The 122143-nt window shown below is 32.4% G+C and overlaps 19 protein-coding genes, 1 long non-coding RNA gene and 1 other non-coding gene across 33 annotated transcripts; 16 read left to right on the top strand and 5 right to left on the bottom strand.

The window, feature by feature from the left end:
- The first annotated feature begins 5660 nt into the window (after nucleotides 1–5660).
- On the top strand, nucleotides 5661–6768 carry LOC112804779 (GDSL esterase/lipase At5g33370-like). The gene is made up of 2 exons (XM_025847567.2): nucleotides 5661–5763; nucleotides 6527–6768. The coding sequence occupies exons 1-2, from the start codon at nucleotides 5661–5663 to the stop codon at nucleotides 6766–6768; spliced, it is 345 nt and encodes a 114-aa protein (XP_025703352.2).
- Nucleotides 6769–11322: 4554 nt separating this feature from the next.
- LOC112804625 (GDSL esterase/lipase At4g16230-like) lies at nucleotides 11323–15112 on the top strand. Its single transcript, XM_025847561.2, has 5 exons — nucleotides 11323–11527; nucleotides 11939–12084; nucleotides 12712–12939; nucleotides 13735–13981; nucleotides 14736–15112. The coding sequence occupies exons 1-5, from the start codon at nucleotides 11323–11325 to the stop codon at nucleotides 14963–14965; spliced, it is 1056 nt and encodes a 351-aa protein (XP_025703346.1). The 3' UTR covers nucleotides 14966–15112.
- A 2109-nt stretch (nucleotides 15113–17221) lies between these two features.
- On the top strand, nucleotides 17222–19422 carry LOC112804468 (uncharacterized). The gene is made up of 3 exons (XM_072219137.1): nucleotides 17222–17720; nucleotides 17801–17971; nucleotides 18095–19422. The coding sequence occupies exons 1-3, from the start codon at nucleotides 17222–17224 to the stop codon at nucleotides 19420–19422; spliced, it is 1998 nt and encodes a 665-aa protein (XP_072075238.1).
- On the bottom strand, nucleotides 19419–20381 carry LOC112804310 (serine/threonine-protein phosphatase 7 long form homolog). The gene is made up of 2 exons (XM_025847546.1): nucleotides 19651–20381; nucleotides 19419–19557 (listed from the first exon to the last, which is right to left on the bottom strand). Exons 1-2 carry the CDS (start codon nucleotides 20379–20381, stop codon nucleotides 19419–19421), a joined length of 870 nt encoding a protein of 289 aa, XP_025703331.1.
- Nucleotides 20382–22062: 1681 nt separating this feature from the next.
- Nucleotides 22063–24239, top strand: LOC112797007 (F-box protein At2g26160). Of its 2 annotated transcripts, XM_025839729.3 has the most exons (3): nucleotides 22063–22261; nucleotides 22341–23577; nucleotides 23885–24239. In XM_025839729.3, the coding sequence occupies exon 2, from the start codon at nucleotides 22433–22435 to the stop codon at nucleotides 23567–23569; it is 1137 nt and encodes a 378-aa protein (XP_025695514.1). In that variant the 5' UTR covers nucleotides 22063–22261; nucleotides 22341–22432; the 3' UTR covers nucleotides 23570–23577; nucleotides 23885–24239. The 2 variants fall into 2 exon arrangements, with proteins under 2 accessions (XP_025695514.1, XP_029153391.1); XM_029297558.2 differs by having other exon boundaries at nucleotides 22063–23577.
- Nucleotides 24240–26189: 1950 nt separating this feature from the next.
- LOC112796994 (UPF0548 protein At2g17695) lies at nucleotides 26190–28699 on the bottom strand. Its single transcript, XM_025839709.3, has 5 exons — nucleotides 28556–28699; nucleotides 28362–28423; nucleotides 28111–28287; nucleotides 27475–27676; nucleotides 26190–26753 (listed from the first exon to the last, which is right to left on the bottom strand). Exons 2-5 carry the CDS (start codon nucleotides 28418–28420, stop codon nucleotides 26568–26570), a joined length of 624 nt encoding a protein of 207 aa, XP_025695494.1. The 5' UTR covers nucleotides 28421–28423; nucleotides 28556–28699; the 3' UTR covers nucleotides 26190–26567.
- A 619-nt stretch (nucleotides 28700–29318) lies between these two features.
- LOC112796981 (UPF0548 protein At2g17695) lies at nucleotides 29319–31129 on the bottom strand. 3 transcript variants are annotated; one of them, XM_025839699.3, is made up of 5 exons: nucleotides 30990–31129; nucleotides 30795–30868; nucleotides 30495–30671; nucleotides 29992–30187; nucleotides 29319–29696 (listed from the first exon to the last, which is right to left on the bottom strand). In XM_025839699.3, the coding sequence occupies exons 2-5, from the start codon at nucleotides 30851–30853 to the stop codon at nucleotides 29508–29510; spliced, it is 621 nt and encodes a 206-aa protein (XP_025695484.1). In that variant the 5' UTR covers nucleotides 30854–30868; nucleotides 30990–31129; the 3' UTR covers nucleotides 29319–29507. The 3 variants fall into 3 exon arrangements, with proteins under 3 accessions (XP_025695484.1, XP_072093748.1, XP_072093750.1); XM_072237647.1 differs by having other exon boundaries at nucleotides 30795–30913; nucleotides 30990–31127; XM_072237649.1 differs by having other exon boundaries at nucleotides 30795–30856; nucleotides 30990–31118.
- Nucleotides 31130–32089: 960 nt separating this feature from the next.
- LOC112796969 (RINT1-like protein MAG2) lies at nucleotides 32090–36159 on the top strand. Of its 2 annotated transcripts, none has more exons than XM_025839682.3 (5): nucleotides 32090–32572; nucleotides 33216–33549; nucleotides 33650–33751; nucleotides 33999–34099; nucleotides 34185–36159. In XM_025839682.3, the coding sequence occupies exons 2-5, from the start codon at nucleotides 33288–33290 to the stop codon at nucleotides 36063–36065; spliced, it is 2346 nt and encodes a 781-aa protein (XP_025695467.1). In that variant the 5' UTR covers nucleotides 32090–32572; nucleotides 33216–33287; the 3' UTR covers nucleotides 36066–36159. The 2 variants fall into 2 exon arrangements, with proteins under 2 accessions (XP_025695467.1, XP_025695458.1); XM_025839673.2 differs by having other exon boundaries at nucleotides 32098–32417.
- Nucleotides 34185–39998, top strand: LOC140184744 (serine/threonine-protein phosphatase 7 long form homolog). Its single transcript, XM_072237631.1, has 3 exons — nucleotides 34185–38414; nucleotides 38500–38587; nucleotides 38672–39998. Exons 1-3 carry the CDS (start codon nucleotides 37627–37629, stop codon nucleotides 39890–39892), a joined length of 2097 nt encoding a protein of 698 aa, XP_072093732.1. The 5' UTR covers nucleotides 34185–37626; the 3' UTR covers nucleotides 39893–39998.
- An 11597-nt stretch (nucleotides 39999–51595) lies between these two features.
- LOC112715471 (U4 spliceosomal RNA) lies at nucleotides 51596–51746 on the top strand. The gene has a single exon (XR_003159708.1). It is a non-coding gene; the product is annotated as a U4 spliceosomal RNA (small nuclear RNA).
- A 2143-nt stretch (nucleotides 51747–53889) lies between these two features.
- LOC112727407 (thiosulfate sulfurtransferase 16, chloroplastic-like) lies at nucleotides 53890–57569 on the top strand. Its single transcript, XM_025777475.3, has 7 exons — nucleotides 53890–54053; nucleotides 54398–54463; nucleotides 54941–55051; nucleotides 55139–55212; nucleotides 55651–55721; nucleotides 56438–56491; nucleotides 57361–57569. The coding sequence occupies exons 1-7, from the start codon at nucleotides 53941–53943 to the stop codon at nucleotides 57433–57435; spliced, it is 564 nt and encodes a 187-aa protein (XP_025633260.1). The 5' UTR covers nucleotides 53890–53940; the 3' UTR covers nucleotides 57436–57569.
- A 1668-nt stretch (nucleotides 57570–59237) lies between these two features.
- LOC112726681 (uncharacterized) lies at nucleotides 59238–60004 on the top strand. Its single transcript, XR_011880452.1, has 2 exons — nucleotides 59238–59508; nucleotides 59692–60004. It is a non-coding gene; the product is annotated as an uncharacterized lncRNA (long non-coding RNA).
- A 493-nt stretch (nucleotides 60005–60497) lies between these two features.
- On the top strand, nucleotides 60498–62271 carry LOC112796963 (CST complex subunit TEN1). The gene is made up of 4 exons (XM_025839661.3): nucleotides 60498–60832; nucleotides 61229–61371; nucleotides 61675–61831; nucleotides 61922–62271. The coding sequence occupies exons 2-4, from the start codon at nucleotides 61268–61270 to the stop codon at nucleotides 62039–62041; spliced, it is 381 nt and encodes a 126-aa protein (XP_025695446.1). The 5' UTR covers nucleotides 60498–60832; nucleotides 61229–61267; the 3' UTR covers nucleotides 62042–62271.
- An 81-nt stretch (nucleotides 62272–62352) lies between these two features.
- On the top strand, nucleotides 62353–64335 carry LOC112796951 (pentatricopeptide repeat-containing protein CRR2, chloroplastic-like). Its single transcript, XM_025839642.3, has one exon. The coding sequence runs from the start codon at nucleotides 62621–62623 to the stop codon at nucleotides 64169–64171; it is 1551 nt and encodes a 516-aa protein (XP_025695427.1). The 5' UTR covers nucleotides 62353–62620; the 3' UTR covers nucleotides 64172–64335.
- A 291-nt stretch (nucleotides 64336–64626) lies between these two features.
- On the bottom strand, nucleotides 64627–65157 carry LOC112796955 (uncharacterized protein At1g76070). The gene has a single exon (XM_025839649.3). It carries the CDS (start codon nucleotides 65155–65157, stop codon nucleotides 64627–64629), a length of 531 nt encoding a protein of 176 aa, XP_025695434.2.
- Nucleotides 65158–67874: 2717 nt separating this feature from the next.
- Nucleotides 67875–71546, top strand: LOC112796936 (probable prolyl 4-hydroxylase 10). Of its 3 annotated transcripts, none has more exons than XM_029297553.2 (8): nucleotides 67875–68260; nucleotides 68366–68450; nucleotides 69376–69473; nucleotides 69571–69668; nucleotides 69901–70030; nucleotides 70122–70309; nucleotides 70732–70819; nucleotides 71030–71092. In XM_029297553.2, exons 1-7 carry the CDS (start codon nucleotides 68058–68060, stop codon nucleotides 70806–70808), a joined length of 879 nt encoding a protein of 292 aa, XP_029153386.1. In that variant the 5' UTR covers nucleotides 67875–68057; the 3' UTR covers nucleotides 70809–70819; nucleotides 71030–71092. The 3 variants fall into 3 exon arrangements, with proteins under 3 accessions (XP_029153386.1, XP_025695416.1, XP_025695406.1); XM_025839631.3 differs by having other exon boundaries at nucleotides 67876–68260; nucleotides 71019–71546; XM_025839621.3 differs by lacking the exon at nucleotides 71030–71092 and adding an exon at nucleotides 71160–71405 and having other exon boundaries at nucleotides 67878–68260.
- On the top strand, nucleotides 71037–73638 carry LOC140184742 (uncharacterized). Its single transcript, XM_072237626.1, has 2 exons — nucleotides 71037–71101; nucleotides 72586–73638. Exons 1-2 carry the CDS (start codon nucleotides 71062–71064, stop codon nucleotides 73215–73217), a joined length of 672 nt encoding a protein of 223 aa, XP_072093727.1. The 5' UTR covers nucleotides 71037–71061; the 3' UTR covers nucleotides 73218–73638.
- Nucleotides 73639–77169: 3531 nt separating this feature from the next.
- On the top strand, nucleotides 77170–94675 carry LOC112804151 (NEP1-interacting protein 1-like). The gene is made up of 4 exons (XM_025847534.1): nucleotides 77170–77343; nucleotides 93143–93226; nucleotides 93605–93772; nucleotides 94553–94675. The coding sequence occupies exons 1-4, from the start codon at nucleotides 77170–77172 to the stop codon at nucleotides 94673–94675; spliced, it is 549 nt and encodes a 182-aa protein (XP_025703319.1).
- A 4994-nt stretch (nucleotides 94676–99669) lies between these two features.
- LOC112796899 (serine/threonine-protein kinase CTR1) lies at nucleotides 99670–104547 on the top strand. 7 transcript variants are annotated; one of them, XR_011882315.1, is made up of 16 exons: nucleotides 99670–100054; nucleotides 100346–100739; nucleotides 100863–100952; nucleotides 101055–101135; nucleotides 101213–101401; nucleotides 101552–101801; nucleotides 101972–102012; nucleotides 102098–102166; nucleotides 102249–102349; nucleotides 102591–102669; nucleotides 102786–102884; nucleotides 102974–103034; nucleotides 103136–103185; nucleotides 103480–103561; nucleotides 103719–103813; nucleotides 103900–104480. XR_011882315.1 is itself a non-coding variant. In XM_025839584.2 (16 exons), exons 1-16 carry the CDS (start codon nucleotides 99753–99755, stop codon nucleotides 104000–104002), a joined length of 2076 nt encoding a protein of 691 aa, XP_025695369.1. In that variant the 5' UTR covers nucleotides 99670–99752; the 3' UTR covers nucleotides 104003–104547. The 7 variants fall into 7 exon arrangements, 5 of the variants coding, with proteins under 5 accessions (XP_025695369.1, XP_025695360.1, XP_072093702.1 ...); XM_025839584.2 differs by having other exon boundaries at nucleotides 101055–101120; nucleotides 102974–103039; nucleotides 103900–104547; XM_025839575.2 differs by having other exon boundaries at nucleotides 102974–103039; nucleotides 103900–104547.
- A 1936-nt stretch (nucleotides 104548–106483) lies between these two features.
- Nucleotides 106484–110132, top strand: LOC112796921 (probable serine/threonine-protein kinase PBL18). The gene is made up of 7 exons (XM_072218962.1): nucleotides 106484–106661; nucleotides 106858–107073; nucleotides 107156–107224; nucleotides 107518–107586; nucleotides 108104–108163; nucleotides 108261–108583; nucleotides 109561–110132. Exons 1-7 carry the CDS (start codon nucleotides 106484–106486, stop codon nucleotides 109999–110001), a joined length of 1356 nt encoding a protein of 451 aa, XP_072075063.1. The 3' UTR covers nucleotides 110002–110132.
- A 756-nt stretch (nucleotides 110133–110888) lies between these two features.
- On the bottom strand, nucleotides 110889–116856 carry LOC112796930 (probable protein phosphatase 2C 46). Its single transcript, XM_025839612.3, has 5 exons — nucleotides 116391–116856; nucleotides 115757–116279; nucleotides 115074–115441; nucleotides 112381–112617; nucleotides 110889–111464 (listed from the first exon to the last, which is right to left on the bottom strand). The coding sequence occupies exons 2-5, from the start codon at nucleotides 116073–116075 to the stop codon at nucleotides 111204–111206; spliced, it is 1185 nt and encodes a 394-aa protein (XP_025695397.1). The 5' UTR covers nucleotides 116076–116279; nucleotides 116391–116856; the 3' UTR covers nucleotides 110889–111203.
- Nucleotides 116857–122143: the final 5287 nt, after the last annotated feature.

Raw genomic sequence — 122143 nt, 5'->3', positions numbered from 1 at the left:
GTAAATAGAGACACAGTCTAAAACCACTGAAAAGAAGGCATTATTTTGCGGATATTTTATAATACGATCTATATATGTAATAATTTATTTATTAACAAAAAATTCTTAAAAAAAATTTAGATTCATAATTAATTAATCAATAATGTTAGAAAACTAAAAAGGTACCAGACAAAAATCAGTCAAATGCTTCTGAATGAATCTAAAATCTCTACGTAAATGGTGCTTATGCTAAGCATTAGGATGTTTCTTCTATTAAGTATCAAAATAATTTTTTTTTATATTAAATGAATATATATTTTTTGAATTTTTTTTCATTAACGTAACATCCAAAAGACTTCAAGTGTGAGGTGTGAAGAAACGGGCTTGATTCTGCACCGTGATCTTAAGAGCAGTTTTAGAAAGATATTACTCAAAAGTTAATTTTAATTAAACAGCAATTAATAACAAATATTATAAATTAAAAAATTTAAATTAACTAAAAATGAAATATAAATGAATGTGGTTTTGTTTAGTTTTTGGCAAATAATATTTTGGTTTTATATATTTTTTTAATTAATTCTTAGCATGTTAAATTATAAGATACTAACAAAAAACTATATTTATATAAATAATTATATTTTTAATATTAAAAATAATTATAGCACAGCACGAGCATTTAGATTTATAATAGATTTAAACAACAACGACAAAACTTTAAAAGAAAGTTAAAATAATTAAAATAAATCATATATGGAGTCTTGATTATTGATCACACAGCACTCAACAAGGAATGTATGTATAGAATCGAAGGCCGAAGCATCAAGAAAGAATCTCTGTAAAGTGAAAGTGACCTCTCTCTAATTATTGTAAAAAACAAGAAAGGAATTTTGTTAGTGCATTCATCATTATCTAGGATTCACCGTCACAAAATTAATTAACTAATTAATGATTATATATCCAGTTATTAACATACAAAGTATCATTTCATTTTCGTTGGTGTTTATGACTACAAATTACAATCAAATTCTAACTGCAAACGGGACTCTATCTGTACTACAGCTAGCAATTAGTAATAATCAGAATAAATAAAATCCTCCTAGTTTCCATATATTTAAACCAACATAAATTTTATGTATATATAATAATAGGTGTTTAGTTTCTTTATTTTGGGTAAGGTTTATTTTTGTCATATTTAAAAAGTCATTAAATATCACTAATATTCTTAACTTTTTATTTTATTTTATTTATCTATTTTTTTAAATCAGTGATTCAATATTATTTTACTATTAGTTCTAAAAAAAAATTACTAATAAAAGTAGTGACACATATAGTTATTACGGAAAATATTTGATATATAACAAAAAAAATTAACTAAAAACTGTCTAAAATTATCTTATTTAATATTTATTAACTACAACAATTAATAAATGTTAAATAAGCAAATTTTTTTACCCTTTTTTTTGGCCCTTTAGCTTTATCATAGTTATTATTACCTGCAGCAAACCTTTATTGATATTACTATTTTGAATCAATTTAAAAGATAATTTTAAGAAAAAAAAAATTTAAAAATAAAAATAAAAATAAGAGAAAATCACAAATAGATTTTTGACTTTTTGGCCTGTGGACATTATTTATATCTTTGAGGATTTAAAAATACATTTAAGTCATTGACTTTTTCAAAATTTGAACATATTGATTCCTAGGTCTAATTTATCTCATTTTAAAAACTCTCTTATGTGTGCATCCGTATATCGGCCAAGCTAATACAACGAAAGTCATGTTTGATTTTTCAGACCCAAATAAATAGAGGAATCGATGTGTCCAAATTTTAAGAAGATCAAGGACTTAAATGTATTTTCAAATTGTTAGAAATTTAAATGTTCGTGAACCAAAAGGTCAAGGACCTATTTGTCATTTTCTCTAAAAGTGAACTTATATATAAGATATTTAAGATATTATATCTTCTTTCCCACTTCACATTAAATTATTTTTGTCCTCAAACATTTCAAACAAAAATATTATTTTATCTTAATTTTTTAATTAGAGGTTTTATATTTGAATTATAAAAATAGGAAAAAAATATTTATTAAAATAGTTGTATTTTTGTTATGAACTTCTATTGAATAAACTAAATTAGTCAATTTTTTTCTAATAAGATTCAAACTTCAGTGATTTCATCAAGATAAAAAAATCATTTGCATATTTAATTTAATTAGTAATTTTGGCCACTTCTTGTCATTATATATATAACCATGCATCTCAACCTATACACTTAATTAGTTTCACATTGCATTGCTATTCCTAATTTAATTTTTCCAGCTATGGCCAAGAGATTGATGGTTATGTTGATTCTCTACCTAGCCATGGAAATTGGGCACTCTAGATTATTATTGGCTGAGGCTTATTACAACAATAATGAGCCACAAGTACCTGCACTTTACATATTTGGGGACTCAACATTTGATGTTGGTACCAACAATTTCTTGAAAAATTCAACATCAAGGGCAGATATGAAATTTTATGGAATTGATTTTCCTAACTCAGAGCCAACTGGCAGGTTTAGCAACGGTTTAAACACTGCTGATCGCCTTGGTATATTTATTTATTTATTTATTTATTTATTAAGGTCACACCATTCTTTTACTATTCTAAATATATAATAATACTTTTTAATTGGATCACATTTCTTTTTTGAAAATTTCATTATTGACTTTGATACTGAAATTTTGTAAAATATTTTTTTAAAATAATTGTTCAATTTTATTTAACTTATTTATGCTTTATTTTTTCATAATTAATTTTTTTCTATTTTATTTTCTTTATCATTTTCATAACATGTAAGTATTAAAATATGTGATTAAGATGTGAGAAATTACTATCTTGATAAATATTGTTTTCTTAAATATTTTGAGTTCCTTTAATAAAACTTAATTATTGTAAACTTAAGATTTTGTATAAAATCATTTGTATTAACTTTAAAAATGTGGTGTCATTGTTGGAATTAACATTACTTAAAATCATCATTTTGAGTAATTATTTACGATAGTTTAATAATTTCTTTCTTTAACTCTTTATGTTTTATTAGTGATTTCAGAATATTCTTTCTTATAATTTTAGTTACAATTCAACTGGTATTAAATTTTTATAATTATTATAACCATCATAATCATATGTATCATAACTACAGAAATATGATATATTGCAACAGTTCAAGATAAATTTTGCGACGATTTTAAACTGCTGCCAAAGAATTTAGTAATGTTTGGTAAAGCACCACACTCTAAGGTGTTTCTCAACGTAACCATCACTGCATAATCACTGCTAAATGTGTTTAATTATTTGTGATCATTGCTATTTTCTAAACAGGTTAAAAAAAATGTGGTTATTTTGAACTAAAAAAGTACATATAATATATAGATAATACATTGTTATTACATTCCTTTTAATTAATCGATAATATAAAATTTTGTATAATTGATAGATGAAGTTTAAATTCTTTGATGAAACCATTGTTAAGTAGGCATTATTAATTATTCTTTGTACCATGCATATGCGAATTAATTAATTAATACACTAATATAATATGTCTTTTTGGTGATCAGCGATATTACTAGGGTTCCAGGAGAGTCCACTGCCGTATCTGTATCTTAAGAATAACACACAAATTTTCCAAAAAGAAATCCTTAAAGGCGTCAATTTTGCTTCAGGTGGATCAGGGATTCTCAAAAAAACAGGAGAAATTCCCTATGTAAGTTCCCTTTACCTTCCCTTCCTTGTTCCTATCATGATTTTAATTTCTATCATCAATTTATATATATATTGTAATGTAGCATTACTCTTGTTTAATTTGTTTCCATTTTTTTAAGAGACATTAAATTATTTTTGTGGTAAAATAAAGAATATACTCAAATTTTTGTCGTATAAGTTTTGATATCTGTTGTGAATCATTTCTTTTAAAAATTTAACTTATTAAATAGAGAGAAACATGAATAATAATACTAATCTTGAGTTTAAGACATTTTGCATTGGTTAACTACCTAAATCTTTCTATCAATTTGAGTTCTCAAATTTTTAGAATATATAGAGAAAAATAGATCTATATATGAAAAATTATTTTGTTGGAAGAAAACGATCATTTTAAATTATCTTAATTGCACATGTTCCATCTTAATTATTGTTATTATTATTAATAAATATATAATAGAGACGGGAACTTATTTAATTTTATAGTAGATAAAAACTCAGATATAGTTAACTTCATATGAAGTTGATAGTTAAGAGTCGTTAAATGATTTGATAAGTTTGATTAAACTGTCATCTAACGATTTTCAACTATCAACTTCATATAAAGCTAATTGCACTTGAATTTTCACTTAATTTTATTTGAAAAAAAATACTATATAGTGATGAACTTGAAATTTGAAATTTATTTTGATGAAACAGAAAGAGGTTGTATCCATGCATGAGCAAATTAAACAATTCAAAAGCGTTTACAGTAAAATCTCAGAGTATCTAAATGAAAGCAGTGGTGCAGAGAAAAGAATTAACAAATCTATGTTCCTTATAAGTGTGGGAAGCAATGACATATTTGAGTTCTTTATTAATGCTACTGAGACTGGAGCAAATTTCACTGAGGTTGTGCCACAATTCATGTCCAATCTCATGGATACTTACCACTCCCATCTCCAGGTTTCCATATACTCTTTCTTCTTTTTTCTTTTTCAAAATTATTTAATAAAAAAAAATTCATTCACAAATTTTCTAAATATATCGGATGAAAATAAAATATTTAAAAATATAAATTAAATATGATGAAAAAATATTTAGAATAATGCTAATTGACAAGACGTATTAGAAATCTAACCATTCACGTGTCTACTTCTAATTAAATATGATATTAAAAGAAGTAGTTTTATTTTATCACATAGTATAAAAAATTTAATCCAAAAAAGGTTCTTACATAATGAAAAACGTGTATTAAAAAAATAAGAAAAAGTCTAGCAGCCAACAATTTTATTGCATTTTGGCCAGCATGTAACCAGCAGAGAAAGGTGAATCATTGGATAAAATCTCACACCAATCTCACACCATCAAATCATCATTGATGGCTAATTGATGGCTACCAATCACAAATGTTATTGGCCCCTAGCATTGCTCAAAAAATAATTATTCACATGCCTCTTTTAACTAATTTAAATTTAAAAAATAATTTTAGAATATCAATACTTAACTATTATCCAAAATATTAATAACAAAAATAGTACTTTATTTAATTATTTTATATTATCAGATATGCATAATTAAATCTTAAATAATTAGGAAAGATAGATATATCAATTATTAGAATCTTAGTATAATACTTATATTTTGGTATATCTAAATCTAAATTATTGAACTTTAATAATGTACTAAACTTTTAAAAGTAGAAGTTTAGAAGATGTAAATATAATTTACCCTAATTGAAATTTAGAATTAATTAATTAATTAATAATTTATTTATTTATTTTATTTTGCTTGATTGTTATTGATAACAGGAACTAATAAGCCATGGAGCTAGAAAAGTTGGCATAGTGAGTGTTCCTCCAATAGGTTGTGTCCCAATAGTGCGTGGCACTTTTGGTGGAAACTGTTCGGATGGAATAAATGCAATTGCTCAATTGTTCCATTCATCACTGCATGCTATGGTCTCAAAATTAAGAATAGATTGCTCTGATTTGAAGTACTCAATTGCAAATGCTTATGACATTACTAATCTTACAATGATTGATGATCCTGCTCCTATTGGTAAGCTATATAACCTTTTTTTTTTTAATTTAAACAGGGAAAATGATATGCGAAAGTTTTGGATGGGAAATTAAAATAGTTAATTAACTATTAACATTATAAAAAAAATAATCGCATTTTATATCTTTTTAAGTTAAAACTTTCGTGTAGTTATCTTAATGTGAATTGATTTTTAAAAATTATTAAATAATTTGACAAATTTAATTAAATCATCATTGTCTAATGATTCTCAACTAACATAAAAATAATTGTATGTAAATTTTTACCAATTTTTAAACCTTCAAAATGTCGAAATCGATCCTTTGAATTTTTTAAAATTATGCAAATCAATGCTTTCCTCTTTTTAAAATTATTTTCTTTAACCAAAATAAGTAGCATAAATCAAGCATTTCCTTGACATTTTTTTCAATAATAAAAAATTTCGAAAACCCTAAATTTTAATTTAAAAAAATATTATCTTTTAGCAAAATACTGTTCTGTAACAATTATTCCAACCGTTTGTTAAAACTGCCACTAACTATTTTTAGGATATTAGAATTATTTATGTTTCATTACTAACCATTTTGCATCGATTTAAATTAAAACGGCTGCTATTCAATCTCAAACTGTCGTTATTTTTGGAAATTAATTTATCAATTTAAAAATACTTAACAAAATATATATTTTTAAAAAGTGAAGGACTAAATATATAAAGAAAAATATTTTATTTAAGTTTTTATTTGTGCTAATTAAAATGGCTCTCATTATTTTGTTTATGAATTAGGGTTGAATGATGTGAAAACAGCATGCTGTGGAAATGAAACTCTGACATTAACAATACCACCAAGTCCAATTGGAGTGGCATGCAGCCCTCAAGCAAGTGTGTGTGAAAACCGAGATGTGTTCTTGTTTTGGGATCAGTATCATCCAACTGAATATGCTTCTTCCATTGCTGCCCTTGCTTTCTTCACTGCTGGACCTGAATTTGTTTCTCCCTTCAATTTTAGCACACTTGCTCAATTTTAATAATATCCATTGCTTTTAGGTTTAATTATTTTACTCGTCCTTAAAGTTTTATCAAATTTATAATTAGGTCTTAAGATTTTTTTTTAATTGAGTTCATACACTACTTTTAATTTTATAATTAAGTTTTTTCTAATGTAAAATATGTTAAAGTTAACTGAATATTTCTTCGTAAATTAAAGTTATTTATACTTAAAATCTTAATTAGATTTTTGACCGTCTATATTTTGAGAGAAATATTCTATTAATTTTAATATTTTTGATATTAAAAGAACTTAATTACAAAATAAAAAAGTGTAAGGATTCAATTAAAAAATATATATATAAAGACCTAATTAAAAATTTAATAAAATTATAAAGACAAAAAGAATAATTAAATCTTACTTTTAAACTAAATGTCACTTTTAACTTTTTTTATGTTAAAATCAATTAATGTATATATCTAAATACAATAGGTATATTTACTATTTAATAAGGTACATTATTGGATTTTCATATAACAAAAAAAGTTTAAAGTGACATGTTTTTTAAAATGAATAAAGTATAATTAAATCATACATGTACCATATTTTTGTATTTTTCACCGGTTATATTTTAGAAAACTATTATATATTCACATGTTGTACATGTATGTTATATAGTTAATAACATACACTGGATTTTCTCAAAAGAGAGAATCTTTATATCTTATTTAATAATAAATAAACTGCGAATATAATAATATCTCATTATATAAATAATACAAACTACTCTAAATTCTATTATCATCTTATACCAATGCAAAAAATCAATAAAGCAATGGAATTTAAGAGAGACGTTTAGCGACGGTTATTTCAGCGGTTGAATAAAATTGCCGCTATCCATTTAGCCGCGTCTTATTTTCTGGCGTTTTATTAAACCGTCACAAAATATTTTACAACAGTTTAAAACCGTCACTAAACAATTCTAGAAACCGTCGCTAAGTGCCGTTTTTGTTGTAGTTAAGCTTCGTTGACTTCTTGTTGTTATATATATGTATTACATGTAATATTATTGTTGTTATTAAAGACATGAATTGGTGGTGGATATATTTAATCTAATACTCAACTTTTCTAGCTAAATCTATTTCTATATGATTTATATAAAAATTATAATCATTTTCTTGTAATGAATTTAAATTAGTTGAATAATTAATTCATTCATCTAACTAAATAAATGTCAACTTTGTATATGTAATAATCAATTAATTATCGCAAAATTCTTAATAAAACTCTTATGCGTGACAAATTAGTCTTAATAATTTGTCAGGTCAAAAAATAACAAAAAAAAAATTCTTCAATAGAGGAATATACTTCTTTACTTTCTCAGTTCTTAGGTTTGTTCCCTTCTTCCAACCCTTTTCATAAGAAGGATCAAATTAAAACATTTTATTTGAATTTGATACATTATAATAATGTTAGCTAGCTAGGTGTTTAGGTTATGTCAAAATCATGAACATTAACAAAACTTGTTCAGAAAAGAAAAGATACATACTATTTTTCCTAATAAAGATATCAAATTAATTTATGGCTGCTGCTAGGGTAGTATGATTTTACACAAACTAAATAATTAAATATATGTGGTGTGTGTTCTTAATATAGGATACCATAAAAAATGGAGTTCAACTACTGTTAACTTTTCCTAAGGTAGCTATTCTAATTATGGGCCCTATGTCCAAATTAAATCATCTAATTAACAACTACATACCTTGTTTTTCTTTATGTCCAAATCTGATCTATAAACCAAACAATTAATTTAATGGATCAACATGATCATATACATATAAGTCAATCACTTAGCCCGAAATTTTTAACGTATCTTCCTCATGTTTTCTTTTAAATTTCTTAAAAAAATAAGTGATAGCTTACTTTGATTAAAAAAAGAATACAATAAATCCATAATTATATATTCTACTATTATAAATATTATTTGTTAAAGATATAATTATTCATGTGTCTCCTTTTATCTATTTAAATTAAAAAAAAATTTGTAACATGTGATATGAAAATTTATATATATGACCAAAATGTCTAAAATTCATCCTTATATATATACATTGATTATACCCGAAGTTTGATGGTTGATTTTATTTAACAAATATTATTGTTAGGATTCCATGAGGTTAACATCCCAATTTATACAGAGGTCAAACAAATTATTTATCGGTGAATATTAATAAACTTTTTAAAAATTTTATTTTTAATTTATAATAATATCCAAATAAACATTTGAAATCACACCCCATAAAAACTATATTGTTAGTTCTCCAAATTTTCTCATATATATAATCCGTGTAATAAATAGATGGGTTACATTTTATTTGAAATATTGCACGTCGCAATAACTTTTGTAACCAAATAAAGTCCTCTGTCCCAGGCCAGCTTGATTAACTTAAACCTCCTCCTCAAATTGTAATTACCTTCTAATAATTACACAAACAAAATACCAAACACCGTACCATGCATTCGACATAATATTAATAATCAAACAAATACATGCATCCATATTGGCATTATTATAAGCTTATATTTCGGCACTTATTTGAATACCTAATAATTTTTACCGTAATATTAGAGAGACAAAAATAACAGTAAGAATTTGTCTTATTTAAAATTCATTAATTATTATAAAATAAATTTTGATTAATTTTAACTAAATCTTTTTTGTTATCAAATATTTCCGTAATTTTTACAAAGTCGGCCATGTTTGATGTGTTTATTATTTTCCACATAAGAAAAGTTTAGTAACCAAACTTAGAGAACAAAATCAGCCAAAACTTTCTATTCTTAACTTTATTTAATTAGATGAACAAAATTTTCCTTAATTATTATGCTCTTACGCGCCTACTGTTTTTAATTATTGCAATATTTATTGTATCAAACATTAATTGTATATATTAAATAGTATATTATAAATACATACCTTATCAATTTACATTCTTATTAAATGAATATACATAATTTATATTTATGGTTTTTAATTTATATTATAATAACAAAAACACATTTTTTATTTATTACATAACATCTATAGATTTATATACATAATTTTATTATTAATATACTTTTATAATTAATATAATACAATTTAAACTATATTTTATTATATATTTCAAATTATTTCATATATGCACTAATAAATTATTATTCAAAATGTTTTAATTTTTTTTGAAGATATTATACATTTAAATTAACATATAATTTTTTAAATTATTGATAATTTAAAAAATTGTTTCATATTTTTCAAAGTGAAATAATTTATTTTGATTTACATATATTTTCAAATTTTATTATAATTAGATTTGAAAAAAGAATATCAAATACTTAAATTAATTTATTCAATTAGCAAATTTATTCATAATATCCATAAGTTCATACACATAACATCCAAAATTTTATATTAATAACATCCATAATTTTATATTAATAATATCCAAAATGTCATATTAATAACATCCATAATTTTATACTCATAATATTCATAATTTCATATATATTACTAAATTTTAAACTATGTGTCTTGTTATATATTTCAAATTATTTTATATGTACACTAAAGAGTCATAATTTTAATATTTTTTATTTACTATTTATAATTCTTATTTATTAATTTTAAGTTAATAATTATTTTTAAAATTTTATTTCTTAATTTTTGTTTATATTTTATATTTTATTTTTTATTTTATAATAGTCTATATGTAAAATATGAGTTGTATAATAGAAGTTGTTAAAGTCTCTAATTTAATATCTATATTTTTATACGTATAATATTTATATTTTATATACATAATATTTATAATCAATAAATTGGTACTAATTTATTATTATTTATTATTTTATTTTAAAGGTCATAAACCAATAATTTTGGATGTTTATAATTTTCAATAAATAGAAATCGATCAAATTTAAGATTTTTTTATTTTTTTTAAATGTGTTGAGGTTATTTGAGATTTTTTAAAAATTAAAAATATAAGAATTTAAAATTTTTATTTGGGAGAAAAAATTATAGAATTAATGAATTATAAATGTATATAGTAATAATGAGAGAGAAATTTTTGAAATTTGATTCACATTAAATTTAGAATTAACTTTTAGTATAATTAAATGAAGAAAAAAATTAATTATAAAAAAAATTAATTATGTCAATTAAATTAAGAGAGTAATTTACACTCTCTTATAAATACAAATATTATTAATTATATATCTTTATTTATTATCTATAATATTTTGACTATCGTAGCATTACTCTTTTCATAATTCTATAATAATTAATAATTACATTGTTTCCTTTGACAATGACCCCGTATTATATAATTAATATGAGATGTATATATAACATGCTAATGTTTATAGATATAAGATCATGAGTTTTGTATAGATATATCATTATCAACTACTCTTGTGTTTGAGAGTCTCTGATCTCATCATTCACAAGAGTCTTTAAGGGAAAATTAAAGAGAGAAATAATATGGCACCATTATTTGAAGGAAAGAAATGTTCTATTTTCACAAATTTGTTCTTTCTTCTATTCTCTATATCCATGCTAGTAGTAGCTTATGGGAATAATAATAATAATGTGAAGAAACCAACATTATTCATATTTGGAGATTCAACTTTTGATGTTGGAACCAACAATTTTCTAAAAAGTATAGCAAAGGCTAACATCCTCTACAATGGGATTGATTTCCTTCATTCAATTCCCACTGGAAGGTTCAGCAATGGCTATAACACTGCTGACCAAATTGGTAATATAGAGAAATTTACGAGGGCTAGAAATTTTTAGTATTTTTTGTTATTATTTGATTAATATAAACAAATAAATTTTATTAATTCATGAGTACAAATTTTGAAAAATATTAGTATAAACTGTATTAATTTATGTGTGTAAATTCTGATAAATTTAGGTACAAATTATATATTTTTTATGTGCAAAACCCTTATAAATATGGTTGCAAATTATTATTGACTAAGTGCTAGCAAAAATGATAATATTTACTGGTTATGTAACATTGTTCGATAATATAATAATAAATTCAATTTTTTGATATATGACTTTATTATATATTATTGAATTGGAAATGTTTTCTTTTTCTTTTGAAAAAATATTTAATTTATTTACTTTTTTTTTTGTGTTGATTATATATATGATTGAGTAGCGAGGCAATTTGGTTATATGGAAAGTCCACCACCATTTTTGGTTTTGGCTAAGCATCCATACAGTTTCAAGAGGAACATACTTGGTGGTGCAAATTTTGCCTCAGCAGGTTCTGGAATTCTTAGAGAAACAGGCAAGAAGCAATGGGTAAGTTTGTTTTAGTAATTAATTAATCAGTAATCTTAGAAAAACAACAAAAAATAGACAAAATTTACTTTTTTATTAATATTAATTAATTTTAACAATAATTAATAAATATTAAATAAGATAAATTTTGACTATTTTACTAATTTTTTTTGTTACTAAACATTTTTGTTAATTAATTAACATATTTATTTACCTTCCTTAATAACACATTAATAAGCTAGTTTAGAGTCGGCAGCTGGAACGAAAAAATAAAAAGCAAAAGAGCTGCTCTAATTTAGTTTTTAATTTTTGTAATGCAATTATGTTGTAATTTTTAATAGTCTTGTATATTTTTACTTGGCTTTTCAATCAAGTCCATATAATTTAAACGTTCTTATTCAAACTTCATTCATGTATAAATATATTTTAACTAAATTCCTTTTGTTTAAAAATTTTATAAAAAAAATTGATTACAAAATTTTAAAGTACAAGAACTTAATTAAAAAAATGTTTGCATGGTAATAAAGTAAACTGTAGAGACTAAATTTAAAATTATTATAAAATAAAAAATATAAAAATTTGATTACAAAATTCTAAATTATATTTTTTTATATTAAATACGAATTGACTTTTTTTTTTTCTTTGTAGGGAGAGGTGACATTCCTTGAGGAACAGGTTCAACAATTTAAATTTGTGCGTGAGAAAATCAATGAGAAATTGGGAGAAGAAAAAGCTTGTAGATTTGTTTCAAATGCTTTGTTTCTAATTAGCATTGGAAGCAATGATCTCTTTGATTTTGCACGTAATGAAACTTCCATTCGCAACCCACAACAATATTTGGCTTCTCTTCAAGCCACCTACTTCATCCATATAAAGGTATCCTAATTACTTTTTTTTTTAAACAACTATTATTGCATCATACACATTATTTTACTACTTAATTACGTACTATTAGACTTTATATATGTATCTCAATTTAAATATATAAATAATTTTGGTATTTTAAGGACTCATATTCTTAATTAATATCTATTTTGTTTATGCTAAAAATTGAAAGAATTTTCATGTTGGTTCACTACCAAAAGAATTAAAATAAAAATACCACATATAAGAGAAATTTCTTTTTTGAGCATTTCAAGCAAGGAAATTTTCAACACCTGAAAAATAAATTGCACTAATTTAAAGAAAGTAAAAAAAAGAATTCAGAAACCAACTTTTCTCGATTATCATTCAATTAATTTTGTACTTTCTCTTGTCTTTTAAAAAGTTATAGCTAATTTTTTACAATTTCTCGTATGAAAATATTTTCATGTAAAAATAATAGTTCAACAATACTAAAAAATAATAAATTATGGATGAATTTATCAATTAATTTTTGTTTTTTCATCTGTCGCAAAATCCATCAATATTTTTGAGAAATAATATCTGTCGATAATATATAATTTTCTAGTAATAAGATATTTACACGTATTATATTAAGCAGTTTAGTCGAACATATATATCAAATTAATTAACAGTTTTTTATTATCATTTTTTTCTGAACACATCTTCAAACGAGTAATCATGTTAATATTTTATTTGTGAATTATATATGCAGACTTTTAGTTAATGTGTGGTGATTTTTAACATAATATGAAAGACATCATTGTTTATTATTGATGTGAATTGCAGAATATATATTTATTAGGAGCTAGAAAATTTGGGATACTAAGTATTCCACCCATTGGATGTTGTCCGGCTGTTACTTCTCAGAATAAAGGAAACTGTTTGAAACCGCTCAATGATTTAGCAACTGCTTTCTATTCCGCCACTAATACTCTTCTTCAACAATTGAGTTCTGAATTGTTAGGGTTTAAGTATTCACTTGGCAACACTTTTCTAATGACCAAAACCTTGCTAGACACACCATCCACTTTCGGTAAGAATTATTGTATGTATGTTTCTTCTGTTTCATTTTATCTATCTCTGCCATTGGTCAAGAATATATTAGCAGAGAATAAAAGAAAAAAAAAACTATAGAACATTCAATATTTATTACAAATTATGTAAATTTCTAAGATATTGTTTTTGAGGAGATTAATAATTCTTATTTTTAACCAAAAATAAAATAATTATATAATAAAAAAAATTGATGTATCTCATAGAATAAATAGTTATTAGGAGCTATTTTGTCATTTTTATTTTGTTAGAGGTTAGGTCACGTGGTCTTTCTTAAATGAATTAGGATTAGATTAGGTAATTCCTTCAAAAAATAATATACCTCTAAATTTAATATTAGTAATGAATTCTCTCCTATAAAAATTTTACATGATTCTATCATATATTATATAATTTTATCAGTATAAAAAGTAAAAATCAATACTATGTGAAATTTTTATATGAAAAGATTGAGTAGCTATATAGAAATTGTGTCTTATTACATACTATATATACTATAACATGTCTAAATTCTATTATTTTATTCATTCATTAAATATTTATTAGTAACAAATATGAAATTAGCTAAGATGATAAATATTTTATATTATACTTAAGAGTTCTTGAATTCAAATATTGTAAAGATTATATTAGGGCTAAAAATGTATGTACTAAACTCCTTTTCATCCCATTATATATAGTAGATACCAATCATTAACCTTTTTTTTTTTTTGTTTTGGGAAATTTATTTGTAGGGTTGAAGGAGACAAAATCAGCATGTTGTGGAATTGGATACTTGAATGGGCAAGGTCCATGCAACAAAACAGCTGGTGCCAATCTATGTTTTGATAGAAAGGATCACTTGTTTTGGGATTGGTTTCATCCAAGTGAGAGAGCTTCTCAATTGGCTGCACAAACACTTGTTCATGGAAAGTCAAAAGACTTTGTGACTCCAATTAATTTGAGCCAATTAGCTAGGGCTTAATTATTCATGTCACAACACAGTATAAAAAATACGCTAAAAACTATCGAAATTACTGTTAAATTTTACGTTGTCAAATTTTGCGACAGTTAACAATGTCGTTCTATCGGACTATAAGCGTTACTGTCAAATTAATCCGTCGCAAGGCATCTAATAATAATGGATGCTGCTCATGTGTTCTTTTATTTTCCAATGCATACATGTTGGGAATAATTCAATGATAGATTGTCACATTTAATTTGTCACTCTAATAAGAGTTGCCGAGAGTTCACTTTTGTTATAAAAATGTGGTGTAACCATTTAATACAATATTTCAATATATATATGCTTCTCAAGTGAGAGAATGTCATTTATATAATATATAGTCTGCATTTACCTTAATTTTAAACAAGTGAGGGTTCTTTAATATACCTATATTTTTCTGTAAAGGGTTTTGCTAATTATTAACTAAAAAAATATTATTACAATTTCCGAAACAATAAACTTATTACTAACTATATATATTTGAAAATTTCAACACATCTAACCAATTAAAATATTGAAATTATAATTTTTTAAAACCTTTTTTTTGGTAAAGTACCTTTTTAAAACCTTAATAAGTGATTATAAGTTACTCATTAACATAATCCTCTTATTTTTTTTGGTTTACCCAAACAGTATCCCCCAACCCGACAGGTTAAGAACTAATCCGTCGCGGATCTGAGCTCCATTTAAAGGTCTGTCACTGGCCAATGAGTTGCTGCATGCACAAGGTAGGGTTCGAACTCCGAACACTTACTTAAGTGGACGAGTGAGCTGATTACTCGACCAACTCAAGTTGGTTACATAATCCTCTTATAATTAGTATCATATATCAGTTTTTATATTAATAATTTTTGTACACAGCATCAGTTTTTTGGGCTGGATACATAGATTCTTCTTGGTCTTTTGGGCTGTGGCCCATATTCATTTCTATGGCCTTCGAAAAGCACTATTTTTATAATGTCCAAAAATACAGCACTACTTTTAATTTTTTATAGGTGCATTTTATGATAATCGGAAAAAAAATTAAATATTTATTTAAGAAAATGTGTCATTTAATTTTTATTAAGCTTTAAAATAAATTTATACACTTCTCTTCGTTTTCTTTAAACAAAAATATCTTCATTATAAAATTATTTTTTATTTTCTAATACTGTCATGTAACTTTTTTTCAGACCAAAATATTTTTTTTTTTACTTTGCTTTCAAAAGAGTTTTATCATGTAAAAATTTTTCATCCAAAAGAAAAAATCTAAAAATACTAGTCTATAGTATAACAAATAAAATAAAATCTAAAACCGAAAGGAAGAATTTTAATATCAAATTGAGTGTTAAGTTAGTTGAAACGAATAAGATATTAAGATGATCAAAAAATATATTTTATTTGTAAAATGACTTGTTACATTAGTATTAGGCATTATGCATCAGTGGCACATTAATTAAGTTAAATTAGTCAGTTAATCATAATTGTATTAGCCAATTAGCTTTAGTCAATTGACTAAATCACACCATATATATATATGATTTCATAATAAAAGATTCATAAATCAAAATTATTTTTTACATTATTTTGTGTTCATCTAACATAGTATCAGAAGATATATTTTTTTTTTGCATCTTTTTGATATATTTTCTCCTTGCATCTTTTTTTTCATAGTTTTCTTTCGTAATTTTTTGGCTGATTAATTTAAATATGGAAAACATGTGGGTGATTTGGGAGAATATGGAGCAACTGTGTGTATTACACAGAGATGGATGTTGGCAGATGACATGCACAGCACGCAGGGGGCGTGGTGCATACATCACGTGGGAGCGTGGAAGTTAGGTGGCAAGCTGTGGTTGAGCCACCTAGGCAGCACGCAGGGGGCGTGCTTAGTCAGCACGCAGGGGGCGTGCTGACGTGGCGAAATCTGATTGGCCCGTGACTGCACCACGTGGGGGGCGTGCTGCGTCAGCACGCCGGTGGCGTGCTGACGTGGCGAAACGTGATTGGTCCAAGTGTGAACCACGTGGGGGGCGTGGTAAGTTCACCGCTCTATATAAGGTAGAGCTCGATAGTGTTTTCCATACTGAGTGAGTGAGAGTTGAGTGTGTTGTGAGGATTCTTTGATGCTGTAGTTGGTGTAATGGAGGACACCGCAAATTTGGTGGTGTATCGTAATGGTGAGATAATACGTAATACCATGAGGGAGTGAGGTTTGTGTCACAAAATTCGTTTTCGTTTGTGGTTCCATACACGATGACGTTAATGGAGCTGCAGAACGGCCTATGTCAAAGCATGGAGAATGGTACGTTAATGAGAGTGAGCAGAATTCTGTACCGAAATCCGGTTGTGGTTTTTGGTGGCCTAATACAGTTTGATACCATTCCGATCACGGATGAAGCGAGTATGCAGAATATGTTTCAAATTCACCGGCAGACTTATATGAGACACCCACAGATTGAGTTGTACGTTGAGTTTGAAGCTGAGGAGGCAGTAGCGGTCCAAAATGATATAGATGTAAATGATGATATAGCTGCAGTGTACGAAGGTATGAATAGTGACAGCGAAGAGGACTTCGAAGCCACTTATGAAGCCGGCGATGAAGATGAGGATGGTGATGTGGGAGTTGAGGCAGCAGTGGAGAATGTAGTGGTTCGTCCCTCGAGCAGTCAACCGATGGGCGTTCCACCTTTTATGTGTGAGTTGGATCTCGACGCGATGCATGCCCCCGAGTTTCCGGAATATGCAAACAGAGGTACGTGTTGACTAAATAAGAAGTTTTTGTTACTTTATACCTTGGAGTGTGCAATAAACGATGATTTCGGCTTTCTGTAGGTATTCCTGATCTTGAGGACGGAGAGTTCCGAATTGGAATGGAATACAGCTCTAGAAAGTCGGTCGTTGCAGCAATTAGAAGTTTCACTATATCTAGAGGAGTTGACTATGATGTGTTTGAGTCTGAGCCACAGACGTTCTATGCAAAATGCAAGATGTACGGGCGTGGATGTGACTGGCTTATCTGAGCCAGCTTGATACGGAGAAAAGGTTGTTGGGAGATACGCAGATACAATGGTAGGCACACGTGCACCATTGGAACGATTTCACAAGATCATTCCAAGTTGGACTCAGATACAGTTGCTGAGGCTATAAGGCCGTTGGTCGAGACGGACCCGTCCATCAAGGTGAAATCTATAATTGCGGAAGTCCAGTCAAGGTTCAACTATACCATCAGTTATCGAAAGGCTTGGTTGGCAAAGCAGAAGTCAGTTGCCATCATTTTCGGTGATTGGGAGGAATCTTACCAAGCATTGCCGTGGTGGCTCTCGGTCATGGTGCAGAAGATTCCTGGTTCAGTTGTCCAAATAGAAACACGACCACTCTACAACGGGAACGAGGAGGCACAAGGTGTAAAAATACTTCATCGTGTATTTTGGAGTTTCAATCCATGCATTAGGGCATTCAGGCATTGCAAGCCCCTGGTTCAGGTTGACGGCACACACCTATACGGAAAATACAAAGGTACACTTCTAGTCGCTGTTGCACAAGATGGGAACCAGAACATTGTGCCTATCGCCTTTGCCTTGGTGGAAGGTGAGACAGCTGATGCGTGGCACTTCTTTCTCAGGAATCTGCGAACGTATGTTGTTAGAAAAGACGGTGTGGGTATGATCTCAGACCGGCATGAGTCAATACGGGCAGCAGTTAATCGTTCCGGTGGTGACTGGCAACCTCCAAGAGCATGGTGGATGTTTTGTATAAGACACATCGGCAGTAACTTCTTAAGGGCATTCAAAGTCCCTCACTTGCAGAAGCTTGTTGTCAATATAGGGTATTCAAGAACGGTGGAGGAGTACAATATCAACTATAAGAGGTTGGAAGAGCGAGGCGAGGCATATGCCAGGTGGTGCGATGCCATCGGACTCAGACATTGGGTATTGGCATTCGACGAGGGACATCGATGGGGCCATATGACAACAAACCTTGTGGAGTGTATTAACTCAGTGTTGAAGGGTGCCCGTAATCTACCTGTGTTGGCGCTGGTCCGAGCAACATATTATAGGTTAAATGAACTCTTTACGCGGAAGAGTGCGGAGTCTCACGAACGCAAGCGTGTTGGATTTACGTACTCCGCATTTGCGCAACAGCGGATAGAAGCAAGTATGCAACAGGCTGGGAACATAGTTGTGCACCGCTTTGATAGAAGAAATGAGGTGTTTGAGGTGCGCGAAATGACTACTGGAAAGGTGTTAGTTGTTGATCTAGCGCGACGGACGTGTGACTGTGGGCACTTTCAGGTTGAACGAATACCATGTCGCCATGTTATTGCTTGCTGTGCTAACCAGCGTCTTGATTGGCAGTTGTATGTGCATGATGTGTACAAGATGACGGAAGTTCGTAAGGTTTATAGGTTTGATACGGCCGCCACTCAAACTGCCACAGTATTATTGGCATATTAGAACCCTAACAATAATGGATTGAAAAACGGAACAGCTAAAATATAACTATTTACCTCTTCCATGTAGTCTATGTCATGCCTGAATGTCTCTACGGTCTTGGATAACCACGCTGTAGTCCGTTCCGAATGACTCCACCTGACACATTATTAATCGAAAAAATTTAAATAAAACAGCATATGTCAAACATGCATCATGAATATAACACAAGACTAAAATAAGACTTATTACCTCCTGGCAACTGGTATCTCGGCGGGTGGAAGGGTTTGTCTCGGTACGGAAGCAAGACACGGCATTCGCTCCCATGCCCAAACAAACAATAGATTCAGAGGGCCATCCATCTCCTTAGTATCATATCGTGATGCACGGCATAGTGCTCTGTAAAGATGAGCGAGACAAGCTGACCCCCAACTGTAAGTATGGATCTGCTCGAAATCGCGAAGCAATGGTAAATACTTCGCATGGGCATATGCGGTCGACTTGTCCGTGAATAGGGTCGACCCTAACAAACAGAATATATGACATCTGACGTATCTCCTGATGGACTCCTCAGTATTCAACGGCTCTGCATCTCTAATACGTCGAACCCAAGCCAACTTTATATAGGACTTCGCATTATGACTGACTGATGGCTCACGACCGAATATTGCTATGCCCTGATTTTGAACAAACTCGCTGCTACTATCTGTCCATCCACTGACAGGCTCTCCATCAATGGGTAGCCCGAATATATGAGCAACGTCCTCTAATGTCACTGTAACCTCACCGATTGGCAATACAAAGCTATGGGTTTCAGGCCTCCACCTTTCAACCAGAGCAGCTAACATGGGGTGAAATCCTCTTATGACTCCAATTCTGGAGACGTGGTAGAATCCCGTGGCGCGTAAGTGGTTCTCCACAATCGGATTCCACGTCTGTGGTGGATCCAGTTTACGCACCAACAAATTCCTATTAGGCTGCATTAACAAAATTACATGTTACATTAATTAAATAATAATCCTTATAATATTATAATAATATATATTATACGGTAACAATAATATAATAATATATATATGTATTCTACATAATATAATAATATATATTATAAAAAAATAATAATATTATAAATAACATAATAATATTATAAATAATATAATAATACAATAATATTATAAATAATATTCTAATCATATAATAATATTATAAATAATATAATAATAAATATATATATTATACTATACGATAATAATTCATACTGTTATAATATATTATTATTTTTTATACATTTTACATATTTAATTTATTATAATATTTACTTACTAAATTTTTTAATAACAATACAGTATAATATAATTTACTTACTAAATATATTATTATTATTATTATTATTATTATTATTATTATTATTATTTTATAAAAAATATTATTATATTCTTAAAATATTTAAAAATATACAAAATAATATTCTCAACACCAAAATATATATATGTATCATAAAAAAAATACATAAAAAATAAAATAATTTAAATACATAAAAAAAATTTATTTACTTACATAAATAGAATGATCCAGAAAGTTGATAATATGTTCTTCAGGCGCTAGATAATTACGTACCATTTTTTTTTAATCCTTCAAACTAATATTCTTTTTATCTCCACATATAAACTTAACTCACCACTATTCACTACTACTTACTACCCTCCTCACTAATATTACCCAACTCACTTCTTTCTCTCCTTCTCCCGTGTATCTCTTTTCTTTCAGCTATATTTCATGAATGGGAGGAGAAGAAGCTCAACTGCATGCATATATATATACATGGAGCAACTATTGCGCTGCTTCCCGGGGTGGGGGGCTGTCTCCTGCATGCAGGCAGGACTGCAACACGCCCCCCGCGTGGTGCTGCATCGGGACTCCGTGCAACGCTGCAACCCTGACGTACCACGCCCCTGGCGTGATGACTCACCACGCCCCTGGCGTGCTGCCATCTTAGCCACCACGCCCCCGGCGTGCTGCCACTCTGCCTATCCACCTCAGCCACCACGCCCCTGGCGTGTTGCAACGTGGCACTCCTGTTCAGCCACCACGCCCCCGGCGTGCTGCCAAGTGTTTCTCCCGCTCAGCCACCACGCCCCCGGCGTGTTGAGGGTGAGCTCCACCCTTCGGTAATTCTCCTCCTTGGCCAATATCCGGCCAATTCACCAACACTTCCTCCATATAGAAAATAATTTCCGTAATTTTTTTCTTAGTTCTTTTTCTTTGTTTTCGTTAGAAATAAGCAATCCCGATCACGAACTCTGAGAAACTATCCAGAATTGTTTTTGTCTTCGAAGATCCATAACGAACTCAGTTTTTTCATTGGCCTCTTCCACTATTTTAGATCCGCTTTTTCTTTTTTTTCTGATCAACCTGGTTTGATACTCGTCACTCAGCATATATAGTTAGGATAAAATATATTTTGTATTCACAAAAATATATAGGAAAAAGTATTTTTAAAATTTTCAAAATAATTTTAAAGATTTTAATGTTAGATCTAAACTTATAAAATGTGAATATTCTATTGACCTTGCACTCTAATTTTTTTAAATTGTGAAATAAATAATTTTTTATGCCATAGAATATATGACCACTTAATAATAATAATAATAAAAATAATAAAAAATATATATTTCTTTTACGGATTATCTTAATGTTATCAGAAAAGGAGACTAAGAAGTCAACTGTTGTTCCTCCTTGAAGAAAACCATAAGTCTTACATGGCATCTTCAGCATAAGATTCACGATGTTGAATTTGAAATCTCTGAAGTATTCTCCACGTTTCTCTGTTGTTGGTTCCTCACTCCTTCTTCTGAACTCACAGGTACCTTCTTCTTCTTCTTATTCAGTCTTCATCATTCAACACTAATAAAAGCACCCACCACCCATTTGATGAAAGTCAGGAACCAAACCAAAAAGCATAAGAAGCATAGAGTCTTCAAACTTCGAAGTCAAGAACAAACATAGCAGAATAGGTGTTTTGGAGTTTGAATCTATGGATCGTGAGAAGGTAGATTGGTCTGAACTCCCCATAGAGCTATGGCCCAAGATTGGAAAGTGTCTAGAGAATCACATAGATGTTCTAAGATTCAGAAGTGTTTGTGAAACTTGGAGATCTTCCATCCCTTCTTCTCATCCAAATTCTCCATCTTTTCCAATGAAAATCCCTCACCCCATCAATTCCTCCATTAAAGCAAGCCTTACCCAAGCTACCCTTTATCTTATTGAGTCAACTGATGCAAGCTTTGGCTCCAAGTTGGATCCTTTGGCACCTTCTTCTTCCAAAGGGTGGTTGATCAAGGTTGAAGAAGGTCCAAAGGGTGTTTCTTTGAGGCTGGTTAGCCCAATATCTGGCCGGAAAATCTTTCATCCTTCTGAAGATTCTCCAATGATTTGGAACCTTTTGAACTATAGAGTCATTGAATTATGCAAATCCTACACCCTTCAGAACACTGGCAGGTTCTCTGCTTCTGTGAGCAAGGTTGTTTTCTTTCCAAACTCTTCTTGGGTTGGTGTTGAAGATTCGGTTGCTTGTTGTGTGTTTTTAGAGGGAAGATTGGGGATAATGAAACATGGTGATGAGAAATGGGCACTAGTGGATGACAAGAATTTCTATTATGATGATGTTATTGTGCATAGGGGACAGTTCTATGTCACTGATAAGTGGGGCACTATCTCATGGGTAGATACAAATTCCTTGAAATTGATTCAGTTCACACCTCCCTTGTGTGGTTTTGGTAACAAGAAACATTTGGTCGAATCATGCGGGAGTCTCTATGTTGTTGATAGGTACTATGAAACTGAGCCAAGGAGGAGAAACTACTTCGGCCGCCAGGAAAACCGAGATGCTGCCGTGGAATGTTTCAAGGTTTATAAGTTGGATGAAGATTGGGGAACTTGGGTTGATGTGAAAAAATTGGGAGATAGAGCCTTCATTTTGGGTAGAAATTGTAATTTCTCTGTTTCAGCTAAAGAACTCACTGGATATCAAGGGAACTGCATTTACTTCACTGATATGTTTGATTTAAGGATGTACAGCTTGGATGATCATAGCATTGTTACCATTGACTTTGATCCAAGTATTGAGAAGAATATGATGCCTCAAACCGCTTGGCTAGGTCACACTATTTGAGTTTAAAGGTATACTATTTTCTTGGCCATACTGCATATGTAGCACAACTTGATGTTACTATATATTTTGCAACTTATGTAAAGAATGCTATCACTAGTTGTGTCTTTGATAACCATGATAGTCCATCAGACCAGATATATGCTTGTCTCAGTAGTGTGATTGATTCTTAACTATGTGATGTTTATAGAACTATTCAATCAAATTGTTGAGAATGCTTAATTTATTTATGGCAATTGAATATTGTAGTGCTCCAAAAACACTATGAATACTTATTATTGCTCACTTCACTGATGTGTATTTGTGTCTTCTCAACAGCTAAAAGCATATACATGAAGGAAGAAGAACCTCTCTGGAGAAGTTCATGGTGAAGAGGCATACTATTGCTGATCTTAATTTATGGAAGCCACTTTTGCTTGCTATGTAATTATTGGTTCATTTGCTACTTGAGTGTCACACTAGGATTCTTTTGGTTCTCCAAGATATTCTCATTCCACCTTTGTATTATATATATATAGGCTATAGCAACAACTTTGTATCATAACAAAAATCAAGATCTATGTTGCGCTTCCATTAGTATATAATGAGATTGGGTTGTGTACTTGAAGATTGATTTGGTAATAATATGATAGAAACCAAGGGGAATTGGGACTTCTATCTCTTTTTTTTATGACATAGTTGCTTGTTCATTCATTTCCAAGCTTATCTAAATGCTTAATAGTTATTTTGAATATATTGATCATTACTTTCGTTTTTCCGATCACATGGAGAGAACAAAAGAAACATTTTGTTCTTTCTTCAGCAAGATCTGATCTCTAAAAGACCTCTCAATAGGATTTGAATCGAAAATGCAGTTTTGACCATCTATAAAATTATAATAATAAAAAGAAAAAAGAACAATTGGCTCTTGAACTATTCATAATTAGATAATTTAAATAGTTTACAATTCATTTGGTGCTTTATTTGGTTGGTGCTAACTATAGGACTTTCCCATCACTGTCATTTTCACTTCTTTGGCTTATTTTCTACAGATGCTTGTTATTTATTGGTGTCTTGGTGAAGAGAAATGTAAGCAAAAAATATGCAAAACCTTTAAATGAGATTTGGACAATATAATTAATGAGTTATTAATCTTTTAAATTTTGGAGACAAGACAATTCATTTGTTGATGTTGACTGGCTCTTCAACATAAGTTGTATAAATTTAAACACATAATTAAAAAGGAAATATTATCATTAAATAGGATACTAATATAGGAATTTGATTAATTTAGTTTAAAGAAATGTATTGGTTGTCTCTTTTAGTACGGTTTTTTTTTTTTCACTCTCAAAATTCAAACTCGAGACTATCGAAAAAGAGACAAACTTATTTATTATTCCATCATTTATTACTTATAATAACTAATCTCATTTTGATTCACAATCAGGATATTCATCATCGAATACAGTGATTAATCCCTTGCTGACTTGTAGGCAACTTGATAGATAAGCTAGCTGGTCTAAAGTTTTTAAAGAATATTTTATAAGTTGAGTGTTTTAACTTTTAAAATATAAAGGAAACATAATAGGTTCCTCTAATGGCTCTCTTTTCTTGCTTTGTGTTTATAGATGCAACGCAACTGAATATTATTGGACACACACTTCTTGGTTATTGTCTTTCACTGTTGCACAGTACAACTTAAATTGATTGGTAAGAATTGAGATAAAGTGGAATATTCCTTAGATAATTATAATAATATGCATACTTTTTATTTGTTTAATGAATAGCATTGGTAGAGAAAAAGGATAACATAATGTAAAGGAGTCATAGATTTGATCATGAGGTGGTCATTGATGTAGTTTTGATCCTCTAGATTCTCAGCAGTCAAAAAGACAATTTCAGTTTTCAACCCAAAGTTTATATTCTTATGTCTTTGTCTGTGAGACTGTGACATTCTTAGATTTGTGACCATGGACCCTTTATGGAATACCATTACACTTGTATTGTAGTCAATTAGATCTAGGTTTTGAATGAGTGAGGAATGAGGATACCCATATTATGCATCAACTCTTTCTGTCCTTCAATTTTGGTGTGGCTCATGATTTAATACACAAACTCTTCTTATTCATCCTTAAGTCTTTTTATTGTCAAATAGACACTTATTTTATGACATTCAAAAGATATTATTTTCAATATAAAACAATAAAACCTTATCCCACTAAGTGGAGTCAGCTTCATGGATCAAATGACGCCATTGAATCTTATCATATATCATGTCCATAATGAGACTAGATACACAAGATTTTCTTTGACTACCTCGTATATGGTCTTATTAGGTCTCCTTCTAGCTTTTGATATCAAATATCAAAGTGTATAAGTTTACTGAAGATTCAATAAGGGTACAAAAAAAAAAGGATGAAGAGACTTCCTTGACTACTGATGATCATAAATATGGTCATTTTGGTAAATGGGGATGGATTGATGTTCAAATTCAACCACCAATAAAATCCAGCAAGTTAGAGCAGCATGGCAATAATATAATATAATATAATTTGCTCTAACCGGGAAAGTTGCATCTAAATGGATTGTCATCATAACATGGAGAGGCACAAGCTGTTTGGATTTAAAGAACTACAATCATTCATTGTACATGGATAATCTGATCATCACTATATTATTACTTGGTTGTTAAGATCATAATCCTTCAGTAATTTTCTTGTTTAAATTCTGAAGAAAAACAAAGATTGCTGAAGCGCAAGGGCGAAAACAACTGAATAACATATATGATACATGTAGAAAAGGTGCATCAGCAGGGTGATCAATAGATACAAAGTTTGGAGAATGATAAGACTCAATGTGGCTGAGCTCTTTTTACAAATCACCCTACCGGAAACAAGCACATTACCATCGGAAATTACCAACGGAAAATATCCGTCAGAACTTGGTGGTGTAATTATGCTTATGCAACCTAATAGGAACTGAAGTGTAAGCTTCAAATCCCTCTGTTTGATGGTAACATTTCCTATTTTGAAGAACTAATATGCTTCAGCATTACCTTGGCAGATTCATCAGCAAAATATTTTTGCCTAAGTTTAACATATGGTGCTGCAACAAATGATAAAATGTGCGCAGGTTTCGAGAAGGAAAGTACTTCATACCACACTTGATTGTTCTCATCAATCTCGACCGAAAAGCGCTCTTCTGCTGCCTGCCGGAAAGATTAGCAAACGTCAACTGTTTTCTGTATTTTGATCGCTTTGTTAGGTAAAAGCTACTCAAATACAAGACTAATGTAATAATGGGTAAGAAAAAATCATGGAAACAATTTTGGCAGAGACTAAAAGATTGAAATGGATTCGGCATCTCCATATTTGAGTAGTTTCGCATACTATTGCCAAAAACTTCATACAATCAATGAATCAAGCATAAATAAGGTAAACCTACTCCAAAAAAATAAAATTAAATAAAATAAAAAATAATGATCCTTAAGAATTGAGGAACATGATGGAATTTTCAACATTTTTCTTTCACAAAATTACCATATAGTGTGTGTCTATGTGGATCACAAAGAAGCTGGTGATTCTGATATCATAATATGACAAAGAAGGTTATTAATATTATGATTATTGAAACATACAAGCAGACATAACTCTCAAAAACAAAATTCATATTGGCTTCAACAAATGCATAAAAAACCATGAATGTGAAGGAATAACAACAACAACAATAATATCAAGCCTAGTCTCACCATGTCAGATTAGCTATACAGATCAACCCACATCATATATGTTAAGGTATTTTATCAAGAAAATTAAATAACAAAATACTTCAAATGTTCAACCAGACTACCCAAGAATTAAAAGATATATTAAAAAGGACAAAGAGGAAAAGAGAAAAAGGGAGATGGGAAGGAAAAGAAAAACACTAACCAGCAAGTGACCATGAAGAGTTCCACTTCCAAAACCAAAGGATGCCACACGCTTCCTTTTGGCGGCACTGCTTTCGTTCACATACACAACCTGAAGTGGCATCATAACCCATGGCAGGAACTCCTTCACACAAACACAAAACTTCTCTCCCTGTTTAATCTGTGTCTTTGGATCAACAAATGTCCAATCCAATCCAAAATGCCTACAACAAAATTCCACCCATAAATAAATCACCATATACATTCATTCATACTCCTCAAAAAGAAATCACATGATGACTTATGAGCTAAAGCATATATCATTCATTTAAAACAACTATGCTATGTGTACACAAACAAACAGCCACTTGTAAATAATACATATCAAAAACAAAATACACTTTGAAAATGAATTAAACAACACAAATATATCGTGGCTGATTTCTTGTGTGCATATAACATTTTTGGATTTCAAATTGCCACTGCAGCCCTGATGCAATGCAGAAATTGTGGGAAAATGTATAGGTAACAACCGCCATCGCTGTGCACACAGGTCACAATTTAAAATCATAACCCGCACGAGCACACAGACACATATAGGATTGCAATTTAAAACCACAGTATATGCAAATCCATGTATGGATGTATGCATGCATACCTCCAACTTTTGAGGGCAATCTTAGCATTCTCAAAAACCTCTGCACCAGAACCTAACAGAACCCGTTTGTTGTTAAGTGAAAACCCATCTTTGGACAACCCTTCATCTTGTTCAAGGGAAGATATTGATTTAGCAGTAAATCCTTTGTATTTACCATCATAGTTGAAGGTACCTGATCTGGTAATATATAAATTTATAAGGATATGATGATATCATATGGACTTTTAAATAGCTTGGAAGTAAAAAATTACTTGTTGATGCAAGCCTTTTGGTCTTTTGGAGATGGTCGACCCCAGCTCAAGAACACCATTTTCTGTTAAGCAATTTAACAAACATGTTATAGTCATGTGGAACATGAAGCAAAGTAACAGTAGGAAAAACAAATGAAAAGTATAAAATTAAACATAATATAAAGTATTTTTAATGGAAAATGGGGAATACTAACTTATGCTAATTCAGGTTACAATACAGTTACTGAGAGATTTGAGAATTGAGATATGACATTGAGTCAAAAAATATAAAATATGATGATAAAATTATGTTAGGCATATTTGGCCCCACATATGAATATGTTATATTTTCGTTCCACGTATTAAAAATCTTGTTTTAAGATGATAAATGCTGAGTCAGAAGTTCAGAACCATGTGAACCACACAAGATTGTTTTTCTACCCCTTTTTGTTTTTTCCCTTTTCTTATGGTAAATATTAATATTGTTTTTAATTTTTTTTATTTTTCATTTATGTCACAAATGTTTTAAAAATAAAACAATATTATCCTCTGCGATAACTCGGTCAGAAATTATTAAGAAATGTGATTACGTATGCCTTAATAACCATTAAAAACAACGGTGAAATTTAACTTTGTGACATATGAATCAAAATTTAGGAAATTCGTTGTACTATTTTTTTAAAAACAAATTATTATTATTTATTTTAATAAATAATTTATTAATTAATAAAAAGAGAATCACTTAATGTCATGAATTGATCATTTATACAATAGGAATAAGGAAGCATTCATTTTAGTTTTTTTTTTTTAATTTATGAAATCTTAATTTCAATTCTACACGTTTCTCAGTTCTAAACATCAAATGAGATGTTCAGGAAATCAATAAAAGCTGAGTTTCTAACTTAATTATCAGAATTTGTTTTTATTTTCTGTGCAACATAGTTGTAAGTAGAAAGAAATGAAATAATTCATCTAGTATAGTGAAAATTTGTTTAGAGTTTCCATTGCTTTTATTGAAACCATCATTTCATTGCTATCAACAATAATTTTGATCCCAAGTTTAAGAATCCATGGAATCATAATGTAATCAATTTCTCTGATGGATTTCCAGCAATAAAATGTATGTCAAAACTTTCAAATCCCTTTGTGTGATGTTAATAGTTGCGACTATTTTGAAGTAGTAGTAACATGGTTCTGCATTAGTTTGGCAGATTCATGAGCAAAATAATTTTGTCTAAGCTTGACATATGGGAGTGCAAGAACTGATAAGGCATGTGCAGGCTTCGAGAAAGAAAGTACTTCATACCACACTTCATTCTTCTCGTCTATCTCCACCGAGAATCGCTCTTCTCCTGCCTGTAGTCGCCACAAATTTATCGGTTGAAACGTGTTATATGTATAACTATTTATGCATTTCTATTTAACAATTTAAACTTTGAATTTAGGTGTAAGACAAAATAATCGTATAGACGAGTTAAATATATATCCATATAAAGTGGTATAATGACAATTTTGACTTGAAAAAGCATAAATAGGTAACCTTATGGTGAAAAACGAATAATGAAGAGTACAAGAAAGCTTTAACCTTATTGTTTCACCAAACAGATGCATAAATAAATCTACTGATGAGGAAAATAGAAAAAGCACTAACCAGTAAGTGACCATGAAGAGTTCCACTTCCAAAACCAAAGGATGCTACACCTTTTCTCTTTCTACTTTCATTAACATACACAACCTGAAGAGGCATCATCACCCATGGCAGCAACTCCTTCACACAAACACAAAACTTCTCTCCTTCTTTAATTGTTGTCTTTGGATCAACAAATGCCCAATCCAACCCCAAATGACTACAATCAATTTTACCTCACATTAAGAAAAATCACTATGTACATTCATTCATACACCACAAAATGAAGAAAACATGATGATCAATGATCAAGCTAGAGCATATATCATGGTTTTAAAGAGAACCACTCAGATGAAGTTATCTTTCGTGTTACAATAGGCGAGAACGGTTAGATGATTTAACATGTTTAACTAAATTGTCATCTAACGGTTCTCAACTATCATCTTCGCATAAAGGCAACTTCATGTGAGTAGTCACCCAATTTAAAACAATGGCTCGCACACACGCACATACACATGTAAAAATACCTCCAACTTTTGAGGGCAGCCTTGCTCTTCTCAAAAGTCTCAACACCAGAACCTAACAGAACTCGTTTGTTGTTAAGTAAAAACCCATCTTTGGACAACCCTTCATTTTGTTCAAGGGAAGACAATGATTTAGCAGTAGCCCCTTTATATTTAATATCATAGTTGAAAGTACCTGACCTGTTAAGAAGGTGGTACTTGTAAATATACACACACAACACATATATTAGATATAATCAGTGAAAAAATGGACCTGAAAATGGGTTAAAAGTTAAACGTTCTCCTTTAAGAGAGATTATTTACTTTTTGATGCAAGCCTTTTGGTCTTGTGGAGATGGTCGACCCCAGCTCAAGAACACCATTTTCTGTTAGGCAATCTAACAAACATGTCATAGGCGTGTAGAGCATGAAGCAAAGTAACACTAGAAAAAACAAAAAGAAAATTATAAAATTAAACATAATATAAAGTATATTTAATGGCAAATGATAAATACTAACTTATGCTAAAAATATATATAGTCCCCGAGAGATTTGAGATATCTAAGGAATTGTGTCTGAGTCAAATATCGATAGTGATAAGTATATATTACTAGTAGAATAGCCGGGGCTAAAGCACGACAATGATATGAGTGGGCAAGTGGCTCTGTTATTATAGGATACATTCTATGTGAGTGGAAGTTCATTTGTTGGACTTAAACCCTACTTTCGTTATCCAGATTGAAAAAAATGTATTAATGTAATCCTTGTATATTGTCCGACATATTGTTAGTAATGTGATTCAAGTCTTAGTGCATGTTTGGGTGTCATTATTTTGTTAAAAAAAGATTTTTTATTTTTTAATGTGTTTGACAAATTTTTAGTAGTAAAAGTAAAAGCACTAGTAAAATAAAAAAAAGATCTTTTTGAGAAGCTGTAATTTACATCTTTTTTTAAAAGATCTTTTTTTTTAAAAAAAGATATTTTTCATGTAATAAATAAATAAAAAAATACTTTTATATTGTTATACCCAAACATAATTGATAGATAAAAAGATCTTTTTATATGAGATATCCAAAAATAAAATTACTTTTACTTCTCTATAAGATCTTTTAAAAAAAGACAACTCAAAAAATGTCTTTTCTTAAAAGCTCACCCAAACAAGCCCTTAGGCATGTTGAACATATTAAAATGACATTATACGCATTTTGGAGCTAAAAAAACATTAAACGACATTGTTTTAGAGTTTAAATAATATTAAAACGTTATACCTCTCCTTTTTTTAATAATATTAATTGTTCAAACCCTCAAACAACGCTATCTAATGCATTCTTTAGTACCAAAACACATACGACGTCATTTTAATATGTCATGGAAAAGTTTGAGCCACGTCAGACATTGAGATTGACACGAAAAATATACAAAAAATTTATATTGATGCATTTTTTAAATCTAGAAGACCAATTGTAACAATTAAAAAGTTAGAAATTAAATCAGTGTAATTTATCAGTCTTAAAAACTAAAATGAGGTTTAACTCTCATTTGTTGATATATATATATATATATATATATATATATATATATATATATATATATATATACATATATGTGTGTGTGTGTGCAAATAACCATGGTTTTAAAAATTGGACTGGATTAATTGGTTAGATCGATCCAACTGCCAACTGGTATTTATAACGGTTTGGTTCATATGCAAAAACCGCTCAGATGTGAATCGGAAACAAACTGCCGATTTGGATGAGAACCGGATGGTCGAATCTGAACCGGGACCGACCGGTTTAAACTAAACGAAGAGTTCAAAAAAAGTAAAGAAAAAGAAAGAAAGCCCTCGCTCAGCTTCGTGTCGTGGTAGCCGTCGTCTTCGTCTCATCGCCGCCGTCTTCGTCTGCCCTTTGCTTGCCGTCTTTCTCGTTTTCCCTCTGCTCGCCGAAGGTCAGCTCAGTGACACTGATCTTCCTTTTTTTTTAATTATGTTGATGCTTTGTTCGAAAAACAGTAGCCTCAATCCTCTGATTCCTCTCCTCAAAGTCTCAAATCTGAAATCTCAAAGTGTCTGATTCCTCTCCGCCGTGCGCAACAGATCCACAGTGAGCGAGTTTGCGTTTTGCTCAATTGAATTCCTTAGATCTAAACTCTCAACGTGCAGTTCTATTACTTCTTCTACTGCATCTCTGATTTTTGAATTTTGGCATGAAATTTTTTAGTTGTTGCAGTTGGTTCTGTTGTTGCCGAATTTGTGTTGCTGCTCCATTGTAATTACTAATTTGCAATCATATAATGTTTGTTGTTGCTGATTTTGGATCTGAAATTGTGGTTGATGATTGCTGAATTGTTGCTTGATTCTGGCAAGATTGAACGCATATCTGGTTGTTAGCGATGATTGAACCATCTTAGAGCTTTTCTTTCCTTTCCATAACTTGAATCATTGAATGGTTAGCTATGCTCCTGTCCTGTTCTGAACTGTGTATTCTTGATGTTGATTAAATAATTGAATGATTAGTTCACTGCTGTGCTTCTTTTCTGGGTTAATTTTTGGAAAAAAATTATTAATTTTTTATTAAAATTGTGCTGAAATCTTGCTAAAATTGTGATGAGCTGAAAACCTTGTTAATCTTTATTGAAATTATAATGAAAATTTTGTTAAAAGTTTGTCAGAACTTCTATTTGTTCATTATAATCGGTCTATTATTAGAGAAGAAATAAATTTTGTCATCTTTGTTTTTAATAAAGAAATAGATGAATTGAACGCGAAGAACAACTGCACGCGAAGAAACTTCTAGAACCTTCGAGATTTCATTGTTCATGGACTCGCTGCCTGCACCGTCTCACCTCTCTCCCTCCGCACTCTCCTTCCTCGATGGCAAGTTCCACACCAAAGATGCCCTCTCCGAAGCTTCGACTCTCGTCGCCGAGCTACAGACTCAGTGCTCCGAGTTGGATCAGTCTCTGAACGAGTCCACTCGCCGACTCGGAGCGGGTCTCTCAGCTTACACTTCGCTCTCGGGCGACGTCAACGACCGCCTCAGTGCCCTTGTCTCCACTTGCTCTTCCAACGCCGTGCCAGGTTCGTTCCATTGATCTTTCTCTTTTATTTGGGTTTAACTGTAGGGTTTTTGTGGTGTTTTGGATTTTTCGAAATTGAATTGGTTTGTTGTTGGGTGGAGATGGAGGAAGCGGCGAAGAGGGTGATGGCAAGGGTTTCAGAGAGGAACTTGCAGCTTTGGCGAAGGAAGTTGCGAGGTTGGAGAATGTTCGTGTTTATGCAGGTTGGTTATCATTATTATTTTTTGATTTTCAATTATCACTGTCAGAAGAGCATGAATTGGATGGAATACTTGTGTTGTGGTTACTTTTGTGAAATGGATTTGTGGTTCTCAAATATATGTTGGTTTGCTTAGGCTGACTTCTTAGATATCATACTGGTCATACTTGTTGAATAATGCTGCTTATTTCAGTATACTGCTAGTGCAACTTTTCTTTGGTATATTAATACTCTGATACTGCTCCTTACAGAAACAGCGCTGAAACTTGATACTTTGATTGGTGATATTGAAGATGCTGTATCACATACCATGAACAAACACCTGAGGAAGACTTCTAGTCAGAATTCAGAAGTGAGAAATCTTTCTTATCATGGACTCCAATATCCATTGGGAACTATTGCATCATTACATCGTTGATGTCTGCTAAATGTTGCAGGAAATGCGTCTGGTTGCTATAAACACGCTAAAAACAACAGAAGGACTATTGACCTCAATTACAAAGACACAACCTCAGTGGAAGCGTCTTCTATCAGCAGCTGATCATAGAGTAGATCGAGCTCTAGCTATCTTAAGACCCCAGGCAATTGCTGATCATCGAGCACTTCTTGCTTCCCTTGGATGGCCCCCACCTCTTTCTTCTTTGGCTTCTGCAAATCAAGGACTGAATCCTCTACTGCGTATGCAAGCAGATGTTAGACTCAATTACTCTAGAAATTTTCTTGCTTTGTGCAACCTACAAGAGTTGCAAAGGCAAAGAAAATGTAGGCAGCTTGACGGCCATGATAGGGAGGTTGCTCTGCTACAACCACTTTGGGTAATTGAAGAGCTTGCGAATCCCTTGTCATTGGCTTCCCAGCGACATTTCTCAAAATGGATTGATAAACCAGAATTTATATTCACGCTTGTATATAAGATCACAAGCGATTATGTTGATTCAATGGATGAAATGTTGCAGCCTTTGATTGATGAAGCAAAAGTAGTTGGCTATAGTTGCAGAGAAGAATGGATTTCAGCAATGGTTACTTCCTTATCAACATACTTGGCAAAAGAAATTTTCCCTAGTTATATTAGTCAACTAGAAGAGGAGAGTGTTACAGGTATTCAATCATCTGCTAGAATATCATGGCTGCATCTGATTGACCTGATGATAGCTTTCGATAAAAAGATCAAGTCTTTGGTGGAGCGTTCTGGAATTTTGCTATATTTTGATGGCAATGGTATGTTGCAGAGGATTTCTTCACTGTCTGTATTTTGTGATAGACCAGACTGGCTTGACCTGTGGGCAGAAATAGAGCTAGGTGATGCCCTTGATAAGCTTAAACCTGAGATTGAAGATGAGAATAATTGGAGAAAGAAAGTTGAAGCTGCAGTTCTCTCATCATGTATTGATGATCTCAAGTCTCCCCTAATTTCCAGTGCATTTCTTCGCCATCTATCAGCTGTTATTGAACGATGTAGATCATTACCAAGTGTTACTCTGAGGTCCAAATTTCTCAGATTAGCAGGTGTACCTATTATAAGAAAATTTTTTGATTCCATACTTGTCCGTTGCCAAGAAGCTGAAGGACTAACTGCCTTAACTGATGATGATGCTGTAATTAAAGTAGCAGTTTCCAACAATGCTGCCCATTACTTTGAATCTGCATTAAGGGAATGGTCTGAGGATGTCTTTTTCCTTGAGATGGATCTGGATCTGGATGATAAAGCAGAGTTGCCAAGTAATGCAGATAGAAATGGCGAAGTTTCTGGTAGGGTTATCTTGGATGACGAGATCAAGAAGTTGGAAGATTTTAGAACAGAATGGGTTGAAAGGATATCTCTAGTTATTTTGAGAGGTTTTGATGCTCGATCTCGAGATTACATTAAGAACAAGAGGCAATGGCAAAAGGTTGAAGAAGGGTGGACTGTGTCCAAGACACTGATCGATGCCCTAGATTATTTGCAAAGCAAAATGTCAGTTGTAGAAGAAGCTTTGAATAGTAGGGATTTTGTTGGGGTATGGAGAAGTTTGGCAGCTGGAATTGATCAATTGATTTTTAATGGTATTCTTATAAGTAGTGTAAAATTTCATAATGGTGGTGTTGAAAGATTCAGCAGCGATATGGATGTTTTATTTGGGGTATTTAGGACTTGGTGTTTGAGACCAGAAGGTTTTTTCCCAAAATCAAGTGAAGGTCTTAAGTTGTTGAAGTTAAATGAAAACCGAGTGCAAGAATGTCTTGCTGGGGGGAAGAGATGGTTGAAGGAAAATGGGATCAGGCATCTGACTGTAACCGAAGCAGAAAAGGTTGTGAAGAATAGGGTGTTCTCAAATTGAAGCTTTTTTGCTTTGCTTTATGATATTTTAAAACTTTTTGAAAAAAATTCTCATATTGTTAAAACTGACATTGAAAGAAAATTGATTCTGTAAACTAGGTCATATAACAACTAAAACAAAATAACTCATACGATGAACGAAGTATTATTTAAAAAATATCATGCAATCACTAAATTACTTGTCTAGTATAAAATTAATCAATTAGAAAAAAATTTCAATCAATTGGTTGTTGTTTGTATAAAAAGAATAGATTCTGAGGATACATAATTAATTGTTTTTTTCGGCCAATTAATTGGATAGGTAATAAAAGTGGCCGACTTGTACAAAAACTAATTTTTGTTCATAAAACAATAAATTGTTGTTAAAAAAAAAGATTTTTATTCACTTAATCAATCGATTACTTGAATAAAAAAATTGATTGTTTTTCTGCAACTTGCAAAAGAAAAAAGAATTTTCATTTTCTATCCAGTTGATTAATTGAATGAAAAAATTGATTGCGTTTTTGCATGGTGTAAAAGGAAAAGGACTTCCATTCACTGACCAATCTATTACTCCAATGGAAAAATCAATTGTTTTGCTGCATATTGCGATTTTCAGGGCAATTTACTTAAATAAATAGAATGAGAGATTTCTTTATCTGAATGTGCAAAACTGTTTGTTGTTATATGTATGTGCAAAATTCCATTTCTATGTAATCTGTGGCAATCCACCACGGTTTCAAAACATGCATAAACCATGGTAGGTCCCAGCGGTTTAAGGGAAAAAATTTTTGAATGTAAACCGTGGTAGGTCACCACGGTTTATGAAGGAAATATGACAAGCATAAACCGTGGAGATCACCACGGTTTATGAGGAAAGTTGGTTGCACATAAAACCCGGTAACCCACCGCGGTTTATGTGTGTGTACATATATAAGTAATCCGCTGAAGGCAGGACGGATCATTTGAGACATAAGGAAAAAAAGGAAGTTGTTGTAGTGTTGAGAGGATTTGGGAAAACTTTGGAGGTGTGAAGGAGGAGTGGGTGGTGGAGCCAATGGAGGATGAGGATCGCTTGTACCGACTAAATGGCATCGCTCACGTGGCAGGATATATCGAGGAAGAGGTTAGTTACTATTATTGTTATTATTATTGTTATTAAAATTAATTCTAATATAGCAATTGATATTATTAGGAATATTGTTAGTAAAAATATTTTATTATGTTTATTTGTATTGTGATTCTGATTAATATTATTTACATAAATATTGATATTATTATGGTTATTGTCAATCAGAATGTGAGGCGTTTATTAATATTGTCTACGCAAATGTTAATATTATTATCGGTATTGTTAGTAATGCATATTTTATTATGCTTATTTATCTTCTTAGTGTGGTTAATAGTATTTTTGTAAAATATTTTATTATAAATATTAATATTTTATTGAAAGATAATTTTTTCTGTATTTATATTGTTAATTTGTTGTAATGAGTGCATAGTGTTCTTAGCTTCACTATTTATTAGACAATAAGAGAATCAATGAATTTAATGTGACGAGTCTAATAATTTTTACGAAAATTATGTTTGGTGTTGTTTGTAATGGTTGTATGTTAAGGGATTTTGTTACCCACGTTTTGCAGCCTAGTAGGGTTATTACCGCCGTTAGGCGGCAGCAGAATATGCCCTTACATGACCGGATTATACCGGGCTTGTATCATCTTGCTAGGCTAAACAGTCAGTGGTTCTGGGTTGATGAGTCTCTCCTTAGCGCATTTATTGAGCGGTGGCGTCCGGAGACCCACACGTTCCATATGCCGTTTGGTGAGTGCACCATTACTTTACAGGATGTTGCGTATCAGCTGGGTTTGCCGATTGATGGTGTGCCCGTTAGTGGGTGCTTGACTGAGTTTGAGAATCTGATGGAACACGGTAGACCAGCATGGGTGTGGTTTCAGGAGTTGTTCGGGGAGTTACCTCCACAGAGTAAAGTCAAGCAGATGACAGTGTGCTACACATGGTTCCACGAGAGGTTCCGGGTTCTCCCTGCAGATGCTACTGATGAGACCGTGCGTGTATACGCACGCGCTTATATCCTGATGCTGTTGTCGTCTCAGCTGTTTGCGGACAAGAATGCAAACAGGGTAAACCTTCGCTGGTTGCCTTATTTGGCATCATTGGACGACTTGGGCAGATATAGTTGGGGCTCCGCTGCACTAGCCTGGTTGTATAGGTGTCTTTGTCGTGGTACAAACAGGAACGTCGTTAACTTGGCTGGGCCGCTACAGCTACTACAGTTTTGGATTTTCTGGAGATTTCCCACTCTGAGGCCCACTGGTTTTGACCGGTTCGGGTTTCCGCTTGCTTCCAGGTATGGTTTAAAAATTTCCGTTCATAAATTGTAAAAACAGCATGTGTTATGGTTTGTTTTGACATCATTTCAATTTAAATTGTAGGTGGGCCGAGTTTGTGCCGAGGAACGATGCAGGGGCACAGAGATTAGTTTCCGCACGCCTTGCACTGGATCGACTGCGTGTCCACGATGTGAGTGATTTATTTATTACTGATAGTTGTACTAGTTTTTCTTACATGTCACTGCCTCATCAAACTCATACTGTTTCTATGCAGTTTGTGTGGGAGCCTTATTCTTCTGCTGATGTTGCTGCTGTTATTCATCCGGAGATACTAGCTGACGAGCACCGACGGCTATGGACGACCGTCACTAGCCTGATATATTTTGCTGCGATCGAGTGGCACCAGGTCGATAGGGTTCTACCCCAGTTCGGCGGTGTTCAGCATCTCCCAGATGGAGCTCTGAACATAGATTGGCTACATGCGAAGGATGGTAGGGGTGGGGACCAGTGGTTTCCTACATATTATCAGGAGTGGCACCAGCTTTGGGAGAACAGGCTTCAGTCAGTCATATGGGTCGATCAAGTCCTCGACCCCGGTCCATCAGCAGATTACCTGGAGTTGTGGTGCCGTGTGGCGCACAGGTTCCTATCCCCAGATGTAACATTTCAGGATCCGATGCCGATTGTGTTGACTGAGGAGGCGCGTCACAGAGGGTCGTTCCAGGCACCTCCTAGAGTGCATGTTTATGACAGACCAGATAACAGACGAGTCGATCGGCGTCGCCGTATAGGGACCCGGACCACCGATCGCGAGTGGAGGGAGTTTGCCGACCGTTTGGAGCAGGACGTTCCTGGAGCTGAGGCTGGGGATGCAGTGGACTACCGTGTTCCTCGACGTAGAGGCAGACGGCCACCTGCGCGGCCTAACCGTCGAGGTGCGCCTGACAGAGGACCATCCGAGCAGGGGGACGGCACTGGTCACGTGCCCGCTGAGGATGTAGTTGGATCAGCATCAGCTATGGATCAGCCGACGTTCGACGTGGGTTCTAGCTCTCAGCTGTTTGGGAACGTGAGCCCATATGGTTTTGCTGAGTTTACTACCGCGGCTGTCGGGATGGACATTGGTGATCCTGTTACTGAGTCCGAGTTCTACAGAGATATAGCTGACATGCTTAGGGATGATGATGATACCCATTATAGACCACAGATGCCTGAGGAGCATGCCCAGTTTGCTGCTCAGCAGCCACGGAGTGACGATGTTCAGGCTCAGTTGGCAGTTGACCTCAACGAGCCGGCAGTATCGCCGTCTGACCCATGGTTTGCGTTAGGAGGGACACCTGCCTCTGCTTTCAGCGCGGTTCCCGCACACCCCTCAGCACCAGCGGCAGATCACAGACCTAGGCGGGTGAGGCGTCCTCCTTTGTGTGGCACCGGAGGTCACTTGCTTGGCCAGTTCGACGATGATGACAGTGACACCATTGAAGATTCTGATTAGTTATGTTATATGTTCCTGTCCGGTAGGGACTTTGTTAGTTTATGTATTGATCATGCTAGTCAGTTTATGTATTGAGCATGCTAGTTAGTTTACCGTAATCAGCTTCTGTCGCTTGTTGAAGTACCTTTACCGTAACCGCAGCATCCGCCCTAACCATAGGAAGAATCCTCGCACATATAACGTGATAATCCGGCTGACGGTGATCACTTGAAACAGAAGTTGCGAGGCATGTGTGTGGCCCGTTGTACCTCCTAACCTCCCAAGTCCCCTTTCGTGCACGAAGCGCTACACGAATCAACCAAGTACAACCTTTGCCGAATTCCTTGCATTTTCCATGATACTTCAAATGATCCGATTCGATGACTCTGTACTCAACACCTCGCCAGATGCTATAGTCCTTTACACTCAGCACAGCTTCATCTTTACTCTGGAATGATTGCCCAATCTCAAATTCTGTAGAAGATCTCCCCACTCTGTTACCACTGTCTTCCTGTTGACCAAGAGCTTCCAAGTTTAGTGTGGAGAAGTGTGGAGGGTACAGATGAGAACCAGAACTTGAAGGCCGATGCTGCGCATGTGGATCGCCACCTGTGTCATCGTCGCTGTCACCATCGATATGAACAGACTCCTGGTCAGACTCATCGTCACGCATTGCATTCTCTACTTGATCAGGTCCACCAAAGTCTTCGATATAAGGTACGAGGCCACCACCGGTGCCCACAACGTTGGGAGGCTCAATGACTGCTGCATTCTCCAAAGGTACAGAACCAACAACCTCCGTTCGGTCTAAATCAGCCGCAAACGAAGGTGATTGAACCGACAGAAGATACGGTCTGACCGCAGGCATCGAACTAGATGCACCACCCGCGGAAGCTGGGCAAGGAACTGGAGCGGATGCCCCAGAACTATCGACACCAACCTCCAACTTTGCGAACAACTTATGGATTCTGATCTCCGGAAAACTCACCCTAATATCTTCATCAGCCTTAACCGCAAAGGTTTCATACTGAACACCGGTCGAGACAACCGCCATGAGAATCTTGTAGAATAGTTTCTTCACCCACTTGCTACCCAACACGCCAAGCTTCTCCAAGATGCTGTTCTTCAAATCTGACAAACTCATCGACGAACTGATAAAAATACTTAGTGGTTCTCTGTAGGTGAACTTCACACCTTGGCTTTTGCTTTTTTTTTTTTATTTTCTCAGAGCAATGCACCAGGGTAAGAAAACTATCTTCCTCACTAGCCATTGTGAGAATGATCTCTTATGGAGCTTGAATCACCCACATATATATAGACTTCCCGTCATAGTAAACCGTGGAAACCTACCAGGTTTTCTGGCCATTATTTAACCTACAAAAACCGTGGTAACCCACAGGGATTTTATGTGCAACCAACTTTCCTCATAAACCGTGGTGACTCTCCACGGTTTATGCTTGCCATATTTCCTTCATAAACCGTGGTGACCTACCACGGTTTACACTCAAAAAATTTTGCCCCAAAACCGCTGGGACCTGCCACGGTTTATGCATGTTTTGAAATCGTGATGGGTTGCCACGGATTACATATTAATAGAGTTTTGCACATCCACGTAACAACAAACAGTTTTGCACATTTAGGTAAAGAAATCTCCCATTCTATTTATTTAAGTAAATTGATAAACGATGATCATTCGACAAATTGATAATCACAGTGAAAGAAAATTTATAAACGATTATAATTATAGAATTTAGCAATTGAGAAAGAGATTGATAATAAATTATAAAATTATTAATCTTAAGATTGAAAAATATAAAATTAAAATTTCAAGATCAAAATAAAATTGAAAAATAGATTATAGATAGAATTTTATAGAACATCAAATTGTTAACAATAGAATTGTGAAAATAAGATAAATGATGAATAACAAAATAATAATTTATAAAATAGAGGATAATGTATAAATAATCAATTAATAAATAAAATTAAAAAATTATTTAATAATTATTAAAAATATTTTAAAATATATTTGTTACTAAAACTATTTAATAGCCAAACGTTTTAGCACGATGAAAATCGGATGTAGGTAACTAACTCTCATGTGTATGTATTGTCAAGAACTCAAGATACCAAGATCACTGCCTCTTGTGTCTTTCTTTTTTAATAAAATTAAAGTTTCTGTTACATACCCTGAGGAGAATGCAGTGCAGGCAGCTAAAAAAGGAAGATAATAATCCCTTTACCTTATAATTATTCTAGACGAAATAATAAAGGAAAGTGAGAAATAACTTATTTAAATAACTGATTTATTTTAGGAAGCAATAACTGATTGAATCAGTTATAGAATAATCAGGGACTGCATGATTTTAGGAAGCAATAACTGATTGAATCAATCAGAGGAGAATCAGGGAACTGCATGATTGTAAAGATTTCGAGAGGGTAAGGCAATAAAAAAAGGAACAAAATAGGTATTGAGATAGGAAAAGACTAGGAAAGGCCTAGGCTAGGAGAGAAGAGGACTCTTAAAATTCCTCTGCTATCATTTCTCTATTCTATTGTAATTTCTGCATTTTCATTCAATAAATTCCAGCTGAGAGTATTTTGCCTAAAGGGTAACCTGTTCAGTTTGTTTTTGTTTTACCGAGTGCTGTGGGAGCATTCTGTTGGTATCAGTTTTAACAACTGGTATCAGAGCACCGGTTCTGGGTGTTCTGTGCATGGTGTCCACGTGAGCTGCTATGGAGTCAAGGTTGGATGCGGTAGAGAAACGGATTGAGGAGTTACAGGAAGCTCAACAACGATCCTTGGAGGCATTCTCAGCAAATATGTTGAGACAAATGAGGGAGTGGCTACCTCAACAGCACCAAGGTGGAGGCGCTGGTGCAAACGACACCGGAAGAGGAAATGACGGTGGAAGGAACGAGCAAGAGGACGAGAGGGTAGAAGGGAACGGTGCAGGAGACAAAGGGCAGAGGAGATTCGAACCAATTCGAAAGCTTGACTTACCGGTATTCTCGGAGGAAGATCCGAATGGCTGGTTGGTGAGAATGGAACGCTACTTCAGGGTAATCGGAGTAGTTCCGGCGCAAAGGCTGTATTTTGCAACAATGGCTTTGGAAGGGGAGGCCCTCACCTGGTTCGAATGGTGGGAAGAACACACTCCTTTTCATACCTGGATGAGGTTCAAGCAAGACCTTCTAAAGAGGTTCCAACTCGAAGCAGCTCTTAACCCAATGGCTCCGCTATTAGAGGTGCGCCAAGTCAGAGACGTCGCACAGTACCAAAGAGATTTTGAAGCAGCGGCCAGGACACAACGAAACCTGTAACAACCTCCCTTCACCCATTCTAGAAACAAAATCAAATTCGAATTTTGAAAGTCAGTTAGGAGATGGGTTTAGAATTTTGAATTATGGATAGGAATCTAATAACCGCCCTTTTTTTGAATTTAAAATTATCGCAACCACCTCACCACTGAAAGTATATAAATAGGGGTACACCCATAGGTAGAAGATCACTCTTCTCAAACACTAATCCTTCCCTTTCTCCCTCTACGCAAATATTCCGTGTACAAACACAAGAGGCAAGCTCATAAGCAATAAAAGAGGCGTTAGAAAAAGAGTAGGAAATTATGCCTTTCTTACTTATGTTGGCATGTAGTATGCTCTAGTTTATTTCCTTCCATCCATGCATAATTACTATCTTTTCATGTGTTACATGGCATTAAATATCTTGTTCTCATCCCTTATCCATATTGATCATATTTATCTATTTTGTCATTCATGACCTCTTGATTCATTAGTATATACCTTTTTATCATGTTTGATTTAATTATCTGATATACCCTAATTTTACCATGTGCACTTACATGACTTTTCATATCATTATATTATTAACGTTTATTTAATGTTGAGAGTACATATCTTTTTACCATGTTTAACTATTTAATATACCCTAATTTTTACTATATGCATTTACATGACTTTTTCATATCATTATATTATTAGTGTTCCTTTGATGTTGAGAGTTCATGTCCCTTTTAACGTTTTATTTAATTATTTAACATGTCCTAATTTTACTATGTGCCCTTACATGACTTTTGATACCGTTACATTATTATTATCCCTTTAATGTTGAGAGTACAAGCTCCTTTTTGTGTCTTGTTTAAGGTACCCTATTCTATTATGTGTAACTAAATGACCTCTTATATCATTATGTTATTATTGCTCCTTTAATTTAAAGATCAATGGTACATGCTTCTTATAATATCTAATCAAAGTATTTCAAATATCCCATTTCTTACTACATGCACTTAGATTATATTTTATACATTATATCATTAATATCTTCTTAGGGTCAAGAGTACATGTTTCTTTATAATTATTTTATTTCAACTAATTAATATCCCCCATTTATTTACATGAAATTATATTGACTTTTATACCATTAGATTAATATTAATATTTTCTTGAGTTAAAGAGTATATGCTCTCTTATAACTATTTAAATTATTCTATCTTTTATAATGTACATTTATTTTATATTATTAATACCCCTCTAGGGACGAGAGTACCTACTTTCTTATAAAGTCTTATTCAACATGCTTATTTTATCATGGTATATGTCTCTCCTCTTGCATGATCTATTCTTGTATATGCCTAAATAACCCTACTTGTTAATTAAACTGAGGGAATGATCCTTCGGTAAGGGAAGGTGATCGAATCGAGATGATCCTTCGGTAAGGGAAGGTGATCGGCAAACCTTTGGGAACCTTCGGTAAGGGAAGGGAACTCCCATCAATTTTATATAATAAGATATCTTTGTTGATATAACTCTTTTTTTGTGTATATCTAAATAACCTTGATTGTAAATTGAACTGAGGAAATGATGGGAAGGTGACCCCCAAAGACAAGATATCGAGATGATCCCTCGGTAAGGGAGGGTGATCGATCGAGATGATCCTTCGGTAAGGGAAGGTGATCACCAAGACATTCGAGATAAGAACCTTCGATAAGGGAAGGGGACTCTCATTTATACCGGTTTGAGCTCAATACCTTCCATAAAAGTTAAAAGTTAAGAAAGAAGAAAGCATGAATGAAAGTTTGATTTTTAGTTTTTTTTTTAGATTTATGTATGATTATGTTGATGTTACTTAGGATGTTATCCTTCTATTTTCCCTATATGCCTTCTCTTTTGCACACATATTCTACAAGAAAGATGCATATTACATGCCATATCATACGCCTCAATTTTTAAAATCTCGTACGTGGGCTGGAGATGGATATGGAGGTGTTGCATAGCACTCCTACTGAGACGTTAGGTTCTCACTCCCTTTCTTTTCCCATACTGTCTCCAGAGGGACATGACACAACGGATAGAGACGACGCGGTGCCCCCCGAAGGTAACTTCTGAGTATGACCCCTCGAAGCACGCGTGGGTAGTTGCGACCACCACTACCGTGCTCCAAACTATCTACTTAGGTCGAAAGTTCGTGGAAGAAGGACCCCAGCTGCCGTCGTAACCTTCCTAGATAGGAACGCTTCAGCATCTAAAAAACGGTCATCTAAGGTGGTACACCTCGAGTCTGACTCCGAAACCGATGAAGAGGAATCCGACAACCCTGGCCAGAAGGAAGACACCATGGAGGAGGGCCCAAAGGAGGAGTTGAACCCTTGCAGAGGTCCAAAGGTGGAATACGTGCCTTCTTTCCCCACTTCGGCACCCCGTCGAGTTTCGGTTCACCCCACCCAACGGAACCGGATCTTTACTGCGCGGAAAGGTGTTGGAAGGAGGCCCCTGGTACCTCGATTCGTGGATAAATGAAGGGTCCTGATCAAGAATAGGATAGGATACAAGTATGGGAGCTTCTTCGACGAGATTGGTTTAGGACGTAATTAGTTTCTTTTCGGGTTATAATTTCCTCTAAGTGTTTCATTTTAAACCGTACTCATGGTTAAGATGTTTTTTCACATTTATTCAAACCCGAACGTTTTAGTGCTACTCATTTTCCCCTTCACGCGCACCTCCTCCTCCCTTGCATAACAATTAAGTCATTCTTTTTCTTCTTTGTCGAGTGTGGTATCTTATTTTAAAGACCTCCACGATAGGATAAAATTTAGGGTGTTACAAAACCTTGGGGCAAAGACCCTCATGTGTATTTTTGTGAACGGCCTTAGAAGGGAGATTCAGGCAGAATTGGACGTGGCAAGCTTTGATAATCTGCCGGTGTTGATGGATAGAGCCATGGCAATTGAGTGGAGAAACCGTGCCTGGCAGGATTCCAGAGTGAACCCGACATGCAGAAAAGGAGAAGAAAGATCCAAAGGAGGCGGGTTGGGGGGACCCGGATCTATCAAGATGGGATTTCAAAAAAAATCCTAACTGGACTCGACCCAACTTACATGAATCCAGAAGCGGAATGAGAGTGGAACCGGGACCCAACACCAACCAGGTCCCTTTGATCACACGAGCTAGCACTAACTCGAGCTCGGTTGGGGGAGGCAGTGCGGCATCATCCTCTGGGACCAGAGGCAGTGGAACGCGGCGACTCTCTGATGAGGAGTGGGTAGAGCGACAACGGAAAAGCTTATGTTTCTACTGTGGAGAGAAGTGGGGACTGACCCATGTCTCTCCTATGAAACACTATAAGATTTTGTTGATTGAAGAAGAAGAAGAAGAAGACCACGAAGCCGAGCAGGAGGATGAGAGGTCGGAATTGCCAGTGGAGGAACCCAAAGGAGTTGAACTACAGTTGTCTTCCTACAATTTTTGGGGATTGACAACACACAAAACTTTCAAGGTGAGAGGGGCGATTTTGGGCCAGGAAGTGATGGTGCTCATAGACCCTGGAGCGTCGGCAAACTTCATAGCCACCGAGGTGGTTAGGCGGCTGTCCCTGCCAGTGAAAAGAGTACGGGAATTTTGAGTAGAGGTAGGGAATGGTGCCATAGAAAGGGGACATGAGGGCTGTGAGGAACTGCAGGTGACTATTCAAGGAATTCTAATTATTCAGAGTTTTTTGTTATGAAACTGGGTTGTTCAAAGGTCGTTATGGGAGCAGGATGGCTGGCCAACTTGGGAAAATTTGTGGGGGATTATAGTGAATTAACGTTGAGTTGGAAGCAAGGAGATAAGGAATTCTATTTGCAGGGAGATCCTTCACTAAGTAGAAATAAGGCCTATTGGAAGACTACCTTGCAAGCGCTAAAGAATCAAGAAGAAGGTTTTGTCATCACCCCTGTGATGGCAGCCATTGAAACCCAACTGCGGAACCCTTTTTTGAAGATGTTGAGCAATTCTGCAATCTTTTGGGGACTTATTTAACACACCGGAGGGACTACCTCCCAAGAGAGATCAAGATCATGCTATAATCTTGAAGGAGGGATCAGCAATTCCTCACATTAGGCCATACCATTATCCCCATTACCAGAAGACCGAGATTGAGAAAATAGTAGAGAAGATATTGAGCTCGGGAATAATTAGGCCCAGCACTCGCCCGTTCTCGAGTCCAGTCATTTTAGTCAAGAAGAAGGATGGTGGGTGGCGGTTTTGCGTAGACTACAGGGCCTTGAACCGGATCACGGTGGCGGACAAGTTTCCCATTCCGATCATAAAAGAGCTGTTGGATGAGGTGGGAGAAGCAAGGGTGTTTCCGAAGCTCGACCTTAAATCGGGATACCACCAGATTCGCATGCGAGAAGAGGACATTCCCAAGACAGCATTCCAGACTCATGAAAGCCATTATGAGTTCATGGTGATGCCCTTTGGGCTTACCAACGCCCCCTTCCACTTTTCAGGCACTCATGAACCAGGTATTGAGGCCTTTCCTGAGAAAATTTATTCTGGTATTTTTTGACAATATTCTTGTTTATAGTAGCAGTTTAGAAGATCATTGGGATCACTTGCGACAAATATTCATGGTCCTCCGGAGCCATAAACTCTTCCTAAAAAAAAAGAAGTGCAAATTCGCCCAAGAGAAGATTGATTACTTGGGACATGTGATTTCCAACGAAGGGGTGGCTGCAGACCCTCAGAAAATACAAGACATGGTAGATTGGCCCATTCCGAAAGATTTAAAAGGATTGCGGAATTTTTTGGGGCTGACCGGATACTACCGCCTGTTTGTGAAGAATTATGGGGCCATAGCCTGGCCTCTCACGTAGCTGTTGAAGAAAGACTGTTTCCGATGGGGAAGTGACGCGCAGGCAGCCTTCGAACAATTGAAGAAGGCTATGGTGACCGTGTCGGTATTAGCCATTCCATCTTTTTCCAAGCCATTTGCTTTAGAGACCGATGCTTCTGGAAAAAGAATTGGGGCGGTGCTGTTACAAGAGGGCAGACCCATAGCATTTATGAGCCAGAAACTCTCAGAGAGGGCCCAAGCCAAATCCGTTTATGAGAGAGAGCTGATGGCCATCGTGCTGGCCATCCAAAGGTGGAGACATTACCTCTTAGCACAGCGATTCACGGTTTACACGGATCAAAAAACCCTCAAATTTTTGCTTGATCAGAGGATTGGTGGAGAAGAACAGCAAAAATGGATAACTAATATGCTCGGGTACGACTTTGAGATCAAATACAAGGCGGGAAGTGATAACCGAGTGGCTGACGCACTCTCCAAGAAATTTCAGTTTGCAGCAGTTTCAGTAGTGTCCACGGCAGATTGGGAAGGCATAGAGGAAGAAATCCAGCAAGATCCCAAGCTACAAGGGATTATCCAAGACTTGATTCAGGGGAGAGAAACAGCAGCTGGGTATGAATGGTGCAATGGGAGGCTGCTGTACCATGGCCGGTTAGTCATTTCGAAGCATTCCAAGTGGATTCCTAAATTCCTCCAAGAATTCCATGATTCGAAGATAGGAGGGCATTTCGGGTTCTTTAGAACCTACAAGAGGATATCAGGAGTTTTGTTTTGGGAAGGAATGAAGGGGACTATCATGGAATATGTGAAGCAATGTGAGGTGTGCCAGAAGAACAAACACTCCACTTTATCACCGGTCGGCCTACTACAACCACTTCCAATTCTGACCAATGTCTGGTCGAATATTTTCATGGATTTCATTGGTGGACTTCCGAAAGCTACTGGGAAAGACACTATCTTTATCGTGGAGGATAGATTAACCAAATATGCACATTTTTTCCTCTTTCTCACCCATACACAGCCAAAGAAGTGGCTGAGCTGTTCGTGAAAGAGGTTGTGAGGCTTCATGGTTTTCCAAGTTCCATTGTTTCTAACCGAGATAGACTCTTCATGAGTGCTTTCTGGTCTGAAATTTTTAAGGCAGCAGGCACAGCGCTAAAAATGAGTTTGGCCCATCACCCGCAAACTGATGGTCAAAGTGAAGCGGTAAACAAGTGCGTGGAGACCTATCTTCGATGCTTCACAGGTTCCAAACCAACGCAGTGGTCTCGCTGGTTGAGTTGGGCTGAATATTGGTATAATACCAATTATCATGGCTCCATCAAAATGACTCCATTTAAGGCACTCTATGGGAGAGAACCTCCTGTGTTGTTGAGAGGACGGGGAGAGGCTGCGGTTGAGGAAGTTAGAGTTCTAATGGGGGAACGCAATCAGATGCTGGACGAGCTGCGGTTCCAGCTAGAAAGGGCGCAGAACCGGATGAAAACATATGCAAATCGTAAAAGGCGAGAAGTGGTTTTTGAACCAGGGGAAGATGTATATCTCAAGCTGCAACCCTACCGGATGAAGACACTGGCCCGGAGAGTAAACCAAAAGCTGAGTACTAGATTCTATGGTCCCTATGAAATTCTAGAGAAAATTGGACAAGTTGCTTATAAGCTGAAGCTTCCCCCCAATGCAAGAGTGCATCCAATTTTTCATGTCTCCTTGTTGAAGAAATGTGTAAACTCCAGCACTCAGGTTCAACCCCTACCAGCAGCCTTGACTGAGGAGTATGTCGGCCCTGGAGAGCCGACGTCCACGGCGGCTTCACTTTATCGACACTGACCCAATGGTAGCCAATTTGCTACGGTTTATCAGTATTCGGTATTCACCTTAATCCAGCCTATAGATAGCCCTTTCTATGGCACCGACAACCACGCTCTAATACCATTGTTAGGTATCTAAGGAAAGTGGGAAACCACACCTTAAAAGCTAGTTGTTAAGGGGGAAGAACCACTCTCCTTATATACATCAAACATCCCATACAACTCGATGTGGGACTTTGATCACCCCATAATACCCAAATCCCTAATAGTTTCCTTCTAAAAAAAGTAATGCGAAAGAATTATACATACATAAAATGTGCAAAATGATGTTCACAGCATAGTTACGCATAAGATACTATGTTCATACATACAGCCAAAAGAATAGTGCATACACACACTAATAAATAATTAAACAGTTTTGTTAGATAGCCAACTCCTGACTACTTCATATGAGGCACAACATAACAGTCTAACAACACAGACACTATCACGCGCACACGCATATATGTAACAATACCTCTAACTCTAACGGTTCTCAACTATCATCTTCAGATAAAAACAACTTCATGTGAATAATCACCCAATTTAAAACCATGGCGCGCACACGGACATACACATGTAAAAATACCTCCAACTTTTGAGGGCAGCCTTGCTCTTCTCAAAAGTCTCAACACCAGAACCTAACAGAACTCGTTTGTTGTTAAGTAAAAACCCATCTTTGGACAACCCTTCATCTTGTTCAAGGGAAGACAATGATTTAGCAGTAGCCCCTTTATATTTAATATCATAGTTGAAAGTACCTGACCTGTTAAGAATGTGGTACTTGTAAATATACACACACAACACATATATTAGATATAATCAGTGAAAAAATGGACCTGAAAATGGGTTAAAAGTTAAACGTTCTCCTTTAAGAGATGTTGTTTACTTTTTTATGCAAGCCTTTTGGTCTTGTGGAGATGGTCGACCCCAGCTCAAGAACACCATTTTCTGTTAGGCAATTTAACAAACATGTCATTGGCGTGTAGAGCATGAAGCAAAGTAACACTAGAAAAAACAAAAAGAAAATTATAAAATTAAATATAATATAAAATGTATTTAATGGCAAAGGATGAATAATAACTTATGCTCACAATATATATAGTCACTGAGAGTCTGAGAGATTTGAGATATGTAAAGAATTTGATAAAGTGATAATGTTTTTTTTTCAAATATTAGAACGAAAAATGTTATTCGTACATCAAAATCAATTACTAAAATCAGTTATCAATGTATTTGTATATACATACATGTATGATTTAATTTATTTTCAATGTATATTTATATTCTAACATATATTTTATATTGGTGACTGATTTTAATGTACACATAGCATAGTCCTATTAAAATACTGTTTTTTGTCCACCACACAAAATTGTTTTTCTTTTTTTTCACATCTCTCCTTGAAAACACAAATTAGGACAAGTAGCATTTTATGTTAACTCTTAAAAGTTAAAGGAAACAATCACATAAGTTTTACAGTGACATGTAAATTGAAATTTAGGAAATCCTTTATTCCATAATTTAAAAAAAATGAATTATATTTTATTTTAATGAATTAGTAAATTGAAATAGTTTGATTTGAATTTTGATCTCTTTCACAATTTTATAAAAATAATTCTAAAATAGTCTATTAAACTCACACTCCTTTTGCAAAGTGAGTGAGTCCCACATCGTGGAAATGTAATGGGAATTGACTCAAGGGTTTCTATAAAAGGTTAGAAAAGAGACTGGAGAAAGCATCTTTGCGCTTGGGGCAATGACGCAGCTAGTGAGGTTCTAACCGAGGCGCGTCTATTGCTGGTTGAAAACTATTTCCAAACCCCCTCTTGGGCCTGGGTTTGGCCCAGGCCCTCGAGAATTTCTGGAAGGGCTCCCTCTTGGGTAAAGCCCTATAATTATAGTCAAAAATTTATACTATGGTTATGTTGCTTACAAGATGACCAAAACGAAAATTCATCTAATGGGTTATAATTCAAAGAACCTAATAATTATTTAGGGCCACTGAAGTTGATTTTGATTTGATGATTGATTATGTATATATTAGATTAATCTTTTCTTTGAGTTTTATTAACAATTGTTCTTAACATGTGTTAAAGAAATCTAATATATTAAAAGTAATGTAAATCTAAATGTGAGATTACTACTTAAATGGTTTTGGATTTAGGTTTTGAAATAATTAATTAATTTATAGGAAGAGAATGATATTTATGGAATTCAATTTTATTTATATTGTACGTCAAACATTTTTTTTTAGTGGATTGGACAACTCTAATCCTAACTACACAATACACTCACACATTTTATCATATTTCTTTCTCAATTGCTTTTTCTAGAGTTTGAATCCTAGACCTTTTTCTAGAGTTTGAATCCTAGACCTTTGATGTGGGGAGGGGGAGAGATGCCATTAGAGCTAAGGTTCATTGGTGTCAAACATTTCAAATGGACCTTTAAAAGAATTCAAATGGACCTTTAAAAGAATGGAAAAATTATTAGATGTGGGGAGGGGGAGAGATGCCATTAGAGCTAAGGTTCATTGGTGTCAAACATTTCAAATGGACCTTTAAAAGAATTCAAATGGACCTTTAAAAGAATGGAAAAATTATTAGATGTGGGGAGGGGGAGAGATGCCATTAGAGCTAAGGTTCATTGGTGTCAAACATTTCAAATGGACCTTTAAAAGAATTCAAATGGACCTTTAAAAGAATGGAAAAATTATTAAACGACTCTTTATTTAAAATTTTATAACATAATTATCTAATTAATTACACTCTTATTAAATCATAAAACTCCTTAAGGCCTGCTACATATACAAGTCTTTTTAACTTATAAGTCTTACAAATTGCTAACGGGCCTTTTAATGCGTTATTCATCCGTTTCCTGTTTTCAAAGCGTTACACTGTATTATGAACGGTTCTTCTTCTCTTCTTCGTTTTTTTTTCGATTTTCATGGTTTCTGAAATCAAGTTTTTCCTCTTCCTCTTCCTCTTCTTCTTCTTCGTTTTTTTTCGATTTTTATGGTTTCTGAAATCAAGCTTTGAAATCGTTTTGAAGAAAAAGAAGCAGCAGAAGATAAGGAGAAGAAAGAGAAAGAGTTCTGAATTATGCAACGAATTTTGAGTGTATTTCTTAAATCCTTTGGGTGTATTTTCGTAATCCTTTGAGTGTATTTTTGTAATCCTTTTCCTTTTGAAGATAATGGAACTTCAGAAATACACCCAAACAATTACAGAAATACACCCAAATGATTACAGAAATACATCCAAACGGTTACAGAAATTCACCCAAACGATTATAGGAATACACCCAAATGATTACAGAAATACACCCAAAAGATTACAAAATTACACCCAAAGGATTTAAGAAAATACACCCAAAATTCGTTGAAGTACATCTTATGCATAATTCAGAACTCTTTCTCTTTCTCCTCCTCATCTTCTGCTGCTGCTTCTTCTTCTTCCATAAATATTTTACCATGAAAAATCGAAAAAAAAATGAGAAAACAGAGAGAAGAGCACGTAAATGAAGAAAAAGAAGAGGAAGACGAGGAAGAAGAACGTGCAGAAACGAAAGAAAAGGAGAAGAAGAAGAGTAAAGGAAGAAGAACGTGCACCAAAAAGAAGAAAGAAAAAGAGAAGGCAAGAAAAGAAAGAAAAGGAGAAGGAGAAGACGAAGAGAAAGAAGAACAATTCAAAGCGTGTTTTGAGCGTTAGTTTTAATTGAATTTGTAAGGCTTACAAATATTAATCGCTTGTATGCGAAGAATTTCTCAAACTTTTTTATGAATTATATTAGTGTCCAAATCAACTTTAGAATTTGTGTAAAGATTATTCTCAATATATACGACGAATGCTAATATATTCTGAACAAATTAAATAATAAAATACTTCTTAAAAATTAACTTGTTATAATTCGTTACACCTTTGATAAATGAAAAATTTTAAATCTAAACTATTAATATAAAATATAAAAAATAAAAAAAAATACACCACTTGTGTTAAATGTTAAATAATAACTACATAATAATATTTAAGGCATGAAAGGTACCCATTTTGACAGCATCATATTGATTCATAATCTTGAAAGATGATGATGTCAAAGATGAAAGCATTGAGAGGAGTGTTATTGTTTGGTGTCTCCACCGCTCGTTTTCATGGCTCTCCTTCACTCCCTCCCTCCCTCTCTCAACCTACTTTCAAGTGCGTTTCTATCAATCAAACATTATATTCTTCTCTTTAATTTGTTTCTTATTCTTAAGTTTTAATTTGTTTCCTAATTGTTTGATTTAGAACACAATAGCTTTTTTTGTTGCTATATTTTGATGCCTTTAATCTTTGAGCGAATCCATGATTTAACATCTCCGATGTTTGTCTCAAAATTTTATTGGCAACATACTACTACCTTAGCTTCTTAGTGGGTATGTAATGTAAATATTAATTAATCTGATTTAATTTCTTTTTTTTTGGTATTATTATTATTATTATTGTTATTATTATTATTATTATCTTTCTCTCTAATTATAAGTTAAATTATTTATTATTAGATGCAGATGGTCGTTTTGGAAAACCGTGGGCTCCCCCATGGCACATTACAACTTTTCAAACTTTTGGTAAGAACAATTTAATTAAGGAAGTTGAAATTTTTTTTTTATTTTGAACTCGCAACTTCTTAATTGAGTATGGGGAAATTATGCCATTTGAGCTATAATTTATTGGCAAGGAAGTTGAAACTATTATAATGTATTTTTTGGTTATTAAATATTTTTTATGATTATAATGTATTTTTTATTAATGATTATATATATACTAAAATTAGTTATTAAAATTAATTATTAATATAAAATAATATATATTAAAATATAAATATACATTAAAATAAATTAAATTATACATAAATATATTAATAGTTAATTTTAGTATACGAATAATATTTTTGTTTCACGCATGTTAACTAAGGTTGCAAATTCAATTTCTTTAGCCTTTAATCAATTTCTTGAAGGAACAAATTGAATTAAGGAAATATAATTAACACAATAAGTAATTAATTTAATGTGATAATAATTATGAGTTTTAATTATTATTTGAAGCACAAAAACTAGTCCAAATGAGAATTTGGAGGGTAAAAAAGTTCCAACTTCGGTGCCCGTTGGCGTCGCGCATGGCCTTCTTCAAGCCGGATATCGCTATTTGGATGTCAGGTATATTCAATTTATTAAATATATAATCATTCATATATTTTTATTATTTTATTTTTAAATTTTTGTAAAAATTTATTTTATTTGTAGGACCATTGAAGAGTTCAGTGCAGGTCACACTCCAGGTGCCATTAACATCCCTTACCTTCACAAAATTGGAGAAGGTTAATTCTACTCCTTCTTATTAATTCGTAATGATGTATCTACACTAAAAATTAGTTATTGATTAGTAACGATATATTTATATATAAATATATTTATATGCATATATTATGGTTTTTTTTATTTAATAATTAATATATTTTTTGGTGACTTAAAAATTTGAGTAACTATAGCAAAACCTTAGTTATATATACTAAATTTTAATAAAAAAACAAAAGCAACTAATTTGAATTTGAAATTTGAATTGGTCGAATGATCAATTCACTCATTCATTTAAATAAGTAGTGGATATTTGATTTAAATTTTACTTTGTATATGTAACAATATACCACTGAACAACGAAAAGAAAACAAAAGCATTAAATTTGAGGAATTCCCTCTGAAATTTAACTTGTAATTTAAGTCTCTGATTAATGAGTTTAATGAACAATTAATATGCAGATATGACAAAAAACGCTGATTTCATTGAACAAGTCTCATCCCAATTCAGCAAACATGACAAAATCGTTGTTGTGAGTGCATCATTAGCCTTAATTACCAATCTTATAAGAATTAACTTATTGCTTTATTATATCTCAAATTTTATTTTTTAATTTCTTAATTATGTATATATGATAAAAATGAGATTTTAATTTTTGCCTTTTTGGTCAGCATTGATGACACATGAATACAATTATAATTTCATTTTGAACAATTTGCTTTGGAGTACTATTTTTGTAGCATTAATTTTTTTACTTTATAACGTTTTTATTTTTATTTTTGAATTAAAAATAATACTTTAGAAAAATTCTAAATATGACACATTAGCATAATTACTTCTAAAATAGATAATAGCCCGCTACAACCTACAAAAAGCAAAAAACTTATTTTGAATCCCTAATTATATATCTCAATACTAATATACTATACGATAGGAAAAGAATATTTAATAAATAATATTAGTCTTTACATTATATTGTATTTTATATATTAATTTAGAGTAATAATACTAGAAAGCTAATTTTTTTAACTAATATTAATTAATTTTTTAAAATTATTTTTTTAAAATTATTTTATTTATCTTAAATTCAAATCTTAGATAATAAATTTTTAATTTTAAATTCTAAATTATAAATCATAAATTTTAAACTTTTAAAAAATTAAAAAATTAATATTTTTAAAAAAATTAACTAATACTAATGAACTAAAATGTGATTCCTTATATTTGCTCGTTGATTTAATATGACAGGGGTGTAAGAGCGGTAGGAGGTCTAAGATGGCTGCTACAGACTTATTAGATGCTGTAACCTAATCATTCTTACTCAATCTCGACTTCAATTCCTATATATATATATATATTAACACTTATTTGATCATAGTGTATTTTTATTTTGTATTTAATTATACCTTAATAAAAAATAAAAAATTATTTTTTGATATACTTAAGCATACTTAAATACATTTATATGTCGACACGTTTGACTTTATCACTATTATTATGTGTGTCCTTAAAATTAGTATGTTGATTTGTCCGTGTCATGTTAGGTTCCTTATACATGTGTTCATAGTATCAATTTTATAATAAAAATGTTTGATAACTAAAAATAATAAATTTAATTTGATGATTATTGGTATAAAATAGTTTTATATATATTTAATTATGTAATATTACAGTAAAAATAATTATTTTTTTATATTAACTGTATATATGATTATCTAAAAAAATAGATATAATTGTACGACTGTATAAAACATTTTACATTATTAGTATATCAAAATTAAATTAAAAAATAATTAATAAAAAATAATTAAAATTTATCTTATTTAATATTCATTAATTATTGTAACAATTGATAAATATTAAATAAAATAAATTTTGACTATTTTTTTGTCTCCTTAATATTATCGATATCATAATATAGCCAATAGATTTGTATATGCAATTTTACTTTTTTTTTTATGGAATTGAACACAAAGAGTTCAATTGATTGTATAGTACGTATGCCACTATATATCAAGTTTGCTCTCTCATGCATATATAGCAAGGCATATCCTTTTAGGGTTTGTCATCAAAATATATATTCAAACTATATTTAATTTATATGAGTAGCAATAATTATTATTAATTATTAAATGGTGACCTTTATAGATTTTAATTTATATGTGTTGCAGGGATTTAGTGGAGTTAAAGATGTGGCTGGTGGTTATGATGATTGGACCCAAAATGGACTTCCAACACAAATATAAAACGTCACAAATGAGTAATTAAGTTTGTTATTAGGAAAAGTCTAGGGGCAGCAGTTTTATTGAATTTTGGCCAGCATGTAACCAGCAGAGGAAGGTGAGCCATTGGATGAAATCTCACACTAATTTTACACCATCAAATCATCATTGATGGCTAATTGATGACTAACAATCACAAAAATTACTGACCCCCTAGCATTGCTCTTGTTATTATGTTGAAAAGAAATATTAGAGAATCAACCGATTCTGTTATTTTTGTTGTAGTTAATCAGTAATATTTAAAAGTATATGCTTAAAGTATGTTATTAGAATATTAAACTAAAAAAATTGAATTAATAATTAAAATATTAATAAAAAATAATAAATTCTGCTGATTCTTATTTTTTTATATATTTTATTACGATAAATAGGTTTAATTTGTTTCTAATAGAAGATTATAGGATTTATTCATTATCATACATTGGATCAAACGCTAAAACTATATATAATAATTGTTAATCGAATGTAACTCTTGTTTATTATAATTAGAATCATCACTTGATGATCATTATTAAACCGCATGGTATAATTAGACACTAAAAAAAAAACATATGGTATAATTTGACTTTAACTTCATATAAGTTATTACTAACACAGTTATGTTGTGAAATAATATTCGAAAGACAATAAAAAATTTGACCAATTAGTTTAAAATTATTTTATTTAATATTTATTAATTATGTTTAGAATAATTATATAATTTTATATATAATAAATATATAATTACAAATATTATATGTATAAAATTATAAATATTATATTATATAAAATAACTTTAGATATTATCTTCTTAATATTACCATTTTTAATTATAAATCGTACCGAAATTAAATCGCTCGTAAGATCAGACTCATTCATTATATATCAATAACTAAAATTAATATAATAAACATTCTTATTTGTTATTCGAAAAAAAAAAAAAAGGCTAGAGGTTGGGTGAAAAGTGGTAGTTGGCTGAGCATATAATATGGTTTGAAATCATGACATACTATATAAGTATATAGTTTGGTGAAAAAGGAAAATCATCCTACCACGTTAGTTTTCATTTTATGAATTCTCACATTCATACGGAGACAGATTTCAGAGTAAGGGTGCTATCGAAAATTTTCAAAAAATTTTTACATACATATTTTTATTTATATAATTTCTAAATAATTATAATGGTGTAATAATAATTATGTTTTAGTAATTCAATATAAAATATATATAAGTTCAAACTTTATTCTTTTTTTCTAAGATATTAATTTATAAAATTAAGACACTTTTTTATTCAGAATCTAACATTTTTTTAAATTTAGTTGCGTTAAAAACTTAACACATAATTTAATCAATATATAATTTAATCAAAATACTATCTACACATTTATTAAATATTTGTATATATAAATACATTATTTCGTATAATTTTAATAAATATATTTTATATATTAATATATATTTTTTAAACGGTACACGTCACTATATAATAGGAAACAAAATTAAAACACTTATTCTATAGTAAAAATTTTGGTGAAGTCGACTTCACGTAAGGTTGATATCTGATAGTCGTTAGATGAAAATTTAATCAAATCATATAACAGTTATCAGGTATCAACTTCACGTGAAGTCGACTGCACCTGAGTTTCTACCTTATTGTATACATCACTTCAAACATGTTACCCACAACTCTTACCTTTTCTTTACGCCACCACTTCCATCTTCCACCAAAGGAGTTCAATCCAAATTCATCAATATATAAACACACACACATTATTCAACAAAAAAATATGTTCAATTTCATATAAACACCAGACAATATATATATACAAAATGGGTGCATCGTCACACAAATGGTTGAGAATTATTCGGAGGAAGTTCCTTAGATTATCCAACAAAGACAACATCATCATCACTACTCTACCTTACACAAGAAGAAACCAACTCGAAGAAGATGATAATGAAGCCACCATAGGAAGCAATAATGAAGAAGAAACCACCACCATAGCTAAGGAAGATCTTGCGGCAATCAAGATCCAAGCTTATTTTAGGGGTCATCTTGTATGTTACATATTACCCATTCACCCTAATAAATCCATGTCACAATCATACAATTATTTCTTGAAAGCTTGCTTAATATTATGTGTGTATATATCAAAATTAATTAAATTCATACATATATTAATAAACTTCTAAATTATAATGGATGGTGTGTGATGATATGGTTGAATTATTATTGAACAGGCAAGAAGAGCATATGGAGCTCTTAGAAGCATTGTGAAGGTGCAAGCATTGGTGCGTGGTGTTTTTGTGAGGAAACAATCCCATATTGCTATGCAATGTATGCATGCAATTCTTCGTTTACAACTTAGGGTTCGAGCAAGGCAGCTCCACCTCCATGGAACCTTTCATAATTATTAATAATTAATTAATGTATCTTTGTCTTTTGTTTCTAATTTACTTTTTGTTCAATGATTTTAAAGTAGATGACAAATATTATTTGTACAATGAATATTACTATGCATATATTCATGAATATGTTATAATTTGTGCCAAATGATTATGTATTTTATACATATGCACGCATGTATAAGAAGGATAGTTGATATGATGAAGTTGCTGGAAAATTTGGACTTCATTCTAAGTCTACTAATTCTCAATGAAATTAATTATTTTCTCATAACTATATATTAATGGTTCCATCAATTCTCATCTTAGATATAAAAAATTTAAATTTTGAACCAATTACTTTACTTATCGAAATATTTATAAGAAATAAAAAAATTTACCATTTTTGACATAAATACGACTCATTTTTAAAGTCATTATACTCTTTATTAATTAAACAATTTTTAATTTTTATTTATTATATTAATAATTTACATTTAAAAATATAAAAATTCAAAATTTGTTAATTTATTTGTTACTTCGAATATTACTTCTTATTTTTTTTATAATATATTAGTATTTGTCGGTATTTAAAGATAAAAAATATTATGTACATACTAAAAATTAATTATTAAATTATATTTTTTATGTATATTTAAAATAAGTAAAAAATAAGGAATGGGTAATGAGTAACAAAAATATGGAAGCAGAAAGAGTAATGGCGAATGGGCTTCAATGTTTCTTAGTCATGGAAGCTCAATTGTACCTGAAACACAAAAGAAGGGTTAATACTAGTCATCAAATGTTTTCGAACAATTTTCACACACTCTGGATTCTGAAATTCGTACAAATTCCTTTCATGTTTGCTTCTCTTCGTACGCACTCCAATCAACCCTAAGTCCACATTTTTCTCCACCCTCTGCCGCCGTGACTTCGACTTTCTTCACCGCCACTGCCGCCTGAAGCTCTGCTCTGTTCAACTGGAGCAATAATTCAGGTTTCCGCTCTCAACATTGTGTTTAATTTCTAACTTGATTTTGTTTGCTAAGTAGATGTTATGATAAGAAAAATCATATTTTTACTTGTCAACGTAGAGTTATGGTGTGATTTGTGTTTGGAAGTTGATTTAGGGTTTCATCAATGGGTTCTTGGATTTGTCAATTGCATAGGATTTTTCCAATTAAGAATTTAAGCAATTAAAAAAAAAAAAAACAACATAAAACTAAATTGAAAATTGAAAATTAAGCTGCTCTCTGTTAATATGTGTTGCAATTTGTTGCATAAACTAAATTGCAGATTCTGAGGGGTATTTCTACTATAATAACTTGATCATTAACATGGATTTATGCTTTGTTGAATGTCATAATAGATATTGCTTTCTCAAATTTTGCAGGTACAACTTGAACCTTAATTTGGTTAGAGGTGTAGATTGATGGCTCAGTTTGAAATAAAATCTGGTGCATTGGTTACTTTGCAAGAGCTAAACCATTCGTCGCCATTTTTCAAGCAAGGAGCGTCGCTCAGAGTAACCGGAAAGTGAGTGGTACAACTCTAATTGTACTTCTTGTAGGAATTTTCACCATAGTAATGACAGGACATATTTCAGATGATGTTGAAATTCCATGCCATTTGAGTTTTGCCATAGTTTCATTGATCTTGGATCTCTTGTTCCTAAAACTATATTGCCTTGGTTATTGTGTAGCATCAAATTTGAGGATGTGAGTAATGTAGCATTATTTTTGGATTAATAAAAATTGATGTATGATTAGCATTTTGTATATATTTTAAAATCTCACCACCGGCAATGATGGTAGCAAATAATCGTTAAGCTTCCTACAGGTTGCAGGAATACACATTAGAGACAGCCATAGCAACAATCGTTGATGGTAGTGATTTCTTGAAAGTTAATACCGAACATCTGAGGGATCTTACCTTCAAAGTTGGTTCTATCTACCAATTCATTGGTGAGCTTCAAATCCGATCCGAGAATAATGAGGTATGCTCTTCTTAAAAATGGATAAGCACGTTGAACACATTCATCATAGAATGCGCGATTGAGAATGTTGTTCTTTGTTTCTTGGTGCAGGGGGTTTTGCAGGCTCGTGTCGGTAGAAACGTTGATGGAATCGATCTCAATCTTTATCATCAGTCACTGCTGCTTCTAAGACAGTTTCAGGCCAACCATCTCAACAATCCAGCAAGTTAACTTTTGTATATTTGCTGGCACAAACTGTCATAAATCACTAATTTAAATGTAACTTTTTTTCCCTCTTAAAATGATGTAAGGTTGTTCCTTGAAATATATTCATGTCAATATTTTTGTCACTTTGAGATACTTATGTAAGAGCATTTCTATGTGATTTCAAGAGAATGGTATGAACATTGTATATTCTGCAGTGTTCATCATGTGAACAGAAATTTTCACAAGGTTCATCACTTTTGGTTGCTCAATGGCACATGCTGCGCATCAGATCAAAGGGTGTTTTAACCTTCAAATGGGAAAAAAATTTCAAGTTATCAACAAAGTGAATTAATATTTTTTTAAAAAATAATTGGAAATAATTATGACCAACCTCAATCGTTACTGAAAGGATTAAAGGAATATGTTTTTTTTTTATAATTTGTTTAAATATTCAAACTATTGTTCTCTGCAGTGCTACATATTCCATAACTATTCCAATACCAAAGTTCCTATTTTCATGGCTTGATTTTGTTGACAAACCTCTTGCTTTTTCAAATGCTGTAGCATATATACATTATTCTCTTTTTAAGACATAGCAAAGAAATGCATGGCGTGTCTCGTAGAGTGCAACAATTTTTGGTCCCAAAACCTCACAAAAAAGAATCTTTCTATTACACAGACCTCTTGAACCTTTGTAAAACCACCAATTGCATAAAACAGACGCATGCGCAGATTGTTGTTAATGGCCACGAACAAAACCCATTTGTCACAACTAAGCTAGTAGACAGGTATACCCAATTAAGCTCCAACCTTGAATATGCACGCAAGGTGTTTGACACTTTGTCCGAAAGAGATGTTTTCTGTTGGAACGTGCTCATCAAGGGATATGCCAACATGGGTCCTTTTGTTGAGGCCATAAAGGTTTATGATGAGATGCACACGAGTGGCACCACCCCGAATCGCTATACTTATCCTTTTGCACTCAAGGCATGTGCTGCTGAGAGGGATTTCCATAAGGGTAGAGTGATTCATGGGCATGTTGTGAAGTGTGGGTTGGACTTGGACTTGTTCGTTGCCAATGGCCTCATTGCGTTTTATGCGAAGTGTCAGGAAGTTGAAGTGTCTAGAAGAGTGTTTGATAAGATGCCTCAACGCGACATTGTTAGTTGGAATTCAATGATCTCAGGGTATGCCACAAATGGATATGTGGATGATGCAATCTTGCTGTTCTATGACATGTTGAGGGACGGTGATATCAGTGCTCCGGATAATGCCACCTTTGTGACTATTCTCCCTGCATTTGCTCAGGCTGCGGATGTTCAAGCCGGATATTGGATTCATTCTTATATTGTCAAGATAGGGATGAATCTTGATGCTGCTATAGCTAGTGGTCTTATATCATTGTACTCAAATTGTGGCTACATTCGCATGGCAAGAGCAATCTTTGACCAGGTTTCTGATAGAAACGTCATTGTGTGGAATGCCATAATTAGATGCTATGGAATGCATGGTCTTGCGGAGGAAGCACTCAGCATGTTTCAGCAATTAGTTGAGTCAAGCGTGAAGCCGGATGGTGTTTTGTTTTTGTGCTTGTTATCTGCTTGCAGTCATGCAGGTTTGCTCAAACAAGGCTGGCACCTTTTTCTGTCCATGGAAACCTATGGTGTCAAGAAAAGCGAGGCGCATTATGCTTGCATTGTGGATCTATTAGGCAGAGCTGGGGATTTGAATAAAGCATTGGAGATTATCCAAACTATGCCTATTCAACCGGGGAAAAATGTTTATGGTGCCTTACTCGGTGCTTCTAGAATACACAAAAACATGGAGCTTGCTGAATTTGCCGCAGAGAAATTGTTAGTTTTGGACCCCAACAATGCAGGGCGCTATGTGATTCTAGCACAGATGTACGAAGATGCAGGAAGATGGGAGGATGCAGCTAGAGTGAGGAAAATAATCAAGGAGAAAGAAATCAAGAAGCCAATTGGGTATAGTTCTGTGGAGCTTGAATCAGGTCACCAAAAATTTGGGGTAAATGATGAAACACACCCATTTACAACACAAATATTTGAAACTCTGCTAAGTTTAGATAGGATCATGGGGAAAGAAGCTAGCATTCATTGGGATTCCATTTTAGTGGAAAACAGTGTATGCTAGCACTTTTATGTGATTCTTTTCCAAGCTGATTACTGGAATAATTTACGAAATAACAACAATTTACATGCCTAGCTTTAACATTTTTATGAATGTTAGTTTTATAGTTGAGCTTTGTTCTCAGATCTCACATGAAAGTTTTAGTTGAAGCTTATATTTGCTTGATCAAGTGCATATCACTTAGTTACAAAAGTTCAAACCAAAACTTGCTTGAAAGTTAAGGCTGCAATAAACGAATAAAAGCAATTTAAAGATGAAATTCTGCAACTCATGATTCAACTAAACCTCTTTACAAACCAAATTCCACTCTACAGACCTATAAAATTATACTAAACAAGTATCAACATTTTCTTTTTCAATAAATTTTGCATCTGGCAATCAGAAATATCATAAAAACCCATGATAGCATTTAACTTCAAGGATAATTGTAATAAAGTTGACACACACACATATATATATTAACACCTTTTAGTAATTGTAACATCAAAATCTCTCAGTGACCCTCTACCACCTTTAAACTTCTTCATGGCACCCAATGATGGTGCTGCTATTACCTGTGAATTTTCTTGTGCCTTCTCTTCTAACACAAACCCTTTATTCCCACCACTTTGCTTTTGACCCTTGAAGATCCAAAGAAGAACCTTGCCCTTCTTTTCTTCACATGGAACATCATCATTCCTTTTGGTTATAATAGTCTCTTCAACCCTTTTCTGTTTGAGGGCCATTCTCTTCTTCTTGCACTTAACTTCTCCCATGCATGATACCTTAGGAGATGATGGTTCATTATTTGACCTAAAGCTTGCACTCCTATGCTTTCTTCTAACTTCCTTTGGAACTATTGAAACCTTGAATCCGTGTGATCTACAACCCCTTTTGGATACACTATTGTTGGGACTCATTGTTGGATTTTGAAGGGCCATTGAAGCTACTACAGGTTGTGTAAGAAAAAACTTGAACAACTTGTTCTTCAATTTGGAGATTTTCTCCATCATCATGAAGAGTGGCTACAGAATTTTGACACTAACACAGATTTTGAGAATTTCAAGTTTTTTTTTTTTTTTGGGTTAATGATTATGCAAGAGATATAGATAAGAATTAATGAGGCATGTATATAGAGAATTTTTGGAGTAATTGAAAGTGATATTTGAATTTTTGAATATTTGCTAATAAGAAACTGAATAGGGAGGGATTATTAAGAAATAATTTGGTTGACATTAATCAAGGGATGGTGGCGTACTATATAGATTTATTGGGAATTTTCAAAGAGTTGGGAAGAACAGAGAAGGAGCACATGCATCAAGAAAAGATAAAGAAGTATATATATCATTGAATTTTCTTTTTTCCTAAAGGATTGATTTGATTTGTAAATGGAATTATTTGCTTTAAATGTTACAAATTAAAAGTTCATTTGACTTTCAATATCTTATTTATCTTGAGTATTTATTAGAAATTAAATTCGAATTTGATTTGAGTCTATGGAATTTAATTACGTTTTAATTTTTGTTATAAATAATTTGACTACAATTTTAAAATCGTGATCTGGTAATTTTATCATTCAATGCAGCACTTGTTTGAGATTAAGAAAATGAAGTTTATTTGTAAATTGTAATGCAATCCGGTCGGTTCTTTCCCTTTTCTAAATATAAACTTTGATTTTAAATTAAAATCAGCTACCTTATCTTATACATATATATTATTTAACTCATTTTTAATATATATTGTATAATTAGTTAAATACGTGACTAATTTTGTATGTATTCATAATATAGTTATATTTGTCTAAATTAAATTCAATTTTAATGATTTTGTATTCTATCAAAAAGTTATATATATATCGCTATATATATACAAAAAGTTAGTTACCATATAAAATATATATTAAAATATAAAATACACATTAAAAATAAATTAAAAATATATATTTTTATATAAATACATGATAATAAATTTGGGGGCTAGTGGTTAATTTTTAACATGTACATAACATTTTTATTTTTGTATATCATATCTACTGTTAATGTTATGACTTATGATGTTAGTATAAAATTTTTTAAATTAAAATAGATATATATTAAAAGTAGTCATTAAATTCAGTTTTCAGTATAAAATATATATTAAATATAAAATATATATTAAAAATAAATTAAATTATATATATATACAAATATATAATAATTAATTTTAAAATTTAATTTTAATGTACAAATAGTATTTTTAAACAATTTTATGCACTATTATTGGAATAACCCATGGTTTAATATTGTTATCTCATTAATTACAATTTACTTGAGTCAAACATGATTAAATATCTATCTACTTAAAATTATTAATTTTTAATTAAAGAAGTTCATTGAATGTGTGATTATAGTAAGTGTATATTAAAATTAATTATTAATTATTAGTATAAAATATATGTTAGAATATAAATATATATTAAAAATAAATTAAACTACATATATTTATATATAAATATATTAGTAACTAATTTTAGTATCAAATAAATTCTCGATAAAACAAAATAGATTTTTTAATAAATAGATCGTATTATCTTAAAATAAAAAGGTTGAAAGTTTAAATGTCTTTTTTTAGACAATGGGGCTTTGTCCATTATAAAAATGGACAAAGTTAGGTTGGATCTTTATACTCTATAAATCAATTTAATTTTTTTAACCTAATAATTTAACAATATATTTTAACCTATATTTTTAAATATTGATAATTAATTAATAGTTAAAATAATATATTTTGGTAACAATTAAAAAATAAAAATACTATTCGTATATCAAAATCAATTATTAAAATCAGCTATCAATGTATTTATATATAAATACATATATAGTTTAATTTATTTTTGAGAAATACTAAGAGGTTAGTAAATTTTGTGATTTATAACCATTAATTAATTATTATTAGTATTTTTAATGATGTGGGATTATATCCAATAATATGAGATTACTCATTTTTCTTTTAATGGTTAAGTGTTGGTCAAATTTTAATAAAAATACTAATTCCTTAAACTTTTTTTTATTTTTAATATATATTTATATTTTAATATAAATTTTATACCAATAACTAATTTTGACTAAAATTCTTATATATAAATAATTTTAATATAGAATACAAAAATATTTTATTATTTTAGTGTTTTACATAGTTATAATAATATAACATAAAATGTTATTGACATTTTGCAATAAATTTTTTTTATAATTATAAAAAAGCAAAACGTTACTGATGTTTTATAATAAAAAATATTCTTTTAATTATTAAAATACAAAACGTGACTGACATTTTATTAAAAAATATTATTTTAATTAAAAAATACAAAACATCATTGATATTTTATAAATGATCATAGTAATATTTAACATACTGATTCATGATAAAAAAAACTTCACTTCTAATAATATAATATTTAAAAAAAATTCACTAATTTTAGTGTACATGTAACAAAATTTTTAAAAAATTATAGCAATTTGGTGTCTCAAATCACAATTATAGCAATTTAGTAGAGCCTTTTCTATGTGACTTGAACTTGGTATAATAGTGACAGTAACATAGTAACACGTACCAAAAAGAAGAACAATCTGACAAGTAATCACTCATCATTATTCATCAATAATCATACCACCCCCAGAGTCAGAGAAACCCAAGGATGAAGCACACAGAATCACATTCTCATCAAAATCTACTTAGACAGTTACACTTACACACACACTCTCTCTCTCTCTCCGAGTCACATTGTCAACGAAAATCATTTGAAATTTCTCCACCTTCCCTCTACTTTCTCATCTTTCTCTCTCTATATACAAATATAAAACACCAGGCGCCTTCATTTCCAGATCTTACATACTTCTCAGCTCTCTCTCTCTCTCTTTCAATAATAATAATGGCGAAGCCAAGGTACTCGAGGTTTCAGCCTGCTCGCAAAACGACGTCCTCCTCCTCCATGATCCTCACCTCACTCCTCATCTTCACATTCCTCGTTTTGATCCTTCTGGCGCTTGGATTCCTCTCCATTCCAACCGCCTCAAACCACCACGTTTCAAAACCCAACGACCTCACTCACATCGCTCATAACACTCTCCACACGTACGTAATCATCATCATCATAGCTAGCTACCGCTCCTTCCAATTCATCTTCATCGTTTCGTTTTCAAACTTGTTCGCTTTCTCTGTTTTGTGTTCTGATTGCAGAGCCGAAGATGATGACGGCAATGGAGAGCACTGGATTGAAGTAGTTTCTTGGGAGCCTCGTGCTTTTATCTATCATAATTTTCTGGTTAGTCCACAAAAACTTTCTCTTTGGCGGTCAACTTTTTTGTTATTTCTCATAATATCTCCGTCCTTGGCCGAGTCGCGGATCTGAGCTACATTTAAAGATTTTATATTGGTCAATTATTATTGCATGTATAAGACGAGATTTGAATTCTCCACCATTACTTGAGTGAACAAGTGAGATGACCATTCCACTAACTAAGTTGGCGGTTCAAGCTATCACTTCAGTAGTTTGATGTTCATATATGGATTGGGGACTGAGTTGACTTGATGCGAATTTCAGATTTTGAGGGATAAAGAACTAACTTGCATTTCTATTTTGTAATTTGTTTCAGCTTATTTTTTACCTCTAAATTACTTTTTATACTGAAAAAAAAAATCGATTTTCACATATGATTAGGATAAATTTAAAAAATAATTAGGATTTTTCAAAATGATAGTTTTGAGATTTTTTTTTGGTTGGTAGAAGCTGAAATGGCAGCTTTTCCGAAAAATCAGTGTTCAACTTTCTAAATAATATAGAAGAATTTTGTTGTAGAACCGTTTTTTCTATATGCTGGATTAAAGGAACACAATTTTGTTTATGCTAGCATAAGATTGAGATTAATGAAATGTGTGTAAATGAATTGGTATCGATCAATGTAAGAGATGAATGTAATGGTTGATGGAAGGTTTTTGTTTATTGTTGTTTAGTAGGGGAGTGTAAAATCAGATTCAAAAATCACTTCTGCAATATATGAGTGATTATAACTCATCAAGATGTTATTTCTGGAATCTGAATCTACCTTTGACTTTTGGCATAATGTGGCTATATTGTATTAAATTATTGTCTAAGGTCCATGCTCTATTGTAGTATTAATGTAATGTAATACACTATTACAATCTATACACTTTCCAAATACTGAAACTTAGCTGATTAATCTGAGCAGACCAAAGCAGAATGTGAATATCTAATCAATATAGCGAAGCCAAATATGCATAAGTCATCCGTTGTAGATAGTACAACTGGGAAGAGTAAAGACAGCAGGTTAGATATCGAAAATAAATATCCGTTTCTTGTTTATGTTTCCCTTGACACTCGCCGATGCTGAACCTTGTTTGAACAAATTCTTTTTTTCATTCAGAGTAAGGACAAGCTCTGGTACTTTTCTAGCCAGAGGACGTGATAAAGTTGTGAGGAATATAGAGAAGAGAATTGCTGATTTTACTTTTATACCTGTAGGTATGTATTCTTATCTATGACCTCCTTTTTTTGTATGATTTTTCATTGTTTGATGAAATTAAATCAATGATTTGATTTTACTTAAAATAACATATGTGTATTAGCTCTAGATTCTATCACTCCCACATGTTTTGTGTTCCTCTATCTGGATTGTGGTGCTAAAATTAATATGTTATTCTTCATTGGTGTACTTGAAGAAACCATAACATAAACAATGTTTCATATTATACAGAGCAGGGTGAAGGACTTCAAGTTCTCCACTATGAAGTTGGACAAAAGTATGAGCCTCATTATGACTACTTTTTGGATGAATTTAACACACAGAACGGGGGCCAGCGTATAGCGACAGTACTGATGTACCTGTAAGTGAATTTAGTTGCTGATTAACTTCAATTCTTCACGGATATGAAGACAGATGTTAAAGCTGCATGCTTTTTGGTTCTCATGATACAGCTCAGATGTTGAAGAAGGTGGTGAGACTGTGTTCCCAGCTGCCAAGGGAAATATCAGCTCTGTGCCATGGTGGAATGAGCTTTCCGAGTGTGGAAAGAAAGGTCTTTCGATTAAGCCGAAGAGGGGGGATGCTTTGCTTTTTTGGAGCATGAAGCCTGATGCAACTTTAGACCCATCAAGTTTGCATGGTTAGTTTCTCTTGTGATCATCACGGTCATCATTGTAAGGATTAATTATTATGGTTAATTACACTTTTTTCCCTTAAATTTATCCTATGTTTACTTTGGTCCCTAATGTGCAAATCAATTCCTTAAACTTTCCTAAATGTGGATTTTGCTCAAAATAAGTGCACTATATATACCCGTTTGAACTTTTGGTTATCTGGAAATGCCTTCCCTGAACTTTTCATGTTATTCAACTTTTGTTAGAAAATTGTCACATTAAGGAAGTTTGGAAGGTTGATTTGTAAATCAACAAAGTTCAGAGGATAAAATGCAATTAATTCCAAGTATCATTGAGCTGCTAGTTTTATCAACAAGCTTTCTCTTTTGTAGAAGATAAACTAACAACTACAAGCTTCTTTGTTTCTATACAACAATTTTTTTTCTAGGTGGTTGTCCAGTGATTAAGGGTGATAAATGGTCGTGCACCAAATGGATGCGTATCAATGAATACAAAATAAATTAAATATACCACAGGTAAATTTCCTCTAGTTTCTTGTAGTACTAACATAAACATAAATCTGCAGTTGAGGCTATGGTAAAATTGTTCCTCAGAGTTTGAAAATGAAAATTCAACCCTCAACCATTCTTAAAAAGGATGTCGAATTAGTCTTTTGATACAAAATCTATGCATGTATGGAAGGATTAAAATGTTAACTTTTCCATAATGTTGAAGGATCTAATCAGGGAATGTTGATGGACGAATTTGTCAATTTTCAATGGCAAGGGGCTACTTTGTCCTACAACATGAGATTGCAGGTTTATTTTCTTCTATTTATTGAAATTAATATGGTAGTTATTGCTATTCATCTGGCAGGTTGATTAACTTCTCTAGGCCTTCTCTCTGAGTTCATTGATGCTAATGTTGTACCAAATCATAGTCTGAGCTAAAAATATCTGATGATCATGCTTTCGCAGCTGAAATGAAATGTTATTTACTGAATGATGCGGCATCCTTCTGTAATTTTTTGGTTCTTGTAACGTACCTCAAACTAATTGCTTTTATGTACCCCTTTATCAGTTGTATTATTATTAGTAAATATTTAAGAAGTTTTTACATATACATATTTGTGAATTTGCAAGACAATAATATATTGACTGAGTATATTACCAGCACTATCTATACTCAGTTCAATTTAGTTTCCATATTCATTGAAAGGCCACTATTGAGAGGGACTTCTATTGCAAAAATATTTGTGATTTATGCTCATTGTGCAGTGATGATTTTGTCATAGGATGGATTCTGGCTTTTTGGATGCCCATAAATGCTCCTTAGTAAATGAGGAGTGTCACATTTTTTTGTTAATTAAATAAATTTTAATTTTTTATTTATTATATTAATGTTTCAGAGTTAAAAGAATAATTTGCTAATTAAGTTAGTAATTTTTTGACAAGGTTATAAAAAAAAAATAAAAGTTCAAGACTTGTTATTTGTTTGTTGTTACCTTTTAAGGTCATTTTAAAGGAGCATGCAGTTTCGTTTCTCTTACCTTTTCAGACTACCTTTTATTTTTGTCAATGAGTATCTTCTGGGCTCATCTTCATCTTATTTTACACTATTTAGAGTCTATGGAGGATTGGGCTTCATATTTGTGAGTATGGATTACATGATTGAGTTGCATATCTGTGGGTATAACAGTGTTAGATATTAGAACAAGAAAAAAAATAAAATACTAAAATGGTACCTAAAAATTGATGTCGCTGAAAAAAAAATTCCAAAAAATAATTCTAAAAAATAATAACCACAAATAAATTCTTGGAATATTAAATATATATTTAAAATAAAAGGTTTTAGAGAACATATTTTAATGAAATTTTTTATAAATATTATTAGAAAAATAAGATTTTTTCATTCTTTAAATTTAGTTATATTATGTTAAGTGAATTTTTAAAATTTAAAAAAAATAAAATATCTAAATATTAATTTTTACTCTAAATTTTTTATGTATTTTTTAAATATTTATTCAAATGTTAGCGCATAAATTCAGATGAAATAGATAAATATTTGATTTCATTCAATGTTTATGTATATATACTTGGCTTTCTTTTACTAATTTGTCACTCTTTTAAAATTAATTACTCATATATCACCTTTTTTTTCAAGTCCTAATCGTAACTGAGAAGCACTGAAGCGTCTAACGCATGCAACGAAGTCCCTAGTGGCTCGCCCCCAACAGCCTCTTCTTTCTTTCTCCTTTAACTCTTCAGTACTCTACCCTAATTCTAGCTTTTTGCTGCCGCAGCACCACCGCACAGTGGTGATCTCGTTGTTCGATCAGAGAGAGTGATGGCGGAATTGGATGCTGCTGAGCCAAAAAGGCGAAAAACGGAGCAGGTTGAAATGGCGGAGGAAGCGTGCCTTTGCCTTGTTACTTATGAAGAGTTGTTCGTGATCAAACTAAGCAATTTAAAGAAACAAGAAGATGATGTCAAAGATTGGACTTATTTGCTTCCGCCACCAAAGATCGAGTTCTCTTTGCGACTTCCAGAGCCTGGTTTGTGTCCTTTCGAGTTCGACTCCAAGATCTATATGGCGCTGTCCAGAGCACCGCGTCAGAATCTGACAAAGAAACCCGGCTGCTGGCGAATCTACGAATTCAAATTTGAGGAGCGCAGAATTGAGCTTGCGGAATCACTGGATGGTGTGCCCTCCCCTCTTTGCTGGTCATTCATCGCAAACACGCCAGGCTCAGGCCATCTTTACTTCTATATAAATCCACTGGTCATAGATTCTGGATTTTACGTTCTTTGGAGGGACCTCCTCTTAACACACCTTTGGAGACGGTGTTTGCCATTTTGGTTAACCACCAGAATGGCGGCGTCGCATTATATCAATGCCTTGATGTGTTTTTTGAGGGTTTTCAACCCTGGATAACAGATAGGGCCAGAGTCAATCTTGTTGACCTTGGCAACGGGAAGGTGTGTGCAATATAATACTCTCTGCGGAACTATTGGATTCCGGATCCGAATCGTTGGCGCTCTGCTTCTCAGTTTTCACACTGTCCCTATTAGAGGACTTTGCAGCATTGCAACTTGACAGTGGAGCTCCACCCATGGAGCGAGATTTCTTAAAAGTGACTGTCCATAGGAAGTGTGCCTACATCATGAAGAACTGGAACCCTGCTAATTATATGCGCCACGCCTTTGTTTCCATCTCCTAAGGGTGGAAGATTTTACCATAGGACGGATTTATGAATGAACAATGAATTAAATATTAATGTCTTTGAGGATTATAATCTTGTTTGAATTGTGTCTATATTCTCTTATGCTCAAAATTATCTATGCTTTTTGAAATATTTGCACTATTGCTGCTGGCATTCACTCATCTCAGTGAATTTAGAATAAGTGACTACAAAAATAAGTGATGACATCTTGCTTATACTTTATGAGATATCATGGATTTTATTTCATGGCTTATATTAGGTAATCAATAACTTTTTTGAACAACATGAACAACTACCAATTAAATTAAAACATATTACACGTTCAAATTGCCCACCTAAATCATAATATTAGAATAATCATTCGCATACCTAATAAAATAAACATTCAATATATCCATTATTCACATTGTTTACTATTTTATTTTCATTATCCATCTATATTTTTCCTTCGTCCTTCATTTAAATAAGTGGTCACCCTACTTAAATTAACAAGTCATTGTTTTTTATGGAATTTTGGATAAATTCTAGATTTTACTTTTGTACCATGCTCTTGATTAGTTGTCATGATTTAATTTTGAGATAAGGTAGCATTGCAACTTATCATGTCCCTTTTTTATTTTCAGTTAACATCTATGTATTCGGATATGTGGAACTTTTTAGATTTCAATTTACAATTTGGAAAATATATTTACTTTACAAAATTTATTAGCGTTGTTGCGTGTACAGGTTTATTGAGTTAATTTCGTCAATTGAATGTTACTAGATCAAAAATAAATATAATCGTTGCGAAGTTTAGTGACGGTACAAAACAGTTCAAGATTTAACAGAAAAGAGGTGTCCGTCCACTTGATTGAGTGGCAAATATATTGTGCTGAAAAACTTAAGTTGATTCACTTTGTTTGGGTATCATATCCACTAGTTTAGGCAAGTAGATTCTCGTCTGCAAATTTTTTATATAACACTTCTAGGGTTTAGATATGATGAGTTTGGAAAACTCTAATTTAATTTGATGATGAACAAATATTATTAAAAATAATTAATTACAAAATTATTAATTTGATCTTAATTCATACTTGCTTAATTAATAATTTTGTTGTGCAGATTTTGTATTGGGCCAAAAAATAGCAAGCCCAATGAAGAAATAAAGTTTAGCTTTTTGCAAAAATATATCTAAGAATATGTGGCTGATTTTTTTATTGTGATAGTTGGGCCAGATTTAATGGTGTAAGTCTAAATTAATTGTTGGTGCAAGACCAGATAGGTTGGTCCAAAATTAAAAAGGAAATGGAACCCAACGGTTAAGCTATTCTTTTATCATCATGGTGAAATCTAATTTTTGTTATATAGTTGCATGTTTCCACGGACACCAATCTCCCACTAAGGAATGGATTTCAAATTTATTCAATTGTGTTTATTGTCTTGGAAACATGAAAGAGAAAAAGCAAAGTGATTTGATGGCATTGATGGAAGTTTACACGTTGCCACACAAAGCATGAAAAGTTGCACCTAATTAATTTATTTTTGATAACACTCATTGCTTTGCTTTTCTTTTCTTATTCTCTAGTCTTTCTTCTCTCTCTCTCTCTCGGTCATTTCTATCATGAAACATGGAAGCATTAGCAAGCTACCAACAAGAAGAAGAAATAGCTAGTATCAAGACCATCATGATGATGGCAAGAAAACATAAAAAATATAAAGTATGCTGTGACTGAGATCTTCAACCATGAATGGTAAGATATGGTGATGAGATCTTGGCTTCTTCATACCAAAAAAGGTATAAGGAGATTCGGCCAGCAAGGTGAAGATTCTTGGAGGCATGGCTTGTCTCTGATTCTGCTCAACCACCACAGAAGGTAGCTAGTGTGGCTACGTGATGGAAGAGGCAGAGATTGGAGCAGATGAAGCCATCATCATCATGAAGCATCAAGGGCCAGAAATCCATCTTGGAGAGCAAGTCAAGGATGGAGCGCTCGGATTGATGAAGTCTGATGACCAAGGAAGAACTAGAGGTATTTGTATGTTGGGTTTTGCATAAGTTACCTCTTCTCTCTCTCTGCCCGAACCGGTTATGTGTGAAGGAAAAGAAGTTAAGCTTGGTTTTTGCTTCAACTGTGAAGGCTTCTCCTCTCTATAAAAGGGGTGAGCAGCCACGGTTTGATTCAAGGAGAAAAGTGTGAGAGTGCAAGGCACAGAAGTCTCATAGCTACCTAAGCTTACAGATTTTCTTCTCCTTCAATGTATTCTGTTTTGTATTTTTCTGTTTAATTTTGTCATGTCTTGAGTCTCATGGAAAAAGGCAGAGAGTGCAAAATTAAAAGAAAAAGCCATAGATGTCCGTAGAGTTCCTTTGTACATCTGTGTTGTGTTTCATGATTCTGTGGGAATTCCCTTGTAAGTTGGGTTAGTACTTTACAGTTTATAATTAGGTTGATTATAGTGAAATTCCATCATTGTTGTGATGGAGACTGGATGTAGGCTGCATTGCACTTAGCAGCAGAACCAGGATATATTTGGGTGTAATCTTCTTTCTCTACTACTCCATTTCTGTTTCTACTGCACAGGAGCTAAAACCAAAAATATATCGTGCCAAGTGACGAGACAAAAATAAAAAGTCTCGTGGCAAGGGACGAGGCAAAAACAGAAAAGTCTCCTCAAAGATCAGAAAGTGTAATCAAGTAAAGAGGGGCTAAGATTCAACCCCCCTTCTCTTAGCCACTGAAACCATCAATTGGTATCAGAGCTTGGTCTCAAAGAAATCAAGCATTGCAGCTTGGAGAAAAGATCCTCATGACAGAAAGCAGTGACTCAAATCTGGTGTCCTACAATCTCACAGAAGGACAGTCAAGCAACAGACCGCCTCTTTTCAATGGGAAAAACTATACCTATTGGAATGAGAGAATGAAGATCTTTGTGCAAGCAGTAGACTACAGACTTTGGAAGATCATCCTAGAAGGACAACAGTTTCCTACTAACACAAGTGTTGAAGGAGTAGTCACTCTTAAACCAGAAGCAAGCTGGACCGAGGAAGATAGGAAGAAAGTGGAGCTAAATGCCAAGGCTGTAAATCTACTCAACTGTGCTATCAGCTTCGAAGAATACCGACGGGTATCACGATGCACAACAGCAAAGAAAATCTGGGACAAATTACAAATCACTCATGAAGGAACCACCATTGTAAAGAAGACTCGGATAAACATGTTAAACAGAGAGTATGAAATGTTTGCAATGAAGGAAGGAGAATCCATTGATGAACTATTCGAACGGTTCAACACCATCATTGTTGGCTTAGATGCTATGAGAATCACTCATTCAGATTCTGTGCTTGTGAGAAGAGTGTTGAGATGTCTCACTAAAGAATGGAAAATAAAAGCTTTAATTATTTCTGAGAGTAGTAGTCTTGATTCCATGACATTTGATGATTTGAGAGGAAATCTTCTTGCTTTTGAAAACACTTATTTGAAAAAAGAGTCAAAAAAGAAAGGAATTGCTTTTTCTTCTATAACTAACCCCCTGGATGATGAATCCAGTGATAACTCCTCTGAAAATGAATTTGTGTTGTTTGCCAAAAAATTCAGGAAAATGGTAAAGTTCAAAGGCAAAGGCAGCAGCTCAAGGAAAATGAAGAAAGACCTTAGCAAAGTAACTTGTTACAACTGCAAGGAAATGGGAGACTTCAAATCTGACTGTCCCAAGTTAAAGAAAGAGGAGAAGCAAAAAGGGGAAAAGAAGAAGAAGGGTCTGATGGCATCATGGGAAGACTTAGAAAATGACTCAGACAGTGATGAAGAATCTGAGACCAAGTCACAGCCTTGTCTCATGGCAAATCATGTAGATCAGGTGTGCCTAGCATCCAAGAGGAAGGAAAATATGTGGTACATGGACAGCGGATGCTCTAGGCATATGACCGGAAAGACAACCTTCTTCATAAAGCTTGATGAATATGATGGAGGTCTTGTCACTTTCGGTGATGATGGAAAAGGAAAGATAGTGGCCGTTGGAAAAGTTGGTAAAAACTTTTCATCTTGTATAAATGGTATTCTTCTTGTCAATGGTTTGAAACATAATTTACTTAGTGTAAGTTAATTGTGTGATTTGGGATTTGAAGTAATTTTTAGAAAATTTGTGTGCTTGGTTGTTTGTGAAAAAATTGGGGATATTCTTTTTGAAGCTAAAAGATGCAACAATGTGTATGGATTAACTCTTGAGGACTTGAAAGAACAAAATGTAACATGTTTTACATCTCTTGAATCTGAAAAATGGCTATGGCATAGAAAGTTGGGTCATGCTAGCATGTACCAAATTTCTAAGCTAGTAAAGAAAAATCTGGTTAGAGGAATTCCTAAAATTAAATTTGATAAGGATCTTACTTGTGATGCTTGTCAATTAGGCAAACAAGTTAAATCCTCTTTTAAACCAAAAGATGGAATTTCAACCAAAAGGCCATTAGAAATGTTACACATTGATCTTTTTGGTCCAACAAGAACTCAAAGTCTAGGAGGTAAATACTATGGTTTGGTAGTGGTAGATGATTACTCTAGATTTGGTTGGGTACTTTTTCTTGCTCACAAAAATGATGCTTTCCATGCTTTCTCAACCCTTTGCAAGAAAATTCAAAATGAAAAAGATTTGAAAATGGCTCATTTGAGAAGTGATCACGGAAAAGAATTTGAAAACCAAGACTTTGAAAATTTCTGTGATGACTTTGGAATTACTCATAATTTTTTATGCCCTAGAACACCTCAACAAATGGGGTTGTTGAAAGAAGGAATAGAAGCCTTCAAGAAATGACTAGGGCTATGTAATGTGAGAATGAGGTTCCTAAATTTCTATGGGCTGAAGCTGTAAATACAGCATGCTATATTTTGAATAGGACAATTATTAGAAAAGGGTTGAAAAGAACTCCTTATGAACTATGGAAAGGAACCCCTCCTAAACTTAAGTACTTTCATGTTTTTGAATGCAAATGTTTTGTGCTTAACAACAAAGAAAATCTTGGGAAGTTTGATCCAAAATCTTATGAAGGAATGTTTGTTGGATACTTTACCACTAGCAAGGCCTATAGGATTTACCTTAAAGAACATAGAACCATAGAGGAATCCATACATGTTACTTTTTGTGATTCTAACTTAATTCCCAGTACTGTGATAGATAGTGATTCAGATTGTGAAGGAGCTGAAACAAGCAAAGAAAATCCCAAGTCTGCCCAAATTGAAGAATCTGCCAGTCCAGAATTGTCTCGTCAGATTGGAGGAGATATTTTCATTTTGTCTCCTGAGCCAGCACGAGAAACTGAAACAGTGAGACCAACAGAAACTCATCAAAGCTCAACACCACAAAGGAAGCCTAGAGAATGGAAGTCTATGAGGGGTTATCCTTATGACTTCATCATTGGTGATCCCTCCCAAGGAGTGACAACAAGATCCTCAACCAAAAGACAATCCAAACCAAAAAACTTTGCATTTTTGTCACAAATGGAGCCCAATAATGTGAAAGAAGCTCTTGAAGACCCATCATGGGTCAAGGCCATGGAAGAGGAGCTTGCTCAATTCGACAAGAATGAGGTTTGGACATTAGTACCTCATCCGGATGGTAAGAAAGTTACGTGTACTAAGTGGGTGTTTAAAAATAAACTTGGTGAGGATGGACAAGTTGTTCGTAAAAAGGCTAGATTAGTGGCCCAAGGTTACGATCAAGAAGTGGGAATAGATTTTGATGAGTCTTTTGCTCCGGTAGCCAGAATGGAAGCAATTAGATTGCTTCTTGCCTATGCTGCACATAAGGGTTTCAAAATGTTTCAAATGGATGTTAAATGTGCTTTTCTTAATGGCTTTATTGATAGAGAAGTGTATGTGGCACAATCCCCCGGTTATGAACATAAAGATTTTCCAAATCATGTTTTCAAACTAAGGCTCTTTATGGTCTTAGACAAGCTCCAAGAGCTTGGTATGAAAGTCTTAGTGCCTTCCTATTGGAAAATCAATTTCAAAGGGGTACCACAGACACAACTTTATTCATTAAAGCATCTAATGATGATATACTTCTAGTTCAAGTTTATGTGGATGATATTGTGTTTGGATCGGCCAATGAGTCCTTGTGTGAAGAGTTTGGAAAACTCATGACTAGTGAGTTTGAAATGAGTTTAATGGTAGAGCTAACCTTCTTTCTTGGCCTCCAAATTAAACAAACTCCTAGTGGTACTTTTATTCACCAAGGAAAGTATGCAAAAGAACTTATCAAAAAGTTTGGCCTAGAAAATTCTAAACCAATGGGAACACCAATGCATCCAAAACAACAAACTTGAAAAAGATGATGATGGCAAAGATGTAGACGAAACACGGTATAGGGGAATGATTGGTTCATTAATGTATCTTACCTCCTCTAGACCAGATATTGTTCAAAGTGTGGGTGTATGTTCAAGATTTCAATCTCACCCAAAAGAATCCCATCTTTTGGCTGTTAAGCGCATCATTAGATACATTAAGGGAACATGTGATTATGGCTTGTGGTATCCAAAATCTGATGATTTTTGTGCAGTAGGGTTTTGTGATGCAGATTATGCGGGAGATAGAGTGGATAGAAGAAGCACCTCCGGCATGTGTTGCTTCCTTGGAAGCTCACTCAACATGTGGTCAAGCAAGAAACAAGCCACAGTTGCTCTATCCACAGCTGAAACTGAATACATATCTGCATCTGCTTGTTGTTCACAATTAATTTGGTTAAAAACGCAGTTGGAATATTACAAATTAAAGATCAATAGTATACCATTATTTTGTGATAACATGAGTGCAATAAATATTTCAAAAAATCCTGTTTTGCACTCAAGAACAAAGCACATTGAGATCAAATATCACTTTATTAGAGAACATGTGCAAAAGGGTACTATTGATATTCAATTTGTAAAATCTGAAGATCAACTTGCTGACATTTTTACAAAACCCCTCTGTGAAGACAGATTCTTTTCATTAAGAAAAAGCTTGGGAATGATAGAATTAAGTTCTGTTGAAAGTTTATGAACTTTTTGATTCTGTTTGGTTTTGTCTCGTAGAAAAGCAGGAGACAAATTTTAGGATGTGTTGAACGGGTCATGATACAGGGGGAGACTGAATTGAAGTTAATTATTTTGGGCCCCACCAAATCTCTTTGACCTTACTCTGACCCATTCCTCATTTTTTTTTAAATTATATTTTTCGGAAGTTGTCAAATCAAATCTTTATCATTCCCTCATTCCTTGATTCTAGGAACTATTTTCACTTGTCTTGAATTATTATGGACTGCATTATTTTTTTCTCATTTTTTTTGCAGGGTCCCTCCTTGATGACAAAAGGGGGAGAATAAGAGAAAAAATGCTGAATTGAAACTGTTACGTTTCATTGATTTGTTGCACTGTTTTACATACCTGTTTTGCTCTGTTTTATGCTCTGATATGGTTCTATTTTGAGCACTTTGTGTTTGTGGATTAATTTCGAGTCAAGCTTTGATTGTCATTTGCTCAAATGCATGTGTGCTGACTGGACCATTGTGTTTTGGTGAAAAATAAATATTCTGCCTTTTGTATGTTGTTGTCATTTTTTTGCAGGTGCCCCTTGATGCCAAAAAGGGGAGAAATGGTGCTGAAAATTGAAATTGAGAAAGTGCTGAAAATGGAAACCATGAAAATAGGGAACAGGGAATAAAATCCGTGTGGATTTATGATTATCCTTGTTATAAATTGTGCCTTGCTGATTGCTGTTTTGTTGATATAATGCTTGTGATGCATTTGTTTTAATAATATGGCTGTCTGGTGGTTAATATGTTTTTTTTATCTTGATGAATAAGTTTTGGATTGAGAACATACTTCTGATTCATCTTGATAAACATGCTTGCTGAATATTTTGTTTTTGGCAGTTCCTTTAAGCAGTGAGTATGAAAATAAATGTTGAGAATTGCTGTGATCATGCCGTGATTAAAAATATTTTCTTACCATAAGTATGTTGCTCTGATTTGATTGAAAAATATTTTTAAAATAGCAATTTATTCTCAAAAATATTTTTGGTTGATTATGTTGTGAGTTTGAGCAGAAAATCAAATTATTGATAACAAATGAGTTTTGTATATCATTCAAAACTGCTCATAAATCAAGCATTCAGCGTCACGTAATGGATATGCTGAATAACATTGTTACTTTAGGCTTGATTAAGATTGTTACAGGTTAGTGCTTCCCTTGGTAAAAACAGCATATATTAAGGGGGAGCCATGTGACAATTAGAAAGGGGAAGAAATTCAAATATTCAAAGGGAGTATTCTATACTTTAATCTTTAATTTCTTTCCATTTCAATTTTTAATAATGTTTGTCATCAAGGGGAAGATTGATGAGTTTGGAAAACTCTAATTTAATTTGATGATGAACGAAAATTATTAAAAACAATTAATTACAAAATTATTAATTTGATCTTAATTCATACTTGCTTAATTAATAATTTTGTTGTGCAGATTTTGTGTTGGGCCGAAAAAATAGCAAGCCCAATGGAGAAATAAAATTCAGCCTTGTGCAAAAATATATCTAAAAATATGTGGCTGATTTTTTTATTGTGATAGTTGGGTCAGATTTAATGGTGTAAGCCCAAATCAATTGTTGGTGCAAGACCAAATAGGTTAGTCCAAAATTAAAAAGGAAATGGGCCCAACGCTTAAGCTATTCTTTTATCATCATGGTGAAATCCAATTTTTGTTATATAGTTGCATGTTTCTACGGACACCAATCTCCCACTAAGGAATGGATTTCAAATTTATTCAATTGTGCTTATTGTCTTGGAAACATGAAAGAGAAAAAGCAAAGTGATTTGATGACATTGATGGAAGTCTACACGTTGCCACACAAAGCATGGAAAGTTGCACCTAATTAATTTATTTTTGATAACACTCATTGCTTTGCTTTTCTTTTCTTATTCTATAGTCTTTCTTCTCTCTCTCTCTCTCGGTCATTTCCATCAGGTAACATGGAAGCATTAGCAAGTTACCAACAAGAAGAAGAAAGAGCTAGTATCAAGACCATCATGATGATGGCAAGAAAACATAAAAAATATAAAGTATGCTGTGGCTGAGATCTTCAACCATGAATGGTAAGATATGGTGATGAGATCTTGGCTTCTTCATACCAAAAAAGGTAGAAGGAGATTCGGCCAGCAAGGTGAAGATTCTTGGAGGCATAGCTTGTCTCTAATTCTGCTCAACCACCACAGAATGTAGCTAGGGTGGCTACATGATGGAAGAGGCAGAGATTGGAGCAGATGAAGCCATCATCATCATGAAGCATCAAGGGCCAAAAATCCATCTTGGAAAGCAAGCCAAGGATGGAGCGCTCGGATTGATGAAGTCTGATGACCAAGGAAGAACTAGAGGTATTTGCATGTTGGGTTTTGCGTAAGTTACCTCTTCTCTCTCTCTGGCCGAACCGGTTATGTGTGAAGGAAAAGAAGTTAAGCTTGGTTTTTGCTTCAACTGTGAAGGCTCCTCCTCTCTATAAAAGGGGTGAACAGCCACGGTTTGATTCAAGGAGAAAAGTGTGAGAGTGCAAGGCACAGAAGTCTCATAGCTACCTAAGCTTACAGATTTTCTTCTCCTTCAACGTATTCTGTTTTGTATTTTTCTGTTTAATTTTGTCATGTCTTGTGTCTCATGGAAAAAAGCAAACAGTGATGTTTGTATGAAAAAGCCATAGTGCGGAAAAAGGCAGAGAGTGCAAAATTAAAAGAAAAAGCCACAGATGTCCTTAGAGTTCCTTTGTACATCTGTGTTGTGTTTCATGATTCTGTGGGAATTCCCTTGTAAGTTGGGTTAGCACTTTACAGTTTGTAATTAGGTTGATTATAGTGAAATTTCATCATTGTTGTGATGGAGACTGGATGTAGGCTGCATTGCACTTAGCAGCTGAACCAGGATATATCTGTGTGTAATCTTCTTTCTCTACTACTCCATTTCTGTTTCTACTGCACAGAAGCTAAAACCAAAAATATCTCGTGCCAAGTGACGAGACAAAAATAAAAAGTCTCGTGGCTAGGGACGAGACAAAAACAGAAAAGTCTCCTCAAAGATCAGAAAGTGTAATCAAGCAAAGAGGGGCTAAGATTCAACCCCCCTTCTCTTAGCCACTAAAACCATCAAGATAGTATATCAAATTTGTAAATTGCTTACAGAATTTTGACGGCATAAGTAAAAATTTCTAAGTTTCTTTCCATCGTCGCCACTGGCATGGCTGCCAAGGTCAGTATCACTCGCTGTTTCAAAACTGTGGAAGACGGTGTTACTAGAGAGATTTGTATTTCGATCTAGAGTATTTTGGTGATAGAGATGTCTGTGCGCTATTCTCTTCTCATTTCTTTAGTAAAATCATAGTTTTTTTTCCTTTAAATTCAACATTTTAAATTTTTACAACAACAACAACAAAGCCTTGTCCCACTAAGTGGGGTCAGTTACATGAATCAAACGACACTATTGTGCTCTGTCATGTATCATGTCTACAGAAAGACCGTTTATATGTAGATCTCGTTTGACCACCTCATGGATGGTCTTCTTAGGTCTTCCTCGGCCTTTCGCCCTTTGTCCATCTTTCATCTCATTCACCTTCCTGACTGGATGTTCTATCGGTCTTCTTCTCACATGTCCAAACCACCTGAGATGCGATTCAACCATCTTTTCCACAATGGGTGCTACTCCAACTCTCTCCCTTATATCTTCATTCCTTATTTTATCCAATCGCGTATGACCACTCATCCATCTCAACATCTTCATCTCTGCCACACTCAACTTATGTTCGTGCTCCCCTTTAGCCCCCCAACACTCCGTACCATACAGCATAGCCGGTCTTATAGCGGTGCGATAGAATTTACCTTTAAGTTTTAAAGACACTTTTTTGTTGCATATAAAATCAGATACACTCCGCCATTTTGACCAACCTGCTTGGATCCTATGATTTACATCCTGTTCAATATCTCCATTATCCTGTATGATGCACGCAAGATACTTAAAACTTTTAACTTTTCCTAGGATGTTTTCTCCAATCTTCACCTCTATATTGGGGTTTTTCCTTCTCAGACTGAACTTACATTCCATATATTCCATCTTGCTACGGCTTATGCGCAGACCATACACTTCTAACGCTTCTCTCCATAACTCCAACTTCTTATTTATGTCTTCCCTTGACTCTCCCATAAGGACGATATCATCGGCAAAAAGCATGCACCATGGCACAGGCTCTTGGATGTGCTCTGTGAGTACTTCCAAGACTAATGTGAAAATGTATGGACTTAAGGATGATCCCTGGTGTAATCCTATACTAATAGGGAATTCTTCCGTCACACCACTTTGAGTCTTCACACTAGTTGTGGCCCCATCATACATGTCTTTAATTGCCCGAATATACGCGATCCTTACTCTCCTCTTTTCTAAAACCTTCCATAAGACCTCCCTTGGTACCATATCATACGCTTTTTCCAAATCAATAAACACCATATGTAGATCTCTTTTATTACTACGATACCTCTCCATCATCCTTCTTAATAGGTATATCGCTTCAGTGGTAGATCTTCCTGGCATAAATTCAAATTGGTTTTCTGTTACTTGTGTCTCTTTTCTCAACCTCCGTTCTATCACCCTTTTCCATAACTTCATAGTATGACTCATAAGCTTAATCCCTCTATAATTTTCGCAACTTTGTATATCTCCCTTATTCTTGTAGATAGGTACCAAGGTGCTCTTTCTCCACTCATCAGGCATCTTCTTTGACCTTAAAATCTCATTAAAAAGCTTAGTTAACCAGTTGATGCCTTTTTCTCCAAGACCCTTCCAAACCTCAATCGGGATATTATCAGGTCCTACTGCCCTGCCATTTTTCATCTGTTTTAGAACCTCTTTTACCTCGAAGTCTCGAATCCTTCGATAGTAGTCAAAGTTTTGATCTTCTTCCCTTGTGCATAATCGACCAAGGCTCGGAAGAGTCTTCTGTCCCTCATTAAATAACTCGTAGAAGTAGCTCTTCCACCTTTCATTAATCTTCTCCTCTTGAGCCAACACATCTCCATCCTTATCCTTTATGCACTTAACCTGATCCAAATCTCTCGTTCTTCTTTCCCGGCTCTTTGTGATTCTATATATACCTTTTTCTCCTTCTTTTGTGCCCAAAGACTGGTAGAGACCCTCATATGCTCTTGTTTTTGCTTCACTTACAGCCACTTTTGTCTCTTTCTTAGCCGCCTTATATTTTTCCCAGTTATCTGCATTGCGGCATAAAGACCACTCTTTAAAGTATTTCCTTTTTATCTTTATATTTTCTTGTATACTCGCATTCCACCACCAGGACTCCTTGTCTCTTGGTCCTATTCCTTTAGATTCACCAAAACTTTCTTTTGTTGTTCTTCTAATAACTTCTGCCATCTCCCTCCACATCTCTTCTGCGCTTCCATTCCCATCCCACTTTGCTTCTTCTCCTACCCGTCTTAGGAAGCTTCTTTGTTCCTCACCTTTCATCCGCCACCACCTCGTCCTTGGGTTCTTCGTATGATGTCTTTTTCTCAACTTTTGCTTAACGCGAAAATTCATGACAAGCACCCTATGTTGTGTTGTCAAACTCTCTCCCGGGATAATTTTACAATTAATGCAAAATTTCTGGTCGACTCTCCTCAACAAGAAGAAGTCAATTTGAGAGCTTGTCATGCCACTCTTATAGGTTATAAGATGTTCGTCTCTCTTTTTAAAACATGTATTTGCGATGAGAAGATCAAAGGATGAGAAAAAGTCCAAAATAATTTTACCCTCGACATTTATCACCCCGAAACCATGGCCTCCATGAATACTCCCATATCCAGTCACTTCTCTCCCAACATGGCCATTTAAATCTCCTCCTAAGAAAATCTTATCTCCCAAAGGTATGCCTTGAACCAAACTCTCTAGATCCTCCCAAAACCTTATCTTGTGTTGTTCGTCCAAACTCACTTGCGGTGCATAAGCATTAATCACATGGAAAGCACCTCCCTCCACCACAAGTTTGATAGAGATGATCCGATCTCCCACCCTCTTGACATCCACTACGTCCTTCTTCCACTGCTTATCCACAATTATTCCAACCCCATTCCTATTCTTCACCTTTCCTGTATACCAAAGTTTGAAACCAGAAGTATCTAACTCCCTAGCCTTTGCACCAACTCATTTTGTTTCTTGTAGGCACATAATGTTAATCTTCCTCCTTGTTATGTTGTCCACCACCTCCATGGACTTTCCTGTTAGAGTGCCTATGTTCCATGTCCCAAATCTCAACCTTCTATAATTGACTAAGAAAAAAAGTTTACCTTTAAATATTCTTTTTCATGTGTTAATTTATAAATGATCAACTTTCAAGGCTTTTTATTTCAAAATACATAACGTATTTTAAATAATTAATTGAATTTATAGTTAGCACATATTATTTCTGAGCCTCCATAAAGTTAGAATGACTCTTGTTTGTAAAAGAAATTTATTTTAAAAATTAGATTTGAATCATACTTATAATGTTATCGTTATCAACTGATTACATTATTGATTAGACTAAAAAAGCAATAAATAAGAATGAATAAGGAAATTAAATTCAAACCAATGGAAGTTTATATATAAATGGTTGGAGATTTATCTAATTCAAATTTTTATAGCCATTATTAAACAAAATAAGCTAATGTGGTCAATTTTGCTATGAAGAGTTTCTAAAACTAAAATGATACATACATGCATATAGATTAAAATTTATATGGCGTAAAGAAATTCTTTACACGTCTAATTCATATATGATAATATACTATTCTGTACAAAACTCCATGCATAACTAGGGGAGCAAAAAGTTAAGAACAAGTGGAACCAAAGAAACATAAGAGCGATGTTCACAAAAACATACGTATCGATTTAATGCATGATATCATTTTACTACAAACTTAAAAGTTGTTAATATATACACACACTACACGAGAAGGATTCGTTTAATTATGTAGGTATAAGTTTTCTTTAACTTATATTCTCAAATAATTTCTTATGTAGGATGAACTTTATCAATCTAGTTTAATGATTCTTTTTTTCATGACACGGTTTAACAGTTGAATTAATGAAATTTATTGTACATAGAAAGTTATTCAACGGTATAGGTTAACAAGTGTTGTCTTATGAGCGATATAAATGAAATCTTATTTATCTTCCAATGCAAAGAGTAAACATATATTAAGATTCTTCCATCAAAATTAGAGGGATTAAAACTGTGTACTAAGCTGATCCTAATTTGGCTTAGTTCGGGGAACAAGAAAGACGATACAACACACACGCACACGCGCGCATATATATATATATATATATATATATATATATATATATATATATATATATATATATATATATTTATTTTTTTTGTTTTTTTTTTGCTACAGTCAGAGCCCAGTCAAGGTCTAGCCGGGCTCTGGGACTGTTTCCAGGAATCCCAGATAACTCTGATTTAAGTCAAATTAGTCTTTTCACTAGTTGGATGATGACGTGACACATTAAGTGCCATGTGGCATGATAACGTGTCACGCCACGTGGCAGGTCACGCCACGTGTTACTTGACATGTTAAAAAATTTTTATAATCAAAATAGTTCTTGAAAATCCAAACGTAAATCATTTTTATCCCTAAAATTTTAAAAATTAATCAAACTAGTCTTTATATAATTTTTTTATAATATTAAATTTTAAATTTTTTTGATACTACTAATTTTAATATTATTTTTTAAACCTTAATAAACAAAATTTTCTTTACATAAAATAATAAAAATAATTAAATTTTTATAAAATTATTTTGTCATTTATATTTAAAAATTTTACATTTTTAAATTGTAATTTTTTATGTGAATTTTTTTTATAAAAATGAGTTTATCAATTATTATTGATTATATATTTAAAAATTTAATATTTTAAATTTTATCAAATAATATAGTAATTATTTTAAATTTTAAATCTTTTAAAGTTTTTAAAATTATAATTTTTATTATTGTTTAATTTATATCATAAAACTCAATAATTAAAAAACTGATTTATGGATTACTTTTTGAATCTTAATATTCTAATATAATTTTTTAAATATTTTATTTAAATATAATTTTTTTGAATCTTAATATTCTAATATAATTTTTTAAATTTGTGGATCTTTTTGAATTTTCACTCTAAGTATCACTACCATTACATCCTATATGTAAGTAATACTGTAATAGAAAAAAAAAGATGTAGTAAAAAAATAGTGGTATAACTTTGTTTAGGTTAAGATATATAAATTTTGATTTTGAGCATATAACTTTGTTTAGGTTAATAAATACATACATTTCAATTTTGATACTCAATGGTTTTAGAAAATGATTTTAGAATAGAAAAGAATAAGAAAGATTTTGAGAAGAATTAAAGGAGAGAGATAATTTTATTAAAAAAAATTTAAGAAAAAAAAGATACAATTACTAATGTTTTGTTTGTCAATTAAATTTCTATTAAAATTAGTAGTATCAAAAAATATTTCAAATTTAATATTATGAAGAAAAAATAAAAAAAATTATATAAGGACTAGTTTGATTAACTTTTAAAATTTTAGGGATGAAAATGACATACGTCTGGACTTTCAAAGACTATTTTAATTATAAAAAACTTTTTTACATGTCAAGTGACACGTGTCACAGACCTGTCACATGGCGTGCCATGTGTCACTGACCTGTCACGTGGCAATTAACGTGACATGTCATCATCCAACTGATAAAATGACTAATTTGACTTACATTTTATCTTTTAGAGACTAATATGACTAAAAAAATCATTTGAAAACTAATTTTAAAAATGAGTAATCTTTCAGAGACAAATTTAAGTATTAATCCATATATATATATAGGGCATTATAGTTATGGTAATAATTGAAGATAAATAAAATTGAAATCATCTTTAATTTTTTTTAAAATGATCTTCAATATTATTTTTAGTATTAAAATTATTCTTTTGACAAATTTATTCTTTATAATTATTATTTCGAATAAAAAATGGTTAGGAATAATTGTAATTTTGACCCTATATTTTAGGATCAAAATAATTTTTTTTTTGGTGACGATCAAAATAATATTTATCCTTAATTGAATGCATAATGTTGCTAGGTTAAAAATAGTATTCATCCCTAATTGAAGCATAATGTTGCTAGGTTAATTAAATTTTAAAGTATCGTGTCATTAACTAACTAGCCATATAGATTTGATTGGGCCATATTAATTTGCCTTTGCCTATATATCAATCTAAAAGGGTTGTAATGTGACTATGACATCTCACGTCCCATATTTTGGGAATAGAATAGTTAATTAACTCCTTTACAAATGCCCTAAAAAGTAGGGTTTGGAATGTGATCCTCTAGAACTCTCTTGTATCTTTATAATTATGGCATATATTGATTTGCAAGCATGATGAGTATGACCCAATTGTCTATTATACCCAAACAAGAAGGACCAATATTATTGCAAACATGATCTTCACAATGATGAAGAAATCCAATTTCTGTTTTATTCAAGTCATTTTTTTAAATTTGTTATCCTAAAACTGCTTAAGTCTGGTTATATTAAAATTTAATTTTATGAATTTTATTATAAAAGTATAGGTTAAACATATAATAAAAAAATTAATATTATTTATTATAAAAATAAACTTTTACGTTTACAAATTACAATGTATAAAAACAATAAATAATATTAACATATTATTTAATCTATGTTTTTAGGAGACACGATAATAAAACCGTTATATACTAATACAACTGTACAATACTTTGTGATACCACCGACCAAACACGTCTATCTATAAACTTCATGAATCCACGCAAGAAAAATGAAATGGTTCAAAAATTCAAAATCTACTATGGAGTTTCTTAATTATAGATAAAATTATTAAATATTTAGTTGACTTATTAATGCATTCTAGAGTATAATAACTGGATTTTTAGGTCATTTATAGCTTAACCACCAATCATAATGCAAAAGCGAAAGCTTGAAAAAAGGGTCTCAAGAGGTCGATACCATAGACACATACAAAATCATTTGTGTGATCACATCATTAATCTAGAAAAGTTCGAGATATTTTTGGGGTATAAGTATATTCTGGATTATATATAGGTCCTGGATAAATAATTTAATTAATTTTTTTAAAAAATAACTTAAATAATAAATAGTTATATTAAAAATAGTTTATAAATAAATTATTTTGTATTTAAATTTTTAATTTTAAAAGTGTTTATTTTATAAAAATATGATAAAAAATAGCAGTATTATGATGAGAAAAGTCATTTTTTTAATTTTTCTATAAGTTTTTAAATAGTTTCTTAAAAAAAAATTCAATTTTAAAAATTATACCAAATATTAATACTATTATTTTTTATGAGACAAAAATTCAAAAAAATATTTTTAAAATTTTTTAAACGGGCTCATAATCAATTATAAAATTAATTAAATAATATGTATGAAGGCGACTGAATATTATAAAATAATCTGGTGTTTATCATTTATTTATAAAATTTAAAATAAAAAGATAGGACTCGCTTTATTCGATTTCTACTTTTAAATAAATTATTCAAAATTGTGTAGGCACAACAAAATTTTTCTTATATAAAATATATAAGTTATTAACTTTATTTATATATGTTCTGAGGTTATAATAATATTATTCTAGTCAATAATGTCCTAGCTTACTCCTCTTAAGAACAATATAGAAAAAACTAGAGAAACTCATCTTCAACTTTTTTTGTTGTTTTCTGCATCAAATCTTAGCCAAATTAATTAAAGATATGGTAAGATTTAGGGATTGGTCAGTGCAATGAGAGCATATGACCTATGTTTAGGGGAGCTTAATCAAATAAAAATTGACATCATCATCAATACATCATTCTACTTTTCTACTCACCTTGATGGCTTGATATTTAATTAAAGGAATATAATACCGTAAAGTTTTGGTTTCGAATATAATATGGAAATTAAAGCTAGCATCCAAATTAAATATATATACGAAACATTTCATATAACAATAATTATTATGAACTAAAGAAAGAAATTTTAATTTGCTACAATTATAACCACCAAATCTCCTTGAATTTTTTCAAGTTTTATAATTATACTCCAAATAATTAAGTAGTAAACAAATTAGCCCATTTTTTAAATAATCTCATCGAATTACAACAATGCAATTTAAGAGAAAAAAAAAAGAAACAAAGAAAACTAAGGAGATGGCTACATATAATTTTTTGAACCAAATTATTTATAAATTTAATTATTTTATTAATCTTTATAATTTCAACAAATTTTTAATTAGACCTTTATAATTTTAAAATTTATAATTAAGTCTCTATATTAGATAAAGATTTTAATTAGGTCATTTTTAACCATTATTTGTTAAAAAATAAAATTTTTTAAAATATTTATTTTGTGTTTGATGTATAATAAGTTATAAAATATTTCGAAAAAATATATATTTTAGGATTAGTGTATTTTAATTATTTTTAAAGTCCTTAAAAATGATTTCTACTGTTTAATTGGTTCTTTCATAAATTTTAATTAAATTTTGAATAAATTTTATTATAAGATAATTAATTTAAAATAATATAAGATAAAATAAGCCATCATCATATTCCACTTCCAGAGAATTCGGCATTTGTTGTGGTTTTGATAGTAAAGTTGCAAGTTGCAATTGCATGCATATCCGATCTTAGTTATACATATAATAATCTGGTGGTGAGTTTAGATTAGATTTGATGGGTCCGCCAAAGTAATTGACAATCTTGCAATCTTGCGTGGAAGCATGGAGGTTTCACTTCGATAGATACGCACCATCTACGCTTTTATTTGAACACCATGCACTAATGATTATTATTTATTAATTATTACTACTATGGAATCAACCAATTATTTTGCTAGAAACTTGTAGAGAACATTTTTTTTTTTTTTTAATATATAAAGTTAGGAGTGAGACTCGATTGAGACTTTTAAGTGAGAATAAAGAGATGATGTCATTTGAATTCTAATTCGTTAGCAACTTATAGAAAACATTACTTCTTAATTAATCGTTGAAACTTATTTTTTTAAAGAATTTAATAAGCGAGCCATTTTTTTAGTTAATATTAACTATTTTTTAGTTTTAAATTTTTTAAAAAAAATTCAAAAATAATTTTATACTAAAAAATTAATTAATATTGAACATTTAAAAATTAGTTTATTTCATACAACTTCTTTTTAAAATTCTTTGAATTAAACAATAAAATAACGTATAAATTAGGTTAGGAGTTACTAATACATACTCTTGGATAGTATTTATTATTTAAGAGAGGGAATGGAATAATAAAAAAATAAAAAATTTATTTAAACTAAAAAGAAAATATAATATTAATAGTATTTATTAGTATGAAATGCAATTCAAAAATATTTGTTGGCTTGTTGTTAGTTAGACTATTGTTGGTTACCTAGCAAGATTGTTAAAATTTATATTGACTAAATTATAGGCTATTTTATTATTTTTTAATTTATTTATAAGAAAATAATATTAATAGATAACAGAAAATATAATTGTGTATTGTATATATATAATCTAATGATGTTGAGTAAATGTGCATGCAGCTTGATGTAATTGCAAGCCTATTAAGTGGAAGACTTGTGAGAGAAAGGATTGGTCCAGCAATGTTAAGTGCTGTCCAAAGTCAGGTAATTTACTTGGTCCTAATTTCATAAGCAATTTACAATGATGTTGACACACAAATTTTTGTTAATGTATATATATATATATATATCAAGGACAAAAGTGTATAAATGGACACCAATTCCAAAAAACAAATAAACTTTTTTACAATGTAAAAAAATTATTCTAAATTTAATTTTAATACTCATAGTAGATCAAAATTTTACTCAATTAATGAATTTAAAAATTAATTTCTTTTGTTAATATGACAAAACATAATTAATTGTATGTCTCGGTAAAAAAAAAATTACACTTGAGTATAAAAAATTTAATTTTAATATTTTTTTTTGCTAACGCAACTTAATTACATATGCATGTGAGATTAACCTTAATTTCATTTTCAGATGGGTGCTGTTGAGATTAACTTTGATGATGTTCAAAACATCTTTGACACTGGTGGTGCAAAAGGCTTATCAAAAGATTCAGTTGAAAAGATCTCAAAGATCATAATTACAAGTGACAACAATGTTGATGCTTCTGGTGAAAAGGTTTCTTGCTCAGTTTGCCTTCAGGTTTGTTTAAACCTCATCTTTTTTTATCTATAGTAATTAAAAGAGAAATAATTAACTTCTTTATTTGTCACTATTATTTTTTAGATTTAATTATTTTGTTAGTCTTTATAATTTTATTAAATTTTTAATTAGGTCTATATATATATTTTTTAATTTGGTCCTTATATTACTGTTAATTTTGTAATTAGATTATTTTCATGTCAAAAACGTTAAAATTAACAGAACATTTCTCTTAAAAAATATGCAGTAAAAAATCTAATTTGATTTTTATAAATACCTTTAATTTGTAAAAAAATATTCAGTTAACTTTAAAAAAGTTTACATTAGAAAATACCTAACTATAAAATTAAAAGTAGTGTAGAGATTCAATTGAAAAAAAAATATAAAGATTTAATTAAAAATTTGATAAAACTATAAAAACTAATAGAATAATTAAATATATTTTTTATTAATATTAATAAAATTGAAAAGCTTTCAAGTATATCAGAATATCGATATTTCAGTAAATTTTTACCGTTAATCTTAATTATATATATTATATATATTTTCTATAATTAATATTAACGATTAAAAATCACTGAAACACTAATGTAGCGGTACACTTGAAAATTTTCCAAAAAAATTATATATAGAGAGATAATATTTGGATTGAGTTTGGTATATAGAAGTTACTCACTTTTGTGTTAGATCATACCTACAAAGTGTGTTGTTGAGCTTATAAAAGTGTTATGAAATTGACATTATGAAATTTTGTGATTTTTTTTTTTCTTTTCTCTTCAGGACTTTCAAATTGGAGAAACAGTTAGAAGCTTGCCCCATTGCCATCACATGTTTCACCAACCTTGCATTGACAAGTGGCTCATAAGGCATGGATCTTGCCCTCTATGTAGAAGGGATCTGTAATTTTTGTACATGTATGTGGAAATTAAAAAAAAGTACAAGCAGTCAGAAAAAAAAAAAAAAAGGAAGGATATATTTCATTGTTTATATGCGCATTTAATTACTTGTAGGAACATATATACTCAGGGTACATTGTTGTAAAATTCCCTCCCAATGCCATTTATGAGTGGCACCAATATTGTACCAAGTTAGTGAAAAGAAAATTTTGGCATTAAATAGAGTCTATTATATTTATTATATTCTTAAATTAAATAAGTTTAAGACATAATATTAGAATTTTTATAGTTAAAATATTTTAAATTTGATTTTTATTAATATTAAGAGAAATAATTTTAGCCTAAGCTAAGACAACAGAAAAAGAAAACAAATTAAATATCTGTTTAAAAGTAATATAAATATTTACATATATTTTTTGTTACTTTAAATTTTTTAGATAAGTAATTTTTATGATAATAATTTTTTATATATTAAATTAATTTTGATCCATTATTGTTGACTTATTTTGAAAGAATTTCTCATTATATACCATCTAACTATCTAAGTATGTATTTATGTTGATATATCAAAGTAATTAATTAACTCGCACACAATTGGTTAATTGTTGTCTTAAATGTTAGTAGAAATATTAAGTATAGAAAATTAATTTTTAATTAGTCAATTAACATTAGTAAATTTTTTTATTGTAAAAGTTATTTTTTGACTCCTACTTTTTGGACGATTTTAGAATTTACCATTAAGATTTAGATTTTGAAATATAAAATTTAGAGTTTAGTTTAGGATGTAAAATTTAAGATAAAAAAATTTAAAAATTGATTGGAGAAAATTAACTCCCTAACGAATTAAATTCATATTATTCTTTTGTGATAAGGATATATGAATATATGATTAGATAAATGGTGTATGTGAGTTTTATGCCCAATTCTACCTACTAAATATTAACATTCATTTATTTTTCAAATTAGCAATGTGAAATTAGCTAGTCATCTTAATTGCTTAATTAAGGTCTTTTTATAGAACTTTAGCTAAGCTGAGTTTTAGCAATTTACATTAAGGTCCTTTTAAAGGATAAGACTTTAGCTAGTTCAAGTTGAGTTTGCCCGTGAATTTACTCAAATATTAAAAATGTTTGATAATAAAAAAATATTAATAAAAAATTGTTAAAATTTATCTTATTTAATATTTATTAATTATTATAATAATTAATAAATAATAAATAAGACAAGTTCGGACTTTTTTTTTTTTGTCTCTAGTGTTATGATTCAAATATATACTTGCGGTACAATAGAGAGGGGAAAGAAAAAACATAATATTTAAGAACATTAAAAATTATGAAACTAGGTCAATGCGAGTTGTTTTCACAATTATTGGACTTCCATAATCATCATAAAGAGTCTTTTAATGCTTTTTAATAAAGCAAAGAAATTTGCATGAAACTAATTATTAAATTAAAGTGCATCACAATCATAATTAACTGAGCATATATAATATTGAACCGAGAAAAATGATAAAAATGGTGAATGCTATTTTAACTTTTCTAAATTAACATGTAAGTTATTTTTTCTGTTATATTTTAGTTGTGTGTTTATTTAACCTGAGTTATTTTTTTTATTTTTTTGTCGTCGTTGCGTCTCTCAAGCATCACTGTCTCATTAGTGTTTTGTTTTCTCTTCTCAAATCATTCTTTTATAAAAGGTATTTCAACTATCTCTAATTACGTTTACTCTTTTCCACTCTTTTGTCGGCGTCATTACGCCTCCAAACATCACTGTCTCATTAGAAGTCTTATTTTCTCTTCCCAAATCATTCTTCCATAAAAGTATTCTAACTCTCTCTAATTGCGTTTACTCTTCTCCATTGTACTCTTTCGTCTTCGTCGTTAAGCCGCCTTTCAAGCATCACTGTCTCATTGGGTGTCTTGTTTTTTCTTCTCAAATCATTTTTTACTAATTCTCGTTAAAATAAACACCCAATTAGAATATGACACATCATAGAGGATAACTTACATGTTATTTTAGAAAAGTTAGGATAATATTTACCTAATTATAATAATAAATAAAAAGAAAAAAAAGTGAGAAAAAAGAATAAAAGTGGATTAGATGCTATGAAAAGAAGAAAGAATAAGTAATAACATGGAGTAAATAAAAGTGAGAAGAAATATCCAAAAAAAAAAGAAAAGAAAATGAGTAGTGGATTTAAAGTATAAAATTTCGGGGGTGTGCAAGTAGTTTTTCTTGAAAAATGTTAGGTGATTATTATTTTTCTATATATATTTATCTTATATGTAAATTAATACTAACCAATTTTTTTTGTTTTTTTTTGGCTAAAAATATTGGCCTTCTAGCATTCACTTTTTCCTTTACAAACTATTATACAAGAGGGCAAATATATATGCTTGGAATGAACAATTAGATTGAATTATTTTATTGGATTGAATCATTCAAATTAAAAATAAAATAAAATAATAAATATTACTTTTTCATGCTAAGTACGTAGTAGTAATTTATAATTACCTCCATCTATCTGAATTATTACTAGCTACACTATGATACTTTAAAGGTTTAATTACTCTGTTGGTCCGTATAATTTTGCGAAATTTTCAATTAGGTCCTTATACTTTTTTTTCTTTTAATTAAGTCTTTACACCAAATTTTTTTTTAATTGGGTCCCTACACTTTTTTTTCTTTTTATTTAGGTCTTTATACCAATTTTTTTTTAATTGGGTCCCTATAAAATTAATCCAATTACCACGAAAAAGGACTTAATTGAAACAAAAAATTAGTGCAGGAACTCAATTAAAAAAAATATATATAGAAAACTAATTGAAAATTTCACGAAACTATAGAGACAAATAGAGTAATTAAATCTACTTTAAAAGATATTATTGTTGTTGTCAAATATATAATTATTTATGTATTTTTTATTAGTTTAATCTCTTAAAAAAATCTATATTGTAACATGATATTAAAACTTCTAATATTATAAATCTGAAGTTGTATCTTTGTAAAAGAAAGAATTTCAGCACTACTCTATTATGCCATCAATTTTGTGAGGCTCAAACATTTGTTGCTTTCGTCAATACATTATTACTTATAATTACTCATATTGTGTCATAGCTTTTTTTTATATAGTTAGAATTATGTAATGGGAAAATATAGTATCTACAAATAAATAAATAAATAAATAAATAAATAAAGAAGTGATGAGTTTGGTATAGTACTAGGCGTGGAAATCATGAAGCATTATCCAAAACATGCGAATGAGACTTTTCCTTTTTCACGTTTAAATCACATGGATCATAAGTTGATAGCCTTTAATTTATTCATGGTTGTGAATATATATTTAATGAACCTTTCTCTTTAGAATTTAATAATTTCTATGTAATATCAGTGAAAAAAAGTTACATAAATATTCAATATCAATATTATTACACTTCTTTTCTCCTTAACTCTACTTACTCTACTCTTTTTTTTATTTTCATAATATTTCTCAACCTGATAGGATAAGAACTAATTTTGTTGTGGATCAAAATTTCGTTTAAGAATTTGTCATTGATCAATGAATTATTGCATACACAATATAAAATTTAAATCTCTAACACTTACTTAAACAGACTAATAAACTAATTACTCGACCAACTCAACTTAATTGTATTATACTCTACTCTATTTTATTTTATTTTATTTTATTTGGACATTGTACTCTACTCTATTTGAGTAACCATCACGCTCAAAAGCTGCTAACATGATTTTTTAATTGTTTTTGGACAGGGTCTACTTGGCTGTTCTCCTCAAAATTTTTGAATCATTTTAGCAACAGATTGAAATCCAACAAACCTAATATATTGGACACAAACAAAATGCAATAAAAGTATCAAACTCTGCTTTTGTATTCATCTTAACACAAAGGACAATAAAATATTCATCAGTCCAGTCAAGCCCACAAAGCACAACCACAATTGACCCACATTTCTTCCACTTGACTTCTTTTTTTTCCCTCTTTTTTTACTACTGCTTTCATCATGGATGACTTTTGGGGTGTAGTTTGTTTCCCATCTAATTAAAGATATATAAATATAGTCAAGATTCAAATAAATTAGACTTAAATTGATGCTTAATAAATCATATATGCATGTATTATAAGATAATTAAAATTAAAAATTATTATTACAAAAAAATTAACAAATAAATTAGTAAAATTAATTTTTTTGTGAGATTCAAATCTAATACTTATAAATGAGAATAAAAAAATATGTTATTTGTATTATAATTCATTAACGGTTAAATTAGGTGAAAACTCAGATATAATTAACTTTATGTAAAGTTAATAACTAACAGTTATTAGATAATTTAACTAATTTGACTAAATTTTTATCTAGCGACTCTCCATTATCAAATTCATATAAAATTAAATTTTATCTATTAACTTTATATAAAGTATAAACTATACCTAATTATCTTCCAATAAAAATTAGAGCTACCAAACTTGAAGGCGCGCCAACCTTCACCCGCACGGCACCGGTCACCGCTGCCGGTACACCGAACACCTGTCCACACCCAATTGCTTCTGCCCCCTCCGCCTCAGCCCTCATCCACGTGGCATTCAAACTTTAGGCTCAAGTCTTCCCACTCACTCACTTATTAAAATATTTTAAAAAGAACAATGCTAAGTACAGTAATATTTGTGATCGATAGTCATTAACTAATCATCAATAATGATTTGATGGTGTGAGATTTTATTTAATGATTCACTTTTTTCTGTTAGTTACATGCTGGTCAAAATGCAATAAAATTGTTGGCCTCCTAGACTTTTTCTTTTAAAAAATTTAAATAAAATAGGTAAAAATTCAGGTGAAATCGACTTTATACAAAATTAATGTCTAAAAACTATTAGATAATTTGACTAAATTTTCATTTAACGGTCCTGAAATATCAACTTCACGTAAATCGACTGGAACTGAATTTCCACCAATAAAATATATATTTCAATTGATACGGAACGAAGCAACTCAGAGGGAATCGCAGTAACAGAATAATAAACAAACTAAACTAAAACTGAACCAATAACAGAGTAGGGGTGCGTAATGCGCATCGCAGTTCCAACGACGACGACGACTTCCATGGCCGGCGACGAGAGACAAACTTCTTACCGTGTTCTGGCGGATCGGTGTCGGACACTGGAGGAGGAACAAGCCAAGCTCAGGGAACAGTTCCGCCAACTCTTGCAGGAGAAGGAAGAGGAAGAAGAAGAAGTGGTGGTTGCAGATTCAACGCTGCGTTTTCTTTCAGGGAACTTCTTCTCGGATAGTCCGTACGCTAGCGTGTTGAAATGCATGGGACACGCCGTTCATGTCTACAGAGCTTCCTCCGGTGAGATCATATATTGGTAGGTGATTTACTAATTTCAGATCATAACAGTAACTAACTAACTAACTAACTAAATAACTAACTATTCTTTGATTCGCTTTCCTTTTATTCACTATATGCTATGCACTACTTTCTAATGAAACAGTTGCAGCTGTGAATTGCATACTGTAGATACAAAAAGAGTATATCGCGTACAAGTTAATCGATGCGAAAAGTATTTTGCATTAAGAATTTACCTTTTGTTGTGAATTATTCTTGATTTAGATTTTCCTAGAGTGATTTTGAGTTGAATATAGACGTTTCATTTTAGGAATCGTTCAGCAGAAACACTGTATGGATGGAAAGACTATGAAATCATTGGTCAAAGAGTTGCTAAGTTCCTTGTTACCGAAGAGTGTTATGAATCTCTGCAGAATATTCTAGAAAGGTTGATCAGAGGAGTTCCATGGTCTGGAAAGTTTCCTTTCAAGAAGAGATCTGGTGAAGTATTCATAGCAATAGTGACTAAAACTCCTCTTTATGAGGATGGTGAGCTTGTTGGTATTATCACTGTTTCTAGTGATGCCGCTGTATTTAACTCAATGGATTCAGAAAATAGAAGTTACCAACCTGGTAACAATGGCAAAGCTGGAGGACAGAGGATAAATTTCAAAAGAATTCAGTGGCCTCCACGACCGTTGATTGCATCATCTGTCTCTAATCTGGTTCTCCTCTTAAGCTTCATTAATACAGCTGCTATTTTTTTTTTTTTTATTTCATTATTCTCTTTGGACTTCCATCACTTTTGCTGAAATTATATCATAGAACCTAGTCTTTATATCTACCAGGCATCAAAGATTCTCCTAAATCGGCATCCGGATGATGCATTTTCCAGGAATACTACAACAGATGGAGATGAAGAAAAACACAGCATTCATGTATGTCTCCATTCTGCTTGAAGACTTTTGGGATTCTGGGTTAGCTTTTTTGGTATTATAATAACTATTTTTTAAAAAATTTTCTTTCTAATTTGGATTCAGGAAAAAGAACGTCATTCTAGTCATCAGAGAAGTGAAAACAGAACTTTTAGGGAGGTGTCCGAGAAGGTTAAGTCTACTATTGTAAGTTAATTTGAATTTGTGAATTCTGCTTTGTATATCAGTCTTTGTGTGGTTAATATATGGTTTAATCACTTCAGGCAGCCAGAGTCCTAGCCAAGCTACAAACAGGGGGAAGTGAAAAATGTGGGAAGGATGATGGAAGCATTAAAAGTAATTGCACGAATGATTGTTCCGGAAGTAAGAGAGTGAATAATGAGGGTGATTCTTCTGGAGGCTCAGTAGCTTTAACTCCACGCAAGGATGGTGCTAATGAAGAGGATAGAGAAGTAAATATTCATAAATATAGTTCTTTTTGGGATAGCACTATAGCGGATACAAATATTTGTGCACAAAGAACATTCACTGTTCTCAAATTTATTTCTGTAGAATCTTTCTGAAGGGAGTACATTGAATGTTTTCGTTCTCCCTTTTCCTAGGACCCATTGTTAAGATTACACTGCAAATTTAATCCAAAGAAAAAGGAACAAGAAGCTATAAATATGGTGATAGAAGATGAAATGAAAAAGCAACAAGAAGGACTGCAATTGCAAAGTACACGAGAAAGCACTGGCAGTAATGGAGGCAGTAATGGAAGTTCATCAAGTAAGGGTGACAATGAGTCAAACTCTATTGTGAAGTCTGAAATCCATTGGGAAAACCTTCAATTAAGAGAGGAGATTGGTCAAGGTAGTTGATTCTGTTGTGCATTTTTATGATTCCTTTATGCTATGTTGAGGAGTTGAAATGCTGAGACACTTCTATCTTGTTGAAGCAGTCCAATACAATTTCCGTTTGCACATATTATCAGTTAAATATATTGATTCCAGACCTCATTATGTTTTTTCTTTATGTTGCAGGGTCTTATGCAGTTGTGTATCACGGAATATGGAATGGATCGGTAATAATTCAACGTATTCTTTTTATTGTCTTCGTAGGAGTATTGATTTGGCATCTACTGATGTGCCCTATATTCTTTATATCAGGATGTTGCTGTCAAGGTTTACTTTGGGAATGGATACACAGAGGAGACCTTACATGACTACAAAAAAGAGGTATAAGAATTTAAGTTTCATTTTATATTTGCCTGATTGAGAAAGAAAACAGCTCATTCCGGAATCTGTGTGCTTACTTCAGATTGATATAATGAAGAGACTAAGACACCCTAATGTATTACTTTTCATGGGAGCAGTATATTCGCAGGAAAGGCTTGCCATTGTAACAGAACTATTACCTAGGTAAGTGTTAGAGCTTGTTATATTGAATGTAAAATAAGTTGTGCTTACTTAGATGCACAAAAGTATCATGCATCTATTAGGTTTTATTTTTATTATTTATTTTTTTTGTCATCATGTAATAGATATGTGAATTATTGAATATGAAAGTATCAATCAGTACGTGCATAAAATCCCTATCAATTTCTACTTTCTTTGAGAAAATTTGAGGAGCATCTTACATTGATTTTATTGAACTTGGTAGGGGAAGCCTTTTCAAAATTCTGCACAAGAGTAATCAGCCACTAGATATCAGAAGGCTTTTAAGGATGGCTCTTGATGTTGTGCGTTTCCTCTCTCTCTCAAACACCACATTCATAAACGGATATTAAGAACTAGCTGATGGCTTGCTGAACCTTAATTGTTGCAATGTTATCAATCACATCATTGCTTACTGCAGGCTAAAGGTATGAATTATCTTCATCATAGAAATCCACCCATTGTGCATAGAGACCTAAAGTCTTCTAATCTGCTTGTTGATAAAAACTGGACTGTCAAGGTAATTCATTGCTTGGATATTCATTCAGTAATCCCGGGAAGATTGAATACCTACCTGGAGAACAATGATATTTGGTTTTTTACCCTTAGGTTGGAGACTTTGGTTTGTCAAGGTTGAAGGATTCAACTTTATTGACTTCAAAAGGAAGAGGCACTGTAATGATATCTCTCATCTTTTCACTTTGTAGATCCAATACATACGGCTTAAATCTTTTTAGTTTTTCATCAATGTGTTTTTCTGTCAAAATGCAGCCTCAATGGATGGCCCCTGAAGTCCTACGAAATGAGCCTTCCAATGAAAAGTAATTCCCTGGAGCTAAGTTCTATAGATACTGCTCACTGGGGAAAGTTTTCAGGAAACTTTCTGAGAAGTGAATTTTATTCTTTTGTTTCTTGTCGCTTATTAATTGCTTGCTTGAGGAATAGCTCAATCAGTCAGCTTGAATCTCCTCACAACTTGCAACCTTATATTTGATGAGGAAGTGATAATATATCAGTCCTTAGTTTTGTCCCTTGTCCCTATCATCGCCCTACATTCGCAATTTCAAAATATCCTGATGTGATCATTTTCGGATTTTCCTTTCTATTTTACACAGGTCGGATGTGTACAGTTTTGGTGTCATCCTCTGGGAACTAATGACTCAGTCCATTCCATGGGAAAATTTGAATTCCTTACAGGTTCCTTTCTCTCTTTCTCTCTTGGTGACACACATTCCAGGAACTTTGATTAAGTATAGATGGTTTAATTAAAATGATGAACATATCATTGAATTAAACATGAAGATAACAAACCTCTGAAGTCATCTTGCCATAACTGCTGTATTTCACTTGAAAGGTGGTTGGAGTAGTAGGATTTATGGATAGAAGACTTGAGCTTCCGGAAGGGCTTGATCCCCAAGTGGCATCAGTCATTCGTGACTGCTGGCAAAGGTGCTTCCATAATATACACCACCTATTTGGTTGGTAGTTTTCCTTCAAACTCAACTAAAAACATGACTTATGTTAAATTTGAGCAGTGACCCAGAACAACGCCCATCGTTTCAAGAGCTAATACAGAGAATGATGTTCCTTGTTAACAAAGTAAACGCAGTGTCAATTAGGAGAAATTCAGAATCATAAACTTGTTATGTGGTCTGGGTTTATGAATAGCAACTGAAAAGTCCTAGCCGAACAAAATTGAGCGCAACAGAACATCCTTCCTAGTTCCTTCCAATATGAGAGAATTGGAAGACTTTGAGAAGAATAGCTGGTTGATCATTGTGATTCTTGTCACTCATGTAGTTATGGATTCAAAGTGACTTGAGATGATGCTGACCAATGACGGGCGCCTTCCATGAAAGCCAAGAATCGAATTGAACCCATCTTCATCATTCACAGAGAAATGCTAAATTCAAACTAGAACATAGAATGCATAGAATGTACAAGCTAGAACATAGAACATAGAATGTACATTCCTTACTTCGAATGGAATAATTCAGAAGTTAATGGTTGAACCTATAAATTAGTCATACTAATACAATGTCATGTATTTATTGCTATTCAATATCTAAACATTTGAGTCGAGCGTTCTAGTTGGAACGCATGATCCATTTAACTACGTGAACTTTTTTGCTAGAAATGGTTGCATTCATGTGATTATATTCACATGTACGTTGAAGTTAAAAGAGATGTCCAAGTTTCACATGTGGCTAAGGTTCAATAATCAATCGATGGGGAACTCAACAATCCTAGTCCAAACAAAAGTTCTAGACCGCATTATTCTATATATTATTCTACTGCATTGCTATGCTTTGTTCTTTTTCTTTCCCTCTTGGATTTTCCTCTTATTGTGAAGCATATAGTATAAATATGATTAAATGTTGGAACAAGTCCAAGATGAGTTGTAAACTTGTAATGGTGTTGAACTTGTCAAAGGTCCAGTTGATGATGACCACTTGGCTATAGTATAATTGGCCTTCCTCTCCTAAAGTTATATTGCTACATAATTTTTTTTTTTTTTTTGGCTAGATTTTATTAATGTGCTTGAATTTATATAAAGATCTTTCATTTTTCTTTTATAGTCTAAATAATTATGTAATTTTAAGTGATAGTTAGATAAAGTCTTCTCCAAAACGACTATAAGATTAAATTTTTGATACTGTAAAGTAAAATCTACTTAGAACATAATCCAATAATATCATTAACTAATCACTTCTGATAAGCTAAAATGGTTATGGATGAACTATCAAAAATTAATGCCTTAATATTTGAATCTTTGATATTGTAAGTAAAATTTAATTGGAACATAATCTAATAATATCATTATAACAAATCACTTTTAAGTGTATGAAGCTAAAATGGTTATGGTCATGAAGTATCTTTTTCTAAAAACGTAAGCTGTTACATGCCTCCTTATGTATATATTTATTTTTGTTTTGTATTAAAATTTTCTCTTTATTTTATTACTAATCATCATTAAACCTCACATATGGCCCTGACCAAAAAAAAAAAAAGAAAGAAAATGAAAAACCTCACATATGGCTAAAAGATGATTGTTCCCATCCTGGTACAATTATGTTCAAACTTCAAACCAAGTATACTAATTTCACTGGAAAAGGAGACACAGCACCCTTCAAAATTTTAGATCACCGCCCAATCAAAAACATTTTTCTTAAAAAAATGGAATGTTACAATTAGTGGTGCCAGATCCTTTAATTTCTCACTCATGAAATCAATATTCTTATAAACGGATGATCGAGGCAATGCTTTGTTAAATGATATATTCTTCAATCAATCAACAATATTCAATGAAACAAAAGGTATTGGCCAACACAATCAACAAATTGCATAATCAAATCTCTAATGAAACAAACTTGACTTTGTCAATAACCCTATAAACTACTATCTATGATACCATTATCATATCATATTATCATATATAGCATTAAACATTTAAACATGATAATTGGGATACTTATCTAGAAGGTTATCCGGCATGTCTATTAATCTTGTGACAAAATTAATTTATTAACCTTCCTAGATTACTCTCTGGCTCTATTTAAACATAGCATCATCATCATCATCATCTCCATCACATAAAGTTGTACATTGTCATAATCAATTCACTAGCAATTAATTAATAAGTAAATTATTGTGTATTGTGGTTCTTCCGTTTGTTTTTTTGCTGAAAATATAGGTTATGTGAAGAATTATATTATGTTTGTTAACCAACTGAGTGATTAGCTCATTCGTTCACTTAAATAAATGCCGGTGATTCGAATCACACTGTGTGTATGTATCAACTCAATGATCAATGACAAACCGATCTGCGATAGATTAGTCTTTGGTCTGCCGGACTGGATGATACTCGAAACAAAACATACATTACTATATATATATAGTTGCACTAATATATAGTAAGGGGAATCCTTTTGGCTTATAAGCCGGCCTAATAATAATATATGACCAACTAAAAGAGTTTCATTGAGAAAATCATGGAGTTGCAATTATCGGCTATGTAAGAATAATGTTTGTGGAATCTCATCTAAAATTGAAACTACCAAAAGGGTGTTTGTCAACTATAAAGAAATTTCTTCTTCACATAATCATAAGGTTGAAGCAATGGTTGATGGATATAGAAGTATGGTGGAGAACCCATCACCAATGAGAAACGCAACAAATCACATGATGCTGGGATTTCTTGCTGGAATTTCGACAGTTATGTTAGTTGCTGCCATATTGTTCTGCCTCTTTGGAACAAAGCTCATTGCACTTTTCAAACAACATAGGACTTTGAAAGGTGAGCTTCTAGTTATTTTTATTTGGTTCTCTAAAAGAATACTTGTCATTTAATCACAAAAATAAAATAAAATAACGAATTGCATGGCAGAAATTATGTTCTTATTTTAAAACCAATAAATGCATACATTCATCTAAGATAGGAGTGGAATTTTGTAGCATAATTTTTATTTTTATCTGAATTTCTTTTGGTGCAGGTAAAGAGTACAACAGCTTCAAAGATGAAACAATGCCTCTAAGGCGTTTTACCTTTGATGAAATAGAGAGAGCTACCAAGAACTTTAGCCAAGAATTCTTACTTGGTTCTGGTGCATTTGGAAATGTTTACAAAGGAAATTTTGAATTAGAAGGAACTTTAGCCATTAAGAGAGCTCACGGCGAATCCTTCTTAAGCGTCGATGAATTCCGAAATGGTAAGCTGACACGAGAAACTTCAATCAATCATACTTTCTTTTCTGTCTTAAATTTGAATTTTTTTCGTTATGTTCTTGGCAGAAGTTAGGCTCCTTGCAACTGTAAAGCACAGAAATCTTATTGGTCTAGTGGGGTATTGTGAAGAACCAGGTTAGTTAGTTAGTTAGTTAGTTACATGAAAGTTGAGCTCTCATTTTTACTTGTTCATGTTCTTGAATTGATGAATTTGTTGCCAAAGAATGCTGCTTTGGTAGCATGCATTCAATTGAGTTTAGTTTACCTTGATTCTCTCTTTTATTTGCATATAGCATACGAATACTGAATAATTCTAATAGAATTATTGGTATATGATCACAAAAAAATAAAAAATAAAAATAGGTAAATGTATATCAGAAGATTCCAAATATTTTCATGCTAACATGGCTCAATTATGTGTTTATCAGAAAGATTTGGGGCAAGAATTCTGGTATATGAATATGTACCAAATGGCTCTCTGCTTGAATATATGATTGGTAAGTCAACTATTTAGGACTTCATTTCTATTTTCATTTTCAGTAGAATATATTCCCAAATAAATTTCCTAGGAATTTCATGTCAGACGTTTTGGTCTCTAAAAAAATTTTATTACGTTGAGTTTCTTAAACTTTACAAAAGTAAGACATATAAGTCCTTCTATTATACTTTTAAGGACTTATTTGTCCAAGCGAAAACAATGGTCTAAGATAAGGACTTGTATGTCTTGTTTTTGTAAACTTTAGGGACTTCGGCATAATAACATTTTCTTGGGGATGAAAACGTGCGAAGCGAAGTTCCTTAGGGACCAATTTGAGTATATATTCTTTTCAGTATTTCTCTGTTTATATAATTTTGTAAAAGTAAAAAACAAAACCAAAAATAGAATTTTATTGTTTAATTTTTTTATTTATAAAATTTAGTACATAAAAGACACTACAATGGAAACAGATATGAAAACATGCCATTATTCTTATCCATCTTAGAACATAAAAATATGAATGTTGCCTTGTATAGGGAACAAGAATAGCTTGACTTGGAAGCAAAGAGTGAACATAGCAATAGGAGCAGCTAGAGGTATATATTATATCCTTGACATGACTAATTAATTATTTATCCAACAATTCAATATGACAAACAAGAAATCCTCTTAACATTTTTTTTATATATATAGGCATAGCTTATTTACATGAAGGAATAAAGCCGAGTATAATTCATCGTGATCTCAAACCAAGTAACATCCTATTAGGTGAAGGTTTCGAGGCTAAGGTCTCGGATTTCGGGTTGGTGAAATCCGGCCCTATTGAGGACCAATCACATGTGAGTAGCCAAATCAAAGGGACACCAGGGTATCTTGATCCGGCATACTGTTCAAGCTTTCACTTGACAAAATTCACTGATGTTTATAGCTTTGGTGTCATACTTCTTCAACTTGTTTCAGCTAGACCTGCTGTTGATACAAATGAGGTACAAAGCAAGCAACATATAATTGATTGGGTAAGCAATGCAAATGATAATGACCTCACAAATTTTCTGTATATCAAGTTACTAAAGTTTTGCATTTTCTTTTTCACTTTTTTTTTTCGTGTGAGAGAGAGAAGAGTGTATCTCTCAATGATGTGAGAAGAGAAGTATTTAACTTTGCTATGGGAGCTACAAATCGGACGGTCCGATATGTGATTTTGAAAATAAAAAAAATAAAAAATACAAAACGGACCTTACGATTTGTAGCTTTTTTTTTCTTTTCAAACAAGTCGGACCCTCCGATTTGTAGTTTATTTTTTTCTTTAAACAAATTGGACCGTCCGATTTGAATAAAACACCATATTAAAAAAAAAACACCTAATCTTTCAATATCAATGTATTACACATATATTTAACTAATATAAAAAAAATTAGCCTTTGTTTTTCTCTAGTTCTACAAGTTTTGTTGCTCTCTCCATGTAATAACTTTCTCTTTACATTTACTATTTTAGATATATAGGCTATTTAATGTATTTGGACTAAAATTGTATCCAAATACACTAAATTGTCAATAAACTTAGATTAATGAGACTCACATAATGGGACTTACCTAAGATGAAAGTTACAAAGTTAATGATTATTTATCATTTTAGAGAACCTTTTTTGTTTAACAAATGTTCCGTAAGTATTAAAAGGAACGGAAAAAGTAATAAATATTACTATCTTGACAAATATTTGAAATTCACCTATGTACATCTTGGAAATATGTTTGCATGTGTTGTGTTCATGTCCCATTCTTTAAAATTTTGATGTTTTTTAACGTGTGCGTATCATGTTGAATGTCTTTATTAATGTTAATATTTTTCACTTAATGAATGACTTTTGAGGCAGCAACTCAAAAGTCAAGTACTTATGATGATGCAAAAATATGATTAAACGGCCAAGATATTATACATTGACAGTATATCAAAATTAATCAGTAAAAGTAGTTGCTATCTATGTTGTTGTAGGCAAGCCCTAGCTTAGAGAAGGGTAATGTTGAAGAAATCATAGATGCAAACTTGCTATGTCAAAGTGAGCCATGCAATATGAGAGTTATGCTGAAGATGGGTCAACTTGCTTTAAGATGTGTGGTTCAAGAACCAAAAAGTAGACCTACAATGATTCAAGTGTGTCAAGAACTAGAACAAGCACTATACTCTGAAGATACCTTCAACAACAAGCAACATTCTTCAAAGGGTTTCCCATCAATTGGATTGTCTCAGCAATCATCAGTGGAAAAGAATGATAGCTTTGTGAGCATAGATGGTGTTGGACTTCAGAAATTCCATATTGATATGGATAGCTTATCATTTCAGAGTACAAGGTTAATGTGCCTAGAAAATAATAGTATAAGTATTGACATTGATAACAACAACTTGAAGAGAATTCAAGAGGATGGGGACATATAAAGGTATAATTAATTAAGATCTTAGATGAATTATATATTTTCATCACTCTTCCTATGTTTGAATGGAGAATATTTTTGAACAATTTGTATAGACATGGCCATATTAATATGGTGTAAATTAAATTATTATAGTTGTGCATTTATTTAGAAGAAAAAGGACATAATGAGAGAATTTTATTTTTGTATTAACATGTGCAATGTTCAAATAGTTTGAAACAATTTATGAATGGCTCAATGTTATAAATATAAGGTTTTTGCTGGAATTTTAAAAGTAACAAGATTTTTTTTTTAGAATTATATATCATTGCATATTTTCTTTATTTCCTTTTCTCAAATGTGATGACTTCTTTTCTTTTCTATTCTCATTTGTTTCAACTCTTCTATTCTTGAAATATTTTTAAAAAATTAAAACAAATTAAGAAAAAATACACTATATTGCTAGGTTTAAAATTGTATAGGTATGATGAAAAGTTGAAAAAGCACATGCATTTATCCTTGTATCAATCTTAACCTAAGAAAAACAATATCAACAATCCATGGAAAGCTTGTGATATTTATCAATCTAGCTTTGCTATTGAGAACAACAAACTAGTTATGAAATATATAAACACAAAATCGGATTTGTAATCTGCAAACTCTTCTCTTCAATGTTTACAAGTTCGAGTCCTAAAAGACATTGCTAAAACTTGAAATAGAAAGTCACTATTTCTCGAATAACATTCAGATTTCAACAGCTAATGATATAATCATTTATATATCTCTTCCTATCAGCTTAAACTTTCAAAAAAGGTGACTTCATAACAAAGGGATATAAACATTAGAAAACAATACAAAAAATAAAAATAGTTTTGTAAGGCATAAGAATGATCTAAAAGTGTGCACATATAATTTACAGAACATCACTCCATAGAATGATGAGAAAAGATTATGACTGAATGATCAAATATCCAATGTCACCTTTTGGGTTTGGTGTTCTATTTCCAAAGATGCTTTTTCTCCCTCAGGCATTAAGCTAACATATCCCAGGTTACTTGTTACATTGCATTAATTGACCAAATGTTATTTTTTTTTATCTTCTCAAACTTTGTTAAATTGAATATACAACCTGGTGGTTCACCAGAAGCTCAATGTCTTGCTAAAAGGGTACAAACACTACATACAAACATAAATAACAGGATGATACTGCTGCCGCCACCGCCTTCATCAGCTAGAACCGAGTTCGGCACATGGAGCCAAGGTTCTAGAAGGTAGGGGAACGCCCCCGCCCCTCACAGATATCGGAGGACCCCGTACCGAGCTGGCTCGGCTGACAAGATTGGAGTCAAGAAATACAACTACAACTGTGATATCATCGTGGAAATGCCGCCGAACGCCACGGTCTATTTTCTTCAGGTCGGAATACCTCATCTCTCGTTTCTTTGCGGCTTCCTGAAGAGCAACTTTGATGAGCCTCCGAGCAATTCCCTGCAAAGACAACCAAATTTAACCCTGACATCTACTAGCATTTACTCTGATTATCCTACAATGGAAGTGTTGCATCCTAATTAAAAGTATCAATCTTCCATGACAATTATTCATTGTAAACAATTCAGGTCACAACTTCTTCCCTTTCCTAAAAAAAAATGCATCATCATTTCTTTTCTCTGATAGGAAAAAAGTTATAACAGCTCCATACAACAACAACAACAACAACAGTCTTATCCCACTAGATGGGATCAACTACATGGATCAAATGATGTCATTGAATCCTCTCATGTATCATGTCCACAATAAGACTGTTTATAACTGCTCCATAGTAAGTGATAAAAATAAATAAACAATGGACTCAATTAACTTATGAAACTATTTAAAATGGAAAGGTATGTTATATATAGTAAGTGATGAAAAATAAATGTTTAATTATTCTTAAGGTCCCTAAAATTTCACTCAATTTTTAGTTAGATCACTATAGTTTAAAATTTGTTCAAGTCCTTATATAATACAAAAGTAACCAAATCTCTATAGTTTAAACATTTCAATCAAGTCCCTTTTTGTTGGAAAATCTTATAATGAAACCCCTATATTAGATTTTTCTTTTTTGGTGTCTAAAAGAGAAAAAGAAAAGAAAACCCGTATATGATAGAGCCCTACTTTTTCTGAAAATTGTGGTGCAATATAGGGAGAACTCAATTACAAAATTTTTAAATTATAGCAATATATTTCACTTTCTAGGGATTTAATTATATCTAAATTATAAGGACTTAATTGAAAATTTTTGTATAACATAAGGTCTGAACTACAAACTTTTAAACTATTTGGACCTAACTGAAAATCGAGTAAAATGATAAGCACAAGAAGTATAACTAAACCAAACATAAAACATATAGCATGTTCATCTTACGTTGTGTGGATGATTTTGAACTATATCAACAGCATCCTGATTACTTAGGTGTTCCCAAAGACCATCAGAAGCAAATATGAGAAATTGATCATGCTCTTGAAGTTCATGAACAGAAATTGATGGTTCAGAGCTCAAAATTGGTCTTTTGAAAGTTTCCCGAAGACGAAACTTAGCATACAAAGGTTCCTTGTTAAATTCTGCCTTTTTAAGGTACACATCACCAATGGATCTTGAGACCTGTGACAGAAAAATTTCATAACCAATTTGTATCACAAAAGATAAGTCTAAACAATTTGCAACCATATACAAACCAAATCCATCAAACCATGAGTCAATGACTCCATCCTTCCAAACTTCAAGTTCCAACTTTCATCACTGTAATTTGTAACTAGCAATATATTTCACTTTATAATAATCAAAACTACACATGATAAAACTTCACATTTTTTTCCCTTATGATTATCCAATTTTGTTCTCTTTCTTTACTCAATGCATTTTTCTTGTTGAAAGAACATGGTTATGATTGAAGTGGATATAAGTAAGAGATAGTATATTTATCACTCCTATTCTTATGATATAAAACTAACCCATAATTGCAACTTACAAGTCACATGACATGATTCCTAACACATGAAAAAGAGAAGAAAATAAGAGACATTCCTTTCTTTTGCTTGATTGTAGAAACTAGTATGAAGAAAGGGGAAAAAAGTAAATAACCGTTTGATCCTACTATGATAAAGAGGGGGAAAAAATAAAGACGAAGTTCTCATTTTAAATAAAATCACTCATTTCTCTGGTTTTCTTTCTGAAAGTTGAGATAACTTTGTGTGAACTGAACACTTATTTCCCTTTTTTTTTCTTTATTACAAATTATCTCTCAGTATCCAACCAAAAGAAAGAAGGAGCTCTCTGATTTTTCTCTCTCTAATCTCTCTTCAACCAGGTATTTGAGCTTAATACACTAGATAAATAAAAACACCAATATATAATATTATTCAAGGCCAAAAGCTTGCTATAGTACAACTAGTACGATTGCAGGAGTCCAGTGCAATAAAACTCTTGACAATAACACAATGCCCAATACTGAAAAACTATTAACATTCTAACATTCCTCTTAAATCTCAAGGTTACACTGCTTTTAGAATTTTTTTAATAGAACTAGAAATTTACCGGAAGGAGAAGAGAAAAGAACGTACAGAAAAAGATAAGGCATCATACATCATACATATATGAAAGAAACAGCTAAGACCGAAAGGGATAGACCATGTAACAACACTTGTCAGTCCCTTGGAATATCAGCTAGACAAAACACCATTAAACAGACAATGTACAGAGCACCACATGGAATCCAAAAACCGAATCCTATCCCAAATAAAGTCAATACTCGATAATTGAGTCCGAATAATTAAAGCTAGAACTCCATGGTAAGCAGTGCACCAAAGCACTACAAAAAGAGAGGATAACACACAATCGTTGCTTCTTTACACAAATTAGTCATGCTGTTAGCTTGATACAACTAAACCGACTTCAAGACAACCATTAAAAAATATAAGATAGGTTCTATAAACACTAACTGAAAAAACAACTCAAGTATCACAAACGTTAATAAAGGAAGTGGTGAGTCAGCAGCAGAAATCCTAGGACAGAGGGTCTGAGATTTCAGTACTCAAGTAGAATAACAAGGGGCGAAGGAGACTGGAAACACTAACATCAAATTGAAATTATAGTGGGGTTTGCCAAAAAAGAAGACAGGAAGGCAGCGAGGGCAGACAGAACATATCTGATTGATATTTCACATGATCTGATATACTACATGAGCCTGAATCTTGGACAGAATGAGATGGCATGATTAATGACCTTGGATGGATGAGTGGTCCCAACCACTTTATATTATCTGTCAAAATCAAGGCTAGATTATTCTAGTTGGGTAGTTGGGTACCATAACTTCATCTGATAGGAAGAACTAATTCCTAGTTATACAACTAGTTTGAGCCAAGTACTAATATATGAATAACCTGATGTGATATCATTTGTAATATGACAATTATTTTATACCAATATATTGCTGCGGCGAAAGACTACAATTATTTGATTTAATTTAAGCTTCGATTTATTGTTTGGTTGAAGAAACAAGACTTATATTTTTCTCCCCACAAACTACTAGCCCATCTCTTCATGTTTTTACCCTCTTACAGTGATCCTCAAATCCATAGAATCCCAGTTTTTATATTTGATATGTTAAAAGTTCAGTTAAAACTTATAAAAGGAGATTCTCAAGCCAAAATATTGAAAGAAAATGGCATTTGACAATTAACATGATTACCCATGTTCAGGCATTGTTTATGATATTTGGCATTTCAGAAAGATAAAGTTTTCAATGTTATAACATATTTAATACCACTTTCTAATTTTTGCAAACCCCCCCCCTCCCCCCACACCAAAAAAAAAAAAAAAAAACACCACGGTAGGGCCGGAGGGACCAAAAGAAATGCAACATGACATTATCACTGAAATCAAACAAAAAGTCATGATAACAATAGAAGACAGTGATTTAGGCACGCCTATATCTGCTAAGCTAAAAGAAATATTCACAATATATGCACTCTAATATCGCATATTTAGAATAAAAATTAAGAATCTGATATCCTTGTTAATAAAAACGTCAATCACCAATATTCATATAAGGAACTTACCTGTATCAGGCCCTTCACTCGCCATACGTTATGCTTCAAAACCACAATTTTTGAGTCATCCGGATGCAAAGAATGCATCTCTTGTCTCACAGATTCTATACTCACGTTATGCTCCGATGACAGCTGGATTGCCAGAACCTCCCCAGTTGCCCTGACAACCCTCCCGAGCACAACACGGGAATCCCCAAGGTTAGCAACGTAGAGAGAATCACCACAAATCACACCAACCAAACAACATGATCCCACAGCAGCAATTTGAGGATTCATAGGCCACTGTTTAGTGACCACTGACAGAAAACCCTCTTCTGTAGCTTGGTACGCCTTCCGAATGACCTCCACAGACATAGACTTATGCTCAGATGCAAATCCTTAACAAAATAATAACACACACACACATACACACGCAATATCAATACAATGTTCAGAACCAACATCAAACCAAATACAAACTCTTAGATGTTTCTGGAGCAGAGACTTCTCTAGCACTGTACTACTGAATATGTACTCAATCAATTACCACGCCATCTCTCACTTTAACTATATTTTTAATGCCATAGCTAATGAAATACACATTCAATGGTACAATACAAGAGACTTCTGCTCCACATGCACCTAAGATCTCTCTTGAGAGCATAGAGTCATTATAACAAACACAAGGGATGCAACTTAAAAGAAGCCATTACTTTTTAGATGCTGGAATAGGTTATCACAAATGTAACGTGATGTCTCAGGTCCGCCGTGACCATCGTAAACACCAACAAAGGTACCATAAGGGCCAGTGTCAAGCAAGCTTAAGGGACCAGACTCAATCTGGCTCTGATCCTCAAGCAAGTTGTTGGCCTGAACCACAGCCATAGAGAATTCACCAAACAGATGCTGCCCGCAATCCTTGTACCACAGCAAACCCTCCTTCCGCCCGCCGGAGACATCGGAGCCCTTTCGATCCGGCGATGATCGTCGCCGCCAGCAGGCAACCAGAAAGTCCATAAATTTTGATAGCATCCCTCATTTCAAACCAAAACACCCACCAGGTTTTTCTTCACATCCAAAAAGTTGGATGCAAAAAATGACAGTAATCCAGTTTCTTCACACAACTTCACACCTATTGTTATTTGTAAACACAAGCACCTATCTTGAAGTCCCAAATCAAACATGAAAATTGGATAAATACAAGGTTGAATTTCAGTCAAAGGGGCAAAAGGGTACCTGAAAATATAAACAAAATAATAAATTTAAACAACATAAATAATAACAATAAAAATAGTTGCTGAAAGGAATAGTACTACTAGTTATTGTAGAAGGAAGAAATAAAGTTACTTGATTGATGGAACAACGTTAGATCTGCAGATCCAAGAAAGTGAAGGGTGTTGTAGTAAAGATAGGGTCTTTGGTGTGAGTTTAAGATGTTTTGTAGTTGTTATGAGTTTGTCTCGGGGAGAGAGAGAGAGAGAGTGATCGGTGATCGGCGGAGAAAGGAGGGAAGAGAAGGGAGTGAGATGACCTGAAAGAAGCTGAGAGCTGAAAACTCTCCTTTTTATCTGTTTGTTGTTGTTGGGTTCGGTTGTTGTTTGTGTTCTTCTTTTTCTTTTTCTTTTCTCTTTTTCGAAACACACCGAAGGAAAAGGGCAAAACAAGTAATTCTCCCTTCAATTTCTCTCCCTAAATTCTCGATTTTTGCTATGCTGGAAAAATACTACATTTTTAATTTATAAAACTAAGGGTAAATATCTTCTAAGACTCCGACCATTTTTTTCATGGGATATAGCACTTCTTAATCATCACTAAATTTTAAATAGGTCCTTATCTATCTATATAATTTGATCGTTTAACCTCTATAACTAATTGCCAACGAGTTACTAGTATGATGTATCAGCTGAATACTGAATTATCTAATTTAAATGTTACATATTAATTAGAATCGTTTTAAGAACAAATTATTTTCTCTCTGTAAGTGAAATATCGTCGTTGTTTGACATTCTCATAAATCCTCTTTGTCGAAATATTGAGAGGATAGAGTTTTCATCTTACATCATTATAAGAAGACTTCGCAATAGTGAGCATGAATATTGCGAATTCTAGTTCGTCATGCAGCCATGAAAAATGATGTGGTGAGTATGAAGAGAGTTGGAGTAATCGAATGAGTGCTGATGGAAACAATCTGAAAAGAGTGCCGAAAAAGAAGTGGTGCTCTTAGCAAGTAAAAATTGTTTGGGTTGATTTTGTTGGACATTGTAATAGAAAAAGGATCTAGTGTAGTTACAACTGTATAATGATAGTGTGCTTTTGTTTGTGTAATCTTAATGTTTTACAAGTGGTTAAATATTGAATATACAGTTCAAGCTAAATATTGAAATTGTAGTAAATTATGGTCCTAAAATAATAGACATTATGTATTCAATTATCCATGTTTTTCACATTTCATGATTAATGCATAATACAAAATCCTGATTTGAAGAAGTAAAAAACATAATCACAATTCACACTTACATAAAGATGAAATATTCTCATTTTACAATAACAAAATTTCAAAATGTTACTAACAAATCTTGTGAGTCAAAGTTTTCACAATGTATCTCACAAATCCTGTGAGAATAAGTTTTCAAAATGTAACCACACCAACCATATTTTTGACATTATACAAAATGTGTTAGAATTTGGTTGAATTAGTCCCACATTGCTTAGGATAGCAAATAGAGTGGGTGGCCTAGACTATAAATATAAGGCTAAGTTCTCCATATTTTTGCACCAGTCAGAAACACTTAAAACTTGTATCTGACTTTTCTTTTCCTCTATACCTTTTGATTAGAGTGTGTTGTGATTGTGTCTATTTTATTTCTTTGTGAAATATATTTTCTCAAGGGGGAATGGTGTATTATTCCCAACAAGTGGTATCAGAGTTTCGGTTCGATGGGATTTATTCTTAGTATGCTCTGTGGTTGCAGCCTAGTCTGACCTTCCACATCAGAAAAGAATTTTGTCTTGTAGCTTGAGGTTGATCTTTGGTTACTGTTGTTATTGCTGGAAGGCAATGTGACACTGCTGGAAGGCAATGTGACACTGTGAGAGTGCAATTTGGAAATGTTCTGTCTAAGGAAAGACTTGATATTTAAGTGTGTCCATTGTGACCCACCTCTCTTTCTTGGGGACTCTTCCTAGTGCACGGTCTACAGTTGAGTTATACTATTCCAGTATACGGTTGCAACAATGTCAGGATATTCAAGTGCTGTGAAGCTTGAAATAGAGAAATTTGATGGAAGAATCAATTTTGGCTTGTGGCAAATACAAGTCAAGGATGTGTTGATACAATCAGGTTTGCATAAGGCGTTGAAGAAGAAGTATCCTCATGGTATTGCCGCACTGTCATGGATAAGGATAAGTTGTGGCAATCGGGTCCACAATTGCACACGAGCATTGGTTGGCGTTGAGATGCAAGGTGTGTGGCGGAGTTATGTCGATGGCTGAAGAACTTTCAGGAAAAGCCAATTTGGAAGTTGCACCATGAATTTTCAGCAAGGTTTCTATCTGTACCAAGGCGAAATGCTTGGAGTGGTCTAATTCCAAGTGAGTATACTTTCATGGTGGAGTATGATAGTTCTCTGAACTATGATTGTCGGTATAGACAATGGCAGCAAAGAATTGTCGGTGTTGACTATTGAAGCTGAAGATGTGTGACTATTTCAATCAATGTATAGATTGTTAGAATTTGGTTGAATTAGTCCCACGTTGCTTATGATAGCAAATGGAGTGGGTGGCCTAGGCTATAAATATGAGGCTAAGTTCTCCATATTTTTTACACCAGTCAGAAACACTTAAAGCTTGTATCTGACTTTTCTTTTCCTATATACCTTTTGATTAGAGAGTGTTGTGAGGTGTATTTAAATATTTGCTTTGAGAGTGTGGGTGTACTGGAGTGCCGGTGTTAGAGAGAAAGAAATCTATGTGTTGTAACAATTTTCACATAGTGATATTCTCTGGTTGTCATTTGACAACGGCCGTAGTTTTTTCTCCAATAATTGGAGTTTTCATGTTAAATTCTTGTGTTGTGATTGTGTCTATTTTATTTCTCTGTGAAAGGTATTTTCTCAAGGGGAAATGGTGTATTATTCCCAACAAAATGTATCACAAAACATGTTTAAACCAATTACTAGTTTCCCAAACACAAGATTAGCAACCAAAGAAAAACACAAAAAGCTAAAAAATAGATAACTAAGTGTGGTGTCTTATGATATGACCATCCTAAATAACTAAGTCTGCTTGGTGACCTGAAATTTGGTGTTGGGACGAATTTGAATAATCTTGAAGAAGTTCCTCCAATTGCTACAGCCACTGTTTCTTTAGAGATTGCCTCATGATTGTTTGGTATAATGGTAGGCTAGTTCGAAAGAGCTTGAATTGATGCAGGCTGAATGGGTATATGGACGTTTGATGGTTGTGAATTCAGAGGAGTTGGTGGCCTAAAAGTCCTCTGTTTGGGCCTGAATTCGGTAGCTGACTGGACTGATGGTGCAAGTTCATTTTGAGATTGCTATGCAACAACATGCACAAGATTTGGTTAGGTCACAATAAAATAAGGTGCACAATAATGCAACAGGCCAAAAGGAATGGAGAAGAGAATTTATCATTGGAAGAGTAGACGGAGTGTTTTGGATTTCCTCATGTCCATCTTGTGGGGTATGTGGCCTCTTTGGTATATTTTTTTTATTCTTCTTAGACTTAGCCTGTTTCATTTGTAAAAAAAATAGGCAAAAAAAGTGGGTAACTATTGAATTCCAATCATATGTGACAATATAAACAGCTAAGGAAACAATCCAAAAAAAAAACACAGCCAATGACATTTTACTTTTCTAACCTTAATTTATTCTGAAGAAAGCTTCTGAGGCTTTAGGTTGGTGTGAGTCTGATCAAAGGATCCACCCTACAACATTAAAAAAAGAGTTGGTCACCATTTTATTTATTTATCCTCACTACTCGTGGTCTCATACCCAGGCGGAGGAGGCTTGTAGGCTTCATCTTCGACACGCTTGTAGGAATGAGATGATGAAGATGATGATTTCAAATACTCCATCACCATCAACACATGCTCATCTTCGAAAACCCCGTCCTCAATGACAAGATCATCTTCAATTACATAGGAATATCCACTCCATGCTCGAAGTAAAGATGGAACTCATTTAGATTGTGACTCATAGTGAAATCACACATATTGTTGATCTTCTTGTCACCACGAAGCACATGCAGACCATCATCAAACTCAATAGCAGTTGGGTCGTGCCAGTACATTTGTTTGTAGGCCAAGTACCCAATTCCTTGAACAATTCCTCCAAGTCATTTTTATTAACGAAGTCAACATCCATAAGAGAAAATTTCTCTACCTTCCAGCTTAAGTAATGTAGCTTTTCATTTGCAGCTGTTACAAGCTTTCCGCCATAATTAAATATAAGGATCACAAACACAAACATCTGCAACATTTTTTGTCATAATCATTAAGGTTTTACCGTAATGCACAACAACAACGGCGAATATCATGACTAAAAATACTATACGTATTTGATTACTTAGAATATTAACTATGTTTCTAAAAACTTAGCATTACCGAACCCTACTAAAAAACAATGTTCATTCGCTAACAACTTTATCGATCAACTCATACTCATCATAACAAACGGCAGGCAGTTCATTTCTCATAGACATGCATGAAAAACAAGTTCATTGTCATCTTACCTTTCATTAACACAATGAGAAAACTATAACATGGAACTTACCTTTTACTGCCGTGTCACGCAGTCGCCGTCTGAACCATCCACACCACCGTCGTAGACTCATTACTGTTTTTTCAACACCAGCTTTGTCAAAATGTTTTGGAGGAAAACAATTGTGGACGATGAAATGTTAGGGCTTTTATATGAATGAACATCAAGAAGGAGTTTAATATAAATGTATTATATATAAAGGGGAGTGTCAAGCAATGACAACGTTTCACTTGTAGGGAGGGGATAATTTGTCTCTGAAATAATTTCAATTAACACGTGGTACTTGGAATAGACAACTCAGCATCCACCTGACACGTCATACTGGCAACTCGTTGGCAACCGGTTACATGAGTCGAACAGTCAGTTATATAGATGGACGGGGACCTGCTTGAGGTTTAATGATGATTAGGGGGCGATATGTCCCACGGAAAAATGGTCAAGGGGCGGAAAGGGTATTTACCCTAAAAAAACAGAAAGTTTAGGGAACCAACTCTGAAACTAGCCAATTTTAAATAACTCTATTTAATATTTATTAATTTTAAATTATATTTCAAAATCAGAATCTGATTAATTGACATTAATTACGTTTTTAAATAATAAATATTTGGTAAATTAACCGCTCCCTAATTACAATATCGTCAACATTTCCTCTCATAGCGTCGACCTTTTCCCTCGTACAGACCACCGCTTCGCTGTCGTTGCAGTGCGCCACCATTCTCGCCGCACAGACCATCGCATTGCTGCCTTTGTGGTGCGTCGTCGTTCTCGTTGCTGGTGCAAAACAAGAAACATCCAATCGTGATAAAAGAAAACATCCATTCTCAAATAAAAGGAATATCCAATTTCGTATGAAGTTGAAGTCATCTACTAAATTTTTGAACCCAAAACAGAGATGAAACATCCCGTAAATAAAAAAAAATGATATCTACTAATCTTTGGAGGACGGGATGTGACTCGATGACATAATGGAAGAGGAGGAGGAGGCAAGACACAATGGAGAAGGAGGAAAAGACACAACGTCATGGTAGAGACGGTTAAGACGCGACGTGATGGAAAAGACAGACGGCGCGATGCAACGACGCAGTAGCAATGGAATGAAAGGCTGTATAGCGCAACAAAAAAGGCATACGACTCGGCATGACTTCTCGATCGTGATGGACGGCGTCTTCACAGCGGAAGCAACACAGTGCGATGGAATATTAAACCACTAATATAAAAATACTCACTCTCTCAACTGTATGATAAATGTTATTTGGTTTATAATATATTATAAAATTTTATTATAATTACATTACAAATCTATTTTTATTATAATTATGA

The sequence above is a fragment of the Arachis hypogaea genome, chromosome 1 (genome assembly GCF_003086295.3).
Source record: "Arachis hypogaea cultivar Tifrunner chromosome 1, arahy.Tifrunner.gnm2.J5K5, whole genome shotgun sequence".
NCBI lineage: Eukaryota > Viridiplantae > Streptophyta > Magnoliopsida > Fabales > Fabaceae > Arachis > Arachis hypogaea.
The sequence above is the reverse complement of the archived record's forward strand: the minus strand, read 5'-3'. Positions and strand labels throughout refer to the sequence as shown.

Excerpts from the sequence above, each read along its gene's own strand:
- LOC112804625 (XM_025847561.2), top strand. The coding sequence starts at position 11,323 with ATGCTAGTAGTAGCTTATGGGAATAATAATAATAATGTGAAGAAACCA. Across the intron at positions 12,940-13,734 it reads CCTACTTCATCCATATAAAG|AATATATATTTATTAGGAGC; the intron begins GTATCCTAATTA and ends TGTGAATTGCAG. Across the intron at positions 13,982-14,735 it reads AGACACACCATCCACTTTCG|GGTTGAAGGAGACAAAATCA; the intron begins GTAAGAATTATT and ends ATTTATTTGTAG.
- LOC112796969 (XM_025839682.3), top strand. The coding sequence starts at position 33,288 with ATGGACTCGCTGCCTGCACCGTCTCACCTCTCTCCCTCCGCACTCTCC. Across the intron at positions 33,550-33,649 it reads CTCTTCCAACGCCGTGCCAG|ATGGAGGAAGCGGCGAAGAG; the intron begins GTTCGTTCCATT and ends TGTTGGGTGGAG. Across the intron at positions 34,100-34,184 it reads CTTCTAGTCAGAATTCAGAA|GAAATGCGTCTGGTTGCTAT; the intron begins GTGAGAAATCTT and ends TAAATGTTGCAG.
- LOC112796951 (XM_025839642.3), top strand. The coding sequence starts at position 62,621 with ATGCATGGCGTGTCTCGTAGAGTGCAACAATTTTTGGTCCCAAAACCT.
- LOC112796921 (XM_072218962.1), top strand. The coding sequence starts at position 106,484 with ATGGTTGATGGATATAGAAGTATGGTGGAGAACCCATCACCAATGAGA. Across the intron at positions 106,662-106,857 it reads ACAACATAGGACTTTGAAAG|GTAAAGAGTACAACAGCTTC; the intron begins GTGAGCTTCTAG and ends CTTTTGGTGCAG. Across the intron at positions 107,587-108,103 it reads TCTGCTTGAATATATGATTG|GGAACAAGAATAGCTTGACT; the intron begins GTAAGTCAACTA and ends TGCCTTGTATAG.
- LOC112804468 (XM_072219137.1), top strand. The coding sequence starts at position 17,222 with ATGACGTTAATGGAGCTGCAGAACGGCCTATGTCAAAGCATGGAGAAT. Across the intron at positions 17,721-17,800 it reads TCCGGAATATGCAAACAGAG|GTATTCCTGATCTTGAGGAC; the intron begins GTACGTGTTGAC and ends GGCTTTCTGTAG. Across the intron at positions 17,972-18,094 it reads CAAGATGTACGGGCGTGGAT|ATACAGTTGCTGAGGCTATA; the intron begins GTGACTGGCTTA and ends AGTTGGACTCAG.
- LOC112797007 (XM_025839729.3), top strand. The coding sequence starts at position 22,433 with ATGGATCGTGAGAAGGTAGATTGGTCTGAACTCCCCATAGAGCTATGG.
- LOC112796930 (XM_025839612.3), bottom strand. The coding sequence starts at position 116,075 with ATGCTATCAAAATTTATGGACTTTCTGGTTGCCTGCTGGCGGCGACGA. Across the intron at positions 115,442-115,756 it reads CCTATTCCAGCATCTAAAAA|GATTTGCATCTGAGCATAAG; the intron begins GTAATGGCTTCT and ends TATTTTGTTAAG. Across the intron at positions 112,618-115,073 it reads GAGTGAAGGGCCTGATACAG|GTCTCAAGATCCATTGGTGA; the intron begins GTAAGTTCCTTA and ends TTTCTGTCACAG.
- LOC140184742 (XM_072237626.1), top strand. The coding sequence starts at position 71,062 with ATGGCAAGGGGCTACTTTGTCCTACAACATGAGATTGCAG. Across the intron at positions 71,102-72,585 it reads CCTACAACATGAGATTGCAG|CACCACCGCACAGTGGTGAT; the intron begins GTTTATTTTCTT and ends TTGCTGCCGCAG.
- LOC112796963 (XM_025839661.3), top strand. The coding sequence starts at position 61,268 with ATGGCTCAGTTTGAAATAAAATCTGGTGCATTGGTTACTTTGCAAGAG. Across the intron at positions 61,372-61,674 it reads TCGCTCAGAGTAACCGGAAA|GTTGCAGGAATACACATTAG; the intron begins GTGAGTGGTACA and ends AGCTTCCTACAG. Across the intron at positions 61,832-61,921 it reads TCCGATCCGAGAATAATGAG|GGGGTTTTGCAGGCTCGTGT; the intron begins GTATGCTCTTCT and ends TTCTTGGTGCAG.
- LOC112804779 (XM_025847567.2), top strand. The coding sequence starts at position 5,661 with ATGGTCTCAAAATTAAGAATAGATTGCTCTGATTTGAAGTACTCAATT. Across the intron at positions 5,764-6,526 it reads TGATGATCCTGCTCCTATTG|GGTTGAATGATGTGAAAACA; the intron begins GTAAGCTATATA and ends TTTATGAATTAG.
- LOC112804151 (XM_025847534.1), top strand. The coding sequence starts at position 77,170 with ATGGGAGACTTCAAATCTGACTGTCCCAAGTTAAAGAAAGAGGAGAAG. Across the intron at positions 77,344-93,142 it reads TGGCAAATCATGTAGATCAG|CTTGATGTAATTGCAAGCCT; the intron begins GTGTGCCTAGCA and ends ATGTGCATGCAG. Across the intron at positions 93,227-93,604 it reads TAAGTGCTGTCCAAAGTCAG|ATGGGTGCTGTTGAGATTAA; the intron begins GTAATTTACTTG and ends TTTCATTTTCAG.
- LOC112727407 (XM_025777475.3), top strand. The coding sequence starts at position 53,941 with ATGATGATGTCAAAGATGAAAGCATTGAGAGGAGTGTTATTGTTTGGT. Across the intron at positions 54,054-54,397 it reads CTCTCTCAACCTACTTTCAA|ATGCAGATGGTCGTTTTGGA; the intron begins GTGCGTTTCTAT and ends ATTTATTATTAG. Across the intron at positions 55,722-56,437 it reads AACATGACAAAATCGTTGTT|GGGTGTAAGAGCGGTAGGAG; the intron begins GTGAGTGCATCA and ends TTAATATGACAG.
- LOC112796936 (XM_025839631.3), top strand. The coding sequence starts at position 68,058 with ATGGCGAAGCCAAGGTACTCGAGGTTTCAGCCTGCTCGCAAAACGACG. Across the intron at positions 68,451-69,375 it reads TTATCTATCATAATTTTCTG|ACCAAAGCAGAATGTGAATA; the intron begins GTTAGTCCACAA and ends TAATCTGAGCAG. Across the intron at positions 70,310-70,731 it reads AGACCCATCAAGTTTGCATG|GTGGTTGTCCAGTGATTAAG; the intron begins GTTAGTTTCTCT and ends TTTTTTTTCTAG.
- LOC140184744 (XM_072237631.1), top strand. The coding sequence starts at position 37,627 with ATGTTTGGTGTTGTTTGTAATGGTTGTATGTTAAGGGATTTTGTTACC. Across the intron at positions 38,415-38,499 it reads GGGTTTCCGCTTGCTTCCAG|GTGGGCCGAGTTTGTGCCGA; the intron begins GTATGGTTTAAA and ends TTTAAATTGTAG. Across the intron at positions 38,588-38,671 it reads ATCGACTGCGTGTCCACGAT|TTTGTGTGGGAGCCTTATTC; the intron begins GTGAGTGATTTA and ends GTTTCTATGCAG.
- LOC112796899 (XM_025839575.2), top strand. The coding sequence starts at position 99,753 with ATGCGCATCGCAGTTCCAACGACGACGACGACTTCCATGGCCGGCGAC. Across the intron at positions 100,740-100,862 it reads CATCATCTGTCTCTAATCTG|GCATCAAAGATTCTCCTAAA; the intron begins GTTCTCCTCTTA and ends TATATCTACCAG. Across the intron at positions 102,670-102,785 it reads TAAGGATGGCTCTTGATGTT|GCTAAAGGTATGAATTATCT; the intron begins GTGCGTTTCCTC and ends TGCTTACTGCAG.
- LOC112796981 (XM_025839699.3), bottom strand. The coding sequence starts at position 30,853 with ATGGTGTTCTTGAGCTGGGGTCGACCATCTCCACAAGACCAAAAGGCT. Across the intron at positions 30,672-30,794 it reads CAAAAGGCTTGCATCAAAAA|GTCAGGTACTTTCAACTATG; the intron begins GTAAATAATCTC and ends CCTTCTTAACAG. Across the intron at positions 29,697-29,991 it reads CTCTTCATGGTCACTTACTG|GCAGGAGAAGAGCGATTCTC; the intron begins GTTAGTGCTTTT and ends TGGCGACTACAG.
- LOC112796955 (XM_025839649.3), bottom strand. The coding sequence starts at position 65,157 with ATGGAGAAAATCTCCAAATTGAAGAACAAGTTGTTCAAGTTTTTTCTT.
- LOC112804310 (XM_025847546.1), bottom strand. The coding sequence starts at position 20,381 with ATGCAGCCTAATAGGAATTTGTTGGTGCGTAAACTGGATCCACCACAG. Across the intron at positions 19,558-19,650 it reads GAGATACCAGTTGCCAGGAG|GTGGAGTCATTCGGAACGGA; the intron begins GTAATAAGTCTT and ends ATAATGTGTCAG.
- LOC112796994 (XM_025839709.3), bottom strand. The coding sequence starts at position 28,420 with ATGGTGTTCTTGAGCTGGGGTCGACCATCTCCAAAAGACCAAAAGGCT. Across the intron at positions 28,288-28,361 it reads CAAAAGGCTTGCATCAACAA|ATCAGGTACCTTCAACTATG; the intron begins GTAATTTTTTAC and ends ATATATTACCAG. Across the intron at positions 27,677-28,110 it reads ATTGCCCTCAAAAGTTGGAG|GCATTTTGGATTGGATTGGA; the intron begins GTATGCATGCAT and ends ATTTTGTTGTAG.